At 33.7% G+C, this 134,624-nt stretch overlaps 2 protein-coding genes and 2 non-coding genes across 5 annotated transcripts; all 4 read right to left on the minus strand.

Annotated features, from left to right (window-relative positions):
• Positions 1 to 3,600: 3,600 nt before the first annotated feature.
• LOC106644315 (uncharacterized) lies at positions 3,601 to 58,259 on the minus strand. The gene is made up of 8 exons (XM_014359763.2): positions 58,022 to 58,259; positions 29,387 to 29,437; positions 24,872 to 25,126; positions 15,349 to 15,548; positions 10,503 to 10,710; positions 8,166 to 8,399; positions 7,180 to 7,490; positions 3,601 to 5,190 (listed from the first exon to the last, which is right to left on the minus strand). Exons 3-8 carry the CDS (start codon positions 25,112 to 25,114, stop codon positions 4,674 to 4,676), a joined length of 1,713 nt encoding a protein of 570 aa, XP_014215249.2. The 5' UTR covers positions 25,115 to 25,126; positions 29,387 to 29,437; positions 58,022 to 58,259; the 3' UTR covers positions 3,601 to 4,673.
• A 7,720-nt stretch (positions 58,260 to 65,979) lies between these two features.
• LOC106644316 (sodium-independent sulfate anion transporter) lies at positions 65,980 to 116,378 on the minus strand. 2 transcript variants are annotated; one of them, XM_014359764.2, is made up of 9 exons: positions 116,143 to 116,378; positions 92,352 to 92,548; positions 85,563 to 85,700; positions 84,361 to 84,639; positions 83,062 to 83,365; positions 81,504 to 81,806; positions 79,378 to 79,612; positions 76,631 to 76,863; positions 65,980 to 66,354 (listed from the first exon to the last, which is right to left on the minus strand). In XM_014359764.2, exons 1-9 carry the CDS (start codon positions 116,186 to 116,188, stop codon positions 66,305 to 66,307), a joined length of 1,785 nt encoding a protein of 594 aa, XP_014215250.2. In that variant the 5' UTR covers positions 116,189 to 116,378; the 3' UTR covers positions 65,980 to 66,304. The 2 variants fall into 2 exon arrangements, with proteins under 2 accessions (XP_014215250.2, XP_023247261.2); XM_023391493.2 differs by lacking the exon at positions 116,143 to 116,378 and adding an exon at positions 107,780 to 107,898.
• Positions 114,830 to 114,911, minus strand: TRNAS-AGA (transfer RNA serine (anticodon AGA)). The gene has a single exon. It is a non-coding gene; the product is annotated as a tRNA-Ser (tRNA).
• A 7,041-nt stretch (positions 116,379 to 123,419) lies between the features above and the next one.
• Positions 123,420 to 123,501, minus strand: TRNAS-GCU (transfer RNA serine (anticodon GCU)). The gene has a single exon. It is a non-coding gene; the product is annotated as a tRNA-Ser (tRNA).
• Between the last annotated feature and the right edge of the window lie 11,123 nt (positions 123,502 to 134,624).

Genomic DNA, 134,624 nt, shown 5'->3' on the forward strand with positions numbered 1-134,624 from the left:
AGGGTCGACGATGGTTCCAACAAGCTTTGCATTGTAAGCTCGTTAATCGTGATCAGCTTATGTTTTTAATTTTGCTTCAAAATATTCGTCCCACTTGATTGGGCAAACGAAAAGAATTTGGGTGTGCAAAAAGTTCACGGAGCACCACCATGTGTCAGCTCGGTTTCACGTTCCTCTCGTTCCGTTGGCGCAATCAAGTTGTGACGCGGATCGCGTCGATCACAAGCAAAGTCATCGCCGTACGGTCAAAAAAGGTAATATGACCGACCGCTACTTTTATACCTTACTTATTCAGTGTATGTACAAATTTTTTATTTTTAATGATATAAATATATAATTATGCGTGAAAATTCTGATGATACACATCATCCTGCGCCGAGATCATGTAATTGAGAGTGCGATTTCAATGCGACGTAACGAATGTACGAAAGAAATGTAACGCTGACCGATTACTTATATTATTAACTGAAATCGTTCAAAAAGGCTAAAAAATTTGGTTGCCACGTACGTTTTAAATTGTTTATTTGCTATGCGCCTGTGTCAGGTGGCGCCGTCGAGTGAGAGAAATTGTCCCTCGCTAAGATCGCCAGAATGCATGCATAGAGCTTTCCAGGAAACATTTTTAATAAATTGAAAAAAAGGTTATTAGGAGTGAATTGATCAAATAAATCAGTAATTTTAATGTGTATTACATCAGTGTACAGTAATAAATTTAGTTTGGTGTCATCGTATGTACTACAAGATTGGAAAAAACAAAAACATGGATTGTGACTCTGCTAACACAGTACATATATATATATATATATATATATATATATATATATATATATATATGTGTGTGTGTGTGTGTGTGTGTGTGTGTGTGTATACACATGTTTGCACTTGTATGGAGCTTGAGAAACAGAAGTACTGCTTACATTTATCTATTTCTCACAACACAGTGTTTAATAAATGTAAATACTAATGACAGGTTAGGTTAACTTTTACACATTTATATTACGTTTCCGTGGATTACTTGTGTTCTTTAAGCTGTACACAAGTGTAAGCATGTAAATGCACTCAAATATGCTGTGTTACCACAGTCGCAATCCATGTTTTTATTTTTTCTAATCTTGCGGTATACGTAATAACACTAAACAAAAGTTATTACTGTACATTAACATTATACACACTCAAATTACTGATTCATTCGGTCAATTCACTCCTCATAACCCTCTGTAAATTTATCAAAAATTGTTTCTGTAAAGCTCCATGGCACCACCTCATATAGGCGCATAGTAAATAGGTCTGTTCGCAAGTGATGTTTCAGTTTTAGGTTGGTATATACCCCCCACCTCTATTAATATTATTTACGCCGTTTGGGCAATCAGCTAATTCGAGCACGTGGTGATGACCATAATCTTCCAAAACTGTTAAAAAACACACCAAAACTTTCTTGAATCGGCTAAATTACAATATGGTGTGAATACACGCTATTGAGTAAAGGTGGGGGTTAACACCAACCTAAAAGCAAACTAAAACGTCATTCGCGAATAGGTCCAAGATCATACACGATGCTAGCACTGCAAACTAATGACACTGCGTTCTCTAGAGACTTTTTACTAGCTACTCAATTATTCTTTTGAACAGTAACAGTTAGTGTGTAAAGAGTGAAAAGTTTGCAGATAATGGAATTATACCAATTTACAGTGTTGACGCAAACGTTTTTATTAATATTTTTCTCTCATTGATACATACCTACTTGTACTTCCACAACTAGGAATCTTTTTAACAAAACCTCATCGTGTGAAACTTGGAAATAGGCAGTAGTGTTTATCAAATTGACTCCAAGTCAATAAAAGTTAACAATGTAACAGATAAGGTGTATAATAGCGCTTTAATAACATTTTCGTAAACGTGTATACGTACATTGTGAATGAATTCAGTTAATTCTCTTGGCCATCCCGTTCAGCAATTGCCAGATTAAATATTAGTCTGGAATTTCAAAAAAATTCATTAAACAAAAATTATTTTAACGATCTTTCCTTTGATGTGCAAAAACAACGAATAATAATCTTTTTTATCGCGTACTTACATACTACACATTACCTTTATCGAGACTCTTTGCAGTAAAAAAGAGACATGTTTTACGTGTCAGTTTATACATATATTTTCGACTTATGACATATACTTTTCCATTTTCTCATCTGGAACGTGAAAAATCATACATTTATTTATAAGAGGTACATACTCTTTCACGCCATTGTCAAGAGTTACTTTAAGTGTAAAATCTTAAAATAATTTTTACCAAGATTTTATACACGCAGATGTAGCACAATACTTATTCTATATGCAGATATGCGTAATAACGTCTGTTCCAACTTTACATCGTACGACTCGATACAAACTATATTTTTTACCAAAAAAAAAAAGTTATTATAAGTTTATTGAGGTTATAAAAACTTGAATTTTTTTTTGTCTCAGTGATTTAACACAAAGTCGTATTTTGTTTATGAAAAAAAAATAAAAAATACAAGTGGTCAGTTTCTCAGGTCTCATGCGGTATTTATAACTTATAAATACTTGCATCTGATTACGTGATCCAGTTCGTACATTTTTTATTCTAATTCTTGTATTATCTCATTTTAAGTTTCTTCAAGATAAATTTTTCATTTTTATTATGAACAAATTCAATTAAATTTATGAAAAAAATACGTATGTTGTTAAAATGTACTTATTTTAATTGAGAATTAGTCGACTAAGTAATACTTTACTATCAATGATAGTAGAATAATTTACCTCATGTAAAAAACCAACTTGTGTTTTATGTTTCTCATTAATCTTTTCACTTGTAATTACTGTAAATAAATAATTTACATGATTTTATGACACAAAATCGTGGCGCCTTTTATTTTACATTTCTCCGATAACGTTTGTCCTTAACCACATTTACGTACACTTTTTATATCACCAAATATGTGTCGCCTATGTACGAATACCTACAAATTATCAAGGACCTCGTAAACGTTATTCTTAAAAAAATGCGAAAAACCACCTGAGCTACAAGCTCTTTTTATTATTTTTTGTGCAAGCTTTCAGCCCTTCGTTGCCTCTACCTTGCTTTTTTTTTCATTTCGTTACAGTTTTTTTTTTCCTACAGAAAGTCGAGGTTTCCTAATGGTATAAAAATATTTGCTATTCACATTAACGGCCTCGAATCAATTTTTCAGACTCGAGTGAGTCTTTTATTGAACTTGTCCTCTCTGTTTATCACTTGTTCCTGTTTTCAATCAATCAAAAGTTTTTTTTATGAGCAAATGAAATATTTGTATTCAAAGTCTATGGATGGCGTCGAAGTAATTTGTTTGCCAAACTTTCAAAGTATTCCAATCTTAGATGTATTTATACTTAAAAAATATTACAGATGAGTTATACGTAGATTTGAAATAACTCTCGCAAAACACAATTTCTTTACGGATTAAATTTTTCTGTTTGCTTTAAAAACGACATTATTCAAATGAATGCTTACAAAAGTTTTATTAACTGCAGAAAAAAAAAGATTAACATTCTGACGTCTTATTCTTTATTTCTTATTTTTGAGTGATACAGAGGTCACGTAAAAATAAAAAATATGCATTTGAAAGGCGCTTGTAACATTTGCATATACAAGAAATATCGCAAGAAAATATGCGTGAGATGGCTCTAAATAAATAAAAATAAAATTCTTACGAAAATCATGACGGTCACTGGGTTCACTTGGCAGTACCAATATAATAACACTAGCTTCAAAAGTAAACTAAACGCTCAATTACAATTTTTGTCAGAATTATATTAAGAGTAATTTCGTGTGATATAATCGTACGCGAGCTCTCTTAAAAAGTGCCTCATGTTGCCTCGACCAAACTTTTTAAAAAAACAATCTCGTTTACTCCTCACTGACTCAAATGACTTTGACAGCTTTAAAATACTGGATTATGTGTTATGTACACTTACATCCTGTTTCCGTGCGTTCAATATAGATTTACCAGTTTTCATCGAGTATTTTTGCATATGGAAGAAATGCTGTTTACGACTTTTATTCAAAACTTGCAAGTATTCTTAATAACCCAACGTATACAAAGTAAACGAATTTACAAATGAATCGCACATATTGCATTTCGATTGCAAAGTCGCTCCACTATCTTATTTATATATTATACAAAAGTAATAATACCGTTCAAGATATTGTACAAACTTATTAACAATGGTACATGTATAGCTTAAATAAACTTTGGAGTAACCCACGCGAGCGTACAAGACATTTCATGGGTGTACAAAAAAAACCCTCGTTGGTAACATTCTGATATGATAAAGTACCCTCTAAATTAAATACAAATATACCATGCCATCCACAACGCTCTGAGTAGCGGAGAAACCAGTAACTAAAAAAAGTCAGTTGAAGTCCCTGTAGTGATCCTCATGGAAATCAACGACGATCTTCATCTTAACCCGCACTAGGTAAAAAAAAAAAAAAAAAAAAAAAAAAGTTACCTCGCGTAGTTATAAAAGTAGGTTCTCGCAAGTATGGGTCTACCAGTAAAGTTGGCCAGCTGCCCGAGTACAACAGCAGCGAGGTCGTCGACAGCCTCCTCCTCCTCGATCCTGACCCTCTCGGTCCAGCGGCCCGCTGCACCATCAAGTGGCAGATCATGCTGCTACCTCGTCGCCCTCTCGGGCGCCGTTTGCTTGGCCAACAGCTCGTTGTACCCCGGCACGGGCTCAAGCTCGGGGAGCCGGCCGTCGCAGGAAGCTCGCAGCGCCCTCCAGGTGGCCTCGACCTGCTCGGCCAGCCGATCCAGGTACTTGTAGGCGGTGTGGTCGACGACCGAGGCCGTCTTGACGCAATCGTCGCCGCCGAACTCGCAGACCCTGTAGTGGTGGAGTATGGCGGCGTCCGCGGGTACGTTGGCGGTGCCATGGCCGGGCACGAATTCCCAGACGAAGTGGTTGCCGGTTTCTATGACGTCACGTGGCCGGCAGACATATTTGCTGCGTTGCTTGTGCGGGTGGAGCTTCGAGCGTCGTCGGGTTTTGCGCAGCGTCACGAGGCCCGCCTCGGTGGCGCGGCTCGAGGTCGTCACCATGGGGTCGTCCGGCCACTGGAGGTAGAAGAACGCGTTTTGGAACGAGTAGGCGCCCGTTGTCTTCGTGTTGACGCGGCTTCCCATCCATCTGTGGAATCATAAATACATGTTTTCTTATTTATTTTTTTTTTTTTTTTCATTATACATAGTTTATTTTATTATAGTAAACATTTTTTTCATTATAGTTAAGAAAATGTTATTATACAAATCATCCCTGACGGACAAACCATGTGACTAGTCCTAACCAATCACATAACAAATAAAAAGGTTTGAGTCACGTGACAATAAATCTTTTAAAATGAGGAGTAGGTATTAAATACAATTTAAATTTTAATATTGTCTTTTTCATCAATGCTAATAGTCATTAAAAAACGTCACCTTTTTAATTACAAAATATGCAATGTAAGAAATAATTTTTTATGATTTAATTAATATATTAACTTTAGTTAGATGAGTATTTTTAACAGCTTGTTATGGTGATACTTCGAGCTTATTTAATTAATTCAGTTGCCGTCGTTGCCGTGAAAGAATAAGACATTTAAGCAAACAAAAGGGCATGGGAAGTTGAAGTGCCTCGAGCTATTTTTTTATTTAAACATTGTATATCTAAAGGGAGGGGTACAAAAAAATGTTTTTATGACAAATTTCAGGTCTCTAGAATACTTTTGGCAGGTGTGATCAGTCAAGACTTCTTTTTCAGTTTATTTTCAATTTTCTCAGCTTAGAGAGCAAAAAAATTCTGAAAAAATTTACGAAGATGCGCGTTTGAATAAAAAGTAAAAAAAAGTTCTTTTTAATTTTTGGCACTCAATTTAAAATTTTATAAAATTTAAAAATTGTTCAACAATTTAAATAATACTGTTTTTTCGAGTAGTTTAACAAAAAATTCCATAAAAAAAACATTTTTTCCATTACTATGAAGTTTTCAGCTTTTCAAAAATGCCAAAATCCGCAGTTTCCGTTTTTTTTAGATTTGTTTGACCGTTTTTAAAAATCTGAAAAATTATGATGGTATGAAAGAATGTGAGTTTTGTCAATTTATTTGTTACACCGTTCATAAAGGTTTTTTTCTAATATTTTTTTTTGAAATTCTGAACGTATCTGACCATTTGAATCCAGTGCCAAAAATTTGGAAAAAATTTCTGTAAATTTTTTATTTAAAAGCACATCTTTGTAAATTTTTTCAAATTTTTGTTACTATGAAGCAAAAATAATGAAAAAATGAAAAAATGAAAAAAAAAAAAAATTTTAAACCATGATTTGGCTAGTTACACTTACGAGGAGTAATCTAGAGACCTGAACTTTAGCATAAAAAATCTGATTGTAGTACTGACCCTTTGGTTCATAAAGTTTAAGCGCAAAAAAAAGCTTTGACGCCCCTTACCCGGCTAGTCCCTTTTATCGAGATAAACACACACGTTTCTAAAAAATAAATAAAATTGTAAGAAAATATTCCATGTGCATTCATTTTTTAAAACCATATTTTTACCTTACCTCAAAGTCTGATGACAAAATGTTATGAATAAAAATGCTCCAAGTCTCACGAAATAATGAACTCGGCAATCGTAGATATTGTTATCTAAAGTTTGCTCGACAAAACCCGGAAATTTATTATTTTTCCCAGTTTTCATAGCGTGAAAATACTACAACACACTATTTCAATTGTCAAGTGACGGAGTGGGTGACACCACTCTTGTTTGGACAAAAAAGAAGAGGCAAAAAAAAAAAAAAAAAAAAAAATAGAAAAAAATAGAAGAAAAAGCCTTTATTACGCTAAACCTTGTAAATTGTTGACATAGCTCTCGAGCTTGGAGCAAGTCAAGAGTAAAAACAAAAGGGACGCATGCAAGGGTGAAGGAGCGAGGGAGAGGGCAGGGGCGTCAAGAAAGCTCGCGAGAAAAGACAAGTAGGCTGAAAGGGAAAGGCGGAGAGGTGAGAGAAGAGGCAAGGAGAGCGGACCGAAAAGAAGAGGCTGAGACGACGCAGGGAGAATAATGTGCACCAGACAAGCACTGCACGGTGCATACAGTCACCTGTACTCGCAAATATAAGCCGGAAACGGTAGCAGCTTCCATACCTTATGAGATCGAGTATGGTGTCCTCGTGTCGGGGCACGATGAACTCGTCGAGGTCGAGCAGGGCGAGGTACTCGTAGTCATACATCGACCGGTAGAGGCAGTCGTTGAGCGCCGCGAAGAGGCCCTCGGTGCGTATTTCGCGCTGCGATATCATGTCCAGGTGGTGCCAGGGCAGCACGGTGACGATGCCTTGGGCCTCGTAGTACCTGAGCGCGCAGCTCGCCTCCTCGCCCAGCGTGTCGTTGTAAAGGGTTACGTGGCTTGCACCCAGTATCCTGTGCAGCTCAATAAACTCGACCAGTTGCAGCACCTGCGACATGGAGAGTTGGGCAACTGTTACGATCGGTTTTATTTTGTTTAAGTAGTACTTCTTTGCCCGAGGAGCGATCATCACACTCCATTCAAAGCGAAGCTAATAAACATAAGGGCCCGTTTATTGAGGGAATAATCGGCACCTGCGAGTTTTATTAAGCTTTTTTAGTCTGAAGTAAAAAATTGCCGAAATCAAGAATGAAAATTTAATTTCACACCACCAGTTGCAAGAAAATTTCAATTAAGACCACGGTTTCAAAGTCTTGGTAGCCAAATAAAAATTGTATCCCAAGATCTGAATAATTAATGGCAATTTTGAAGGAAAAATGCACAAAATTTCTTGCCTTAACAATAATTTTATCAATGTTTTCGATTATTATACATTCTCGAGCCAAACACCAAAAATAGGACCAAACATAAGGGGCTAAGTATTTGATCGCCATCGGGCTATAAATATTGGTTTCGAAAGCCAAGTCGTTTACCACTATTACCTCCAAATCATACCTCTCGAAACTAGTTCACCGACCCAACAAAGCCCCGCAACGACCCTTGCAACATAGCAAACATCAACTCTCAAAATAATAAGGTATGAAACTTCCTGGCGCAACTTAGCCTCCTTATTCATGTCCGTGAGGAAGGCTACGCCACTAATAAAAGGATGGCACGAGCTTACCCTATTGTAGTCGTAATGGAGCGGCTTGACGCAGATTGCGAGGGGCTTCCGTTCCTTGGGCCGATTGGCCGGCCTGTTACGGACGAGCATGCGGTTCGTCGGTGCGACTGTCAGCCGGGCCACGATGCTCACAGCCTCCGGTACTCGGTCGGCTGCCTTGGAAGGGGGCTCCTTGGGCAGAGGACATATCACGAAACAGGCGCTGTACTTCAGGTTCCAGTTCTCTCGTATGACCTAGTGGTGTGGGTTGCGTTTTACTTTTTCTAGTTTTTGTTGGACATTTTTTTTTTTTTTTTTTACATGTGCCCCGATTGGGAAATTATGTCAAGCTGGAGACGCAACGCACTTTAACTAGATCTTATATCGTTTTTCAACCATAAAACTGTCGACTTCTACTGTCTTCCTTCAAAAGAGTCTTTTCTATTTTCATACGTTTCATTTTATTTCCATAAAAACAAACATTTATCCACTGCAGCTAGTTTAAAAAAATAGTCTTTTTAATCTTATTTTAATTATTTTTAACTACATGAAAGACTAACGGCTCCCAAATTTGCTTTTCTTCTAATATATAGACGTAACGTGTCTGACTAAAATCGATTGTTTCTGCTTGACGTTTATACTTTGATGCAAACTACCTCTAACTAGCGTTGATTAATATTTTATTAAAATGTTTACTTGCTCAATCGCTTACTTCAGTCAAGGATTATTGTAAATTAGGATTATTGTCAGCCCACAAAGATTTTAAAGTATTCAATGAGAAATTAGTTACAAGTTTTATAAGCAGAAATATTTTTATCCAGTTCCGTATTCCGTACTCACTTAAGATTTGCTAAAAAAAATTTATTTACAGCAGCTAGTGTAAAAAAAGATACTTAAATCTTATTGTAATTATTTTAAACTATATAAAAGACAGACGGCTCACAAGTATGCCTTTTTTCTAATATCTAGGCGTAACGCGTCTGACTAAAATTGATTGTTTCTACTTGACATTAATACTTTGATGCAAATTACCTCTAACTAGCTTTGATTAATATTTCATTAAAATATTTACTTGCTCAATCGCTTACTGCAGTCAAGGATTATTATAAATTAGGATTATTGTCAGTCCATAAAGATTTTAAAGTATTCAATGAGAAATTAGTTACAAGTTTTATAAGCAGAAATATTTTTATTCAGTTCCGTATTCCGTACTCACTTAAGATTTGCTAAAAAATACAGCGGCTAGTGTAAAAAAATATACTTAAATCTTATTGTAATTATTTTAAACTATATAAAAGACAGACGGCTCACAAGTGTGCCTTTTTTCTAATACCTAGACGTAACGCGTCTGACTAAAATCGATTGTTTCTACTTGACATTTATACTTTGATGCAAATTACCTCTAACTAGCTTTGATTAATATTTCATTAAAATATTTACTTGCTCAATCGCTTACTGCAGTCATGGATTATTGTAAATTAGGATTATTGTCAGCCCATAAAGATTTTAAAGTATTCAATGAGAAATTAGTTACAAGTTTTATAAGCAGAAATATTTTTATTCAGTTCCGTATTCCGTACTCACTTAAGATTTGCTAAAAAATACAGCGGCTAGTGTAAAAAAATATACTTAAATCTTATTGTAATTATTTTAAACTATATAAAAGACAGACGGCTCACAAGTGTGCCTTTTTTCTAATACCTAGACGTAACGCGTCTGACTAAAATCGATTGTTTCTACTTGACATTTATACTTTGATGCAAATTACCTCTAACTAGCTTTGATTAATATTTCATTAAAATATTTACTTGCTCAATCGCTTACTGCAGTCATGGATTATTGTAAATTAGGATTATTGTCAGCCCATAAAGATTTTAAAGTATTCAATGAGAAATTAGTTACAAGTTTTATAAGCAGAAATATTTTTATTCAGTTCCGTATTCCGTACTCACTTAAGATTTGCTAAAAAATACAGCGGCTAGTGTAAAAAAATATACTTAAATCTTATTGTAATTATTTTAAACTATATAAAAGACAGACGGCTCACAAGTGTGCCTTTTTTCTAATACCTAGACGTAACGCGTCTGACTAAAATCGATTGTTTCTACTTGACATTTATACTTTGATGCAAATTACCTCTAACTAGCTTTGATTAATATTTCATTAAAATATTTACTTGCTCAATCGCTTACTGCAGTCATGGATTATTGTAAATTAGGATTATTGTCAGCCCATAAAGATTTTAAAGTATTCAATGAGAAATTAGTTACAAGTTTTATAAGCAGAAATATTTTTATTCAGTTCCGTATTCCATACTCACTTAAGATTTGCAAAAAAAAAAAATTTCCCAAAACTTACCTTAACTTTCGCTGCTACGGTAATCGAAGTGGTAATGTTGTCCGAATCCTTGATCAAATACCACAGCCTACACCAGACCCTCTCGGGTCCTCTCGTCTTCGTAGCACCAATAACTCTGACGACACCTGGGCCGCCTGGATTACGACTTGCACCGGTACCACTACCCACCCTCTCGTCATAGTACGCTGAATATACAAAAAATTTAAATCTGAAACATATTAGACATATTTTTTCTTTTTTTTTTTGCAAAAGTCATTGTAGTAGTAAATTTTGTTTTTGTAAAATACTCTGTTTTTCTTGCAAGATGCACTTAGTGCATTTATTCATGGTTCATAGTCTAAGTTTTTTTCCAGATTAATCAATTTTTCTTCATTGATAATTTTTCTTAAAATATAATGTGAAACGATTTTTTTAACCATCTAAATTTTCGTTTAGAGTAAAAAAGGCTGACAGGTCTAGGACAACTTTTTCTGTTTTTCGTACATTTGTACATTGTATTTAACAATATTGCATACAGATTTTAAAATAAAATCGTTTCAAGAATCAAAGTAAGCTCGAATCCCACTATAACTCAAATTGAGTAAGAGCATTATTTTCAAGTAACAATTGGGGAAACTTGATGGAACTAGTAGAAACACACCCTATATTTGATGCTTTAAACTTTTTTAATCAAATTTTACAAATTATATATACCTTGCAAACAAGTAAAGTTAACTGAAAAAAATTCACATGATTTAAGAAAAAAGTTTGTTGATTTACATTCGATTCCAATGTCCATGACATTTAAAGAGGCAAAAATAAGACTGTATGATAAAAACTTGGCGGTGGTGCAAGAATCATATTTTTTTCAAGTTCGTGCTTTGTAAATACGTTAGAAAAATATAGGCTTTCATAAGCTGTCACAAATAAATTATTTATCAGAGATAAAGAGTATACTAATTCGATGTATAATGTAGTACAACATTTGAGGAAAAATCAAGCTAGACGTGACATTTTATGTGAAGCGTATTTTTTAAGTTTGGCATTAAAAAGTTGAAATTCATAACGTGTCAGTTTCAACGTTTTTTTTTTAATACATAATTCGCAAGAATACCAATGAAAATTAAAATGAACGATCGAATAAAAAGAGTTTTTCCGTGATGAAATAAATCTGCCGTAATCCAGTGCATTTAAAAAATATCGTACGTTTCGCAAAATTCAGATATCAAAAAGATTATCGCAAGTTGAGTGACGCCTGTTTCATATTATCAAAAGTAAATATCGTCAGCGCTTCGCAGAATATACTATGTTAATTTGTGCGATTAACTTTGACGCAACTTTCACGAAAATTTCCATTTCAAAATGTATTTACGCATCCATACATTCAACAGAGATGATGGAAAAGGCGTACACACCATGATTATTATTACTAATTTTTTTTTTTAATTAAAAATGATACATCAGTTTTACAGAATTGCGTCAATTTACCATTCTACTCATGCAGAAACATTTTTTGGTTTTCATCGTGTCAGGACTCTGAATAAATGGGATTACTAAAATTGTTATGAACATCACAATGGGTACCAAACTCGAGCAAACTAGTGCTAGTCATAAACATTATCAGTACATTATATTATATCTACTCATTCTTAATAATATTTTCAGCTTTTTATCAAAAATAGTATAAGACCTACTATTCTCGAGGAATCTTTAGACCAGTTAACTTCTTTGCTGTCCTTTTACAGCCAGTCGTTAGGGTGTTCAGTTATACCTAGTTTGTTTTTCGATTAGTCGCGATCAAGTTTCCATATCCACTCGATCGCGTGATGTTACATGTCATGAAGTACAGTGATAAGGTGTATGAGGTAAAGTAAAATTTTCCAACTTAAGCATTGTCTTTGAATCCAAGATGATAAATTATTTTTTACAGTTTCTGTTTAAAAGGGGCTTTAATTAATAACAAAGGTTTGAATCAACAAAAAATAAGGTTAAGAGTGAGCAAAACACCGTAACTGATACTTACTTTCAGTACCTTGTAGCAAATACGCTATCTAATGGTCATTAATTCGTTTCATATGATTCAAAGCAAATTGTCACATGATGTGTCTCGTAGTGGAAAGATATAAAAAATGGATCAACGAACTAATTGTCTCGAAAATTAAATGTTCATAACCTCATGCAATTCATTTATTGCGTGAAATAGTCATAGCTTCCAAAGGACAGTATTCAAAGGAAAATTTAATGCACCTAAAATTATTTATCACTTGTTGTTTCGTCTAAAAACATTGAGGATTGAATTGAACCCAAAAATAATGGTGTCGATAGCATCACGTATCATATTGACTACCATCAACTGTTGTTGGATAAACATATAAGCAAGTACTCAATCATTAACAATTAATTAATCTAGTGCATGGTCATTAACTATGACTGGCACTGACCCAACTAGTAATTCTTTCTGTAAGTGCATCATCAATTAATCCTGCAATTTTATTTCAGTCCTAATTAAAATTTAACAACAATCACGTGCAAGAACTTCTAACACAACCCTACAATAATTGATCATTAGTCATTAAATCCTAGTTGCAATCAACACTAATAAATGGTCATCAGAGATTCCCGTATTACACCTCTCGATTCTAATACCTTTGCAATCAGAATCCCACAAAAGCGGATCAAAGGATATTTTAACTGCGACATCGAGAAATAACGCAATTTACTTTCATTCCGTGCCTCAGAAACGATTTTCAGCGTAATGAAAAAAAGTGGATGATTATACCCTGGTAATCCTGCGAATCATTACAGTAAGACCCACGTGTGCGGTCGAGCTCGTACAGCGCACTCGAAAGCCAATACAACTTTGGCACGGAATCATGTGTGTGAGTTGTATCAACGAACGGTGTGTCCGTGTGTACCACCCAATGGCCAAACCAAAAGGAAAAAATTCAACTCCGATACGAATTCTCTCTATTAACGAAGAAAAACTTATTTCCCCTTCTCCCATCCGATTCCCGAGAGCTAATGACCACGCGATCAAAAGCGCCAACCAGATCGCCGGTAAATCAATGGAACCACTCGCCGTTTTTTCTCCCACCGTCATACAGTGCGGATAGCTCTGCCCGCGAGCGTGTGAGGGTGCACCCAGCGAGATCAATTTCTACTCGCTTCCGACTTTTTCTTCTTCGCTCGGTGCAGAACTTGCAACGCGATTACGTACCACTCCCGACTTTTTCATTTTCATCCCTCGAGTTTCGTCCGCGCATTTCTTTTATTTTCACCACCCAGTGGCTGTTCACACGGAATTCTTGCACTGCACGGTCAGCCGAGGGTACGACTGACCGGGGGATGATGAGCCAAGTTTTTTCGTTTGTTTGATCGATCGCGGGTCTGCGCTTTAATCTACTTTTGAAATTTAGCGATGTGCCGAGCGTATGATTACTGTGGCAAACGAAAAAGAGCCCGTGTACGTGTGAGCCGCTCGAGGATTGATTTGAAATCCTCCTGCGAAAGACATTATCCGGGTGGAAAGGTACTTTTTACACTGGTGGGTGGAAAAAATATTTACCATTGTATAATTATGCTCCGATGGTCGGCAGTTCTCGTGATTCCTGCTGTTATATGAACAGTTAAGGGGTAGCGAGAAAAAATCTGAATCCACTGCTTTAACATGTGTTTAGATACTTAACAGAATACCAACGTACATTATGACCATGTGTAGCTACATCACTCGATTAGTGCATATTATTACATCACACCACTTAGTACAAATAAAAATGGTATTTGAATTTGATGACGTTCCATCTGTTACTTTATAAGTTATAGTATTATTAGTGACGTTAATTTTTTAACTTTCACAACAGTTGGAGCATCTAAATTTCATATGTTTACAGTTCAGTGTTGCTTTTTAATTGGATGATGTACCGTTCAAACAAGACAAAAGTTTGATAGAATTTGAACTCTGCTCCTTTGGGACGAATAATACAGAAGTGGTTTACTCATTTTAAATGCAAAAAAGGATATAAAAAAGGGTACTAAATCATTTTGAAAGACCGTAAAATAAAGTTGCTTGAGATATCTGACACCTTGAAGACAAGAGAAGATAGTGTTTTTACTATTTTGTGTAAACGTTTGCTCACGAGAAAACTCTGTTCCAACATTGTACCATCTGCTGTACTATTTACAGAAAACATCAACGTAATCATGATTCAAAGCAAAGTATACAGTAGTTAAGGCAAAATAAAAAAGATTTTTTCATGTGACACATATGTGACAATGGATGATAAATAAATCCGTTACCACGTTGTCTAAATGGACCGAAAATGGTAAAAGAACTCCAAAGTATTAAAAAATGAGATGCATATGGTATAATGTTCATCAACTCTCTTGAAAACGAGAGATGAATACCATACAGCATTTTACCAGTGCGTTTGAAGGACAAAGTTTTGAAAAAATAGTGCCCACTAAGGAAGAATAATGAGCTCTGTTTCACCAAACCTATACGCTGTATCTTGAGTCAACCATGACGCGTAAGCGACATCTTCCTGATTTAGCCTCCGGCAGTTATTACCTCTTTGTAAGTTTTTAAAAATGTCTCCCTCAAATGAGGAATTCATCACCGAAATTGAAGCATATTGATGAATTAATTGATGAACGAGGTCATAATGTTCCCTAAAAATTTGTTCTGATATACAGGTTGACACAAGTTTTGAAAAAAAAAAAAATTGACTTTTGATTAACCATCTGTGATCGATGCACCTGGAGAAGTTGTTAAATCAACTTTGATGCATCGTTAGAATATTTTTGGCCATTCCACACCATTGTCTCAAAAATACAACGACGTAGGTATAAAATTGATGAATGGGCTTACCTAGTTTTGGTGACGGGCAGCCACTCGGCGTGCGTGAGCCTCAGAGCCTGATCAAGCAGCGGCAGTTGCGGCAAACTCGGTGAGCCATGGTGATCGGAAGGTATCACTGCCATGGGACCCCCGGCGACTGGCTCCTCCCCTCGAATCAGCATGTTTAGGTGCTCTTCTAAGCCACCCTTTAAGCTTGGGTAGTCTTCCGGCTGTAAAAAAATTAAGGAAATGGAGTCGATTCGATTTTTTGGTTAGACTTTTTTTCCGTAGACGGCTGTCTGACTTGGTTTAGGACATTCGTGACTTACCAGTGGAAAGGTTAACTAGTGATGGTAGCGGTAGTAAGAATCTTACAAAAATAATTTAATGTTCCATTGAATTGCTGCTCAATTAGTGAGATGTTGGCTTTGGGACGTAAAAGGAAGAAAAAAAATTATTTTTCTAGTTCTAACGTTATACTTTACGTGGACATCCTTTCGTCAGATATATTATGATATAAGTATATCTTGAAATACATCTTTTAATTTTTTTTTTCATAAAGTTTAAGGTTGGAAACAAAATTATTGTCCCGTTGGAAGTGCTGGCCCTTTGGTAATTTATGTTGTGACTCTAGTTGGGCCTTTTTAATTTGTAACCAAGTACTTAAAAGGGTTATTTTGCCTTCAAGACACGATGCCTAATTGATACTGATCTGACGGTGAGCATGAAACCTCGGACTCGGGTACCGTTGGTTTTTTTCTATTTAGTTGGGATGGTCAGCTTTGTACTTAAAGTGTCAAGAACCGAACCTGTCACTTGTCTTGATTCCAACTTTGGAGGAAGTCGGAAACTTTTACCGTGACACATTAAATAATAGTACAGTATCACACCAGAGAGTCGACGATTCTTTTTCAATAGAAAAATTCACGTTTCACGGTAGGTTCAGTAAAAATATTATACACTTGACGGAACGAGAAATAGAACGATTCCAATCATATGTTGTAACCATGGCCTTTTGAATACGTCAAAATGCATTGATGTTATGTATGCTCCAAATAATCCTTTATTATTATATCGATTAATATGAATGGGAACAACATATTCTAAGAATAATATTTAATAATCAGTTTCTATTATTGATAAATTTAAATAACTGTGTGGATTTATATCATTGAATAAATAAAAAATTTTAAAAACACCAAACATTTTTAAATGTGAAAGTGGTACAAAAACGAGAAATCAATATTTATACATGGTAGAATTTGCTAAAAATCATATCGATATCCCGAAAATTCTTACCAGCTCCAAAAAAAGGGTAGTAGTTTCAATTGACGTATAATTTTAAAAATATAAATGTCAGCAAAAGCTCCCAAAAAATGGCAAAAATAGCCAAAACAAGTTTTTTACTCCTAGAAGAAAACTGCAGAATGGTACATAAAAAAGTGTTGGTAAAAAAAGTGCGCAATTTTAATACAAACAAAATGAACCACGTTGGTTTTAAATCAGTAGAGCTGTTTTTTCGCAAATTGCAAAAAACTGTCATTTTGAGACATTTTTTTGGAGCTCCATAACTCGCGTTCTATACAGTATTTAGAGCTGAAATTTGGTCGCAAGGTAGATATTATTGCTCTTAACATATACACAATCGTTTAGCTTGATCGGTCTTTAAACTTTTCGCGAACCACAGTAAAAACCGAAAAAAGGTCCTCTCCAAAAATGGTCATAAAAAATGGTGTTAGCTAACATAGGTACATTTTTCAAACGTATTTCTCTTCGTCTACATTTGCTCTAAAAGTACTTAAAACGCCGTTTGTTTTTACTGACTAGTAGTGGACGTAGCCTCCAGCGGTGGCTTGGCAACCCATCGATACCACTGGCTGCAGCGCAAAAAGCCGTTTTTTGCAATCGATCTTTAAAATAATTCTAATTGGTAAACACAAATGGCGTTTTAAGAACTTGTAGAGTAAAGATAGAAGAAGAGAAATACGTTTAAAAAATTTACTGACGTTGTCTAACAACTTTTTATGACCATTTTTGGAGAGGATTTTTTTTCGATTTTTGCTGTAGTTCACAAAAGTTTTTTAATCAATCGAGCTGAAATTTCGTGTGTATGTTAAGGACTATGTTTATATCTACCTTTATTATATCTACCTTGTGACCAAATTTGAGCTCTAAATATTGTATACAGCGCGAGTTATAGAGTTTCGAAAAAATGGCTCAAATTGGCAGTTTTTTGCGATTTGTGAGAAAATGGCTGAACCGACTTAAAGCTAACGCAGCTTATTTCGTTCGTATAAAAATATTGCATCTTGTTTACCTAATACTTTTTAATGTGCGATTTTTCAGTTTCTAGACACGAAAAACATGTTTTGGTCATTTTTGCCGTTTCTTGAAGGCTTTTGCTGACATTTATAGTTTTTAAATTCTGTGTCATTTCATTACCAAGTATTAACTCTATCACCTTATTTTATTTCGAGCTAGCCAGAATTTTCGCAGTTGGAAAACTAATTCTATCATAATAATTGGTATATTTGTTCATGTGTCTTCTCGGTGTATCTTACTTTATATAAGTTTTTTGTATGAAAACACAAAAATTTATCACTTTTATGTAATGACGTTACATACCTTCAATTTTTAGATCTTATGCACTGCATATTTGTACATAAAACAATAAGAAACAAGTGCTTAATACTTTTTAATCTTCTGCGTCACAGTCCAAGTAAAATAAAAATTATTTTTCAGTAACATATCCACCGTGTAAGAACTCATAGCAAGAAACACTATGATTTTAATCCCAATGGTCAGGCAAAGACAATAGTTTTAAATTATTCATTGAATCCTCCGAACATTCAATAGAAAAAAACACGGCATATGGCTCAGAATAAAGTGCTCTCCAGTGCCAGGTATATTTTTCCACTGATTTCTTTCATCTTAAATAACTTCTTTTCTAGGTACTATTCAGACTTTTCTCGAATTCTCCGTACTTTCTAAGAAACTGTACACGTACATATTATATACGCTGTCGACTTGAATGAGCCCCAGCCTTTTGAACTCGAGCAGCTCAAGGTAGCTAGCCTGGAAGAACTGGCGCGAGGAAGCCAGCGAGTCTTCTCCCGATTCAAAAGGGACAGAAATAAAACAGGACTTAATTTATAGCTCGAGAAAAATCACTTTATCTTTCTTGAAAAGTTCGAGCCTGAAATGTTTAAAACAAAATATCAAATGAATTTTTTTTTAATACCAAGTTAAGTTTATTTCTTATCAACATATGTATGGGACGTATAATTAAGTTCGTATTTTTTAAAATTCTGATGACTTTCTTGATAACAATAAACGTATTTAAATATTAATATATGAGAGGATATCCATAAAAACATCCTGTTTTTGTCGCTATTTTTGCAATTAAAAATTTTTTTTCAGGCTTTTTCCCTAATTCACATATTAGGTTTGAACCTATATAGATGATATGTATGGATATAATAATCACGTATAAATTGTAGAGAGAAACAGTATCATCTTCATTGAAACTAATTTTCATGATTTTTATAACATTGTGAGTAAAATATACCTGATTACAAAAAAACCTCAAAAAAATTTTTTATATTAAAAATCGGGGATGAAAACGGAACATTTGTTATAGGTTTTTTCATATATACATTCTACGATGCATTAATTTTTACACCTCCTTTTCAAGTACAAGTGTTGTGCTTTTGTTTTTTTAAACAAGTGAGTTTTCTCCAAGAATGATTTAATTTTTGCTTTTGTTTTTTCACTTAAAAAAAATAAAAACTATGATAACATTTATTTTTTCAGTAGAAATTTTGTAACGATGACAGTGAAAAAGAAAAGAAAAAATAAAAGAAAAAAAAAAAAAAAAAAAGAAAAAAAACAGCTTCCCGGTACTAAAAAACACTTCTTCTGTATACTTCCGAAAGCTAAATGAGTAGAACTTGGTAGTTTGAGTGTTTTGTTTAAATTTCTTTTTTATCTCCTGGTCTACATTAACTGATAATTCTATAAATCCTTAAGTTGACAAAGGCTTTTAGTACCTAACATAACAATTTTTTTTTTTTCATGAAAATCGAACGTAATATCCAGAAATGAGATTTCATCGAAACTTTTCTATTTATTTTTTACCAAGTAAGACTGAATTTAAAGTATAGTTTATGTCTACTAACCCAATCTTTAGTATAGAAAATGTATGATCGGATCAGTGCATGATTTGTGAACGTAAAACGAGCAACCAGAGTATAAATTTTGTATTCAAGTGATCGTATCTGTTGTGTACGATCTTAGTTTTAATTTCCATGACTTGCACTCAGACAATCATCAGGCATACAAAATTTCCATTCACTAAAAGTCAACTCCCCAAAAGGAACGAAAATCCAATTACCGCAATGAACTACGCGAAAAACCTTCATCCATGTAATACTAAATTTTTCCCCCCACTCGGCGGACATCACTGGAATTCCCAAACGTAATACTCTCGGCTCAGAAGAATCCCCATCGATACGCGCAAAAGCTAAAAGCAAGTACAAAGAGGCACCGTCCTCTGCTTCGACCCAAACCCGCGCACACATTCCAGCACCCATACTCGCCCCACCTCCTCCCCGAAAGGACTCTAACGAGGAATTAAAAAAAAGAGGAGGAATAATAAAAGCCGAACACGAGAGCAAAATTGGAACCAAGTCTGGCTTTCTCGGGGGGTGAGAGAGCGAAAGAGGGAGCCATCGAGTGGCCTGTAATTGCGTTAGCTTTCGGCAACGACTTTCGTCCCCCGACACACTCGCTCCCGAATTCCACTCCGAACTCCCGTGTAACACGCTTTCACTCCCCCCCCCTGATCCTCTACTGGCTTTTAACATCCCTCTCGGTGCAACTAGCCGAAGGGTGTCGCTACTTTTTGTCTCTCCTCGTGTAGGCGGCTGCATTCTTTTTTTTCGTTGACGTCGTTACCCCCATCCAACTCCTCTCAGCCTCGTTTCGTTTTCCCTACTAGCTGTTTTGTCAACGCACGGGTTCTTATATGTTCTTTCATTGTCTACCTGTCTTGTGTCGTCTTGCTACCTCTATCTGGACGGATAGTGGAGAAAACGCTGACGCGGTGCGACGGATCTGTGGGCTCAGGGGACGTCGATGAAAAGCTTTTTTTCACTCCAACATGGGAAATCCAGGGGGGGGGGCTTTCCGGGAAAGAATGCGCCAGTTTTCCATCGAGTGGAGATAGGAGAGGGTGGATCGCGCGGGAAGTTGTGCTGGCCTGAATAACAATACGACTGGGTAGGGTAGATCGCGGGAAATCAAGTTGGCGAGCGGTTCAAAGTTTTCTCGAGGGTAGGGATCCTCCGTACTTGCGGGATTCATTTTGCGCGAAAGGGTAATCCGAGGAGAGTTGGGAGTTTGCGATATCCTCGGAACCGTGAACGCGCACGCCCTGGGACTACGTAGAAGTTGGAGTCGCGCTGATTTCGTCTTGATATCGAGGATCTCTGTGAATGTTTCTGGGCCTTTTTCTTCTTTTTTTTTGTTCTCGAGAAATAGCATGATAGTTGATTATTTACTGCGTCGTTTTGGACAATCGAGGATGTCTGCGTCTATGTGGTTCCAGATGTTATTTTATTCTGGTACTCAACGTGGAATATTAATTGAAAGTGGTGCATTTCTGTACTAGCCTTGGAAAAAATAATGTTTTAATTAGGACACCAATGAGACCATGGAAGAAAAAAAAATGATTGTAACTACGAATTTGAAGCATTGTAGAATGCAAACTCGTTGTACACTTTTTTTAGAAACTGCTGTTCAAACTTTCATTAGTTCAACCATCGTTTCATTGTACGAGTGCGTTCAAATTAATAATTATTGAAATTGGATACGCTGATGCTCTCCTCGAACGTGATTTATTGAAGTTACAGGTATTTACTCATATTACAATGTATCGTTAAAAACTATCAACTAGTACGAAGCTTTCTTGTTTTGGTGCGTTTGTTTTATAATTAAAATTGGTGTCATTTAGTCGGAGTTAAAAGTTTTATCGTACAAGCTCCAGGGAACATTTCGCAGGGATCAATCTCATTCGTACATTCATAAAATCATTTGTGAAGGAATGTAATTAAGTAATTCTAATTAATTCTACGTATGTTAGAATTTGATTTACACGTTAACACGAAAACATATAGAATAAGGTATTACACGCATGAAATTAGATCAGTAGATCCAACAAAGCAGATATTGAGGGTTCAGCCGTACCCATATGGCAAATCGTAATATCGTGTAACATGACTTGAATATATAGCAACATTAGGATCTCACACAAGACTGTACATTATTTTGTTAAAGTATGATTATCGTCAGCCAATTTGTAAATTGAATTTCATTTTTAATTAGTTATAAGAATCAGTATTTGCTTCGTGCAGCAATTTGAAACAACTCCACTTGCAGGGGAAAAGATATCGATACTATTACTTATAAGAATACACAACATCAGATAGACAATGATAGATTACAAGTGTTTATTTCAACAATAAAAAATATTTAACAACCAAAAGAATTTTTTTCAGTCCCACCTGTCACAAGGAGCATATTAATAGCAAATAATACTTTTTTGTTTATTTCATGAAAAAAGTAAATTGTTTATTAATTATTTTTCTTCATGTTGATACTAACTAACAAGAATACACAGCCTCTTGTGGAAAATGATCTTCTTTTATAAATTAGACAAGTATTTCCTTTATTAGTCGTAGTAGTAAAAAATTAGACATTATGAGTGCACAATCGATAAAACAAAGCTTGCTCAAGAACTGCGAAACGATCACTACGTACATTTAAGAACTACCAAATTTATGCTAGGATACACTTTGCATACATGTATTCATTTTGTATTCCATTTAGCGCTTTTGAAAGATATTATTTAGTACTTTCGAAAGGTTTCATTTGGCGCTCGCGACATGTCAAAAAACAGGCTATTTAGTGCTTTTGATATGCAGCCTAATTTTTAGTATATTAAATGATTTATTCACATTTTTTAATTAATTCTCTTTTTGAATTTCCTTTCCTACATTGATAAGTGATTTACCACTTTCTTCCATGTCGCTAGGACTTTCTTCATCAACTGCTTTTTTGTCCTTTCGAGGAGCATACAAAGTTAAGACTTTATCTAAATCAAGCCATGCCTTGGCCTTTTCCAAATCGTATAGGTCGGAGACATTATGAAACGTCTTATTCAAGTTTAAAGGACCATTTTCACCACCGTGCTGTTCTTTTTGTTCTGCCTCAACTATAATGTCCCCACCAACAAGCTGTAAAAATAATAAAGTTAATTTAAGAATAGCAATGTTTTTTTCGGTGGAAAAGAACTTAATCATTTTTAATTTAGTAGTTTTTTAAAATGTACTTGACATAATTAAGTAGTGAGCTTGGATGACACTTATTCGCTCATTCTTTCATGCCTTAAGCTAACCAAATGGAAAAGTAAAATCAGAACTCACCTTAACAATAATTTCACTTGAGGTGAATTGTGTGCAATCCAGCTGCTCGACAAAGTCGTTCTTAAAAAAAAATGGAGTATCACAACGTTTTAACTAACTAAACGAAATACAAAAATTAGTTAAACTTATTAAAATCATACCTTCTTGTCCAGGTTGACTGTAGTACTGGAATCATTAACTTGAAGAAATACAGGTTGACCCAATGTATTGCTGGCAATCATGGATGGACTGCTTTTGTCTTCAGGTAACTTAAAGTGGGGATAGTCATATCCATCAGTTGTCATTCCAAACTTTTTTTGCACTTCAGTAAGCTCCATTTTTCAAATTTATTTGCGTAGATTTAGAAATTCTCATGAAATTTTTATTGGTGCCTCAACACTTCGAGAAAGTCTAAGAGCTAACTGACGTGGCTTGCACTGATCTAATTCGCTTCGTGCATCAATTTGAAACAACGCCACCTGCTGGGAAAAAGTTGTTGATGTCAAATTAATGCACGAAGCGAATTAGATCAGTGCAAGCGACGTCAGTTGGCTTTTAGACTTTCTCGAAGTGTTGAAGCACTGATAAAAATTCGAAAAAAGTTACCAAATCTACGCAAATAAATTTAAAAAAATGGAGCCTACTAAAAACCCATTAGATGAGGGATTGGTAACTGGTGATTATGAGTACCCTCACTATAAGCTACCTGAAGACAAAAGCAGTCCATCCATGATTGCCAGCAATACATTGGGTCAACCTGTATTTCTTCAAGTTAATGATTCCAGTACTACAGTCGACCTGGACAAGAAGGTATGATTTTAATAAATTTAACTAATTTTTGTATTTCGTTTAGTTAGTTAAAACGTTGTGATACTCCATTTTTTTTAAGAACGACTTTGTCGAGCAGCTGGATTGCACACAATTCACCTCAAGTGAAATTATTGTTAAGGTGAGTTCTGATTTTACTTTTCCATTTGGTTAGCTTAAGGCATGGAAGAATGAGTGAATAAGTGTCATCCAAGCTCACTACTTAATTATGTCAAGTACATTTTAAAAAACTACTGAATTAAAAATGATTAAGTTTTTTTCCATAGAAAAAAACATTGCTATTCTTAAATTAACTTTATTATTTTTACAGCTTGTTGGTGGGGACATTATAGTTAAGGCAGAACAGGAAGATCAGAACAAGGGTAAAAATGGTCCTTTAAACTTGAATAAGACGTTTTATAATGTCTCCGACCTATACGATTTGGAAAAGGCCAAGGCATGGCTTGATTTAGATAAAGTCTTAACTTTGTATGCTCCTCGAAAGGACAAAAAAGCAGTTGATGAAGAAAGTCCTAGCGACATGGAAGAAAGTGGTAAATCACTTACCAATGTAGGAAAGGAAATTCAAAAAGTGAATTAATTAAAAAATGTGAATAAATCATTTAATATACTAAAAATTAGGCTGCATATCAAAAGCACTAAATAGCCTGTTTTTTGACATGCCGTGAGCGCCAAATGAAACCTTTCGAAAGTACCAAATAAAATCTTTCAAAAGCGCTAAATGGAATACTAAATGAATACATGAAGTATGCAAAGTGTATCCTAGCATAAATTTGGTAGTTCTTAAATGTACGTCGTGATCGTTTCGCAGTTCTTGAGCAAGCTTTGTTTTATCGATTGTGCACTCATAATGTCTAATTTTTTACTACTACGACTAATAAAGAAAATACTTGTCTAATTTATAAAAGAAGATCATTTTTCACAAGAGGCTGTGTATTCTTGTTAGTTAGTATCAACATGAAGAAAAATAATTAATAAACAATTTACTTAATAGGATGAGTAAAATCACATGGAGGGATAGCCAATATCAACTAAGCCAAACCAGACAGCCGATATGTATTACAGTTTAATTTAGGAATAAATAACATTGGAAAAAACCTTATTTAAACGAAATACTGATGTTTCTTACCAATAATATATTAATTTTTATTCTACGCGTATAGTGTACCTTATAGATTATGGTACGGTTCCGTAAATATTTTCGGACTAAAATAAGATAAACAAAAACGTGCAAAAAAAGCGTGAAAAAAAAAAATACTCACCCCGATCTCCTCGTAATCAGGCCGGTCGGGCGCTGCAACCAATCGGTGCCCAGCACGCCTGCCAGCCAAAGCACCGGTCCCGGTACCGGCTCGTCTTTCGTCGATGAAGAAGATCTCCGTGAAGACGATGACACCGAATACGGCGAAAAACATGACCACGAGGATAAACGACATGTTGGCTCGATCCTTGAGGACACTGGCGTTGCCACGGCCCCCGCCCGGGCCACCCCGTCGCCCGCCCATTCTCCTCGTACTCTGCGTTTTCATCCACACGCACATAAACAAAAAAATTAAGGTGCGTTAAACGTGACATTGGATTACATTGAATCTCTAGCGTACAATGTGTAGAGTAAGCTTGGAGTTAAGTGGGATTGGTTGGGAGTGGGTGGCAGCCCATTGAATAGCGGTGACGCTTTTAGGACCTGTTAGCTCGCCGTGCGGTGGTTTGGGCAGAATTGATTTGCGACTTGGAGGGCTTCGAATGGCCATTGTCGAATGGACGATTGAGAGTGATTAAGTGCATTGTCGCGGAACAATGTGTTTGTGGTGTTTGGTCGTTTAACAGTGAAATTCGTCGTAAAGTAACTTTTATTGATATAGCTATTAATTTGCTGATCGAGTCACTGTATTACTTTGATGAGTCAAATGAATTTGAGATTACCTAACTTTCGTTTTGGACTTCAAATCTAGAGGTGTAACACGTGAGGCTTTGTATATCTTTTGCAAATAATTTTTGTTAAAGGCCTTATAAAGAATACCTTTGGACGACAAGATAACAATTCAGTTAATACTACAAGCTTGTCGGTATTTACGTTCCTGTATCATTAAGCCCTACATCCCAAATGTAATTTTAAGTTAAGAGTATCAAAGGTTGGATCTGCGAAACTAACTCGATTCTTTAAAAAATACTCCATTATTTTTGTAAAGTATCGATTATTTACTGGATAATTTTTAAGTTTCTATTCTGTGGTGTAATCGAAATATTTGGAGGAAAAAAAAATTTTTTTTGTAACACATATACATCGTTCGGACACGCTTAGTTTTTCTGATACTGAATTGAAAATTGATCAACTCATTGAAAAATAACAAGTTGATCATGCTTTTAAATATTAATTTTTTTTTGGTGGTTTAATTGGTTACATACATTTATGGACGGATTCGCCTGGACAGAAATATTTAAGTACGAGATTTAATAATACCTCTACCGCAGTGGATTAGTAAAGTATGAATCTAAATTTGTTTGTTTAACCATGTATATAAACATTCGTTTTTCAGAATTTGAAACACAAATAATTATGTGGGATTATCCCATAGAGATATAATAGTAATAATCCACGTCATCTCGGAATGTATGAGGTTTTTAGATTTTTTTTTATAGAATTTCTCAAATGTATACTACCATGATTAATTCTGATTTGATAAAGCTGGGGCTATTTGTGACTACTGAATTTTAATTCTGTAAAAGTTTACGCGAAAAAGTACTGAAAAATGAAAATAACACCTAACTTTTGCTGAGCAACATATAGCAACATGGGATAGTTAGTTAATCTTTAAAATTAAATTAAAATTAGGTAAATAAAAAAAAATACTGGCTTTACTTTTGAACTGATGGCACACTATGCTACAGAAAAATATAAAATTTTAACAGGGCTACTGTTATTATTATTTTTAATTGCAAGACAACATTGGCTAAATTCAAAAAAATTATCTCTAATTTTGTCTACACGGTGGTAAAATCGATTTCTCCAAATATTAAAACAAGATCAGGATGTGTACAGAAATACTTATTATAATTCGTTTGACTGACAGAAGATAGAATTGACTGACACGAGTACAGAATTTGATCAATTTCTTACTTTAAATAGGATTTCTGCAGGAAAGATTATGCTTTAAATTAATGGAAAAGTGCCACAGATATTTTTATGTTACTCTAAATACAGTTCCTTTTATTTAATGTCTTATCATTTTTATATACGTTTCTTTCATATTTTACCATTTTCATTTTTTTTTTATAGTTTCATCGATACAAAAATACTTTCTAATAGTTTATTTTTGATCAATGTACTAAAAAATTTGTTTATTGCGATGATTTATACTGTTAATTATATTTATACGTAATATGAAATATCAGAAATTTTTATGCGCGGTTTTTTTCCAGTTGAGCTGTTCCATAAATGTGGCAGAAACTTTGTAAAAAGATTATGCATAAGCATAATACGTTTTTATCACAAATATGTAAGGTGTACAGTAAATATTTATATATAACACTTTTAAAATTGATGCATACACAAGTAAAGTTTTGGAAAAAGTGTAAGCTTGAGCATGTATCAGTGCAAGGATTTCAGTTAAGGGGTCCCAAATGCCGTGGACGGTTTTTTCGATTTTTCGACCCCCCTCTCTCCTCTAATCTGTAAACTTTATATAAATCAGAATTAAACCCTTCTCCCTAAAGTTAAGTTGACTTACTTTTTCATTCTACAATTTCGAAAAAAGATTGTAAATATGATATTTATTGATTATTTACTATTGAATATCGAATTATTATAAATTTTTACCATATTTAAATGACTTTTTTCAAACGAAGCGAAGCAACGTTAGTCATGATAAGTATAAATATTATATATAAGCATATTCAACAATGTTGTCGAAAAATGCCTTAATCAACAAAAATCATAGTGGGACTCCAAGAGAGCAACATTAAATAAAAAAAAAATGTTTGTACGTCAACTATTAGGTAAAAATAATTTAAAAGCTAATATTTCAGAATAAAAAAAGAGTGTTTTGTCACTCACAAACTTCTTACCTACCCCCTTTCTCCAGCGTAAACATTCGTATGATTCAACCAAACCCCTTTCCCCCTAAAACTGTCCACGGTATTTGGGTACGACTCCTAAGGATATGTCCCTTGAAGGGAGTTAACGTCAAAAATATAGTTTTTCCTATTTTCCGTTGAAAAATCAATTTTTTCTTTGCGGGAACTAATGAGATCATGCGTAAATTACCCTATGAATGGTTTTTGTTATAAAATGAACATTATAATTCTTTTGATAGAACTACTTTTAGTTGATTTTTTTAGTTTTACATTGACCGTATTTAACCAGTTTTTTCCATGGGACGTCAGTGTAGTGATATTCCAAAATAGGATCTGAAACAAATCTCAGATCCACTTACTTTATATTATTCATATTTTTGTCATTAGAGACAGTTTTTTAGTCCAATCACGAACCTGACACTCGATGTATAGAAAAGTCAAATAAACGTAGTAATAACCGTTAATGCTTTGTTCGATACTATCAGTCATTTCAAAGTAACTTTCTCAATTTTGGGTACTTCTTATCCCTCCTTCATGCATCGTCTATGCATTTTCTTTCGTATGCGTGTTTGTAAGTGTTTGTTATGTCGACATACATTTCTCTTTCGCGCAATGTTGAAAATGGATATCGTTGCTATGCCGTAACTATTACTAATCACATTAAAATACTCAGAAAAATCATAACCGTTAAATAAAAATACGACAGTATGAAAGTATCACGTTAACAACCACTATCACAAAGCTATAACCATTTTTCATGTCCATTTGTTATAAAACAATCCAAGAGTACAAATTTTGTGGTTTCCGAACCCAGTCATGGCTAGTGTACACTAAAAATACGAAATATTCGTTCGAGCGGCGAGATATGCATGTATCAAATGTCAAAGCGTGCATTGTTTGCTATCAGATTGTATCGACTTTTTTTTTCACCCATTTTCCCGGCAGAATAATAATCTTCCATCGTGATCGGAAAATTGCATGTTCCAGCGAACACTTCAAGTAATCAAACAGTGATGAAGTCCATTGGAACAGAGTAATGACTGTTTTATTTATATACATGAATCAGCATGCAAGAAAGGATGAGAAAAAAGTCATTTCAATACAATTAAATATCGGTAAAAATCTACTGCAACCAGTAAAATCGACTTTTGACTGGAATTTCCGTTATTGCAGATCGAACAAAAAATGGAAAATATTGTCCCGACACCAAATCGAACTACACTTACTACGAGTGGTGAAAACTTAACGGGGAAGAAAAAATACTAAACGTTTATCGGACAACAAGTTAATTCACAGTTGTAAAGAACCATTTTCAAATCATGATTTACAAGTGAGATGCATCGAAATGTTAACACTATAAGTATAACAAGTAAATCGTGGACAAACAAATTTCTTTTGGAGGATTACGGAACGGGGTCACGTCATCTAAATATAATAAAGTCACCTTCTCCAATCAAAATAACCGGTGGTCATCATGTAACCTTCAATTATATCATCCCCCACTTAAAATATCATGCCACTTATTATCCATGCTCCTAACGTATACATACGTATTGAAGATACCCTTTTAAACCTAACGTGAGATTGGTGGGTACAGGATGGACTTTAGGATTTTATAAAACAAGGGATTGCACTGCAAAGGAGTAGAAAAAAAATTGGTAATAGTACAAGCAACGAAGTATACTTTATTTAGCTTTACTTACTCAGAGCGTCCGAGACGGGCGAACCACCGTGCATGGAGGTGGTAGACTGTTCTGTAATCAGAAAATTAAGAGTCCGATGGTAGCGACACCATGTATTCGTGTAACTTATACGTAGAGTTGTTTCTATTTAGTCATTTAGAAACGATAAAAAAAAAAAAAAACTATGTACATTTTTTTTGATAACACATAATTTCATATTTAATGACCATCATTATACGGTATTATCTTTTACCTACGTGAATCAGGCCAACGTAGTACAACTTATCTTTGGCCATTAGCAACTCTAACGAATCTTAAGACAAGTTCCAAATAGATGCCTTTTTTCCAAACATTTTTAACGAAATGGTGAGATACTTTAGTTTTGGTGACAACAACAGCAGCTTGTTTATTTAATGGGACGATTAAAAATGTTCCTATACTGTGTAACTATTTTTAATGAACATTTTTGGAAAATACTTTTTCAAGTTTTCCTTAGTGGTTCGCGAAAAGTTTACATCTGATCTTGCTGAGTGTGAACATTAAAGGCTATACGATACTTTTATTGTTGTTGAAATTTCAACTCGCATTATTAGTTAAAACGTTAGTTATAAATATACGGAAAAAATGACCAAAAATGACACTTTTCCGTGTTTTGCGAGAAAAATTTTTTATAAACTGCTTCTAAATCCCGTGGGAAGTTTCTACGTATTTATAACGTCACTATACATTACTTTTGAAATACTGGACAACAAAAAAAATTTTAAACATTTACGTACAGTTTTTAAAACGCCAAACAGCCAGTATCAACCAGCCCCGATTATGTACAAATATTCGCGATTAGCTGTAGTAGTAAAAAGTGCATTAATTGGTAGTAAGTAGGTATACTTAGTTCTTATATGTTTGTTACCAACCTTTTGTATTTTCAAACAAACACGTTATTTATTAACTGTTAACAATTAAGTATTAACTTATTTTTTTGGATCAATAAACACTACTTAAATAAAATTCATCTTCTTTACTACTGTATCCAATAAAATTAAGAATTCGCAAATACATGCCTGTATGTTTTTAAAAACTAAGTAGACCCACACTCATTTTGTATCGAAAAAGACTTTTTTTTTTCACCTCAAACAATTGTTTTATTTATCGAAATTTTCGCTACAACAGAAAAATAATTTTATGGACCGAGGGAAAAAAATTAAGAAACAGTCAAAGTATTGCTTCTTACCTACACTGCAGCATTATAATTTATTTTGTTTCAAGAAGGTACAGGATGAAAAAAGGATTCTCGAACGAACGCTGAAAAATAACCATTGGCCATTTAACACTGGATGTACGCAGGCACAAGACCGTATGCGAGCGCAGGAGGATGGATTCGGTTTCAGTAGCGTCGATCGACCGACTAAATAATGAACAGGTCGTGGATGTACACACATGTATATATACGTAGCATGTTATAGAAAGGAGTATGTATGGTAGAGGTATCGAAGTCAAGGGGAGCAAGAGGGTGAAGAAAAAGAAATATAGAGCCAAGAGCTTAGGATCGATTTCCGGGTGTGGTGCAACAGGCGGAGGAAATAAAGTGTGTGTGTGTGTGTGTGTGGGTGCATATACAGCTCTTGCCACCCACTTACGTTTTTTATATACATGTAAAGCCTCTTTTTTCCATATACACTAACACGGTACTTTTTTGCACAAATACGTAGGTGATGCCAGTAGGTATATTGGTTTGGTATGCTTTGAGCGCGAGCGAGTCACCTATACATGCTGGCCCTACGTATTTGTAGCTGTGCATTGCTAAAAGTCATTTGTCGTTCATTGAAGCGTTTTTTGCCATGTGCTCGTTTGTCCGTAACAACCATATTCTATTGCTCAGGACGTTGGGACGAGTTTCGAATTTTCCAAACCAAAGAGCAGGCAAAGTTATTTGTGGCATGTGTATATATAGATATGTATGTAAGTTTTTGTGGGGATTGGAATAAAAAAAAATTTTCCTGTATGCGAAATGAAACAATTTATTTTTAGCTAAAACTACATTCTTCTATAGCTTATTGTATGATTATAAACAGCTCACTTTTTGCTTTCTTATAAAGAAAGTTGCAAACTGATACTCTGAAAAATTAAGTTTTCTCACAAATATACGAGAAATTTTTCTGACAGTGCTTAAGATTGAAAAAACATAATAATTTTCACCTCTTATGCATGTACGATTTTGTACCATAATACGATTTTTCACTTTCCATTATCAAACTATGATGCTTTTTTCACGATTTCTCTACCTATTAAAACAGTATTTTAAAAGACACAGATTGTGGCAAAAAACGTTTCTACAAGCAGAGAGTAGGAGTTTTTACCTGAGAGAAATGTTGCGCTTTCGTCCCTAAAATCAGGGAAGAAACGTCTATTTATAAGAGTATGGCGAAAAATTAATTATATTTAATATTTACTCGTATGTATATGAATAATTAAAGGTGCATAAGCCTTAGAAAAATATGTACGTAGCTCGTGTGATTGACTCACATTCCTAGCCGGTGATAGTAAACCATACCGTGCGATCAACTAGCAATTTGTTCCCATCGACTTGGCCTATACTTGTGCGCGTCGATCACAACTCGAGCAGAAAATCGTCTTTTCCGCACTTGTTACGTACACTGAGAGAAGGATTTGTTTACTATCGACGTACAAGTATGCTAATAGAAAATTGGTTTACATGTTCTTTATGACTTTTTAAATTTCAACTGACACAGACGGCATGTTAATAGTTAACTTGCCATATTCACGTTGAACCTGCGTTACATCAGATGGCACCACGTGGAATACATATCATACGTAAGTTAATAGTTAACATATGAAGTTAATTACTAACAAGTCCTTCTCTCAGTATATAAATAACCATAATAATTACGTTGTATCGTGAATACATTTTCTTTCGCCCGATAATCCCTTTGAACAAATTCATACACTCAGGTACGCACATATTTCGCCTGACCAAACGACCCGACGACTACCGGGAAACGCGTATAAATGAAAATAAATTAAACCCCCTCCGTGCCCCTTTCCCCACCCGAGCAATCTACCACATTTTTTACGCCCGCAGCTGCAACGCCGAGGCATAAATTGTTGCACGATCATTCACAAGCCAACATTAAGATTTCAGACACGGCATTTTCCATGCATGCGGCCGCCACAGCGTACGGTGGGAACGAAACGGCGCTCGAACACGTGAGCCTTAAAATGTGTTTGCACACGCTCCCCATATATGTATACTCAGCCCACGCGTTATCTCTTCAATTTACCGCGCTATTTACCCCTACATTTTTCCGTCTTGCTAACTTTCGTCGGTCGGGTGTACATAGATGTTTCGATTCCAACCTTTTCGCGGCAGCCCAGCTAAGAGCGAATGGCACGATTTAACGGTACTGTATCGACGCTGAACACTTTTTTCCATCACAAAGTCCCGACGGAAAGAAATGGCCATCGCGCCTTTTCGACCTTACGCCTCATGCTTTATGCACAGCCGGAAGCGAGATGCAGACTCATACGTGAGACTCTCTTATACACTACCGATTCCAGACGTCTTTTATATAGGTACGTAGATACGCTCGATAGTTTCGAGGACTTTGCGAGATGCGTCTTGCACCATACATCACTAGAAGTAGAGGATCATTTAGTCCCGCTCTGAGTGACCTTATGTTGTCTTATGTACTTGCTCTATTCACTCGAAATAGTTCTAAAAACTGGTACAAGTGCGCATCCAAGGACATAATGGACACTTTGACTTTTGGTCGGTAAAAGTATTCCTCATTCCAAATTGTAAAGTTTTTTTCAACGAAAATATTAGTTGCCAAATGGCATCCGTTTTCACTCGTCGAAAAGTGAGATGCCCCTACTGTTTCCCCACATTTGAATATATGTACTTTGAGATGGTGGATTCTCGCTATTTCCAGTTTAGAGAGAGTGAATGATTTTATGTATCTATTTTACATAAATGTACGTTGGATATTACCATACCTTTGCAGAAATGTTACATGAAAAAACATAATAATCGCAACATTATACAAACATTTCACTGCAGAGTTAGTGGACCTTATTTTTTCAGTGGAGTTGAACTATTCCAACTAGTAGAGTTTAGATTTTCCCAAATCGTTTTGGTGACTATAATCACTGAATTTATACACTGACTTATAGTTTTATCAATTTTTGTCATTGCACATTCATGACGTTCACGTGGAATTACCCCAATTTGCTTCTAGAACGAATGTTCTTTGGCGGGAGACTATCACCCAATTCCTATTGAAAAAGGCCCAGTAGCCGCAGGAGTGAGCTGTATAAGCTTTCAGTCGAAGAAGCGTCCGGTAAAACCATAGCCCTGGCAAAAGGAGAAGCACCCAAGGCGGTGGCCAATCCAAATACCAGCTCGAGTATACACCCTTTCTGGATGCATCCTCTGAAACGCGGGAAGAGACTAAAAGTGCCAAAACGTGTGTGTGTGCGTGTATATATATTATAGGTAGAAGAGCGTTGAGGCAGTTAACGTATGTAAACGAGGGGTCAGGATAAATCGGTGACAAGATAGAGGGAGGGGGACGACGTTCAGCATCTGCCTTCCCGCGGGTGCTGTCGGGACTCGAGAAAAATCGAAGCAGAGTCCGCCTCTCTCGTGTATCCGGGCGCAGATCTCTTGAATAAATCCACGCGCAGCAGCTGTGCACGTATACACGTCTCGAGGCCCTGATGCAACCTCGAAAATCCATACTCCCACATGTATATATGTATATACATATTTGCGCGCGTGCATGCAAAGAGGCAGAGACGAAGACGAGGCTCCGTCGGAGGAAAATGAATTTCCCTTACGCATCGCCGGGGTGCTTTCCGCCTCGGCTTCCTTTTCAATCTGCCCCCGCGCGTGACCGGCTTCCCTTCCTTCTGGCTTATGCTTCCTGAGCGGGCTTGGCTCTCTGGGTGGGATATATATATTTCTCGTTTTCTCCGCTAGCTGTGACCTCTTTTTCTTTTCTTTTTTTTTTTTTCTTTGCGAAGGGCTGCATTGCGATTTATTTTACGCGATTTTCTGTTTCCGGAGCTGGGAATTCGCGATGCGTATGCAATGCAAAAACCAACGGGTGCGTGATCGCGAAGTGAACGTCAGTTTTTGGAATTTAGAGGATATTCGGGCTGCAACGTTACGTGGCCTGATTGGACTTTGGTGCTGAACAACTCGAGAATGTGTGCATAGAGCTGGCGAAATTTAATTTTTGTTCCTCACAACCAAGTAATCGAGTGATTTCGGAGGACACATTTTGGTTTCTTCGTTTTTGTTTTCGTCGCAATCGTATTTGGACCATCAGTGACTACTTACTCGACTAAGCAAGAAAACGATACAGGATCTATCGCTGACATCAGTTTTTTTGGCTAAAACTGCACCAAGAGGAAACAGTTATAAAAATTACTCTAGCAAAAATTACCATTCCGCGCAGCAGTAAATTAGATTCAAGTTGGCAAAAAAGGATAATATTATTATTTTCAGTAGTAAAGATTGTTGTTTAAGCAGTTAAAATTATGGTTCGGAAAGAATAACAAAAGTATACAATTAGAACAGTAACAATTATTATGCTGGAACAGTAAACCTCAAAAGGATCGGTTGATGAATTTTACTTTCCCACATATAAATTTTTACTTTTCTAACCATTATTTTTACTTTTTGAAACCATAATTGTAACTGTTCAAACAATAATTTTTACTGTTAAAAATAATAACTTTTCTTTTTTTTTTTTAACAGCTTGCATTCGATTTTCCTGTGTAGAATGGTAAAATTTATTCTGAAATTTCTCTCTAATTATTATCATTTGTTTCCCATCAGTGTGGTGACTCTATTATTATGAAGAATCCTGATGCGAATAATCGTGAACAAGACATATTCTTATACTGTTTTCTTTTTCTCCCCTACCATTTTATTTTTACTGTGAAAAGCATTGTATATCGACGGAACAGTTAGACGCCTATGGTTAGAATATATTTTGAAAATAAAATACTTATCGTAACTCTCTGTTTCAACTTTGGCATATGACAGATTCCCATTTATTAATACCATATTACTGTTCATGTTTATAGTTTTTCGAAAGTTAATGATGGAGCTTTCTGTTTATGCGCAAAATTTAAAATTCCACGAAACAAGTAAAAATATTTCTCTTTACTACTACAAGATCTGTTTGTTTCAAAATATTCGAGGAGTGCAAAGCTAATTATAATTTCAAATACTTAATGGTAAACTTTATAAAAATGGTAAATCTTCAAACTACCTGCCGTATTAAAATCATACAATAAAGCAAAGCTGAAATAAGAAAAAAATTTAGTTGTCCATCAGCATTTACCTTTCAGTTAAAACCTCCAACCAAAATATGATTGTGTAACTTGAATGCCATGGGTTTATTACAATTTCACTGCTAGATACTGATTATATAATTTGTTTCAATTATCATCACATTATCATTCTGTGTTTATTTGTAATACTATGAATCTGACGACAGCAGGATATGCTAATTCTGTGCTTATGTAGGTCAATAAATGACTAAATAAATTTACGTAAAGCTTCAAGACTTTTGGTTCCCTCTAAATAGAATATTAATCAAACAAATTTTTCATCTTTTAAATGGTTTGTTATAAAAAATCGTGAAAAATAACTCTTTTACTATATGGTATAGTTAAGACTGAGATTTCGATAAATTTTTAGTGGTAAGAACCAAAAAAAGTTGAACATAAACAATGTGGTATTAATGCCGAAATCACTGACAATTGAAAAAAAAACACTCAAAAAGTACCAATATTCCTAGTAACAATATTCTTCTACTTTTTGCTGTGAGGACAATAATCTTTGATGGCGAAAATTATACATTGTAATTGGGAGAGATTAACTTATCCATTAGGACATTGCAGCCGATCTCGGTGAAAGGTATTCCACGATAAGCAAACAGACCCACAGATTCCACGAGAGAACTACTGCTCGAAATCCATACAAAACCATAACTCATGTTCTCAAGTCTTTAAAATAATAGCGCCATCAGTTTCAACTATACGTTGTATGAAAATCCCACTTTTAAACTTGTGAATAAGGTATTCTTTGAATTGACTCAAACTGCGTTAACATGAGTTGACTGACGAAGAAAGTTTTTTGCTCTATTTGTAATGGTAGATATTATACTGTGATTGGTACTGTTGACCAAGAAAACGGTTCATGGATTAAAAAGTTGCTTTCTATGATATGTAAGGTACAAAGTAAAATGGATAAATAAATACCAAATGGGAATAGATAAAAAAAAAGTTTGTAGTATATGGGCATCAGCTGCAGTTACCCGTGCCTTCTATCTAATTACAAATGGTAATCACGAAAATTACTGTGGTAAATTTAAAATTAAAGATGTATTGAAGTCACTATGGTTAAAGATAATTAATAGAGACGCTTCACTTTTTTCTTACCTTTTCCATAAACAATGAGGATGGCAGATGAAAGGAAGAGATACATCGAGACAAAGGCAAGATTTAGCTCGCTCATAAGATTTTTTGTCTCCATTCAAATTTCATTTTTTTTCCAGTACTTGGGTAAAGACTCATAATTTCCTTTCCTCCAACAGGAAGAAAAAAATTCACCGTCCAACGTTCAATACAAATGTTCCTTCTCCTTTTAACGCAGTAATATCCTTAATCCAACAGAAAAAAGGATACGCTGAAAGTAGTACGATGAAGGGCATTGTTTGAATATTTCACATGCTCAACAAGGCGCGTGTACGAGCCCACGCGCCCCCTCGTGTTGGGCAAAAGGTCAAAGTGCAAATTTGATGGAAGCGGCTCGTCGATACGCGCGCTTGTGACGGTAACAGGATAAATTCGCCTGCTAGATACTCGCGTCAAAGCGGAAAGACGCATGCATTATTAATCGGGGGAAGGATACATGAGCCGTGTGCACTTGGGTATCGCTACACTGAGGTGCCCCTCCCCCTGACACGGTGGGGCTCCCGTGGGTCCCATTAATCTGGGCGCTCGGTCGTTAAAAGTTTCGCACGACAAAGTGATTTCGGCGCTTCTTCTCCTTTCGGCTTGTAGGAGCAAATTTTCCAACTCCACGTCCTTCTAGTACTCTGTTGATTGGAGATCGTCCACAAATATCAAATTACTTGATTGGAATTTGCGTTTTATCAAAGAATTTTTTACCACCCGAGTGTTACTATCCCCGCCAATCAATACTTTTTGGTTTTTTTTACGGTCCAGAGCAATTTACTTTGACTCTTTGATTAAATTGAAATATCGGATTGCATTCGGCCGGGAAAAAAGAGCTTTGCCCGAATCGTGTATGAATTTGAGGGTGAAAATTTATTTGAGTGCAACCGAAACTTTTTCGACACATCCTCGACAGGCGTTGGAAATATTTTTCTCGTGTTTTTTTGTTTCGTTTTTTTATTATTTCAAGGCTTTTTAAATTGATATTGTAGTAGATTTTCAGTTGATTAAAAAAAAAAAACATTCGAACGGCATGAAACAAAAAAAAAATCTGTTTTTCATGCTTTTTATAGTATACACTTTTACTCTGACATGTACAATGTCGATGCTCTGTAATGGAAAATATAGATACAGAATCAGTAGTAAGTTAATTTTTTGACCATAAAAGAAAATAATAAGCCTTCTACAACGAAGGGCTCAATACTATAATGTTGTAGAGATCATTAATACTTTTTTGTAAAAAATTGCTTCAAAAAGTTTATAGAAACAACAAAGAACAAACATTAGGAAGAGAAAAAGTATATTTTGAAAATGAGTAATCTTAGCACCCAATAATTTAAGTAATAAAGTGCTCATGACCAAAATAGTTAAGAAAAAAGGCGAGAAGAGATTAAACTGTCCAATGTAGTAAGGGTTTGCTAGTATAAATTCACAAAGTTGCGATGTGCAGTTATATAAGTATTGCATATGCCACCGCAGTATTTCAATACTATACAACAAACAACAGATAAAGCGATGCTTGATCATAAACTTGTAGAGTAAATAAAAACAAATCATCCCAGTACGAATTTTCTGACTGATTATTATGACTTGCAGAAAGAACTAATGCAGTTTAACAAGGAAAAAGCCGTAATTGCAGGTCATACTATATTTTCCCTGTATGATAAAATCTCTTTGAAAACAAAGCTATATCAGTGACATGATTCATCTTTCTCGTCGACACGTTCAATTACGGCACGTCACCCACTTTTCCTTCCACAAACAATAAAAAAGCCTGGTACGCGATTCGTAGTATTAAAAAAGTGCAGGCTGTAAACTTCCAAGTATGACATGGCGAAGCCGAGGATAACTAATGGTCTTTCGAGTTTCGTCGTCCCATCACGTAAGTGAAAAAAACTTGTCCCTATACAAGAAAACAAGATAGTCAACGGTACGTCTGACCACAGGCTGACTTGTACTACTGATTTGATAGTTTTCTTGTGTACCAAGTCTGATTAGATTAATTATTTTTTTACAAATAACGCATCAGTCTTAGCTTGACATGATAGATCGAGACATATTTGGTTAAAGAAAATGTCATCGAATGAGTGATCGATGTAGCTGTTCCATAGCTATATTGAATCGACTTTAGGACGAGAACGCCAATATAAAAATGTTGATCTTGAGATTTTTTCTTTCCAGATGTATAGTCTCTCATCCTTGTTCATTTCAATAGTTGGATAATTTATCCTCTGCAACAGTCATTATCTGATTTCATTGGTCAATGACAGGTACACTTTCCATTTTACAAGCAATTACGATGTCCTGGTTTTGTTCCGCACAGAGGCTAAGTCGGTCGCGAAATATTTATCGCACACCAATCGAATGAAATACGTGTTCATCAGAGTAGAAAAATTCCATTTCCATCACGCTCGAATAAACAACGTTCCTCTCATACCTTGAAACAACTCAAACGAACATCATTCCTTCCCTCGACCGAGTCGGTGAAACGAATCGTCGGGCCTTTCCATAGCAAAAGGTAAATACGGAAGCGGCATGAATGAAAAATAACGGGTTCTCGGCCGAGTTCGTGTGCACTTTTGACACCAAAGTTTCTCATTTTTCCTCTCGGCCCAGGGTCGCGAGAGCCAAGGTAATCAAGACACTTTTATCGATCATTGGGTGCGCGTTGCGTATTACCATTATCGCGAGCAATATAATTTATTACTCTTTGTGCTGAATGAAAAAAAAAGGACGAGCTTGATTCTTTGCAATTCCGAGGAAACAGGAGCGATAAGAATAAATGAAAAAAATTTAGTAACAGCTGAAGTCAGAAAGAGAGAGAGACGCAATTATCGGTGACGGGAAAATATTTATGAACGAACGTGAGAGCCCTTAGTTTTTCCAGGCTCGCTTTCTCTCTTTTCCTGACGCTCGGCTTGATATCGATTTACAGGGGAGAGCTTGCACTGACTGGAAACTAATAACGTCGCTGGTAGGGCTTCTTCTGGACTTTTTTCCAAGACTCATCGCTTATCGATTTTTAAGAACCGTATGATTTTTTTTGTTTTTTCAAAGGATCTGGTTATGCCGGTTTGTTGCAGGTCTTAGTTTACTCCTGCCATCATCTATGGCCTACCTGTTAGCTGCTCAGCAACCATTGTTTCCTTATTTTTTTTCCTCTGGAATCCTGCTAGTGCCAATGGCATGCGGTGTCAACGGAAGCTCAAGTTCGCATTTGATTGATGAAGAAGACAAGCCTCGCTGCTACGTACACGGATTCCTTTTTTTTCTCCCTCACGCAAGGATAAATGGATGACAAAGCCTCTGCTGTTATTGTCAACGTGACCTGACTGATTGTTTGTGGCTGCTGGGAATAAACGTTCAGGTTCCAGTGCTTACTCTGGACAGTAGTAAAACCAAGCTCAGTTACGTTGGAAACTGATGCTTTCGAACATCGTTAAATCTTGTAGTTTTGATACTTGGAAAAAGCACATGAACAAACAGATCATAATTAAAATGTTTGATGGTTTTAAAGTTATATTGTATGTAATCAATTATTCATTTAGGTACATTATTAAAGTTCTATCGATAGAGCTTTTTTCATTTGGTATTCGATTTATTAGGTTTCTTATTGTCTGTCATTCGTTCTGGTTTCGGCAAAACTTCTAACGGTGTAAAGCTGGATTCAAAGTTGTGAAAAACACATTGTTCAGTTAATTGCCCAAGAATCTTGGATATTCTATAGTGACGGAATTATGACTTTATAAAAAAAAAAAAAGAAAAAAAATGGCTCATGTTCGTGTTTAAAATTTATATTGTTAAATCACTTTGAAAAACATGGAAAAAATCGAAATTAATGTTTTTCCTACCCAACACAAGGTGAAATAATTATATTTTATAAAAGGGGCCAGGGGTCAAGGGGGATAAAAGATGCAAAGGAGCCTTATTGCGACCCCTCCAATCCAGATAGCGATAAAATGCAGAAGTCAATGTTGACATGTGTGTGCACATGTACAGTGAATTCTTTTAAATTCCAGATTAGGGAATTGAGATAAGGAATCTGACTTTCATAATTCAATGATGTTTAAAATACAAACAAAAAATAGAGAGAGGCTTAAAAAGTTTTACTTAAAAAAACGTAAACTTTTTCTCACGTATACTTAGATATGTTGCGTATTGGGTGTGTACCACCTTTGCAAGAGCGCCAGCATAAACTGCTCAGCCCATACAGGAAGTAATATCTAGCGAGATTTATCGTCCACCTTATAAATTGCTTCTGTATTATACTCTTTCGCACACGTTATCAGAACTATACTTATAACCTATAAATGTCTGAGCAAACCGTAAGTCATAGCAAAAAAACGAGGCAAAGTTAAATAACTAATCGATACGCAACACCCACAGGGGGCATCAGATACCTTACATCCTTCATGGGTGTTCCATTAAAAGTTAAATTCTCCAGTCCCTCGTCACAGTTGGACAAGGGTCTCGGGAATCACTCTACCGTACGTCGCACGAAACGAACATACCTATAGCCCGCACACGTCCATCAGTGCGGAACACACTGGCAGCTGCAATGCAGACGGTTGCCATCGAAGCTTCCTCGGCTCTCCACGCTCCGTCATTCGGAGGCGCTTGCACGACACGGCGCTCCGGGCGCGTCGATAAATCTCTTTCTTTCAGCAGTCCGAATAAGCACCTCTCGAAGATGGATAGTGAAAGGAGAGCGCTACACGCGAGCTGTCCACCCGAGACATTTATTTCCGCCCTTACCGCTCGTTTCAAGGGGAATTTTGTTTTATTTACTCTTTTTTTGTGCTGTACACAGAGATACAGGGAATGGACTGTAATGTAAGGGTTGCGTGTGCCGCGCATATTGGAACAGGAACGTCGGTTACTGCGCACCTTCGTAAGGAGGCTTGGTGTGTGTGTGTGTGTGTAGGTGTTATGGGAATGGCCTTTTTTTGCCACCACCTCTACCCATTTGGAATTCAAGCCGCGCAGTCTGAAACTCTCGGGTCGGCTTTTTGTTTGTCAGAAGGAACGGACGGTGAAAGGGAATGGGCGCTGTGTTTTGTGAATTGTATGCAGGGGTGGCTATGAGCGTTGAACGTTGGAAACGATTTAAGACCTCGTGGTACATTGCTTGCCCAACTTTATTGGAGAAACTGTGAAAAGAAACGGCAACTATTTGAAATGCCTATCCTGCCTGTTTTTTGGGCACACATCAGTTGTTGTAGTTGTTGGTGTTGTTCATCAGTTGGGCTAGAATTTCTGGGATAGCATTTCCTTTTCACCGAAAGTTTTATTGTGATACGATATTTTCCAGTTCTACGATTGGAATTAAACAGTAAAAGCATTATTCGATCGTACTATAACTTACGTATACGTTTTTGTTACACGCTATGAAGAATATTGTAAATGCAGCGGTGAAAACTGTAATTTTTGTAATACGGGATGTTAAAACAAGCTTGAATAAAAAAAAAAAAAAAAAACATGGAAAACTTAAACAAAGCAAAGTGAACGGTACGAATCAAAATAAATGGTTAGTTTCAGCACTTATTTACAATGTGGTGAAAATAATAGAGATTCGAATAATGATAGCTATAGCTCGGATCAGGATTTTTGTGAAATGCAAATACAATACATAATTGACAAAGATAATGATACTAACTCTTTAAAATGGAAATAGAGACAAATGGTTACGTTACAAGGTTCCAAATGTTTCTCTAGATAAATGTGATTATTCATTAGCTAATCATGATCCTCCCTCGCAACTATTAGGCATATCATCCAAGTTGATAGTTTAATCTAGAACAAAAGTGTTTAAGCAAGAGTGCTAAATTGAAAGACTACAGCCAACAGAACTATGTATTTTACGCCAGTAGCTATTATCATTATGTTGAGGTGTGCAAAAATGATCCAAATTTTTTTGTATTTTTCAACTTTATTTATACAAAGACAGTCTTACACGTTTAATCATCAAAGTATTTTCCGTTATTGTCCAATACCTTCTGCCATCGAATCGGCAATTTATGTATCCCTTTACGAAAGAATTCTTGGATTTTTGACGCGAAGAAACTATCGATTCACTTTTGCACTTCTCCTAATATTTGAAAGTGTACACCTTGAAGCGCCTTATTCATCTGAATAGACGATAATCAGTCGTTGCAAAGTCTGGAAAGTATGCTGGATGCCACAAAATTTCCCAGCCAAGAGACATTAAAGTTTGACGGACAGGTTTCGCAATGTGTGGTCTGATGTTATCATGCAACAATTTCACTGTACGTAGCCCTTCGCCAGTAAATGCACGGTTGTATCAGCTCAGAATACACGATTCCCTTCAAATTTTACCAAACGGAAAGCATTACTTTGTCTCTAGAAACTTTGCGTTGTGAAATTGACGTGGATGGTTATCAGAGATCAACATAAGATTTTTTCCGCTTCAGATTATCCAAATAAATACGTTTTTCCGCCCTCGGGTAGTTTGGGGAGGCTGGTACTTCCTCGGGCGAAAAAGCAGTTTTCCGAAACTCGTTCGAAAAGTCTCCTTTACGACCCTCGTTACGGACCTCGCCTTCGGCTCGGGCCGCAAACCACTCGGTTCGCAAATAAAGACTTTTCAAACTCGTAGGAAAACTACCATTTCATTTCATCATAATAATTTTTCACAAAAACAACTTCTTATGATGTTTAACAAGGAAATAATGGCAACTATCGATTCGTTCATTTTTGTCTTGTTCACTTTAATGGTGTGGAACCCATTTTTCTGCCTTTGTAATTTTTCCGATCGCTTTCAAATGTCTGGCAGTTGTTGTGTAGTCAACTTGCCAATTCTTGTTGAGTCTGGCATCGATTATCGCTTTCAAATGATTATCTAAACACTTTTCGGGACGACCTTCACGTTCATGGTCATCCAAACTCAAATCACTACTTTTGAACCGTTTGTATTATCTGGTAACTGTTGGATATATTACAAAATTATCACCAAAAACTTTTTTTTTTGGCATACTCCAAAGTGAGGTAATACCAGTATGCAAACACACTTAATTAATGAATTTTGGTATCAAGTTGCTTGTACGTATGTTTTATACATACACTAGCACACATTACAGTTGCTTTTGCGTATGAGCAACACATGGAGGGTAATAAAAAGGTTCTTGTTACTAAAGTTATCAAGGAAGAGTTTTTGGATTTTTATACCATGTGCACAATAAATATACTCCATACAACCATCTTAAACATATGACATACAACATTACAATGAGTTTTCTATTTATGTAATCATACTTTTGAGTACACACTATTCCAAACCACAGCGCTGTGAACTCCCGAAGTAAGTAAATAAAGTCATCTAAAACCATTAAAAGCCATGCATATCCACCATAGGAAGGGAACACAAATTTATTTCACAAAAAAAGGTTGTGCCAAATCGTTCAATAACTAATAAAATATGTAATAACAGATCCAAACATGTTGAATCATCACCTCGTGCCTTTACCTTCATCAGATGAAATGATACGGTATTGTTCGTATCAAAGTTGAGATTTATGGAATTATTATAATTTTAAGAAACAACCTAAGACGTCATTTAAATTGAATCAACATACGAAGACCGTCTTGTTGTTCATATTGTCAGTTTTTACAACGTCTCTTTAAGACAGCGTAAGTCAGATTTAAAAAACCACTGTAATTTTTTTTTCATTTAATTGAAAATCAAGAATCAATCCATCCAGTTAAAAATGATCAAATTACCGCTTAGTTTAATCGCCAAGTGACGAAGAACAAAAATTGTATCATTCTCGCAGTTTAATGTGCCGTGCGAAAAAACGAAATTCAATTATTTTTACCGCTTTGCGATTTTATTTTTTCCGAAGCTCAAAGTACAACCTACAATCCCAATCGACTTATAATTAACGTTATTCAGTTTCGCCTTTGAAGGCAACGTAATCAGCGAGCAAACAAATGAGTCCGGGAATAAATTTTTCCTCTCTCGTTAATGAGAATTACACGAACAAGCAAGTCAACCAAGCGATAACAGCGCACGCAATTATAAAAAAAACTTGTGCGCCGCAGCGCACGTATTTATCTGAGAATTAACGTTGATGGGCACTCCCTTATTTGTTTCAAGTGAAATTAAACAATTATTCATACCTCTTTGTAAAAGTGCACAAGCCCATATACCACCTACGGATGTATTGAATTTTGCATGAAAAATTAAAAAAATAAACAAAGGGCAATGAGGTGCAGTATATTGTTCTCGCTAAACGAGTTATCTTTAGTTGGCATCAAAGAGCAGGGAAACCCTGTACCGAATGGCAACGTGTTGGGGGAAATGATAAATGCTCTTGGAGTCTATTGTCTCAGATTTTTAAATGAATAAGCTACGTTTTACAATCCACAGAGGAAAAAACAACTTGCACTGAAATTCAATAGGAGCTTATTCAATCTTCAGCTTCGATCATACTTGTGAGATCGTTGAGTCTCTAATCCTACCACAAGTGTTATCGTATCAAGTCGTCTGTGATGATGCTTTCATGGACGTCAATGTTAAATCAACCGTGATATATGTCGTGCAGAAAATTCCAACTGACACTGCTTGTTTGGTTTGAGATAAGGATTGTCTTGTGGAGTATTGTCACTATATTATAACAATGCTCCTGTCATGGATATTAATATAGATTTCTATTTAACTTTTTTTTCTGCAATTTTCAATAAGAATAATGATTCATTGTAACAAAAATAAAAAATGTAATAATAAATTTTAAGGCATGAAAGTTAAAAAAGGACGAAAAGTATTTACGATAAACAAAAGCACTCCACAAAGCCATTGTTTTAATCATCGTCATGGAAGAAAAGCAATGAGCAAAATAGTGCGCCCTTTGAAGTTATGAAATTAATAGGCGAGAATTCTATCCCGTAAGCATTTTTGGCAATTCCAACAAAGGTAAAAAACATCGTTAAAAAACGAAAACAACCTCTATATGACAGCGCATGCAACGAATTCATTCGAGTGACATTCGTATACATTACACGTGAATCCAGATAACCATACCCCACGTTCTCCTTTATGAACGATAAAATTATCTTGTATCCCAACGCAAATCGAAAGAAAGAAAAAAAGCATCAGCTCAGGAAAATCATCCAGACAAAGAAAGAAGAATCAACAGTGAAAGAGAAAAGAGTAGGGATGGGGGAGGTGAATAGGGTAGGGGAGGACACCAGAGCCAAGGGGATAATTTTGTCAAGACACAGCACAGAGATGGCCCGCGTGTAAAACAGAAAAGATTAACCGTAGCCAGCACAAAAAAAAAAAAATACGTCATGCGCTCTCGTAAAAATGCGAACGGAGATTACGAGGGGGTTGTAGCATAAGCACGCGTTGGGTGGAAGAAAATGCGTGCCCGCAGATATTCATGTGTATACATAGAAGAGACCGGAGCTGGCGAGTAGGTCTTGGGCTTGTATTTTTACTCGTGGACCAGGGGACGGTGAAATATGCTCGCCGGAGGGATGTAATAGAGTACGCCGGTGCGTACGAAGGAGAGGAAAATAAGGAAAATGCCACGAGGAAAAGTGAAACGGGAGAGAGCACCGAGGCGAACGTGGCGTTAAAAATGGGGAAAAAAATTATGTAGAAAAGTGAGCGAGCGTGGTAGTATACCGTTACGCATGTGTGCCTATACCTGTGTATGTGTAGTGTATGGTCGCCTTGGAACTATCCAGGCTTTTGAATAAAGAAAAAGAACGAGTGTGTTCTAGTTACCATGCAGGTGAATGTATGTAAGTAGGGTACCTAAAGGTGTATAGGTTGGTTAACGAGCCACGAGAGAGTAGGTACAGCCAAGTTGTTTCTGGCGTCACTACTCAGGTCAAAAATTTATAAGGGGATCAATGTGTTGGAGAGAGAATCGAGACTGTGCGACGATAATTATGCAAAAGTCTTTCTCGACATGTTTGTAGCCACCGTATGATATTTTTTTCTTTTTTTTCCCCTAAATAAAGACAAAGTTAAATTCAAGAACTATTCATGAAGCAAAGTTGTTTATTTTAATGTGTAAGGGTTCTATCGTATGCAGATATTCTATATATTTGTTTCATTCTTTTCACAAAACATTTGAGCCAAACACTCATTGATAATTACTGATCAGGGATAACAGTTTGCAGCTGGTTTGAGTAGTTAGCCGATATTTATACCTTGATAATTTTGCTTTTTCAATTATGTATACATAATTACATATCTTCCTATATTATACAGTCGTTTTAGTGGGTCTGTCTACACTTCCCCTCGACTCCCTTCATAGCCCCTCCACAGCCCCCCGCAGTCCCCCAACAAAAGAAGGAAAATTCGTGTTATTTCTCTGTGACCTTGACCCGACGTATTCTAGGGAAACCCCCTCATGCCCCCAGTACCCCCCACAGTCTATTCACCTACATTTTATAACCTTTACGACCCCCAAATTGACCCCCACAGAATAAAGTAGAATTCATTCGATTTTCCGTTTATTTTGAGTGAATCAATTTTTTTAATCACCTCCCACAGTTTCCGCCACAGTCTCCCAGAATTACTTAGATTGGTTGTTAGGTAACTGTTTTATTTATTGGTTTTTTTATTATAATGTTGATACCAATAAACTCTAAGAAAGCAAGAAATTTTCGTTAAACTGCAGTGTATGTGTAACGAGAACTCTTTCAAGTTTTACCACAGAACAACCTTGGGGTTGCGACTCTGTAGTACATGTAAGAATCATTCAAATAGCACTTTTGTTGTTGAAGTTCGTAAGAAATAGTTCTTGAAATCAGTTACAATATTTTTTGGCTTTGGGATAGTTTCAGTGTCGATGCTATATACGAGGCTCCTTTGTTTGTATGGATTTGTATTTTTTACTTTATTATTCATAGAGTAAAAAATTGTTTAACATTGGATGATTTAAATGTGCGAATCGTTTCTTCTTCTTTTTTCCGTAGCTAAGGAATCACTGATAATTTAGGCAACAAAGTCCGTGTGGCCATTACCAAGTAAGTTTAATGACATGTTTGGTAACATTAAACTTCACTCATACAATGAACAATAACGAAAGTGTAATTTTATTGATAACGAAAATAAATCCAATTTGGAATCAATTTTTTAAAATAGTCTTCAAAGATTATTACAAAGACTCTAATCAATATACAGACTCTAATTTTTTCCTCAGCAACAATGAACTTTTGTATATTAGATTACATACAACATAAGCTATCATATTTTCTCTAGGCGTCCATTGAATCCACTACTTACTTAAGCGAAGCGTATACACATGTACCGAACGTTTGTTGGATGCTGTACAACTGGATTTTATGCTCAATAAAGCTTCGACCAAATATTATTATGCCTCAATTTCTATGGTTCTTGTAAATCCTCCAAAATCATACTCAACAGTTAATACAATCATAAGAACGAATAACTTAGGTTGTTTTTGTCAAGAACATTACACATTATGTGATATGAAAAATCTGACTCTGCTTGTTCGTTTAGCCACTCATCTGTTCCCCACTTTTTTTTTAATAATCATGAATATGCTTGCTGCGGGGATTTCACTTGACTTTTAATGAGCGAGTGTTCATGAGCTTGGTATTTTTTCAAAAAAAAACACACGGGTGTACGAGCAAGTGGGTGAGATGTGGAACTTTTTCTGGGAAAATTTAATTTTAACTCCGGGTCGCACGGAATAGGAGATGCACCGAGCCGAGAACATAGTGGTGCGAGAAGTGGTTATAATGGATGACTGTGCGCACCCACCGTAAGACGATCAATTTCGCTTGGACAATTTCGGGAGCGTGGAACATGGGAATCTACTCGCATGGCCATTACTTTCGACTTTTGAATTAAATACGGATGAATTTCGGAGTATTTTGGACTACTATTAGATTATTCCGTGGGTCTTAGCTCGATTTACAAATGATTTTAATTTAGGCCTTCGTATTTCAAGTTATTAGAAAGTTCCATTGAAAACCGAGACATTATATGTAGTACTAAGATGGTACATTTATGGGTTTACCAGTTTGGGTGCAGAGTAAGGAGACACCGTCGTAGTCATTAGTGTACGGAAAAAATTGAAATACCGATTTTGAAAAGAAACGTGTATTTCGACGAAAACGATAGCTCAGTGCAGCGACTATTCATTATTTCGACAGCCAATCACAAAGCAGTTTACTTTGACTTTCTACTTAAACTGCTTCGAATGCAATCATATTTGAAGTGAAGCTGTAGAATGGGATAAAAATGGCTTAATTAAATCCAAACAAACGAGGCATAGGCTGGGGATGAGAAGCAAAGAATTAAGTTTACGTATGACAAAACACTTTTTTTTCATTCCAAATTATTAGTTTACTCTACAGAGATATCCAAAGTTACCAATGTCAGATGCTCCTATGTACCCATCATCAGAGACCCATAAAGCTTTGTTAGTTGGAGTTTCGTTCATTGAGGATGTTTACAAGATATTTTTCAATTCAATTGAATGTTCATATTAATACTTACTATGACTAATAAATGTTATATGCTTTCTATTGAATTTGGTCATTTTAACACAATAAGAACATTTTAAAAATTTAATATTAACTATGTTTAATCAACAACTACAGTACTAAAAACTTGCTTTCGGAAAAAAATTAAGTCTACGTAATTTTCTAAATTGGGGGTGGGTGGGATAAATTTCTGATTTATACAAAATCTACGCGGGGGGAGGAGAAGATTTAAAAAAATTTTTTAAATCGTCCACGGTATTCAGGCATGACCCCTCATCTCTCGTAGCGCTCCTGTGATAGAGTTTTATTCACATTTTTTTGTACAATACAAAAATATACGTTACGAAAGATAAAAGAGTGCTTTTTCTCCCGCGTCTGTGTTCCCACCCTCATGCTGTACGTCGGATTGTTGCGCTCTATTTTACCCGCTCTTTTTTGCTTACCAAGTCCGTCCCTCTTTTAGTCCGAACGCATGAATGAACAGAAATCTCGTCCTCAACTTTTAACATGCATTTGTTCTCCCTCGCCCACTCCGTACTTCTACTTGTACCTCGTGATGGAGCTTGCAAGGAAACAGGATATTCGACAAACAGACCGTTGAACAAAAACGTTTTTTCAAACGAGGTTGGGAATTTTTTTATCAAGTAGTGAATTGAAGCATGTTGTGGATGAATTATTATTTCATTGAAAACTTTCATGTGGTTTTTTCTAAAAGGAATTATACTGGCCAATTGAGATGTATGTATGTTTTACATGTATAAACGAAAGTAATTGTCATCGAAACTACAAGTGCGATTGTTTTTAATTGAAAATATTTTAGTGGAATTCTAAATTCGTTAAAAATTGAATTTTTGTTATAAAAAGGTTCTTGACAAAATGTTGCGTATGTTTTTGTTTGAAAAACCTGCTTTTTATATGTAATTGCTGTTTTTTAACGGAAATTTCAAAATAACACATTTTAAATAACAATTCTCAAAGAGGACGTTTTTTTACATACAAATGAAAGTAAGATTTGGAGTAAACCATAAAATGCATTTGAGCTTTATACGATGATTCAAAACAAACAATCGAATGTAACGCATATTATATTTGCTTTATTGCACCTATTTACCGATGGAAAAAAAATCATTTGGAGTTCGAATGCGTGTCATCAAAGCATGTACATAAGTCACTCAATAAAAATACGTTGGGTATCTGATTTCAAATGCAATGGTGTTCAATGATTAATTTGATAAACTTTTTTACAATATTATTTTATTGAAAGCACCCACAAGTGATTATGTTTCATTCAAATATTAAATTTAAATTTAATAGTGATGCTCCAAAAATCCAGTGATGAAGACCCAAGAATCTCAGTTGGAGCCCACAAAGAAGGAACTCGGAAGGTAAAAGCTAAGAAAACCTAATTTTGAAAAATATCGAAAATCCTGATGTAAAACACACCGGTCGATCAAACTGTTGGCACGAATCTTTAGCGACAGTACATTATGCATGCGATTGTTTAAAGAAACCCGACATTCTCCTGCGAGAATCTGAAATTACAGCTGTGGTATGTGCGAGCTAGTAATCAAAGTACAAAAGTAATAAGCCAGTACGCCATAGTAGGCTTATTCAAATAACTCGACCGCGTATCCTCAAATTGCCAGAGCTAGTATGGCGAAAAAGGGGAAAGGGAGGGAGGGAATGTACATATACATACATATATATGTGTGCATGTATTTACAAATGCCAGCTCACCTTTGCACACATGAGCCACGAATGCGTTTCTTTCTACAAATTTACATTCGTACGGATTCACTTTTACATATACGTATAGTCCAGCGGTCGTGACTCGTGCTATTACCGTTATTATCACTGCCATTGTTGTTATAATCTGGCCTAGTTATAAACTGTCAGCTTTCTTTGTCGTTCTGGAAATCAAATGTTGTACTTACAACTGCATGTAGGTAAATGTAAGTTGGACTGTTCGTTGGCAAAAAAAATCTAAACGGGACTTGGTGGCTTAATTCAATAAATCGACCGATATATATAAGTTCTTGCAAAAATAGTTCGTGTTCAGTTTTTTTGAAGAAATCCCGAAAACAAATATGGGGACGAAACAAATTTAAGTACAAAAAAATTTTTTTTTTTTTATTGAAGGTATCAATTTGTTTGATCACGATTTTTTCACAATTTTGAACTCCATACCTTTTCATGTAGCGCATTAATAGCCAATAAAGATCTGAAAAAATAAAGGGAACGGCTTTGAAAAGGGTAACATCGACGTAAAAGCGTAAATTAAAATTTTTTTGAAAATGGAAAAAACTTCCGTCATTTTTCGCACTTATATCTCGTGTACTATGGAAAAAAGTTTATTTGCATTCGTGTCAGGATAATAAGTGTTTTAATCCACCCAAATGTTTTTGATTTCTTGATTTTCAGATAATATTTGCATGTCATTCTATATTCATGTATTCTGATGTACCTTTATATGAATTTCCCTTACTGAAAGTAAGAAAGTTCTGTCCTTTCGCAAGAATATAGGTATTGTAAACATACTACAAAAGTTTTTTAATTTACTATGGAAATAAAAATTTATTTTTATACAATTAACAATCACGATGCTGAGTTGCCTGCAAAATTAAGTTTGAGCAAACAAAAATTTTATGTAATAGCTCGCAATCTTTCACACCATGTATTTTAAATTCTGGTCAATCGAAGCAATACTATCATTTCGGTCAATTGAAACAAATATTATTTCTGCCAACAGGAAAAATAAAGTTGTCGATGAAGCTGGATTGTTTAATATTTTCAGAGGCAAGAATTATTTTCGTATGAAATTTAAATTTTCAATCTATTACAACTCAGTCACTTTTTGTTAATTGGAAACAATTTTTGTTCTTTGATGTTCCAATATTAGATTTTGGACCTGTTAAGTATGAATTCACTTTTAATTAAGTTTTTATTAATAATCATTGAGTAATATTATTATATTGAATGATAAAATTATCTTACTCTATAAACTATCGTAAGACGTGCATATAGATATACTTGTGGCTCGAAACCTAAATCTCGGACCTTTGCCACCGCAATCATTGAAAAAAATAACTTGAAAATCTACTTTTGATCTTGGCCTCTTACGGAAGGTCGCAAAACTTATATCGTAAGTTACATGATATCCCAGCACAAATGCTGCAGTTCAGCATGAAAAATTGGGGAGCCGATAAAAGAAATCATGAACTTTCTCATGATAGAAAGCTGTTTGGGTATAGTTGCCATGGAGTTTTATGATATTTAGCGGATGTATTGAATATCTGTTTTAGTTACGGCAAGTGAAGCATCCGAATAGGCAACCATATTTGATCAAAAGTCAGGACATCCAATGAGAAGCGGTATTGAAGTATCTAGACTCTTCTTGTACTAACTACGAGCACATGTCAGTCCGCCGACCGTTATATTTTAATTAACCACAGTTCTATTTTCATACAGCAGTTTATGGAACTGGTTCTTGTTACAAGATATTGATAGAGTTTATCGAAACAAAATCATTCAAGAGAAAACATATCAGCAGAATAACGAGAAAATAAGGGTCACGGGGCTCTTCAGGTAAACAGCACGTATCGGCTTATACCTATATGTATGGCACATCCGCATGAGCTCACTAACCTTGCCTTGCCGGGCTTTTAATTCATTTCGACTTTTTAACAAAGAGAGTGTAGTAATCACTCCAAAATAATTTGAATTCGATAAAGCATACAAATGTCGGGTAAGAAGTACCGATTCCATAAATAACTACATAAAAGCAGAATTCTGGATTAAATAAGATAGAACCGTTGCCATGAGATCCAATGCTTTGATACTGTGAAATTTGGTACTGAACTCCGGCATTGGCAGCGCCACCTGAGGTGTGCTCGTAGTCAATAGTGTTGATACTGTTGATAGTGTGACAAGCCACCTTAGTTTTTTCTCCAGTTCTCTATTTCTCGACGAAAAAAGTGTTATTGATGATTCTATACATGAATATTTGATTATCCGAAGCCCGACTTGGTCTAAGGCGAAGCGTGGCAGCCGTGACGCATCACGTATTCACGCAACCTAATCATATATTCGATTACTATACCGATCGATAGACATAGAACCTTAGATTAAATACTTAGATTGTTATTTGTTCGCTTCACGCTCTGTACACCAACGAGTCATCGTTGTGCAATACAGTTATCTGACATATGGTGCATCTCAATAAAATTAGAGAGAAAATAAACCAGCATTCACGTAAATGCAACGTACATATTTTTACGATGCCTTGACAGTAAAAATCTATCGATCGAGCCGACACTGACCATAAACGCGCTCGTGGCCAAGTCTATTTTCAGGAGGCCTGGAAACGCCGTTTTGAGTGCGATCCGAGATTCGGAGGACGGAGGAAATGACAGGGAGGTGGGATGGGGTGGGGTGGGCTATATGCAGCCCTGGTCACGCGCGAAACTCCGCCTGCTGTCTTTTACAGCCTGTGCCGACGCTTTTGCTTTTGTTATGCCAGACGAGTTGATGATGATAACAATACATTTTCTGGGCCAGTGCTTTTCTACTATTGGGTGATGGATCGATTCGCTAATGTTTGTGTATTACCGAGAAACGGGTTGGTTGGCAAAACCGAGATTTTTGGCATTGAAGTGACATGGTTGAATGCATTTACAGGTTTTTCGGATATCCTACTTTTCACATTGGGAATCAGTAGAGCTGACTATATTACGTTAGAATAGATTATTGTTGTACTTGTTTATACAAGTAATTTGATGTTTGAAAGTTAGTTGTGTAAATATTGAGCCATCGAAAAATAATTAACCATTTGTTAGAGATTAGTAGACAAGTTTTTCCGTGTCTACAGTTTGAAACACTATTTCGTATTTAAATAGACGTGAATGCCACATATTTCGGTTAATCAGAATAAAAATTTGATCAGAAACGTTTTAAAAAATATGAACAACAGTCTAAATTGAGAGACAATATGTTAAGCATGAATTTAAATTTCTTGAAGGAATTTTAAAAAGCCTACCATTAATAAATAGTTTAACATTACCTCAAGTTACTCAGTAGTTCATCGTCAGTGTTTTTTGACGTGGTTTAACCAGACACTTTTTTTGACAAGAACTTGTTTATTTATCGCAGATGTTTGTGTGAAAGTCAGAGATAGAATTGTTTCAATCTATATATACGTGGTGTGTTTAAAGGCAATGACAATAATTAGTAACATAAGAGGAAAGACTATTCAAGCAAGTCACAACGCTACGTTATCTGATTCAAGTATATTGAGCTCGCGTACCTGGGCATGGGGTCCGAATGTTTACTTAGTATATTGTATGTAGAAGTACGGATAGCAAGTGTGTGGATTTCACGTATCACACACGTCATATGAACAGTGGACAGTTTTGTAAATTATATGTTAAAATCTTCAAAAAAATACGAGAAGGATCTAAAATTAGTAACGAACGCCACACCTATACCAGAATCATAATTCCACATCTCGTAGATGCTTACAGTTGTATTTAACTTGCTCCAGTTTATGCGAAACGTTCTGCATCCACTCTTGTTTTTGAGAAGGGACATGTTCAGAATTTTTTTATGCTGTCCAACTTCATTGGGCATACTTTTCAGAATAAAAACAAAGGGTATTAGAAGCACGTTTCGTCTGAAATAGACCAAGTTGAAGACAATCGATGTCAAAAGGACATTAGATTTTGTGACTGTAATTAGTGAATCTTAAATATCCTTTTTAAATTTAGTTTTTTTTTTCGTCTCGTGATTTTTTGAAGATCTGGACGTGTGCCTTCACGTGAGCGAGTATCACTTCTATAATCCTGTATTTATGATTGTTTTAAAGTTCGATACATACATGTAAGTCCAGGAGCAAAGTCGGTGTCTTTGAAAACCAAAATTGTATTCCAAATATAAAATTTCATGATTGTGTATTTGATATTTAAGACATAAATATTTGGAAATTCATTTGAAATTTTGATACGTCAGAAAAAATGGATAGTACCATATTTATATTTCCAGGACTGTTGATGAAACTGATTAGTGACGCTCATGTTAACAAATATTGCCTTAGACTCTTCAAAACTGTGGCAAATTCTAACCTTGAAGGATACTTATTTATTAGTTCCTGTAACAGCTAACGACTAATGCGTGTTACTCAAACTGAGGAGTTTTTTGCATTATTTCTTAGCTTATTGAAGAATTCTCGGACTGAGAACTTGCTTACTAAGACGGATCGATAACATAATATTTGAGTCTCAAATGCAGTGTGACTCGGTTTCAGATGCATCCACCTGCTATTAGACCTATAGTAACACTATAATAATCATTATAATGCTCAAAAATACTACTGACATAATTTTTATTAAGTAACTACACTTACTAAGAATACCTACATAGGTCATTAAATTTTTTTTTTTTTTTTAATTATGGTCTTGGAAGCGAGGATCTTCCACAACCTTTGTGTGAAGGCAGTGGCCAATGCTATATTAGTTTTTACCTGTTCGGCTTTTGTAACTTTTCACTGGAATGCATTCCCAACAAAAATCTTTTCAGATCTACTCCTTGTCAGTTCAATTGACATTCTGATTCTAAATTGTCTTTTTAACTAGCATTCTAACCTATGAGCTAACGCTACTATTATTATTATTGTTGTTATTTTTATTGCTATTTCTATTATTAATATTATTATTGCTATTCTTATTACTATTATTATTATTATTATTATTATTACGAAAACTGAGCTTGATATGTTGGGCTCTTTAGAAGTAATGTGATCAATTAATAGTGTCTTTAACTTATACTATGTTAAAATATAATTCCAAAACCTTTTAATAATTTATCTTTAATAATTTAAGAAATAGTAGCAAATCTGCACACTCTAATACATAAGCATTAAAAGGTACAGTTCGCTATACAAGTTTGCCAGAATGAAAAAATGTAGCTCTGAGATTTAGGGAAGTTCTTTTTATAATACTGAGCTTATATTTTTAGTTATTGGATAATCCCTTTTTTTCATTGCAATATAAATCTAAAAATCTACATGGTCGTATGTAAATCACGTAGTTAATAACAATACGCGAAATAGCTTACACGTAGCAAGTTATAGTCATAACTTTTACGTTAACAGTGACAGTAAAAATTATCTGCACGTTTTAAATTAACTATTCATGGAGACAAACATTATGTTCTAGTCAAAACGTTTCCCGTATTGAATTCTTCTCATTATATATACATTTTCTCAACAAATTACCCATGAATATTCATACCTCTTATTCACTTGGCTGTTTTAATTTAAACGCATACGTTGGCTGAGATAATTTTGAATTGCGATAAAATTATTACTGTGCATGCAGCGATAATTAAATGATACACCATTAATTCAGAAAGCCTCAGTCGTTAAATCTCAGAATCACTTGAATATTTTGTTGATTTTAATACTTTGTCCAATGATAACATGACTAACTGAAAAAATGATATTAAACTGTAACTTAATTAAAAGGCATAAATTAAATCTTATTGCAGGAACTGTATAAAAAATTAATTTCTAAAATACTTATCGTCATTCTTATAAGATTCGTACAGTTTGCTTTTAATTACTGCATCACCTTATAAGTAGTATATTTTGTAATACAAACAGTACTTGTACTTAAAAAATTTATAGATTTTAGCACAAAAGTGTCTGGGAATTTCGTACTGTAAATTATACAAGAAAAAAAGTTATAAATGTCTCCGTATTACGGTGTTTGGTACACACTTTTACAGGCATACTTACATACTGTTAACACTGTTACTCATATTCCATAAAAACCCTAAAAAAAAAATTGGTATGTGTGGTAGGCATCAAATTTCTTTTCCTCGCTACTATCGTTTGTAACAATAGGATTAAAACCGACAAGCTTCTGACAAGTCATTGATAGTATCTGTCATTTTTCGCTTGCCAATCCCATCTTGAATTTAGTATGAAAATTAAAGTCGACCCTATACAAACAACTCCTCGATCCGCTTGTAGTTTGTTTGCTGTCCCACAGGAGCTTACAAACTAGGCTAATCACCATTAATCCCATATAAATATTCAAACTTCCATCTCACCTCGTAAACTAACATGAACGAGTTCCTTCCCCCAGCTATACTTTCCGTTCACCAGTGCCGCTGACTTGGAATATTCCCAGTTCGCAACTTGCTAGCGTTCATCGTGCACAACATAAATATACCGATCATCTGTACATTGATAAATACAATATGCACCAACTATGATCGATTTAAAAAAAAAAAAAAAAAAAAAAAGATTCTCCATGCGATTGTTCATTCACTAAATCTATCTGCTTCTAGCTCCCTGAAGTTTGATTGGCACGTTTGTTAAACTCGTGACCAACCAGACTAAAACCCCATTCAAAATACATGGAGCTTTATCGAGAAAAAAAGGGCACAAGACATTGTCTGCTACCGAAAGCTATAGTATAGGCGTCCATGTGCTCAACAGTCCGGTCACCTGTCCCCCGATTCCCCTTATGCTCCTAAACCAATGGCTCGATTCTTTTTCTTTCTTTTCATATAGATGGTAAACACGTGGTAAACAAGGACTATACAAAAGAAAAGAAAATCTCAAAAAAAAAAAAATCCCTAAAAGCTCTCGAAACAGATATAATTAAAAATACTCACATTGGCGAACGCCCCGCGAGTTTTGGCCGCAGGAGCGGTGGGGTCGACGGCGCCGTAGTTGGCCCTGCACTGGCCGGCAGCGCTCAAGGAGGCCACGATAGCATCAGCCGCTGCAGCAGCCGCGGCGGCCGCGCTAGCAGCAGTCACCTCGCGGGCCGGTGCCATCGGTACTTGCAGCGTGCACCACTGCGGGTAAGTTGCAGCCTCGGCTGGAAGATTTTTTTTTTTTTTTTTTTTTTTTTTTTTTTCTTTATCCACCCGTTTCCAGTTCTTCTGCCGAAAGACGCGCACTCGGAGGCACAAGGTGCTTCCTACACACGCATATCCGAGGGCTGCAAGACACAAGCAGATCGCCAAGGAGCACGCGCGCGCCGTTTCCCGATGGACGTCGGACACGCTCAAGGCATACCCGCACGCGTGTCCAAGCTGCCCCTCCTGTCAGCTACGCGAATAACCCCCGCTCAATCGTCCTTTTTTTTCCACTGACAAGCTCGCGCGTGTGTTTGCAAAGGACTCGAGGAGGCTGGCGCGGTGTACGTATTCGCGTATAGCGGGTCTCGAGGTTTAGGCTGGTCTGCGCGAGGGACGAGACGTTTCGGGGGAGGGGGTGTAAGGAAGGGGGCTCCACGAGAAGGACGAAGATACGGCCGTGGAAAATGGCGAGAAGAGACTGAGCGCCAGAGCTCGCCAACAAGTTCCGTGTGCCAACATCTGCGCACCCTCCCTCTCTCTCCCACTACTGCTACGCGCCCCTCGCCCCTACCCTGCACGGCTTACGGGGTGGCTATACGTGTGTACGCCGCGGGGGTGCAAAGCGTGGATTTGGGGTGTGTATAAGTGCGTCTATATGCGCGTTGGTGCTCGAGTGGAACGGTTGCGCGCGGCTCCGCGCTGGGAAAAGTCAAGGAAAAGCCAGGATGGAGGGGGCTGGGGGCGCATCGCCTCCCACTCTTTGCTTTGCCATCGCCAGTATATAGTGTGACTCTTCTTTACATGGGTGGTAGCGCGAAAAGTCCAACTTTACGAATAGGTGGGACATAGTTTTGGACAAACTGGAAATTTTTGGGACAAACTATGTTGACATTTTTTGAGCGCTTTTGTTGATACCAGTGTATTTTGTTATAAAAAAAAATCTGACTAGAGTTGCGGTCGAAAAAAAAAGGAAAAGAGTATACTTGCATGTACACCATACCCGTCGAATGATTAATTTTTTAATTGGCCCAAGATGGGCACTTTTGACGAATTCCATGTTTGTCGACGCATATTTCGTATTTCTGTAGAGCAAAAAAGTGTTTTGTACCTGTACGAGAAGAGGGAAAACTCGCAGAGTTTAGAAAAATGTTGGGACATGAAACATTCAACAAGTAATTGTTGAAAGCTGGCACATGCGAGACCCCAGGTTTTGCGAAATGACCCGTATGCATCAGAGACGCACAAACGTGGGGCTGGAGCGCTCAAAGGTGTACACACCGGCGCCCACCCCCCAACCCACCATCTTCCCCTCGTTCTCATTGTATATAGGGGCGATCGATCGTTGATACATATACCACCTGTATGTTTGTACACGTACACGAGGGACCACTTCGGCTCTTTCCACCGTCTCACCAACGACTGCCGGTGTAATGTACGAGTGTGTTTAACCACGTTTGTATACATCCTTTAAGGACACAAACACATGAACATCCCTATGTGTTGTGTGCACGTGTGCAAAACGAAAAGTTAAACGTTAAAGGAAAACAGGCGCACCGGCACGGGACATGATATGTAAGCAGATCGGGAGAATTGAATGTTTACCAAAAGTTGTCCAATGTGAAATCCAAAAAATATAACAAGCTGCATTTGACATTTATTGAAAGATATACTTGTAACTGTTAAAGAATCATATTTTAGGGTTCATCGATCGATCAGGGCTCGGAAAAAGCGGTTTATTAGGCTACGAAACAAATCTATAGTTTCTTATTGCGTATAAGTCTATGATATTTATGATTTTGTATTTTTAAACTCCACATTCATCTGCTTCAAAGTTAACCCGGAACTTAAAACTGTAAGTTAATTTCATTTGCTGACAACCTACGCGTGGCTGCAATTCTAATATTACAGCGTGGATAAAAAAAATTGATGTGATTTGTGATCCAAAAAGTCCTAATGTGTTAAAATTCTGTTTTACACGAAATTTGGTTTTTTATACAATTTAGACATGTGCTGTAACATCACTCTTTTGAAAATACTGACATTTATGAGTACATTAGCAAACCCAACTATAACCCTATGCGAAAACCTTCTGTAGTGGAATCACCAGTCAAAGAGAGAGAGATCAGCAAAAGTGTTGTTACAAGGAAGACTTTCACTAAAAGGGTACCCGTTACATGATGCAGAGACACGAGAGTGTACCACCTAAGCGGAAACGCAAAGAGCTTTCTCTCCCGTGCACGTATACTTATGCGCTTGTACGGGCGGACCCAGCTGCTACAGTCTACAGCTTGAGACCATTTTGAACTCTCGCGCGCGCTGGAGTTGCATCCCGGAATCGCATCGCCCTCGAGTGGTGGAGGGACCAGTGGGTTCTGACGTTGCCGAGTCTCTGGTGCGTATGATGTTTCGTGCGAAGATTTCCTGTCCTTTGTTCGAAGGGACTCGTTTGAGTGGGAAGTTACTGGGCTTGAAGACTTTTGCAATATCAAGGGAGGAAAGGTTTTTTTTTTTTTGTATAGCTCATAACTTTAAAAGTTTTTCAAGTTTTATTTTATTTATGAATTCTTACAAAGTAAGGCGGATGGTATCGAGTTACGCAGGTAGGAGAGTTACGAGAAAATGCGGTGGACAAAGAGACGTGAAATATCCAAGGGTCACAACTCTCCATCAGGAGCTCAAAGTTTTGTACTTGAAAGGTGCCAGTCATTTACTCCCGGCTATTTAACAACTGTGCTTCTAGCTTCGTGAATTTTTGAATGTCATTCCAAGTCCCGTAATAGTCATACTGCAAGTCTTAGTTGTTTAAAATATTTGTGGTTTAAAAAAAAAAAAACTACTGAAAATTAGTCTGCACGAAGCATTTCATAAGTGATTGCTTTATCAAGAGAAAACTTTGTAATGGACGAAAAACTACATATTGAGATAACATGTTTTAAATATGTTTTCTGTAGTTTGGAATCTAAGGATAATATTCTGACAAAAATTTATATCTGAGTGCATGAGTGTGTATGTATATGTATCATTAGTCAAAATTATCTAAGAACTCCATTGACCGATTTTTGTGAGCCTTGGTCTACTTATTTCGTTTTTTCAATATCTATCACCACTAAAAAATCTAATTTTTGTTTCATCAATTATTTTTTGTTTTTCATTTCAATTTTATCGATTTCAAAAAATCAGATACTCAACTAGACATATTTAAGAATTATATTGATACATGTCAATAAAAAGATAATTTTTTTTTTTCTTGGATACACATCACCACTTACAGACAAAATATTGATTCTTTTTTTTTCCTTTCAATTTTATTGATTTTGAAAAACAATTTTTGGTTTAGGATACATTATAACAGTAATGCAACGAACATGATGAATATTATTTATATTTAAAATAGAACGAGTCCACAAAACAAAATTATAAAAAACAGATGAGAAAGCTTTGTGTCAATAAATTGGCAGTCATTTATTTTTGATCTTTTGTTAAAATAATATTTAGAAAATTTTTGCTTCACTGATACTGTTAAAAAAAAGGTCGATACCATCTGCTGAAGTTTCGGCGACTAACCTACGCTTCTCTCCACGGTCCTTACGCAACAGATACTGTTAAGTAAACAAAAACGATAAATTTTCATAACAGATTTTTTATGCAGAAAACTGAAAATGTCATTTATAGATAAATTAAGTTGTTTCGCAATGTGGAAGGCAAGATACCATCATCCTTTTAATTAGAAAAAAAAGTAAATAAACATTGTACATTATTCTCGTAAGTAAGCCTAATTAATTTAGACGTTAAAACGTTGAAATAATTTCAACCTGAGTTTTAATAATTCCTTTTTTTTTCTTTTTTTTTTTTTAATAACGCAAGGTTGTTCTTTGAAAATGAAGATATACAGATTTATGAACTTTGATAAGGTATCAAATACCAACTTTTAACATTTTTGCTGTTACTAAGAAAGAAAATAATTTTAAGCTCCAAAGCATTGAATTTCAAAGTCCACATTCCGGAAATTTCAAGCTGTTTTTTAAGTACAAATTTTAAACTTATTCGTCCCTGTACAATATTTTTATATCTTTTTACACAGTAAAAAATCGACACATATATTATAAGTTGGATTAAAAATATAGTTGGATCAATTAACTATCATACTAAGAGCACACTAAGAAAAAATCAAACTATTTCAGCTGTGAAGCAATGCTGAAATTGCACCACGTGTTGCAGAAGATGAATGGGGTACATGTTAGAAGAAATGCCTCTATAATAATTGGCTCTGACTTCACACCTGTCGGAAGTGCATAATACTGTGCTCATGCCATTTCCTCCGTACAGGCACTGCAGCTTCATCTTCATAGCTAGAACAGTACGATTTGTTTTCTCAGTGTTAGGCCTAACATAGAGATACACATAACTCTGGTCTTATCGTTTTCTGTCTCATCCACTTTTTTTCATATACATAGCTTGACTGTCGTAACCGTATATGTGACTGTATTACCCTTACATTTTTTTTCTCTCTTCAAACTCGCGTAAGTGCCACAATGACTTTTTCCCCATTTTCTTCTCTTGCACACCACTTTGCCAAAGTTTTGAAACGGAAGAGGAACTGACTCCAACTCACTGAGAAACCTTCTACGCCACTACTACCATGGCGTTATTGGTTTCGTGTTAGGGGATTTATTTGTGGGATAAATAGGTCTCTCTTTCTGACAGTGACTTGATCCTTTTTTTTTTTTTTTGTGTCCTCTTCTCCTCTCTCATTTCGTCCGCTTATTTCCGATCTCAGAAAAATGAAGCTCTTACAAACTTTTTTGATCTTTGTATTTTGTACGCCTTTGATACTCTGTCAGAAAAGTGGTATTAATCGACAGTCAAGGGAAAACATTTTTTTATTATTTGCTAAGTGTGTGTATGTTACTTAACTATTATGAGCCAAAAGTATTTGATAAGATTAACTTGCAGATTTGATGCTACATTTTTTTTCTACTGTAGTTTTTTTTTAAAAGTTATCCTGAAGATATTATTTAAAGATCGTATATTAAAGTTGTGTCATTGAATATTTTATAAAACTATTTTTTAAGGCTTTCTTATTACAATTTTTCAGTTTTGTTATTAAACATGCAACCTTTTAATTTTATATCGGTGAATACTTGATATGGGTATGTGATCTGAACGAAGAGCTAAAAATAAAAAAACAAGTAAAAAACTGAATAAATAATATTAAAAAAATATGGTGATGGACTGTTTTTTTTTTTCTTTAATAAAGGATTTATACAATAATAAATTTGGGTTTTCATTTAGTTATCCCAATTTCCTTTAAGCTCCAAATACAAATATACATTTTTTAACAATGAGTACTAATTTTATCACATATGGACATTGAAACTCGATGAAAAAAATTTTTTACTCCAACGTAGTTAAAAGGGCATGATTTTATGTATGATGCAGTTTTATTAAAATTGTACAGAAATAACATCCGTTTTTTAGTTGATTTAATTTAAACGGTTAGAGTAATAGGTGTGAGAAAAGCTCGAGCCAACCAAACCACTGTAGACTCACCTAAAAAGTGAATCAAGGAGAAACAAAGGAGAAAGAAAGAACCGTCGACTTGGATTCCAATGTTAAAAGCAGAAGCCTTATTATTGTCATCGCCATGAGTACTCCTGTGTAGGATTAGGATCATCGTTGCGGTCAACCTTCTAAGATCTTGCGACTGCGTGCGTGCAAGCAGCGGCTAACCAACGAACATAATAGTAAGTTAAGTTCAGAAAAACCACAAATTATTAAAACATTGTAAATGCGAGTCTAAAACTTTATTACTTATACTATTTGTAAAATCAACTATTTCCAGCTTTTCTAAATTCATTAAATCATCAGATAAGACATAACTTGGTTGTTGATTAATTTTACTTTCTTAATTCAGAAATATCTCAATCACTACATAATATGAAATATTCCAAGACTCAAAAGTCTAATTGATAGAAACATAATTCTTACTTTAATTAATGAATTGAATGCCAAGGAAATTTTAAATGGATAACATATGACAAAGACTGCACACATACTATTCCGTGAAACCTAACACCACAACGCCCAGTCAACGATTTAAAAGAAAAATATACTGTAAGTAAAAGCAAATAAGGCCTTTGGACCAATGGCTGGTTCCTGACGAACAAGAATTAAATTTATTTGTTTGTAGAACGAATCTACGAGTTCCACCCTTCACTTAGAAGTTTGGACGTAACATTATCTACGAGGGTAAAATCGTTACATATTTTTAGATAACCGAAGGCTGATACAGATGTACAATAGTAGCAGAACCCCATTGAATAAAAGTTCGATTCTCCGGGTCCCCACGAGGGATCGTCGCTCTAATAAGCCTTGGAGGAAAATCTCTTCTCTATCCCTGAGATTCCAATAGCGAGGAGTTTTTGCTTGTTCAGAGACATTTGAACCAACTACCAATAAAAGTGCTGATGGAGGTTTTTCAAATAGCATCACAGTTTCGGAGAAAGGACGCAGAAAGGTGGAGGAAAGCACTTCCGTGAACATTGGCTTTTACCACGCTGTCACACGTTTTTCTATACGTACGTATAAACGTAATCGTACTCGAACATAATGAAACAGTACAGTTCACGTGTCTGATTGTTTTTTTTTTTTTTTTTTTTTTTTTTTTTTTTTTTTTTTTTTTTTTTTTTTTTTTTTTTCTTTGCGAGGCCTTTCGCGTGTGTATATTGCTTTTTCAATGTCCATCGATTGATCCAGCGTAAGTACTATTGTACTACTTCTATCTTTTCATGCTGGATGTCGAATTTTTATCAGTTTTTCCGTGTTTTGGCGCTTTTTTGGTGTCAACGGTGCGCTGCTGGACCATTAGCCCAAGTTTTCGCCCTTTTCTGTCACAAGTAAAAAATTTTTGAATAGTAGAGTTATTTTAATACCATCGTTTGCATATGACTGGAAACAATAAAGAAAACAACGATGATTGTCTTTGTGCCTTTACAACACGATTGTTTTATTGATTCATTATTAACTCGTATTTGTACATATAGTTGTCATTATCAGTTTTCGACAGAAAATAGTATAGTTTTCCTACTTGGAAGTTTTTTTCTACCTTTGGACAGTGAATCCAACCGGAGAAAACACAAGCAGCTCTAGTGCTTGCCCAGACAACATGCGTCACCACGTGCGATACCACAATTTCCCACGACATAATGTAAAAATTTTAATAGTACTATCGATCCGACAATTCTTGTACAAGCTTTATTGATATCATGCAACCAAAAACTTCTTGCAAAAATTTCCTTGTCATTTTACTACTTAATTAGTTGAAAATGACATCAGCTTGAAGAATAGTAAATAAGTTATGTAATACTGAATAGAACCGACGTAAGCTATACAGTATAAGACATACTTTTTATTCAAATTATTTTTATCTACGTAACAAAGCAGTATTGATGTTGCCTATGTATAAACGAAACATCAAAAATTTATTGTAACATTCTCATTCCTCTAGTATTAACTTGTTGTGAAATCTGCACAACAGTGATTATAAAAATACTTTTGTTGAGAAATCTTAAGTATAAGTGAAGACCAATCTAACTTTGTTGACAAAAAAAAGAAAAAGAAAAACTCGAGGAATGGTTATGAAATATTTATCCTTACGTTGATATACAATACTTCATCATTACTAAACTTAATCTCACTCTTTCGACCACGTATACAAAATACATTTTACATCCAAACATTCATTAATACACTAGAGTCAGAAAAAAAAAAAAAAACAGTTATATTTCAGTAACAAACAAAGTTGTAGCGCTCCATTGAAAAACGTCCATTAGTCTGAGTACAAAAAAAAAAAACCACGAGCAGAATAGCAAACTATAGTTATATATGCCCCCCGTTGCGGTAAAAAGGTACACAGCAAGAGCAGACGTTTGCCAAAAAAAAAAAAAAAAGCGCTAGCTGGTGGCAGAGCTTGCGGTCACAGCGTGTTATCTTGCCCAGCGCCTCGTCCACTCCGTATGCATGGAACTTGCTTTCCTCTCTCGTTTTTTTTTTCCACGCTCCTGCATTCATTCGAGCCCGGCTTGGACAGGCTCACGCAGGCGACTCGTTCTTAATTGTTTCGCCAGACGTCGCGACCTCATCTGAAAACAAACAAACGGAAAAAACGAAATTATTAATCACGCGATTTTGACTGTCGGGACTGGGTGACGTGTTATTTTTGCTTCCACTAAACGTTTCATGAGTACGGCGCGCCTGAATTATCGATATTTTTCTAAAACTACGGAAATACGCCGATAACGTCCTTTGACGGACAGCCACTTTTACCTCTGGCATTTATTTTAAATTAACTGTTGTCGGGAGTATTTTTGAAGGAGAAAAGTTCATTGTAAACAGTGTATCGTCGTGTACTTAAGAGTAAATAACTGACCTACGAGATACACTCTTCTTTTGTTAAAAAAAAAAAAAAAAAAAAAAAAAAAAAAAAAAAAAAAAAAAAAAACTTGAAACACTTAAAACAGATTTTGATCATACCTATACAAATTATTAATTACAAGAAAAATTTTTGTTAGTCATTCCATTTTTTATCACATAAATTTATAGGGTTTGTAGGGGATGACAACTAGCTTCGATTTTCTACTGTGTGAGCAGTGTGAGTGAGGCTTTTATAGCTACAGTAATATTACAATTAGAATCACATTTCTAAATAACATTGAGTTGAGGGGTACTGTGGGTTAAAACTTAAAACTAATCCTTAATCCTAAGTTGGTTTCATGGATTAAATTTCAGTGAAGACCATCGGAAAAAAAATCTGAGCCACTGGGAATCAAACCCACGACCCCTTAAGCTGCGTTGTTTCAATGACTAGTACGCTAGCCAATTGTAAATTTTTACTTCGTTCAACTTCCAATAATACTCTAACTTAAAACCATTGACTCAAAGAGTCTCGTTGATGAGCGTTTACAGTGACGTTTTCAAAGCGTTGTCCATTTCCATTTGAAAATTTTCAAAACAACAAAAACTCCCTCTTCCCGTCGATAACCGCATTGCGAGCTTTTCAGAGGGGCAAAGCTCCCCCTCCGGTGCTCCGCGCCGGCAATTAATTGAACGAGACTCCGAGGAGTCGAAGCTCAGTCGCGAGACTTAAAATCAGCCTCCCTCCCTTGCTCACTCGTCAAGGAATCCACGAATCCACTTTTATCCATCCCCCCGTGCCGGTAGCGTCAGCCAGAGCTCAGGGTCCTTTGCTGGAGCACGATAAATTTAATTTCAACTGAAACCCCTCCTTTTATCCCATTTTCTTTTTTTTTCCTCCCTGCTTTGCGTGATTTATGGTGTTAAAAAATGAAACGTGCCCTCCCACTCAGGGCCCCAGCTTTAAACACTGCACAACGAATGGCTGATAAATCGCTCACAGCTTTTTGTTGTTGGGAGATGAAGGAAACAAAACAGAATCAAGTACTTGTATATTTTTATGTGGTAGTTACCCCTGGGATATTATACTCATCCCCTGTTGTTTTCTGCTCTAAATGCTTGTATTTCGGTGCCGCGATACTACCCGTCTGCCTCCCCCGAGTCCATTCTTTTCATCCTCGCGAGTTTTAATTGCGGTTACCTCTAGTCTCCCAACGGTTAACCGATGCGCTCGATATGATTATACTTTCTCTATATATGCGTGTACTTTACTCGCCGCGCCTTAACGCTGCCTTGGAATTTCATTCCTTGCCATCTTTTGTTTTATTTCAATCGTTTGAATGGGCAGTCAAATCATTTAATTTTCATCGTCGTAATCATACCCGTTACGTGGGAAAAAGATAGGTAGGAGGTGCGTCGCGAGAATGACCAACAATTGATTGTATCAAGAGCTTTATTCAAATCACCGAAATTAAAGGCAATGTAGCGCGTGTGTTTCCCTCGTGAATTCTTAATTCCCAAATGCGGGAATGCCCGACTGCTCGACTCCTTGACTCTCGACTCTTGACTCCCTGACTGGTTGACTGCCCGAGTGCCGCCCGAGTACCGCGATTTGAGGGGGCCTTATATTAGCTTGTTCCCCACCTGCCGATGCCTTCTTGATAAAGAAGCCCCGCTGTTACTAGGGAGAGTCAGTATGATATGCCTTGCATATCGTACGTTACATACCGTAATTTCTATAGGACCATAATTTATTTTGATACTAACATTGCTTAGAATAAAACTAACGTCAAGCTGCCATAAAAAAATCTATAAATATACTTTTTTAAATGTTAATGTATTGTTTCGATTAATTATCATGTTTGTTTATCATTTCGTGAAATTTCTATTTTTGTACTTTAGATCCTTTTGTTTTAGTTAAAAAAATTTTACTTTATCGGTTTAGTTGTTCATTACCATCCTAGCACAGTAATTTTTATTTATTTTTTTTTCTCTCAGTGAACTAAGAGCCCGTAACGCTAAATAATGTCACGTAACTTTCCGAAGCATTGGGTTATCGACTCAGAAGGTGGTGGTTTAAAATTTAGCTGTTTTTTTAATGATATAAGTGCAGTGGTGAAGTTTAATTTTCATTTTGTGCGTTACAATCTCAATTTTTCGACGCAATTAGAAGATCCCGTGACGCTCCTTTTCGTGATAAGAGTCCGTAACACTATTCCGTTACGCTTCGTATCTTTGCTTATTGTTGGATTATCGACTCAGATAGTGGCTTGTACAGATATTAATGATAAGTGCAAAGTATAAATGTGGTATAATTAAAGTCGAATTTTCATGGACAGCGCAGTTGTTTCAATTATAATAAGATTTTTTTAATGAAGTAAGAAAGTCGTCGTAAAAATTTTCCTTGGGCAAATACAAAAACTTATAGCTCATTTTGGTCACACATTTTGGCAATACAAAAAAATGTGTTAACAATTAAAAACCCATTTTTAGTGTTTGTCCCATTTTAACCCTTAAAATATACCGGTTTTCTGAACGAATTTGGATTTCGGAATGAATTTTGTAAGAAATTCAATAAAAATTTTAGCAAAATAGTGGGTGGGTGAGTTGATTATAGAAAGAATTATCTATGAGTATTTTTGAAAGTCTAAAATGCCTTAGCTATTTTTGTGCATGTTTGTAAAAGTTGTCAAAAAAATCGTACACGATCAATGAAAACTTGGTAAACTTTACTACAAGTCAACGTGTGGGTCTTTTTTTTATGTATAGTATACTCTGCTGCTGTATGTACTGTTAATCAAGGTTTAATTGACCATCGGGGTCCCTTTGTGCTCTTCAGCTCATCCACAACGAATTTCATGGTAATGACATAATTTTCAATATTTTGCCCCGGATGAGAAACTTTGAATTATAAAGTCAAAGGCATATAATTAAATTGAATCCCCGAATCGCTTCGAACATCAGCGGAGGATTGAAGCTCTAATCGAATTTTGGAGGCAGAAGCTGCGAGCTCGATTTTAATCAGAAGTTCGGACGAGGGAGAAGTGCCCACAGCGGGCTCCGATGGATACACCCGACGACTAGGACCCGCTCAGGCTCACGACACTCTTCCACTAAAGGACTACCTGCTGCGATATTACCACGCTACGATACATTATCTTGTCCACGAAGCTACGCATGTGCATCTGTGTATGCGTAGCACGTGTACAACTTTCCAGCCAAGTGAGAATAGTTTGAAAGCGCTGTACGGAGGGTGTGGGTAGGGTTGTTAGGTACGAAGGGCTGCGACGGACAACCGGGCGGAAACTGCGCTACAGAGGAGTTAGTACTCGCTGCGAGAGAAAAGTGGGGGATAGAAAGAGAGAGAGAGGGAGATAACGAGAGATGGAAGTGGACAAAACTGTTGGCAAACGAGTTTTTCCTGCTGCCCTGGTAAGCGTGCGCGTGACAACCCTTTGATTTAAATAAGTTGGCCTGCAGCGGCTACTTGGTCTTATTTTGCTGGGGACTTCATCATCCTTTTTTCATTTTTTTTTTTGGTCCATGTCTATTTTGTTAGAAGTACTTTTGATGTACTTATTCTTTGGTCTACTATTTGCTTCATCAAGCAATCGCGTGATAATGACAAAGTTTTTTGATGGAATGGGCTTTTAATATTTTTCGAGTCAACTATTTCTGATTACGTAACACATCATTTATAAACAAATAAGTACCGATGGAAATAAATTTTTTTTTGTTAACTATTGGAAACTTATTCATTACAAGTTGTATTGCACTGCTTTGTGAACCATTTAAATAATTACTACAAACTAACATTCAGATCATAACATTTTTTAATCGATAATATTATAAAAGACACCGAATCCTGCAACAACTAAAAAAATTATGTCAACATCTATTACGTCTCATCCCGTCGTTTTCATGTTTTTTTAGGAAAATTGTTTAACATAACAGACAAAATACTGTAGCGGTTCTAGTTACATGAGTAAAAACTCATTTTTCATTGTTTTTTTGACTGACTTTTTTAACAATTTAATTCAATTTATTAAGTGTAAATTATTAGTGTGTTGATTTTGTTAATCGATGTTTCACACTTACTTGAGTCAAACTGATCCCCAACCTTTTTATAAGATATTCCCACAAAAAATCTGATAATTAGCAACATTTTAGTTTATTACTAAAATTTTATTCTGTGAAAATTTGAAAGAAGTACTTCGTAATATGTAACATTTTAATTTCTGACTATATAACACTGTACTCTGCATACTGTGTGTAATATATAAAAAGTGTTATCAAGTGGAAAAAAACACGATAGTTGGTGGAAATACGTAGAAGATCATCTAAAGTTACGATAATAATTTTATCAAACACAAATCTTACAGCAATAAAATTTACAATAATGAGATTTAATAACAAATCTTTGAAATAACTTAAATTAATACTTGTTAAGAAATCCATTTAAATTCAGTTCTACCATACATATGATATACATTATCAGCTATAAGTAGACCTAATGGACTTTCCAGTCGAAATGACAAAGCACCTTTCCATACTTAATCAAAACTAATTAGGTAAAAGTCTCCCGTCTCTCGCCATCTCTCAATCGCAAGGGAATTATCTTAAGCTCCTTAAGTGCACGCTAAATTACTATTGTCCTCGTCCTCATGGCAGTGGGCAAGAACAATTTCAATGAAAAAGATTTATATTAGATCTCACCATAGAAAGCTACCGTTATATATTTTACATTGATTTTAATTTACGTGTGATTTGCGATGAGCTACGAAAAATTTTAATGTAAAAACAATGAAAATATTGCATACCAAACTTCCAATCAATTGATCTGACAGTCGATTAAGTGTATGCAATATCGTATCCTCATTGTACTCTAAAATGTAATTAGTTATCTTGACAACATCCTAGGGCTATCCTCCAGACATAGTTTAACTTATCAAACTACAGTATAACAATATTTTAAGCTAAAAGAGCTCATTATCTGAAAAATTAAATACTTACAAACAGACAAGTAAGGTAAGACAAGCCCTCGACAGGTAGAGAAATGCACGTGATCTAAGCTTATCTGTATTTCAAATAATTAGTCATTTTTATTTTCTGCAACTCATGACATGAGGAGAAATTTGGTATACATTATACGATGACATAACAATTTTTATTAACAGCTAGTCTAGACTTTGGTTCGAAATCAATTACAAGATTCTGCCAGAAACAGTTAGTTTAATGAGGTCCCTACGGTCCGCAAAGTTAGTATATATATTGCGTACTGTAGCTAAGAGGAAAATCGCACTGCATTGACATATATGGACAAGTCGTGATATCCTGACGTCAGCGTGACGGAGGGTCACAAAAGTATGTCCACATTACGGTATATTGTCGATACTTATAGTAAAAGTGTATCAGTGACTCCATTTTTCTTTTACCTACACCAGTACACCATCCATGCGGAGTTTGCTGACCGGAGGGACCTCAAAAATTTTTTTTCCTCTAGTACTAAATATTATATGTTTTTTTTTAAGTACTAAAAAAACTATGGAAAAAGTAAAACTTTTGACTTAAATATCTTGAATATGGCACAGTTGAGCTTGTACAATATCAATTAAACAGTTATGGTACAAGTTAACATGGTTAAAATGAAAGTACAAGAAAATGTTACTTTGAAATCTTAGTACCTTACACGTATAGACATTGCTGTTAATGTTACTACGAAATTCATGAGGGTAAAACGTAATATGTCTTATTCCAAACGCAACGAAACTAAAATGTACCACCTGAACCACACTGATCGGCACAAAATAAAATCATTCGAAGCTCAAGTGATGCAAAAAAGACCACCAATACTAGAATTTGCAGCCACAAGTTTTTCCAGGGTTGTCTCGCTTACAGCTCCAATTCATAAGTTGCTGCACCTAATTAATTTCAAGCTTCCATGACAAAGACAACGAGGACGTGAAAGAGCAGGGGCATCTATAAATACAAAATACAATATCCCCCAGCAAACAAACGGACTAGAAGTTTGGCGTTGAGCACAGCGGAAGCAAAAGTTGAAGTTTTGGCGCGCTAGCCGAAAAGTTTTGGGAAATTATTAGCCGGCCGGCTAGCTGCCGGTACGTTAATTCAAAAGTGGGTAAAGCGTGTGTGTGTAGCTAAAAGCTTCGTGCTCAAAATTTATCGTAGGTATAGCATGGGGTTTTCATTATGTTTGGTCGATTTTATTGTTTTCCGTGAAAATTACATTAAATTGTATTGCTTGAAAAATCATTTTAAACCCACAAGTGTTGATCAGAAAATTGTACGAAACAAGTAAAAACTTACATGTTAACTATGTTAAATAAAACGGAACAAAAAAAGTTGATTTTTAATTGTAAAAAAGTATTAAAACAACATAAGATTTAAATTTCGTAGTATCAAAACAATACAAAACTAATTATAATTTCGTTTCGCTTTTATTTTTAAATCAAAACTTTTGTTTTGTTTATTTTGTTTACACAAATAATAGTGACAAGAATACTTTTACTTTTTTTCTCTAAAAACTAAAAAACACTCGTACTCGGAGTTAATTGTTTCAAGACTGCATAATTCCATTGCTTTTTTGAAATAATGAAAAAACGGAATTACTACTTAATCTTGTTTTCTTGAAAAAAAGCCAAATTATTTATGATTTGCTTTAGTTGTATAACGTTACAAAAAATATTTTGTCTGTTTATGAAAAGCAAATACACATCTATAAAGGAATTCAATTTTTACTGACTTTTTTTTGTAAACAAACAAAGCAACAGTTATACTTATCTTATTTAATTTTTTTTATAATTGAATAAAAAAAAATGAGAATTTGGTTATTGTAAAAAAAAAAAAAAAAAAAGGAAAAAGAAAAAGACGAACAAAATTCAAATTTCGTCCATGCAAGTCCTTGCCTTCGATCAGATCTTTTGAGACGTGAAAAATGTAAAAAAAATTTCATATTTTAAGTTTTTCCCAACCAAAGAAATAATGACTATAGTAAAAAAACCGTGGCTTCAAACGATAAAATGATGTACAAGCAGTGCATTAGAGGCATGTTAATAAATCCTCGCAGAACATAAATTACACACGAATGTTATACACGTACAGATCTACACAGACACACGCACACACATCCTCGAGCGATGCAATCAAACCGCATCTTTCAGCTTCTGCTGAAAATATCGCGTACATGCCGTCACTCTATCCATGAACCACGAATACTTATAATTATTAACGCGTACTATTTGTCCACAAACTCCAGTACATTCAGTTGATGCACACCGCAGCAGCTATAGTTCAGCTCCCTTGCATCCACGACTCTCATTGCGTTTGCTTTTTTTTACATTTTTGTTTTTTGTTTTCCAGCTCACTCGTTCCATTTTCGTCTACGACCTCCCCGTTGGGAAATTAATCTCTCTAATTACTCGCGTGGAGCACGTTTTACACGCGCATTGCAGTCATAAGCAACCAGAACTGCCTTTTTTAATTACGTCTGTGTGGTGTGGGACTTTTTAACCCTCCGATGGGGAAACGATATCTCATATACTTTGACGGACTCGATAGTAGTTATTTTTTTTTTTTTATGCACGGGACAAGGAGTTTTAGTCATGTTAAACAAGACTCACGTTTCACGTGACATTAAATTAAGAAACGAGAAATCAAAAAATGTTCACCCAAGTTAACAACGTGGCAAAAACAGTTGAATGGGCTCCTTCAAATGCTCAGATTTAATAACAAAAATTATTCTAAAGGAGCTCAAGGAAACCAGAAATGGATTACATGGTTGTGAAAACACACGCGTCTATCATCAATACGTGCATAAAGTGTACCGACTACGACACGACGAGAGAGCTTGTATGCCGTCCCAAAAGGGTTAATGCACGGGCGCATGTGTGTACGTGATGATGCACATTCTGGGTGACGATGAAATATCGAGCGACACAGGACGGGCCTCTATACACGTACACGGTATGTGGTCCTCTTGAGTAGGGCACACCCTGTCCTGAATTGCGGTATGACCCGACAACGCGCGTGTTTGCATCGTGCCCGAGATATTTTGATAAGTTGGATTAAGGAGGATCAACGAGCGAATAGTTAATTGGCAGAATACCGTAATTACGGGAAATGATGTGAGATCAGCAAGTATGCGAAGGCTAAGAAATTATAGGATCGGTGCAAAAAAAAATAGCTACTAACAACATTTGAGTCCGTAGGTTTTTATACGAGTAAGATACAACTTATATAATCTCATTATTGCTCAATACAGTAATAAATATGTGCTATTGCAGTACTTTCTCATAAAAATATACCTGAAAGTGACCATTGGGGCCATCCCCCTTGTTCTTTGCAAATAGTAGAAGATCTAATAAAAATTATAGTACTAGAGTGTAAGTGGAACATTCTTTATTGTTCTTTATTGGTTTCCCTTTTTTTCTATGTAAGGAGGCTCCCTCGTGCAGAGATGCCAACTTATGTCGTATGCCACAAATTTTTTCGCAAACTCAGGTATATTTGGCATCACTGGCGCAAGGGAACTCCCATACAGGCTAACCTGTGGAAATAAAATGACTCGATCCATTTTCAAAATAATTTCTCGAAATTTTTCAGGGTAACACTTTCTTTGACAGGTGTCAATTGAAAGAAGAGGTTTTTTTTCTACATAACGTGTGCACTCTTATTACGGGAACTGTTGATTTATTCGAGTTGTTAGGTTAATTTCTTCCACCATAAAAATACGTTTTAAAAAGTGCTACATAAAATTAATAATATCTTAAAATTTTGCAGAGTCAGCGATATAAACAATTGTAACATTCAATTCATTAAAATTTTAACTATTTAATTAATCTGGTCAAGGCTCGGAAACTACCATGAAGGAGCCTCCTTAAAAAGCAGAAAGAACTCCCAAAGTAATATGAATATCATCTTTCTAAGAAGTAAAGCATCCTCTATTTTTAATAGGAAGAACAATTTTAAACGTAAAATGTTTTACTTGCTGCTCTAATTGTTTGAGAATCCATGATTGTTCTTAGAAACAAGTTCAGTTTAATTATAGCGTTCATGGGAGTACTCACTTGTAATCTAAATGACTGAATAAAGTACATAAAAAATCTGAAGCTCTCATGTGTACGTATAATTTTCTTAACTTTATAAAAAAAAATTTTTTACATGATATGTAAGTATGCAGTTGGCTATACTTTTAGGTTTACTTAAAACTATGATATGTTAACTATAGTATTAATATAGATTAAAGTAGAAAATCCGTCGTCACTATAACAAATCAAACTTTTCTTGAATTTGAAGTATGTTGTACATTAAATTATTTCATGTTATCAAACATTTTTTTAAGTTAGGGTATTGGAACTATTTTTTGAGATATTTAAGTTCAAAGTGCCTTTTTTAACATAAGTTAAATGGGTTATACCAATAACAGCTTTGAAGACATACGTAACAAATCAAACTATTTTTATAAAAAAAACTGTACAAATCTTGAAAATTCGTACTTTATTTTGGTCCTTTTAAATTATGGTGTGACGGCACTAAAGAAAAATCAGAGTATTGATTAATATTTTTCCCGTTACAAAAGCATACGGCCATAACCTGTAAGACTGTCGCAATACGGTAAATGACGCACTTCACTCGCTTGATTAACTCGGTCCAGGGATTGTCTACCTTAAATAAGACCGAGAGCAATTATAAAAGTAAAATGGAGGTTTTTCGGCTTTCCCAATGTGCTGGTTGTGTAATGAAGCTGATTTTCTTATAACAACCATACTTAACTTATGTGAATCATACTGATAATGTATTTTAATGTTATCATTATAATTAATTTAAAATCTTTTACCTCCTACCTTGAAGCCTATGTGAAGGATTATAATTTATGAATAGGGGATCGGCGTGCAAAGCGCACAGGAGGGCGGAGCCGCACTAGTATATATAAATATAATATGCATGTGTGTGTAAATATGTTGGTGTACATCTATATAAACTTACCAGCTAGTAGTTGCGAGATGTTGTCGAAAGTCCGGAAGTGTGGTTTGATCGAAGTATCGAAAGCAATGAGGGTTCGACTGGCTTCGTCGCACCAGTTCCAAAAGATTAGTCGTTGCTGGCGTGCCTCAAGATCTGACAGTAGCAATGACAAGTTCTTTGCAACGGTTGTATCAATTTCGTTTACGTTTTGACCATCGATTATCACCATAGTCGTATTCTTCATCACATCGCACCTGGAATACGTTCTTTTTATTTTTGTTTGCCTATGACGTCTTCGATTTCTCAAAGATAGAGCATATTATCAAGGCCGAAAATTTGGGAATATAGTATTAATTGCTTTCTTGTACAGCCAAAATTGGCTTGAATAAAAAATTAAATACCGTGATATGATAATCATTAGTGCGCATCTCTTACAGGGTGATCACTGGGCGAAAAGTTTTCCTTTCTATCCCAAGGTTATTTAAACGCCCACAGTGTAAAAAAATGCCCGAGGTGTGAGACATATTTTTTTCTACTTTAGACGTTTCTCTTTAACTTTGATAGTTTACTTTGCCCTTGGAAGAAATATCCTATTTCTCCACTGTAGACCATTTTTTTACTTAGTTTCATTTGGATGTACATTAGTATGTATTTTGAAATTCATAGAAAACGCAATTTAGAGCGAATAATAATGGATGAGTGGCTTGGCTCATAACCACCAAAGGTGATATGCTCAAAGGTAAAAAAACAATGAAATTCATAAAAAGGCAGATAAAATCCAAGTTCAATCATGTTATTTTATGTTGTTTTATGAAAAACACAATTATAAAGTCAAACATGATGCTGAAAAAGTATGTCCGTATGAAGAAAAAAATTGTAAAAAAGGTAATATTGTTTTATGCATTACCTTATGTATATCATATGTATGCTTTTAAATTTTAAGCAGTTGGAAGCATTTATTTTTTATTTTTTCACAGAAACCTGCTGAATAAGTAGTATGAAATTCCTTTTGGAGAGTCACATGCACTAACTTTTGTAAGGTCCAATATTTCCTTTCTTGTAATTACTAATAAGGTTTTGAATTGAAAATGCCATGAAAAATTTTGAATAGATAGCAAAGTGAAATTTTAAGAAGTGATTGAAGAGTAACTTAAAAAAAAAAAGTAAATGAAATTTGGCGTTTTTAAAAAATATTTTTTTTATTCTATAAAATACTCAAGTCTTCCATATGCGCATGGCAACGTCTTTATTGACTAGTAATCATTAGTAAATAACGTAAAATTGTTTTTTACCTATTTTATAAATTAAATAAACTGTTTTACATGTATACTTAAAACTTCAATTAGAATTCACCACAGATTATTAGAAAAAAAGATTGTTGTTATTGTATCAATGGTATCTAACGAGTGTGTTTAAAAAGTGTGTTCAAAAAGCTAGAAGAAAACGTAGACAAGTAAGTGAATTTGGCTTTGAAGTAACAATTATTATCAAGAAATAAAACAGTCCCAATTCGACTAACAATAAAATTAAGTAAGTGATATAATGATGGATAACTTGTTATGGTTTATTTTTATTTCTATCATAATTAATTAAAACATAGCTTATTACAAGTGATTAAAATTGCTATGCATTATTGTTCATGAAAGTAACGTATTGTTATTTAATTATGAATTACAATAATTTTTTACTGAAAAAATTGACAATAATAACTGGTAATAAAAAAGGTAAAAGATAGTGTTTTAGTTGTACTAACTCTTTAATGGACCAAATCAATAATATGAACAAACATTATAATAGTCAAACGTACCTACACTATAGTTATGTACTAATTTACTCTTAACCCTAACGTTTTAATAAGCTTACTACTAAAGAAATAAAATTAACACATCAACATAAGTTTGCACTGCATGACTTGCACTTTTGTACTTGCCATTTGTTCATAGTAATGATTTAAACCTTACAAAAAGAAGGAAAATCCCTGATGAAGACGTACGCATTAATCATTATTCGATAAGTATTCAATGCAACGTTAAAATAATATGAAAGAAATTGCTAAGATTTAACAAAAGAAAGAAGAAATAATGAAGATTACAGGAAACTTTATGCAGATGAAACTAAAATGAAATACTGAAAATAACGAATCCGTTTAAATACATAGCAAAAAAAAGACAAACAAAAATTGAGAAAAGGAAAAAAAGGAGGGCAGATAGTATTACCATATTTTCTTGGACTATGGCAGTGGTAGTGAGAAAAATGATGAGTACTTTTGATACGTAAAATAAGTTGATATAAGTAAAATAGTCAGAACTATTTAAAGAAGAAAAATGAACTGAAAAGAAAAATATGTAAAGTTAATTTAATAAAAGTGTAATACAAATAAAAAGTTAGTAAGCAGAAAAGAAAGTAATTACGGGTATAAAAAAAATCATAAAATTCTAAATAAAAGAATATGACTCGTTACATAAAAAAAGTACAAGTGTGGTATGGAAGGAACTGGACTCAATAAAACTGTGATAATATATACTGAGTCATCTGAAAAATTCATGATGGTGATACTACTTAACGAGCAAGTAAGCAAACAAAAGTAATGATAAGTTTGTAATTGAATTGAAACACAAGAAAAGCAAGAAGAATGTATGTACATTGAAAAAATAGTTGTGGTAACCGTAAGCGATTCTGATTGACATGTAGTAGTTACACCCAAAAAATCCGTAGTCTGTATTGTTGCTGGATTAAGTTAAAGTTCAAGACAACAGTATGCAACTCACCAGGACATGACTCGTTCACGTAGGTACTCGGCTGCTGGAAAGCTGAGTGACTGTTGGGGCGAGACTAGTAAGACGGGCAAGTCATTAACCAAGCGCTCTTCGATCAGTAGGGTGGGCCGAGCAGTACCGTAAAGCAGCAGAGCCAGATTTGTCGCTATCCCTGCGACGATGCCATAATCAAGTCCAGCGGTGAGACAAAATATGAGGGTCACCAATAGGGGAATCAGATCTATTTCTGTGTGTATTTTGAACAAAGTTATGTTAATTCAAGCTATAGATGTTGACAATGTTTTTTTTTTTACTGGTAAGCTTTTTACCAAAAAAATCAAGAAATTCTATTGTATCAAAGTAAATGTCTTATTTAATTCATGCACTGAGAGAAAACAAAATTACTGTGTCATTCCACCGTCTAGGGACTTCTTACTTTGGCCAACATAATTTTTACCAATCTGGACAACTAATTCTATTGTACAAACAGTAAAAATCAAGGTACCTACAACAAAAACTACTGCTCTTAACATTAAAAATAATTTATTATTCATATAATAAAAAAAAAAGGAAAAAACTATAAAGGAAATTAAAACAACAAACCAGGGGGTATAAATGGGTCATGGGACCCACAGTAAGGACGAAGTTCTCAGGTAACAAGAGGGTCGCCAGACCCACAGAAAGAACGAAGCTCTGTAAACGTTAGTACTGCATTCATGTTGTTTACTAAAACAAAAACTTGAAAAACGAATAAAAAAAAAAAAAATAGTTTAGTACTCACGATGGTTGAACTTCGTGAGAACGTCGCGCATAAATACAGTACTCACAAAGTTCAACCATCGTGAGTACTAAACTATTTTTTTTTTTTTTTTTTATTCGTTTTTCAAGTTTTTGTTTTAGTAAACAACATGAATGCAGTACTAACGTTTACAGAGCTTCGTTCTTCCTGTGGGTCTGGCGACCCCCTTGTTACCTGAGAAATTGTGTCTATACTCATCTTATGTTTAAAGAACTTCGTTCTTACCGTGGGTCCCATGACCCATTAATACCCCCTGGTTTGTTGTTTTAATTTCCTTTATAATTTTTTTCTTTTTTTGTTTTTTTTTTAATTTCTTGTTTTATTTTTTTCTTTGTTTCTTGTTTTATTTTATTTTTTTCATTTCTTGTTTTATTTTTATTCATATTTCATTTTATTACATTTTTTTTCATTTTTTTGTATTTCCTTTATTTAATTTCTTTTTTTATTTTCATATTTAATCTTTTTTTTTTCATTCCCTTTTTTATTTCATTTTTTTTCATTCCATTGTATTTATTCATGCATTTTGTAATTTTATTTCATTTTATTTTCATATTTTATTTCATTAATTTTTTTTGAAATTTTTTTTTTCACTTATTTTTTTGCGATTTTATAGCTCATTAATGCAATTTTTGTTTTAGTTTTATATAATTACTCAATGACATTGTGCCATTATTTGTTTATCAAATTCAACTCAAGTGCCCTTAAAAATCATTAAAATGCTATGAAACTCGAAATATATTTATATAATGATCTTACATAATTCATGTATAATTGATTTAATGAATTACTTTATTTATATAATAATGTGATAATGTAACATAATTTGTTTGTCGAATTTGAAATAAGAAGCGACTTTAAGAACCTTTGATACGTTCTTCAGTTGATACGTTCTTTAACTCTATTCTACATGTTTATTTTTTTTTTTTTTTTTTTTTTTTTTTTTTTTTTTTTTTTTTAGAATTGTAAAAGAAAAAAATTCAAAGTGAAATAAAAATAAAATTAAAATTTGTTTAAAAATTAATTGCTTGGGAGTGTGAGAGGGAATGGCGGGTAAAGGTGTGCAGAAGAGTAACACGGCACGGTTGGCAGATATACATATATAGTGGGGAGAGGGAAAGTGTATAGAGTACAGTCGGTGGGGGGGACGGGGTAAGGGGGGAAACTTGAGAGGAAGAGACACCGGGTAAACTACTTTCGTTTAAAAAAAAAAAATCTGTCGGTTTTAAAATTCCAGCCCCCCGAGTAACGCGACATAAAGAACTTCGTTCTAAAAAGCCTCTAGACGACCAAACTGTACCATATTACTGTTATCAACAAAGACAATAGTTTCAAAGCTTACTCTTAGTCCTCCATAGCAGATGAAACAGGTGAATTTCCAGCATGTAGTACATGGCGACTATGATGACGGCAGCGAGGGTGGCCTTGGGAATGAATCTGAGGGTCGAAGTTAGGAGGCCACAGGCGAGAAGAACGAGGCATCCAGTGATGAGGCCGCCAAAGGGTGTCTTCACGCCAGACGCGTTGTTGACAGCAGTGCGGGTGAAACTACCTGTCGTTGGCATCGAGCGCACGAAGCTACCGAAGACGTTGCACAGGCCCACGGCTATCATTTCTTGGCTCGAGTCTAGCGTTTTACCCTTCGCTGTGGGAATAGGGTCTTTACTTTATTTTTGTTTCCTTGAATAACTACTGCTTTTGTATGTTGAGAAATTGAAGCGTCATGAACCTCACAACTATTGTACTGCCGTCCAACGGAAAAAAAAGGTACAAGGGACATTTTTGTCGAAAATGAGTTATTTATACCAATCGATTCGTCAGAAAATTCTACGTCTAATAGCATATCTATAAATTAAATATCTTATACCGTGATTTAGTGATAATTGATTGAAAATTGGAAAAATTGCTAATAATTTTGGTCAGCGATCAAAAAATAGTATATTACTCACCTAGGGAGGAAAAATAAAGAATGTCTCAGATCGCAGGCAATTGAAGCCGAGGGCGATAAGCATGCGATCTGAGGGATTCTTTGTCTCCTCCCGTGGGTTTTATATTATTTTTCATCAATCCTGCACCGAGAGAAGGAATTTTCGTTTCGCGATGCGGGACGAAAGTTCCTACTTTCGGCGCAGTGTGATGAAAAAGGATAAGTGACACAAAATGTAGAAATCGCGCCAGGCAGATATCATAAGTGCACTTTACGTTATAAAGTCGATGAGCACTGCCTTGAATCCCAAAGTAAAAAAAGGGTAAGCCCCATGGAATAAGCTGTATTGCTGATCTTACCCTTTTTTTACGAGGAAATTGCGCCGAGTTAGAAGGGTAAGTACAGAGTTTCATAGTTTCCATCGAAAAATCATTTTTCTTTTGTGGAAAATAGAATAATTATATCATATTTATATAAAAAACAGTTTTTCTGCGGTCCAAAACTCAAATTATCATTGATTTTTTAAAGACACTTAGTTTTCCTTAATTTTCTCAGTTTGTCTCTCATGTCACTCATACCTTTTTTTCCGTTAGACGGCAGTGTTCAGCCAAAATCTTTTTTTTAAGTACTAGAATCCTGTTTTTAACATGAAACGACATTTACAGAAAAAATACTACAACGGCTTCAAGATACCACGCCTATTCTTGAGGGTAAAATGAACCACGATGACAAATACTAGACTCATAATGAGAACATCTCCGTTATTATCGAGTACTTGATATACTGTACGAGTAGTGCCAACTAAAATGATAAAATAAAGACAGCTATACGTGAATGAAATCCAAATGACACTCAAATAAATATAAAAAAATTCCATGACTATATTTACTTAGGTGAGTCAAATACCTTCACAATTTCTTGAACCCAAAAACAATATCGTGTATAAAAATTGGCGAACTTGTTGGCATATTACCAAAAGACTTGGCAATGGCGATACTCTCGAGAAGGGCGATCAGAGGCACTGAGATGACACTGCCACCGTAGATTTGCAGCATATCCACAAAGTTATAGGTGACATTATTGTGGGTGGTGGTGAACGGTGGCGGGCCAAAGGGTGGCAGACCCTCGGTTATGTTGACTGTGATTTTGAAGGGCTCGATATCCCTTAGCGAGTAGGCGATACTCATGCCTGTCACTACGACCACAGCATTCCTCGCCAAGCATATTAGCCACATGCATTTTTGCGCTAAGTTGCCCCGTCTCTTTCCTGGTAGATTCTGGAAAGTTGTCAACTTCATTCTGGATGGAATATAGGATATCAGTCGAAGTAATCAGTTAGTATTATCAGGAAAACATGTGGACGCCCCACTTTTCAAGATGTTCCACGTTGACGTACTACAGCCTCGGAAATATAATCGCTTATAACTTTTCTTATGAGATTTGTTATCGAGCTTTAAATTCAGATCAATAAATTGACTAGTAAAACTCACGTTGCACAAACTATTCTTTTTCGTATTTCAGTTTACGTTTACTTTTTATCATTCAGTGTTATAGATTTCCAGTCAATGTCACAATTGTTCCTTATAGGAACGGCCGGGTGTAGGAAACTGCTCATTCAAATTTAGGTTTAAAAAGCAGATAACTCCGATTTTGAGAGAAAAAGCAAAAGGCTTAGTGAATATTTTTTCTATTGGCAATACTGTTTTATTTATAAGCACGAATTTTCAAAGACAAAGTCTTTCTGCTATCAAGATCATACACTTATTTTGTAATACTGAAACAATAATTTTTCCGAGTAATCTGCTTTGCAGCCTAAATCTCAATCAGCTGTTGTCCTTTACCTACTTATTCTTATGCATTAGATTTTTGAACTTAAGTTTGAAATGAATACTTCTTCTCGATGCATATCTATTATTTAAACATTAGATAAATCGTAAAACCCACTTACGTGTAACAAATAAAAGTTTAAAAAATTGTATTTTACACTTGCCACTCTCATTTTCATGCCAAACTTAATTTATACAAAATACTAACAAGAAAAAAATTTTTAATGATACTACTTATGAATTCCTTGACATTTTGTTACTATCTCAGTTTTTATACATATATTTATAAATATTTCGTATTAATTACCAGAATTACTTTTTTTATTACTGATGTTATCTTTTGACTAATGTTGAGTGTTCTCATTCTTCAAGAAATCAAGATGTCGAAAATAGCAATATATTTTCTTTAAAAAAGGGTAAACCAAATAATTAAGTCATTACGTCACCTTTAACACAACTAGAGCAACAATCGAACAGATTCCAAGCACGGAATCGCTAGCCTTGGCTTGAGAATATTGACTGAAAAGTTTTTTGATGGCATCCAAGAAGGAATCAGTTCGTCCTTTGATTCCTAATAGCGTTAACATTTGGGACGAAGCTATGATTATGGCTGAGGCATTGGTGAAGCCACTGATCACAGGCAAGCTTATAAAGTCCACGAGAAATCCAAGATGAAGCAGACCCATTGTTGTTATTATGCAGCCTGACAGAAAAGTCAGTAAAACCTGTTAGCATAAAACGAATTTCCTCAAGTGATTTAAAATACTAAGATTCTTAAAAAGTATTTTAACTTGGAGATTAACGATCCATTTTTTTTAAACATCAGGTGCTGATTTTTGTATTGTAAACGTAAATGTTAGAAACTGACATCAATGTTCATGAAAATCAAGAATATGGCTACGCTAAGCTTTCAGTTAACACATTTTTATGGGTAAGTACTTTATCACTATGATGCATGTAAAAACATTTTATCCATCAATAGACTCGTGGCTATTATTTTTTCGAATTTATAATACATTGATGGATAACAATTATTATCGATCCAAAAAATTCAGAATTATATCTCATAAGTGTGATAATAATACCTTTTACAATTAATTTTACTTGCAACCTTAAATCTATGAATTACACTAATATAAGGAATATAATTTTATACGATAACCTGATGGAAAAAAGTAGCATTTCAATATTCATGGGCCGTGAATAGGAGTTAAGTTCTAAAGTAAACGAAACATATATCAAAAAACTCAAAAATGTTTGATAAAAAAAGGTTTTCAAAACATTTATCTTCAGCTTATGAATATTCTTAAATTCATGCAAAAAATAAACCAGAATATTCCAGCAATCTGTTGTAAAAAAGTGCCTTTTTCTGAGGAACTCTAAACCCAAGGTTTTTTTTGTTGGTATTATTGATTCTAAAAAGTTTGATAAAATACTGTGAACACGAAGAATTCACGCAATATATAGAAAAATTAGAAAAACTTTTTTTTTTGTCAATTAAATTTTACGTCAATCACGATCAGTTCATACATACAAGATCTTTTTATAAAGATCTAGGCGTAGCCATCTTCGATTATTGGCGAAAATTATTGTCAGTTTATTCTCAACAGAGAAATTAAATAAGCTTTAAATAAGTATATGTACGAACCGCCAAGTCCTCGCCATACGATGCCACGAAGGAATGCGTAAGCAAACCCATGATTGCTGTTGGTCCCACTGTTACGTTCGTGGTGCTCCCGAAGAACATGTATACGAAACATCCCATGAAACTACTATACAATCCATACTGAAAGATAACACAAAATAAGTTTGACACCGTTTGAAATCGACCTATACCTTATTCTACTGGAGTGACTAAAATTACTTTTTGACTTGAAATAATTTGTGTTTTCTTAGCGAGTTAAAGAGTTGATTTGAGGTACGGCTGTTCTCGTGTCACGTGAATTTTATAGCTGGTTATATTTTCAAAAAATGAAATTGGCAGGATATTGTTCTCAAATTTCGCGGCTGGCTCCACAGCTAAGGGTGATTTGGTCTTAGGCAGTTTAGAAAGTTGGGATAAGGACTAGGGTAAGGGTAGAAAGATTTATTAAGAAATTTTAATAAGAAAATTTGAACAAGGATTATGGGTTTAGTTGGATCATGAAAGATAGGGTGAGGGACTTTACTAGTTGGGTTTCAGGATCAACTCCCTCCACGCAGGGATGGTTAACGGGTGACCGTAAAAATTACTTAAACAGGTAAGAAAAATACAATAAGTAAAAACGTTCATTTTATTAAACAATAGAAAACAATTAAAAATTACTTAAACAGGTAAAAAAAACACAATTAATAGAATCATACATTTTATTAAACAATGAAATGTCTAGTAAGTATTGTACATCAGGATACAAATTTAATAATGAAAGTAATGTGTTTCATCTACATAGCCTCAAATAAGCTGAGGTGCTCACTCATGTGATTGTGTAAGCTTGTGACATGCTACATGTAGCACATGTTGCTCTTTAATGTTTGCTATCACATACAATATATTAATTTTTATATAATTAGTATCATGTCTCTCGTATCTTTTACTTTATTTAAACACAATATTTTTTTTGCTGTTTCGACACATACATTATATTTCTAATTACATTCATAATACGAGTTAAAAAAAAATTACTTAAGCGTTAACATGAATCATCACTGAAACGTCACATATTTGTGTGACATTTATTAGATACTAACATCTTTAATATCATCATGCAAACATTTTAGAAACGAATGCATGGTTACATTCAATTCGGAAAATAACAGCACGTGTGAAACACATAAATTTCTCTCTTGAGAGTAGATATGCAAGTACTGTGATCAAGTAATTAAGCTCATGTTCCCTGGCATATCCAAAATAGAATGTGATCAACAATAATCGTAGACGTGGCGTTCACGCTTCTTAAATTCCTCGTATCCATAAACAGGTTGGTACGCGTATGCGTGTTCGTCGTGCAAGTGCTTTGAGAGATTGTATTTTTTCCTGAAGGTTTGTGAACATAGTCTGCAACTGTACGTGCATTGATAGAATTCGACAATGTTATTCTGAACTTGGCGATTGCGCCTCATGAATTCCTTCACATTCCTTGTATCCATAAGCAGGTTGGCCCGCATATGCATGTTCATCGTGCACGTGCACTGAGAGATGCTTTTTTTGTTCGAAAGTTCGCGATCATAGTCTGCAGCTGTGGACGCGTTCATGGGAGGATTCTTTATTATTTTCAAGATCAATAGCATTTCCGTGGACGGAAGTTGGTGGAGGCTTGTGGGTGCTGCAGTGTGGAGACTCCCTTTGATGGGTTTGCATATGGTTCGTCAAACTACTTTTTTCCTTGTAAGCTTTCGAACATCTAGAGCAGGTAAATGGCTTCCCGCCGGTGGTGTGAATCCTCTCGTGTTTCAGAAGGGCACTCCTTTGTTTGAAAGCTTTCAAACATCCTGTACAGGCAAAGGGCCTCTCATTGGTATGGAGCCGCATGTGCACGATGAAATTACTTTTAAGGTTGAAGGCTTTCGTACACACTGTGCAGGTGTAAGGCTTCTCATTAGTGTGACTTAATTCGTGTATTGCAAGATTCGCTTTTATGGGAAAAGTTCTCGAACACTTTGTCCCTTTATTGGTAGAGATTCTCTCATGTTCTGTGAGATGGCTTTTTGGATGAAATATTGTGGAACATCTGTAGCAGCTGAATCACTTTTTGTTGGTGTGGATACATTTCTGTTCCGTGAAGGTAGAATCTGAAGTACATGGTTTACCACACGAATCGCAGTTATAGGTACTTTTTGTAAAAGTCCCAAAACTATAGCTGGAACTCTGCTCTCAACTGTTGTCCATGTTGGTAAATAAAAAAGTCACAGAATTATGGAGTCGGTGGTAATTTCACTGTCGTTGATTTTTCGGAAAACAATTACAATTCCTCGGTGAATGGAAGACAAAGGCAGGATGTTTCAGAAGTTGTTTATTTTTCTGTAAAGAAGAAAAGTAAAAATGTTATTCGTCTCAGAAGGGATTCGAGAATATGAATATACGTTCATTGAAATGTATCATAATTTTTTTCCCGTTATAACTATTTTAATGCACAACGTGAAAATTATCAAAAACATGATTGTAAAGCTTTAATAATTAAAAACAAAGATACCAAAATTTGTTTAAAGTCAATAGTTTATTTCATTTTTAATTTGTAACAAATATCAACTGACAACAATGGTGTATCAGTGAAACTTCATTGGTTAAGATATTGCCACTGCACAAAGCTTATTATTTTTGGCCTTGTAAAAAAGTTTAATTGCAAGCTTTCATTGTGCTAATAGAAAATAACTTTCTGGTTAATAAGAGGTATTAAACTTTTCTAATGGAATGTTTTATTGTATTAAAAGGACACAAAGAAAATTCAGTCAGACTTAAACACAATTTTTTTTTATTGAAAAGAATCTTACCTTTTGTATTGTATTTGGACATCCAATTGAAGGATTAATAACTATTGCTGTGTTTTCACAAATAGTCACTGCATCGAATTTTGAAGTTAATCAAACGACAAACATTCGAGACGATTTTAAAAGTGTGACATATTTTTAAATTCTCTACATACGTTACTCAAGTTCAAAATGTAAAAAAATATATGAATACGCACACTTTGCAGTAAAAGTACTAAAAATTCATCAGATATTACTCTAGGATTACCCGGAACTTTTCTATTCTACTTCCACGTCAAGTGAGAAATGTCGATCCATATACTTCAATGTATAAAAAATCAATTCTTGCACATTTCATATCAATCCGAGTTGCTCACAACAAGTGATAATCGGGTTCATGGTACAATAATGAGCTCTTCCTACAAGTGCAGTCAAGTATAGCTTTCAAGTGTGACGTCAACCTTAAAATAGTCATAACTTACATTGGTATACATTTAATGTTTGAGTTAACAATCGGAAGCGCCTCAGATACAGCTCTAGACTAAAATCGTAGATATTATAAAGTAACCCTGCGCTACATCATCCTTACAAAAATTTCAAAAAATTCTCAAAAACTCCCTTATAGCTCATCGGTATGAAAAAACTCATGATAAAGAGCCATGTGTTGATCACCCAAGTTATATTACATTTGGCTCGTGTAGACTAATATGCCTTAGGGCAAGGAAAGTTTCACGCGATGTGGTAGGTACCTATCCCATGACACTGACTGATGTTTAAGCTCTGAGACGCTGACTACGCCACGAAACGACAGATTGAAAGGATAGCACTGTACAGAAAAATAGATTCATCATTTTGCAATATAGTTATAAGTGTAAATTTATGTCACAATGGTCTTATCAAAACTGAGATTGAATCGATATTTTTGATATTAAAATCCATTAAATGGGGACGCTTGACTGTCACACATGTGTAATATTTTAAAATCTATTACGACGTACTCTGGCATTGGTAAAAACTGCAAATTCTAATTTGGAGAGTCAAACGATTATAAAGATACCGTGTTATCGTCCTTCAACTGAAATGCTTAAAATAAAACAATGTGGCCAAGTGGAAGGAAAACGCTAACTCTTATGTAATCCAGCTTGTGACATTTTCAGTCAAAAAGGCTTCAAGTGAGTGACCCCTGTTATTTAATGTACTCCTGTACAAGTGAGTACATAAACTAATATCTCGTTAATCACGGTTGAATCACTCGTTTAACTACTTTTTTGTACTAGCAAACAGTTGTCGAAGTAGTTTGTTTGCATGTACTTACATGCAGTGTTGGTAACAGGGATGATATTTGAGTATTGTTGCTTATTATCAACATGGTCACCATCTTATTTACATTTGAATTAATTCATTTCTTTATTAATTTACGAGTTAGCATAAAACAATATTTATTCACCATGCTAACGTAAAATTCCTAACTATTAACAATTTTAAGAATAAAAGCCCAAAATCTTCTATGTTAGAGGTATACAGGTTCGTATAAATTTATCTGTATGATATATTCTGCTGAATAATGAGGACCATAAATAGTGGCTGTCTGACACATAAACCCTATATATGCACTGGACATGTAAAAAGTTTAAACTAAATTAATTGCTACTGTGAGTAAGTAGTAAGGAACTAGAGTTGCTAGTGAAGAGTAGAAAGCCAAGAGGCTGTTGGCGACAGGCATTGGTGGAGATAAAATGCTGATAGTTTTCTTTCCAAGCCTTTTGACGAAAGACCTTCAGTATTTGCCAAGGGGGAATATTCTTTTCAGTGACGTTAATTTCAGCTGCGAAAACGACTATTCATTATTTCGACAGTAAACTACAATGCTGCAAAAATTAAAAGTCAAAGCCAACTACTTATAATTGGCTGTTAAAATAATGAGCTTTTTTTGTCACAGCTGTACTGCTGAGCTGTTGCTAAAATCAATAACGATAAAAAAGACATTCATAGTTTTGCCACAAAGTTGAAGAACATTGTTGTATTTTTAGACCCCCCTCCCCCACATAAAAACTTACACTTAACAAATGTCATCAACTAACATGAAGATGTACGAATTTTACCAGTTTAATCGGTGCGAATTTTATACTGACATTAAAGTGTTTCGTTATATCATTCGTATTCGCAACTTCTCTTATTTAATATTTATTGGATTGCTATAAGAAAACTGATAACATTACAAAATGTACTACTAGTAGTGCAAGTCAGATAAGTCAAGAGTCGCCTAACCTCTTTCATGTGAAAGGACACGTACACCTTTCTTTACTGCTTAGTATTTGAAAAGCATTAATTTTTCATCAATATCAATCACTATTAGTCTTTGTAGGCACTTTAAATGTTCCTTTGTTTATTTAGCTCTTTTTCTTTCAAGTTATTTGAAAATTGTTGCAAGTATTAAATATGCGGTATACTGCTGAGCCAAACGATAAAAATAAAATATGATAAAGAATTTTGTAAAAGCTATAATATTTTGCATAACACAGCGTCTTTATGTCCTAACAACACACTTTTAAAATACTCCGTCTTTGGATATAAGTTGATTATATATAAGTTGGGTAGCTTTACCTACAGCTAAATAATTAACATTTTTATCCACCATTTTCAAAATAAGTAAGTTCTAAAATAATAGGCCTTTAAACTCTGATGGGTTTAGATTTAGTTAAAAATTTACAACCGCAATTTACAAATTAGTCTAAATTAACAGTACTTCTTGCTGTAACTAATTTCAAATGGTTAGACCAACATGTTTGTTACTGTTACTAAATAAACTTGTGTAACTATGTTACAACCAAACTGTTTTGGTTAACTAAAGTAATTTTTTTTTTGTTTAATGAAACGCAATTGCAAACGATTTATATTTTCTGTCTTGATTCTCAGATTACTAAAGTACAGAATTAACTTGATTAAATATTCAAATAAAAACATACATTTCCGTACATGACCTTGAAATCCATGAGATGTCTATCTATTTTCAAATCGTGAGGGTAAATAAAAAAAATCGTCTGGATATAAGCTGCATAAGTTATGTCATCAAAATTTTAAGAAATATACTTCATGAATATTAAGATGATAGTTCATTAATGTAGATACTTGTTTTGATTATTCTTACTAATACTGCTCTTAGAACTCATACTTCATTAATGTACTAGTGATTTTAAATTAACGAAATATGACTTGAAATATTATTATTAATGACATTCAAACTAACTATCGGTACAAAATTTTGAAGTGCATTAATCTACAATTAAAATTATTGATTTTATTGACTATGGTGAGATTGGTGATAGCACATAAATTATATAGATTGTTGATCTAACATAATCATGAAAAATAAGCAGTGTAAGAAGTCCAATCATGTGATATGATTCAACTTATCAGTATTAACTAATGTTTTGAACCAGACAGTAGATCTGATTATTGGAAGAAATAGTTTGTGAACAGCTTGTTGACTCTGAGTTTTTTACGTTTTTAACTCTAATTCAAATTTCAGCTAAGATATAGTTCTGTTTTAAAGAATATTCTTTCAAAGACCAAATTTTTTTATATTGATTATAGTAGATTCAATAGGTAGTTATGAAATTCCTAAACATCTAATACATAAAAGATTCATCCCCAGAAACATTTGTTATCAGAAAATATTTAAAAAGAGTGTGACGTACGTAATATACCTTGTAATGGTGAGTAAAAAAAATATCGACTTCTTATTACCGTTGAAATTTTTCACGCACGACGTTTGGTACGTAAAATTTTAATTTTTTCTATGTCATAAATTTTTTACCGTTTCCTTCAAAATACAAAAATATAAAACACAATAATAACTCTTTGGTTGTAAAATAAATGGTTTTAAAACTATATTCCAGCAATCGGATGTGTAACAAATCCAACAGCTTGTATTGAAAGGACTATTGCAATAAATCTGTACAACCAAAAAAAAAAAAATAAAAAAATATCAGACCTGAGGTGGTAATCCAGCAACATCGGCATAAGCGATTCCTTGAGGTATGACCGTGAGGCCGACGGTTATGCCAGCCAGAGCGTCCTGCATGAACTTTCCCAAGCTGTAGTTGGGCAGCCAGGCTGTGATGGGAAGGCGGCGGTGAAGCTGCTTCTGGAAGGTGCAGCCATTGGGTTGTTCCCCTCTCATTTCGCTGCCTGCGCGAGCAAAAACCGGCAACAAATAATAAAACACGTCGTTACCATGCTGTGACATTTTGATGTTAGTATCGACTATCCCTAACGCCACTAATGTCAGGTTCATCTACGAGATCAGTTGTGCGAGCAACACACGTCTTCAACAAACTGCGATGTACAAAGTCACTTATCTGCTTATGAGTAGTGATTGTGCTTTATCTATATTTTCTCAATACACGTGTTATAGTTTAGTAGATACAAACTTGTACTACTTCAAGGTTTGAACTATTTACTATGAGATTAATTGTTTGTATGTATACATGTATGCGTGGGCTTTTTCGTTTTATTTTTATAGATTGTATAGGATTATATTTAAAATATATAGATTTCATATTAGTTATTGTTGTCATTTACATTCTTTAACCAATTGATGGAATACGGCAACAACACTTTTTTTTTAAATTCAGTTAATTACGTGATATTTCTAAATTAAACAACGTAATAGTTGAATAGTAGTATATTTGTAGCAACAAGCATAATATAACGTTATAATTTATTTATTATAAATCACAGCGTACAATAAAAAGGCATGCAATAATTTTTGTTCAATGAACGATGAGATGGCATTGACAGTTAATTGTGAAGGCTAAAAAGAGTCAAGATTAGAAGGTATGAACACTTGTATGCTTACATGCTTGACCTGTAAAATAAACGAACACGATGAAATATGTATCAAATGTCACCTGTCCTAAGATAAATTGAAACACTGATACGCCGACAACTTATGTAACCACACTAAAACATTGAAACCACGTAAAAGTATGTTTGTACAAAATGGTTCATTATACACTATCGACAATCATTGAGAGCTCTACTTGAGTTTTTGATTCGTTTTTTGTGTTATAAAAAAAAAGTACGTTTTAACTCATCCATTTAGTTATTTATATATTTCAGAATAAAAAATTACCAATTTAATACGGGCTGTTATAAGAACAATGTTATGACCTAAAAATAACGTATCTTAGTAATAGTTGAGAAATCGAAAAAAAATATACTTCGATACTTCAAATACTGTGGATTCATATGATCCTCTGATTTTTACCTGCATGTATCTATACTAATCACAGAGAAAATCTTGATTTTTTTTAATATAAACAAAAACTTTGGTTAGGTTTGGTCAACTTTGGTAAAAATCGTTATTTACTACCTCTTAGAGTTGTTTCTCTACAATCAACATTTTTGTAGCAAAAGTTTATTTATTCAAAATAGATTCAATAACTATCTTTACAAATTTTCTGGACAGCAGTACGAATTGAATCCAAAAAATCTCATTGAAATCCATCTTACTACGCCAATTTGAGCTTGCTCAGTACTTTATTTCTTGGACTAAAAGGGCTAGTAGAGTATTATCATACCTTATGTGGCTAACTTCACAGTCCTTTCATTCGAAAGTTGAGAGGAAAAATAACTTTCAATGAATTTAAGCATATTATAACTATCTACATTTATTACTCGTGGAAACTTTATTATCCATGGTGCTAACTTCGTTTATTCCTCGTAAAAATCATAGTTTAGGGTATACGAGAAGTCATATGACAGTGAAACCTAATGCAGGTGACTTCAAGGGGCTTTCACTCAAAAGTTGAAAGGAAAAATAATTTTCATATTGATTTGAGTATTCTAGCTCTAAGGGAGACCGGGGCGGGATGGAATTAGGAGTTGTATGGGTTTTTGCTGTACCTCACTATATCTAATCAGCGAATTATTTTAGAAAAATTACTTTTTGTTCGTTAAGTACAAGTCGATAAGGAAATTGCAAGAATGTGATTTTAAATTTTTCTAACATAAAGGAAGAAAAAAAATTTTTTCTGTCAGGATATTGGCCGTGGCACTTTTTCAACGTATAAAAACAATACAGATAGCGAATTCATGGACTCAAAGTAAAAACATCAATCGTAATATTCATTATATTTATTACGATTTTACATCCCTTTCATAAGAGTCAGAGCTTTTTATACCTGATGAAGGCTGGGACGTTGTCCAAACGGCCGAAACGTCGTTTTGTGTTTTAATAAATACAAAATATGACAGTACTACCATTGGACGTTGTTTTTAAATATTTGCCAACTGACATTGGATGTCTTATTTGAGTAAACTAAATTAGATCGTGCATCTTGAGTGGATTCATGTATTATATGCAGGACTCCAAAGTCAATGGTGCTACAAAAAATGTGTTTGTGTTCAAAATCCTAAAATTTATAAAAATTTCATGGATATTGGTTTATTGAATGTATTTAAGTGCCCATATGAAACTATCAAAGGTAACATTCCGTAAAACTTACAGTTTTATACAAAGTAGTTTTGTAAAATTGTGTTTGATCTCTAAATTTTTGCAGACGATGGTCTCATAAACCTTTAACATATAATATATGTGTCTATTTGCTGTGAGGAATTGTTATACTATATGATACATGTGGACTCAGCGATACAAATATACATTGCGATTGATGAGGAGCTTGTGGTAATCGGTACTTTCAGTATATGTGAATTTGAGCAATAAGATATCCATAAAAATTTAATAATTGGCTTTTTTATATCTACAGTACAACTTTATTACAAGTTTGAATTAATCATACGGCACCATAGTGAAAAACTTCCCAAACAAAAAAGTTTTAATTTAATGAGCTCTACAACTTTTTATCGACCACTCAGTTGTAAAGTCTCAATTTTTCTCTTTTGAGTGCAATAAAGGATTTTTTTCTGTTTTCGTATCAGTTTTGTATTATGAAGCATTTGTATTGGATGCTATAGTAAAATGTTTGATATAAAAAAGTTGTATTGTTACAACTGCACATGCAACAGTAAAAAAAACTGATTTTTTCGTCTTGGAGCCCTGCAATGAAAGTTCCGGCAAAATGTTCTCTTTGACAAAAACAGAGAAAATGTCGATGTTGAATTCGAAGCTACCTGTAAAATTTGAGCTTATTTAAATAATAATTACTTGGGTTGGACAAAAAACTTGATTACCTGCACACATACATACTTGCATACTTCGTGTGATTAACAAAACAACGCGATCTGTGAGTAAAGGAATTTTGACAAAATCAGAAACGCTGATTCATAGAAGCGAACTCGACATCTTCAGTCGTGATCCAATACTACCTAAAACTCTAATTAAAACTCAACGTTATATTAGAAGGAATAAGTATTTTTACATAAAAATTAATCACTTGCTTTTTTATCATTTTAAAACAATACCTTTTAAGGCCACGGTTGTTTCAGACAGATATCTGTTTTGTATATACTAAATTTTTTTATAACTAATTACCTAGTAGTCTAGAAAAATCCAAAAAAAATTTGTACTGGCTACCTTATTCATTTTTGAAGATAAAAATGGTTAGCTTAAAACCAGAGGCAGGTTTAAGGCAGTTGTTTCCCAATATATAGGTCAATCGTGTACATAGATATACAATACTAAGGTTATGTTCATATATTATCATCCCGTATTTAAATTATCAGAGAGAAATGTGAATGCCTTTGCGTACGTCTATACGCACATAAACATATAACATTTATCTACTTGTACTCATATGATAATGTGACGTTGCCCCATACGCGATACTTACTTGGTTATCTTCCAAAATCAAACGAAAAGCACTGTTTTGATTACTATTACTTTAAAACTATATGGTAAAAAATTCTCATAAAAATATATGTGTTTCTTTACTGTCTTTTTACAGTAGTTTTTTAATTATTTATAGATATGGGGTAAGTAACACTTTTTAAAATAATGGGGCTATGTAGTGTTTGCACCATTGCTCCAATGTTAAAAGAGTGATTTTTTGACGAGGATATTTCAATAACGACGTGGTAAATTGGTCTCAAATTTTTTACACATATTCCTCAACGCTTATATTAGTTTTGCTGAAAATTTCGTTCCTTTTTAGATACTTTTCATTTAGGAAACAACCACCTGAACTCTCCTACCCATAAGAATATTCTCCGAAGTAAATGAAGGATATAAAATCAGTTCCCCTTGAGTTTTCTTGTACAGTACAGTTTTTAATGATTCAAGTACGTATAACCATGATGTTAGTATTAAAATAATAATATTTAATTTTGTAACATTTAAAACTTACAAAAAAAATAAAAACGACGAATCTTCCATTCCAAAAACAGCAGTACAGACAGACAAATAACATTGGAGTGAATCTTCATGTAGATATAACTTAGTTAGAAGTACTTCGTTTTTAAAATTCATTTTTTTTGTAAATTTTTCCTACTTTTCAGTTTTTAACGTAATTCTAAGAAAATTTCATTCTTTTTCATCGATGAAGTCATGTTAAGTGCGACTTGTTTATTTTCTCATTGTGTCAAAACATCAGCATTTAAAAGTTAATATCTCGGAATCAAATACCACTAGGTACTCAAAATAATTCCCACTTACAAAGGATACAGAAACAGACCTGTAGTTTTTATTGAAACAAGTTTCTAAGAAAATTAGTTTTCCGGGGAACGTCCTTACGAAGTGAGCTTTTTAGTGTATACTGTGTGATATCAAGATGCGCCTCTACTACTCTGATGTGACCTTGAGCCTTATTTTGTACGTGTGAGTGTACAACTTGTTCAATGCCAATAAGAAGTCAATCACAGCTAAACTAAATTATCGCATGTGTCAATTGCATTATATATTTTGCAGGCTGTACATTACTTCACAAAGAGTGGAACCATCGAGACCCATGCAGGGGCTTTGACGAAAAATAATATGTTCCTTGGGCTTCCACTAACTCGCTCATACGTTATTTTTATCTGTTTCGTGCAAGTAAATACTGGTATTTTTAACGTTATCCAACAACAATTAACGATAAAAATTATCAACGCTTCAAAACTTTTTGGTTTTTCAAAATTTTAACTCCACGTGAAGTTTTTATCTAATAATTGACTTGGTAATCGGTCAAAATAAATATTTGAATCGCATAAGACCCATCAAGACTTTGTTTAAACAATGTACAGACCAAATTTCTGAAAAATTTTAGCACTACCGAAAAAGAAACTATCATCATTTACAAACCAAGTAGGTTCTTAAAGATCTCCCAGCACCTTTTTTTCTCGCTGCAAACCTTTTTTTCCGTCCATCGCAGCACAACAGAGATGAGTTTAAAGAAAGTTTTTGCTCGCACCACTGATTTGCACCGCAACGAGGCCGCTCTCCAAAACCACACTTTACACACTTTGCAACCATACAATCAGTCGAATAAGCGATGCATAGATTCGCTCCAAATGAGAGAAACACACTTGTACGGCAATCATCGTACTCAACAAAATTCGTCCATCACTACTTAAATGCAGCAAACCCAAGCGGAGTCGTCGATGCCTCTGAGCGACTGGCACATTTTTCGCTCACCGAGTGCGTAAGGCGAAATCGTGTCAGCGCCTCGTGCCGTTTGCTCACTTGTTTGCGATTACACGTGCTTACTTATGGCCGGTGAGCCGAGAAATCGCACGACCAGTTGATTGTCGCTGCCGGACGGAGTTTACGAGCAAGATGGGGCTTCGGGGGATCATGTGGCACCTGTTTTTTTCCCGATCGCGGTTCGATCGAGTTTCAGTCAAGGGGCGATCGAACACCTCTCGGGTGCCACGGAATCGGATGGTAAAAGAAAAGGATTACTCGCGTCACGGGACTCGAGCGCGACAGTCCGATATAGACGCACCTTTGCAAGGCTGAGAATTGTGTGGAGTGGGAGCCGTGGTTTTTTAAGTTAGTGGTGAGTCTGAGTGTGTGCTTCGTCGTCTGGAATCAGATTATTCATCGTCGCAATGGAGTCATGTAAAAATCGATTGAAAATGGATCGAAATTCTTTGGGTGGAAATGATGAATCATCAACTGTTTTAATGCAACGTTGGGGACTTTATCAAATGCCTTGAGCAAGTGTTTTATAAAATTATAATACGTTATTTGGGGCGGTAAAAAATTTTTTTTTCACGTCAAGTTACATAGCATAACTCCAAAAAAAAACTTTTTTTGTGAAATTGCCGCAATACAATTCTGAAAGGGAAATAAATTCAGAAAAAATAGCGAAAAACTACTTTAAAAAAAATTTGAGTATTTTTTTAAATACTTCATAGTAAACTTTATTTAACAAAACTGAGTTATCCTATTATTTTTCGGACAAATTTATAAAAAAAAAAGAATACGATTCGCAAGCCCCATAAAAAAAATTGGACTGAAGCTTACTCGTTTAAGAATACAACTTAATTCCCACATAAAAAAAAAAACGATTAAAAATTCTTTTACGAATACAATTTTTTTTTTTTAGTGTTTTTGCGAGGAAGGTTTTTTTCAGCTAGAATCGTATTATTTTTCCTACCGGGTAATTATACAAAATTACCCGCTGTATTACATAATTGAATTTTTAGAAAAAAGTTTTATCAGGATGAGCTTGCAGATCTGTAAAGTATCGTAATTGCACTCACGTTAAACCATAAGAAAACACAAATGTTTTTGTACCTGCCAGTACTTTGTAAGTTCATCGATTGAAAACAGATTTTTACTTACATGAGCCAACGATTGTGTACTCATTCATTCTGAGAGATCAAATGATTTGTAAAAAAAAAAAAAAAATAATAAAATAATAAAACACACGATTAAACACTCGGGTTTTTTCTGGAAAGTTGACAAAATAAACAAATTAGTCAACAACTTTGGAATGGCAGTCACGTACGTTATCGCTTTGCAACATGTCAGAACTTGGTATCGACTGGACACGGTCTAGGGAGTGATATGCTACACAGGTTGGATAGACAGACAGGATGCGCATAACCATATGGCATTTAATTTGTGCCTAAACACTGTAATAACTTGCCGAGGAGGCCATCCTTGTTTAAATGCGACTACGACATCTGTGGAACAACTTTTTTGCTGCACTTTTTTTTATCGATGCTTTTGTAATAGTTTTACGTAAATTCAATGAAATACGAGCAGCAGGATTTTTTTTTTACGTAATTAAAATTATTCACGCATGCTTTGTCTGTGTTTTTTGAATTTATGACTAGTATATAGTATTCTATACGTAATAGGCATTATCGTTTTAATCGCTTTTATGGATCCGTACATTACGTAAGAGTCATGTAAACAAAAATAAATCCTTCATGTTCAGGGCCTGTTTAATTATGATAAAAATAAACATTTTCTTGTGAAACTTACATAATACAGTTACTGTCGTCTGTAACAATATTTTCAAGAAGTTTGTCACAGTTTTTCCACAAGTTTTTACAGTATCTGAAAATAGTATTATATTCAACTTTCTTGACAGCAACATAACAACATTAACATTTTTTCAGTCTCTATGAATCAATAAAAGATATGAAGCATTAAACTCTAGCTAAAATCCACATAAAGATGGCAAACAAAAAGCAGAAAGTATGAAAACAACATTGATTTGTTTATCAAATTATCTATTACCTACATTATCAGCTTCTTGAGCTAGTAATTTTACCGGAATTTCTACGTACGTCAATTTGCATGTGTGAAACAGATAAGTGGCCTTCAGCTAGCAAATAACTATGGTCGGACATGCAAGTAGATACAATGTATTTTGGGTTACAGTTCAACCTCGCAATCTACGCTATAAAAAATAAGTAAAAACTATTTATGTGTGATAAATTGTTCAAAACAAGGACGATTCTAGAATTGTTTCGTATCTATTATAATTTACAAACGTATACATCTTTCGATGATTAAGTTTTTCTTTAACAATAATTAACTATTCAACGGATCTCGGAGGTAATAAAAGTGTAAGTACTGATGTATATCAATTAAGAAAGACTTTGATCTAGTTTCCCCAATCCTTTACTGATTGTTTCAGGAAATGATTGAAAGGAAGTCGACATGAAACTGAGACTTTCTTAGTGTTTGCAGTGCTAGTGCTTATACGTGAGCCCATCCCAGAGAGGCTTTTAGATGATCCATTCCCAAAAAAACTTACTCTGATACATCTGCACCTTATAATCGGCTTATAAGGTGTCAACTTTCCTTGTAGATGTTCTTTGTGTCGATGATGCATCGCTGCCGCTTGGTTGGTGTTGATTTTTCGATGTGTTTCTTGTGCTTAGTTTGTGCTATGAAGTGGTAAGGAAAAAAAATTGAATGTCAAGACATAGTTTCCGGTGTACGAGACCGAAAGTCATCTGTACGACATTCTCATTAACAGATACCCTCTAATCCAACGAATGATAAAGAAACTTACTGTTTACTCAATGTATAGCAGTACATACCATATAATTATTCTACAATCACTTGTTTTTCAGATTTTTTTTGCAAGTAAGAATAAGTCATGATTTCATTTTTCAATTTATCAACTATCTGCCGAGACTATGGTGCTCTGCTAACACTCAAGTCACCCGTTTGCTTTCTTTTCTCGAGCCGCTTATTTTCGCTTTTTTCCCTACCTCATTAAGTAGATCTATTAGAAGTTACATTGTGATTGTGTATATTTATAGGAGAATTCTCTTAGTTATTTTAAGCATCAACGTACCGACCTTGAATTTGGTGTTTTATTTGATGATTTATAATTTCTTGTTTTATAGTGTATAGGTCTTGCTGATCGTGCCACTTGTATATGAAACGATATTTGAAAAAAAAATGATTTGTCTGTCTTACCACATCAACATTTCAATTATCGTAAGAAGTATGAAAACAAACTTTCTCAATTAAAAATAGTTAAAATTTTCACTACTTGGTAAAAAAAAACGAAATTTTCCCTACAAAATAATGTTTAAAAAGTCGTATTTGCTTTCGTTTAGCCTCTACATTGTAAAATTACAATATGTATAAATCAATCCGATCCAACAGAATTGTATTGCCCTATAATATTGTTTTGGAGGTCACTAACAGTTAGTTAGTTAACTGATTAAATTGTTCAAAAAGAAGAAATGATAAATGTGAGCAATGACTGTCTCATAATGAAAATCCATTATCTCTGCAAGTCATAAGTATACGACTAAAAAATAATAAACTGGTGAATAGTCACAATTTGAACAGTGTATATGCAATATTTCAATTCTGTTGGGCACTTACAACTATTTATAATTTAGAGAAAAACAACTGTAAGCTGAGGCATACTTTTTGATCAAATTTCTTTAGTTAATAAATAATACTAAAATCATCTAATAACAATAATAGTGTAAAATCAAAGTATCTCTACAAATAAAAACCAAACTACTACACTAGTAGTACTCGATCTTGAAGATAACATATCTTACGGTCAAAGTAACTAATTTTTTATTGAATATTATTTTAAGGACTGACTTAAACGTTGTGAAAAAAAAAATTTTGAGAGAAATATGTATTTGCTCTGAAATTAATAGTTAAATTCCTAAAAGACAACAGTATACATTCATTAAAAATATTTTCAGGATTCTCATAATATTTATATCGCATTTATTTTCTTGCAATGACCACAATCAATTTTTTTTAAAGATATTAAAACTTTTGTTCACTAACGTATAACTTGTCCATGAAATAGATAATAGACTGCTTCAACTATACTGCAGCTAGAATATTATGTAAATTATTATTGCTGACATATAACATTCTAACTTTTCACACTTGAGTTGCCATACTTGATTAAATAATGGTATAAAAAATTCTAGTTAGGAGTACCTCATTGTGATAAAAATTATTTTAATAATTAGTTTTTATGAAATATAACAGTAAAAAAAATTTTTTAATAAAGAATTCTTCTAGATATTAAAATACCAAATATTGTAAAATAAACTTCAATGTTAGATTTAAGAATAACTTAACACTTAAATATGATCCTAAATCTTGAAAAATTTCTGTGAAATGCAACATAAGCTAAAAATTGTAGTTTACGATACATAATACTTTAGAAGTAAATTTTTACACAGCTGTAATAAAAAGTTAAACATTAGAATATAAGCTTTTACTACTGTATTTCCGCAAAAAGAACTTGCTTCGATAAATTACATTGAATCGTTTATACTTTAGTTTACCGAATTTTTTTTGTAATTATACTTTTAATTCAGTCGAGAAATACTTAAAGAGGATTGCTAACATATAGTAATTCCAAGCTTAAAGTGGTTCCTTCCTTAACTGTAAAATTAAAATAAATAATAATTTAGGATACCAGGTAACTGTTTAAATTTTTTAAATTTTATACAACAAAGCATCAAAACTGAATATTTTACTCGTAGAAACTTATGTGAAAAGAAGTAGTTTTTTTACCAGAATTTATGAATATTTATAAAATTACATTTAAAAAATAGGCATAAAAAATGATTGAAGTTTCTATGAATTCAAAGACGTTAAATAGAAATATTAGAAAATAACAAGTAAAAATTACGTAGTATCTTGTATTGTACTTAACCTTTGAGGGTACAATTCACCATTGCATGAGCGACACGGTGCCACATTAATAAATAGCACATAAAATGTTATCAATGGAATATCGAGGTCTCAAAGTTCATCTAGGTACATATAAGTCATAGAAAAAAATAATGATACAGGGAAAAAAGCAGTTTTGTATAATTCATAACACTCCTCCGTTTATTAAAATATAACTGGTACTCTTTTGCGTTCAATTTTCTTTTGTTAGCAGAGATAACTTAGCTAAGATAACAAGTAAAACTCATGAACGATATATATATGATTTTTAAGTGATGGGTATACGAGGATAAGGCTCGGCTTTCAACCGATTTGAGTTTCTTTATACATGCACATTTTCTTACTTTAAGATTCATTGGATAATCTTCAGTGACATTAATTTTCGTACAACTGCCCAGTTTATTTTAATTTTCTATATGTATGGGCTCCTACATGGCTATTTTATCTTTAAGGATTTATTGTTATTTTTACGTCGATTTTCAACTAAAAGCTCCAACTTCAATGATTTTTTTAAATTCCCTATCAAAATTAAGCAATTTTATTTAATTGTACTAGTCCAAAAGCCAAATGTTTCGGCCAGTTGAACTAGTCATTTTTTTTTTTTTTTTTTTTTTTTTTTTTTTTTTTTTTTTAAAGTGAGGAAAATTACAACAAGAAAAATTACTTTCCAGCAACTCAAAGTACTGTGGCTGCATGTTATTGCTTATATTCTAGGTTTTCCAGGTAACCCTGGATGATGAAAGACTTCATGAAAAAGAATTATTTTTTCACCCCAGGAAGCTTTCTTCAAATTTAAAAAACATTTAACAGTGGCTTGGGTCCTGAAATAGCTCTGCTGGAAATGATTCTGTTATAGAAACTATTATTTTGATACTTTAAAGTCAGAAAAATTTATTCGCGCTCTGAAAAGATATAAGAAACATAGTTTTCCGAAATTACACTAATACATTACTTTCAATAGGTGCCGAAAAAATAGTTGTAGGTGGAAATTTATGACAATAGTTTTAAGCTGCAAACATTTAAATATGTTTTCTTTTGTCTGTTACGCACTGAAACTTTTTGAGATGTATTAATTTCAATTTTATACACATACGTAGATATAATACACACACTTTAGCACTTATCTTTCGTTATCAATATGCTTATATTGAGGTTAATCACACATGTTTTTTTTGTTTATGACATATCCAAGCTCATGCTACGTATAGAGAGTTATTTGAGATTTTTTAGCAATTCGCATTACTGTTTTTCAAAATAGTTATTATCTAGGTAAAAAAATCGAGTAAAAAAGTTATTTGTATAAGTATATTTTAAATTGGTGTTCCAATGATTACGTTCCAATTGCTTCTACAGTATTACAATTACAACTTTAGGTAAAAGAAAGTCTTTATAATTACAATGACTACTTCATTACTAAAATATCCTCAAGATCTGAAAGTGCGTGTAAGTTTCACCTTTAAAATATTACTTGATAAAAACCTAAGATTATTGATACAACAATACTAGGTATAATCAAAAGGATTTAATTCGAGCTTTAAGGTTAAGAGTAACGAGACTAAAATTACAAATGATTAAATAAAATGTTCCTGTAACAAATAACTCCATTTACAACTGATAACATACAAGTTTGTAAAAATACACCATTAGACTTTATAATACTCGTGAGTAGTAAAATTCATAAGCTTACATTGAAGTTGTCTTCAAAAAAAATGAAATAAAATAAAATAAAATTAAATTAAATTAACAAAAAAAAATATATAACACTAGATCTTAACATGTTACTTTGTTAGTAAATTTTCTGAACTACAATTTTATTGTTTTCAGAATATTCTGTCAACTGATTTATGTATTAGTTAGCCTACAATTAAGTAAGTAGTTCACTATGAACTTTTTATCCGCAACCAATATTTGAGAATACACTACATTGTCTAAACGGAAAGTATAATCTTTTATAGAAATAGTAGTTGAATATGGAAATTAACAGCAAAAAATAAGTTTGGCCCCAGTTGGTGTCTTGGTGATATGGACGTATGTGCACCGAAAAAATATGAGTTGGCACATGTGAACAAAAATTAATTATTGGAACCCATTTTGAGTAAAATTGAACTCTAATATAAATATTGTCACAAAATAAATATTATATAACCATCTAGTAATTAAAATATTATTAACTATTTTGTGTAGTCAAGCCAACTAATTTTTTATCTTTTTATGCGTGAGTAAAAAAATCAATTTCCTACACAAAGTCATAAGTAATTATCATAACGTTTAAATTAATTTGAAAATATAATTTCAGGTTTATCATTGAGTTGAAAGTTTTGCATTTGGAAAGCTTACATATCAGAGAAAACTGTAGTGACAACCTCATTTCAGTGATTCAAAAAAAAAAAAAAGTTTATTCAATGTGACATTCAAACTATTCAAGACTTATCTATTCAAGTTGTAAAAATTATTTTTTCAATAGCTGATTATTGAAGAAAAATGATATTACGACAAAGTAAATCAGATTTCAAGATCACTGTACCAAATAATATAGATCTTAAAATTCAATAGAAAATTCTTTTTTAATTATAAAATAATATTTTTGTTTATCTTAGACGTAATATAAGATGTTAAAAGGCAATGTGTAAAATATAACATTTTTAAACCATTAAATAGAGCAAAACTGCTTTTTTAAGACGTCACTGCCATTGCATTATTTAAAACACAAAAACTATTTTATTTTTTAAATTTACTATAGAAAAAAAAATTTTATTTTCTACATAAACTTTTTATTTGATACTTCTGCACAAAGAATTTATCATAAATTAATAATAATAAATTATGAATAATGATAATAAATTAATATAAATTGTACATTTTTATTAAAATGATGTTTCTTTGTATCATACACTATTCTCTAATAGTAATTTTATAACCAGTGAAGATTTTATTAAATCCAAAAATCTAATGTTTAACAGTTTTATATTTTTTTTATTTTTCTGATCCTAATATTCTTGTATAAATGATCAATTAAAATGCGAAACTTATCTAGGATCATGGAGATTTAAATTGGCACATGCATACATGAATACATACGTAAATATAATATACTTTAAAACAGACCTGTATATTGTTGATCTGTATTTCTTTAATTTTGTGAGAAATTATTTCAAGCAGTTTAGAAAATATTACGTACATGCATCAATGATTAAAAATGATCAAATTGGATTGATAGATATATAATTTACGACACTATACTTACGAAGCAATAATGTTTATCGTACCTCGTACTCTCTACAGTATTTTTGCACGAACGTGATTGCTTGCTTCGACATTTTAATAATTATCTAAATGTAAGTAAATGAAGAAATATGATAAAAAACTCTGAGAAATTTTTTTTCATTTTGATAATATAATAAAGTTAATAGTAGTTTAAATGTGTAATTTATAAAATTTTCAAGTTTAGTATACGTAGTAATATGGTTTATAACTAAAATTTACACAAACAAATTATTTTTTATAACAGCTTATTCAGTCTCCACTTTTTAAGATTTAACTAAAACATTCAATAAAAAAATTTTGAGTGAATTGTGTTTTCTCGTAAATCTATTATTACGTGCTAAAAAAATAATAGTCAACACTTGTTTAAAGTATTTTATTGCCTAATTACTGTAATTGTTCTTCTGCTAGCAGTACAAAGGAAAACGATTGTTAGTAAATGATTTCTTCGAAAACTGTTCAATTCGCACTATCCTGCTTCTAATTTATCTGCAATGTCTTGTGCATTTAATTTTTTTTTTTCATACTTTTTTTCAATGACATTCTAGTATTTGTTGATTAAAACACAGTTTTAAGACTCAATTTGCGGCAGTCTGAACCTTTGAAATACTTAAATAGTCATACCTGTCCAAGTTGTTTTAAGAGAAATATTTTGAGACATTGATATTTATCTTCTACACTACTTGAAAAATAGAGAAAATTTGATGATTATGGATTAACTAGTGTATATTGTATGACTTTTTAGACTTTTAAATTCAGATAAAATAATATATCGTTTAGTGTAGAAATATACTATAACATATTTCAGTATGAGCTAATGGCTAAGAAAACAACTTTAGTCTAGCAATATTTCGTGTTAATAACGACACCTTTATCTGTAAAAACAGTCTGGAAAAAATTTTTTTTATTCATTTTCAGGAATTATATTTGAAATTCATTATTTTATCTCTTTTTCCGTATCTTAACAAATTTATAATTTCCTTGCAATAATTTTCCTGGGTATTAATGAAGCAATATCTGATTGATAATCAAAATAATTTGTAAGATGAGATCAACCAGTCATTACGACTACTATCTATCAATCGCTGCAAAAAATCAAGTAGGAAATGTAAAATATCGAAAAAAAACCCAGCTTTATAGAGTTACAAGAAATTCCAAATCACATTAAGTAATGGTCAGTAAATAATAATTGCAGTTAAAAATTTTGCATAAGAACATATTCCTTTACTATGTAAAATTCAATTGTAAAATTTATGGTATATAACTCTTATAGATTGTTTTTAATAACGTATTTCAATATAATTAATTACTTATTTACACGCAAAGTGATAACGATTTAAACTTCAGTTATATATTATACCTCGTTTTTTAATACATTACTATTTTGCAGAATCTCTAATGACTATATTTACACCATATCTTAGCAGCAGTTCTTAGAAGCCAAATTCTAATATAAGTCAAAAACGATGTAAAAATTTAAATGACTATTTATTAAACGGATCCAATAAACAAATTGTAAGACAATTGTGTAGCAAAAGAGAAGAAAATTCAATGTAAAAAAAAAAGCTTTCGAATCACAATACCTGACGAGCGGGAAACTATCGATCCACTTGATTCGAAAACTTGCATTTTGTAATGATCTCTGTTTTCTCTGAGAAGCCTTGCCAAATCTTCACTTTTCGCCACAGCAAGCGCAACAAGAAGTGAGAATTAAAGGGGAAAAAAAAAAAAAAAAAAAAAACCTAAAAAGAGATGCGTCCGCGTTTAAGTACACAACGCAGCAGCTGTCATCGTCTCGTTAACCATACACATCGGCAAAGAGTGTTGGTATCACTTGTCGTGTGTTGCTGCTGTCACTGAAGCGCGAAAGCTCAACTGGTCGTTCGTAGTACTTATGTAGGAGGAGTGAAATTGTAATCGCCGGTGCCACTTCTCCTACTCCTTCTCATTCTTTTCCTCTACCTCTATCTCTCTCGCCTTCATTGAAAGCTTTACTCGTAAGCGATTGTTCATGTGTTGATATGCTCGTTTGCTTTACTACACGTGCATATCATGACGTTCAAGCTTGCATACACAACGTACATGTATATTGTCATTTCTATTTAGTCGTTGTGGAAGTTGGCGTATGCGTTAGTCTCGTGACTAAGTTGCAGGGATACCTACTACTTGTCATTCATCCAGTGATATGATAGGCAGACGTTATTACGCTTCTAGTGTATTGTGGAAGGAAGTGCAGATGATTTTTTGATTGTTTTACTTGGTAAATCTGAGCTCATCAAGATTATTTGGACGTTTAGGTCGAGATTTACCGTGGATGATTGATTGATCGATGAATAAGATTGGGTGGTGATTATTGATGCAAAATTCCTTTGTCATACGATTATCAATTACTTATTGCTGCTCTGGAACTCCAATGTGATTTTCCTTTTTTTGTCTTTTTAAAATTTTTTTAATTATTATATAAGAGACTGAGAACGTTTAAGCTTGACTAGTTTAGAACTATGATCAAAAGTTTAACGGATCAGTTTTACGCTATTGATGCTCACTATCAAGTTTGTGGATGAATTTTATTTTATGTATGATCAATAAATATTTGTTCGTAGCAATAAATTTTTGTCACAAAAATTACTTAAGACTCTTGACAAAGTGTGTGAAGCTAAAACTAACAAAGTATTTTTTATAATTTAAAAGTTTGCATCCATCATGTTTTCCACAAACATGTGTGTTTACACTTCAAGTCGTACGCTTTCTTAACTGTTCAATCACACGACAGATACTTTAATTGCTTACAAATCCAAAATACATCATGCTGTCTTAATTTATTCGTTGTGACTCAAGAAACTTAAGGGCTTATGTAATAGAGTATTTATCGATGTAAAGTTCATGAGATTGTGTAAAAAATTTTACCTATTGTTTGGTATATTTGTATCTCTTACAAATATTAATTTTTTTACAGTTACCTTTTACAGTTTTCTTTTTTTAAATTTGTTTTTTGTAACTTATACATCTGAAAATGTATTTTTCTTTCTTTTACTTCTATTACTCTGTACTTACAAGTTTAATCACTTAATTTTTTTTGTTGATACTTTTATGTTTCTCTCATTGGCTTAGCATCTACTAAGTAATTAAAGTTTTACGTGTCTATCTTACAATAAGATTTTTTTTTTAAATCAGATGTTGTTGAATTTTAAGTCCTTAAGCCTATAATTTTGATTTTTCTGTTATTTTTTTATCTGTGGATCTCTGTGTAACATCTTTATATAATAGTAACGATGAAATTGTAAGTACAGGTCTTAGCGTAAGGATTACACACTCTCAGGATAAATTCAACGACACTGCAAGTTATCACGACAAAAATTTTATAATAATCCATATTATTTCTTATGAGTGCGTATCGTAAACACGAAAAGCACACGATTATCATATACGATATGTATAGGAAAGTATTTACGTGCTCAATAAATACAGATTACATTTTGTCTGCTCAGCTGATCTAATGAAAACATATTATAATCTAATGTTCGTATGAATTTTTTTCTCAAAAAATTAATTTTTGTAGAGATAGCGGTTTTAAAGAATTATTTGATATTATGGTCAATATAGTTTAAATATAAAGCTTGACTAAGTACATATGTAATGGTATTTGTATTTCAAAACAAAAATAATAAAAATTATTGAGAAATTACAGCAAAAATTACCATTCTGCACAGTAAATTGGATGCAAGCTGGCAAAAAAGCAAAAAGTTATTATTTTTAACAGTTAAAATTATGGTTTGAAAAGTAAAAATTATAATTACAATAGTCAAAATTTCTATACGGGAAAGTAACATTTATTCACCGATCCTTTTAAGGTTTACTGTTCCAGTATAATTATTTTTATTGTTCTAACCATAATTTTAACTTTTTGAAATAATACATCGAATGGCAGTACTGTCAAAATTTTTTATTATTTAACTAAAAGTCGACGCTTTGGTCGTTTGGATATAATATCCTTACCCTCATCAGGTACATACGTCCACTGCATATAATATGTAAAGTCACAGATAAAACAGACTTTTAAAAATAATATCTTTTTCCTTTTTTGCAAACTTGCATCCGATTTACTGTGCGGAATGATAATTTTGGTTGGAATTTCTCTATAATTTTTATTATTTTTTTCTCTCAGTGCATAGAAAGCAAAATAATTTTGAAAAAAATGCACTTCTAGACAAAGAACACACAGAAATTTTTTTTAAAATTGAAAGTTTAAAATTTAGAGTAGTGGAACAATCCCAAGAAATTAAAAACTGAGATTTTTGGTGTTGTTCCATATTGTTCCTATGACAAAGAAATACATCAAAGGTTTAATAAAAGCTCTACTTCAAACAGGTTTTTATCTCGGTTTTAATCTATTATGGAGACTTTACGCAGCCATTTTCGCATCTGTTCGTCGTAGTAATACAGCAGAAGAATACAAAAATTGCAGTTTTTTTATTTGTTTGGACTTGTTTAACCACTTTTAAAAACTTCAAAAATCCCCATGATAATGTAAAAAATGTTTATTTTTTGAAAAAATATTTTTATTACTACTTCCAAAAAAGGGTTTTTTTCTGGAATTTTAAAAAAATTTTAAACGTCTCTGAAAATTGAAATTAGGTGCTCAAAGTTTTAAAAATATTTCTGTTTGTATATTTTTTATTGAAAATTAAATTTTTGTAAATTGTTTTAAATTTTTAAAGTTTACCAAGCCATGAAAATAAACAAACAAAAAACTTTAAAAATAAGGTTTGACCGATGACACCTACCAAGAGTGGTCTGGACTAGAATTTGACATAAGAACGTTTTTTCATGTGACCTTCCGATTGACGAGTCATTTAATGTACGAGCATTTAGTATATCGGTCAGAGTTTCTATCTTACCAACTACCTCACTTTGGTATATTTCTATTATTAATGATTTAAAAAGTTTTTTTTTAATAAAATGACAAAAAGGCCCGCTAAGCTGATACGTACTGTTAGGAATATGTAGAGCCCAAATTTTTTTTAATTCATAGCAAATTGAAAGAGAAAAGTTATATTCTGCCATCATGAAAGATTACTTTTGCCCACAGCAAGTATACCGATCGAGCGAGTTGCTTCCCATATCATAAGTCATGACTCTTCTGTACTGTGGGCACAGTAAAGTTGTTTGAAATTCGTTTTTGCCTTTGTGCTATGAACTCTGATCGACGCTGGATGTTGCTTACATTCGTCCCCGAGACACTTTAATAGTATAGAGTATACACTATTTACAATTTATAGTACTGTCCTTTTCTAATCAAGACCAATCATTCTTGAAGTGCCCATTGGGGGCGCGATTTCGGAATTGCGCTCAAATCAAAGCGATGCGACTCTATAATTTGGTATGTCGTCTGTCTTTCTCGTTCTCTCGTGACAACATAACCTTTTGTAGTTTTTACTTCCCTTATTAATAAATTTCTTCTCTCACCGGTACTCTCGAGATGTTTCATAAAATTAAATACGACCATTTGATATTTTTTTATAAAATTTTCATCTACATTTCATTGTTAATGAGCGAGGTAAATGCGTTAGAAGTGCTTAAAAAGATGACAGCCCATAAGCCTGCATGTAAAAATTAGCTAAATATGAATATTAATTACTAGGCTCGTAGGAACCCTCGTGCCTTCAAATTTTGACAGTGTGATTGTTATAACTTTATTCATGTGTAAACAAATTTTCATCCAATTCTCATTGTTAATTCCCTTACCGATAGAACTCCCTTAAACTATAGTCGTATAAATGTTTTGTAGTAGCTGTTCAAATTTAACATATTTTGGACTTTGCCGTGTATGTAGCAAGGAGTTTTACTCAATATGGACTTGTTTATACATGTCATGATTGTAGGTAAATAGAATTAAATAAAACAGAAGTTTACATCAGACTACATAAATAAACTTTTCCGCCCTCGGGTGGTTTTGGGAGGCTGGTACTTCCTCGGGCAATAAAACAGTTTTCCGATACTCGTTCGAAAAGTCTCCTTTACGAACCTCGTTACGGACCTCGCCTTCGGCTCGGGCCGCAAACCTCTCGGTTCGCAAACAAAGACTTTTCAAACTCGTAGGAAAACTACCATTCTCGACTTTAACTATGATCTTAAAATTCTCTTTTCCTACCTCGGGCGTTTTTGAGAAGCTGGTGTTCCCTCGGTAGGAAAAATAGCATTGGTCACATAAGCGCTATCGCTCCATGGCTACCTTACGTCCCTCGGGTCCTGCTTCGCAGGTCCCTTGGGCCGCAAAATATCCCCGGAGACGATGGCACTTATCCAACGAAAACTACTATTTCCGCCCTCGGGTGGTTTTGGGAGGCTGGTACTTCCTTGGGCGAAAAAGCAGTTTTCCGGAACTCGTTCGAAAAGTCTCCTTTACGAGCCTCCCAAAACCACCCGAGGGCGGAAATGTACCATTTCCTACTTTGGGCATTTTTTTAACATTTGGACGTTTTGTGCACCCTTAATAGAGAAATAATAGGGTTCGCACCTGGTGCGCATCCAACCAGGTACGAAAACTACTATAACTTTGATAGTTTTTGAAGCATAAAAATTGCATTACCTTTCTGTAGCACAATGGGGACCATTCAAACATTTTTGTCTTCAGCCAACATAAAATTTCAATAGCTTACAGAGCTTACAAATAATTTCCTGTATTAAAATAGTTTTGCAAGAAACTTAAACTGAGCTCACTATTCTTTTCACGAAGCGTGTTTTTCTCTGGAATGGTTACTGTTGTTTTATAATTTTTTTTTAAGGAAATCTACCGTGTTGTTATAATTATGTCTCCAATATTTCTTATCTTACAGTTCCCAAAATAACTGTGGAATTACATAAGCCTAATCACAGTATCTTTGTTACAGCAAATAAGAATAAAGTTCGTAAACTATTAATTCGAAATCAATGAAACAGTCAATATAAAATTCATGTTAATCAGCTGATACCTTGATTAACCCAATCGTTATTTAATCTCATAAAATCACTGATACAACTGATGGTGGATTGTACGCTCCAGCGCATAACTGGTTGCCTATACGCTGAGCCACGAAAGCCGTACCAATAATAACTCGCAGCGGAATAAGTAACAGCTTGTGCGCGCTTTCTTCGATTTCATTTTGTGAGTCATGTGAACTTCTTTGCCAGCCGTCGCATCGGGTCCACGCAATTATTAGTTGTTGATACATTAATTCACGGATACGTCTCCATCTCGACTCTCCGCCACATAATACGATCTTTCATCTTTAACAACTTAGCACTTTTTTATGTTAGATTTACTGACAATATATTATCTAGTTTTGCAACTCACTATATTACTAGTTATGTTAAACGCGCTCGTGATGAAAATAATTTAGTGATGATCAAAAAGTATTTTTTCCAATAAAAATTTATGTAACATAGTATAATTAATGTAAGGGACATTCGAAAATTAGGTGTGATTTTATTTCGTCCGAACTGTAATCAAATAAAGCTCAATATTTATTTTTAAGTAATTTAAAAAATGCAGTAAAGTTACTATTGATTACATCTTTATGATAAATTTATTGCATTGTAATTTTTTTTACAATTTAATGCAATTTATCTTGAAAAAATCCCGCCAAACAATACACTCGGCCTGTTTCAACCAATCACACAATTATTAAAAAGACTTCAGTCACGTGACAATCAATCTTTTGAGGTAGGAGAATCGGAAATGAAAATAGGATGTAGTGGTGACTAGATCACTATATTTTTTTTTTTTTATATTATAGTGCTCTACGTCCGGCTCCTTTAATAAGGGCACTACTATGAGCACTTAGCACTTTGGAGAAGGAAGGGAAGAGGGATGGGATGCCTCCCATTACTGGGAGGGGGGTAGAGGGAAATTAGGTAATTATGCTACGAGAAGGTCGCCTAAGCCGTCCTCGAGGAGCATTGTGTGGTGAAAAAGCACATGTGAAAGACACAAAGGTACTTGCCCGAAAAAGTCGCACTGGCCGGGAATCACTATATTATTTTATACTCGTAAGTCCTGTAGCTCGTCAGTAACAGAGATTACATGTATGAATATCCATAGATAAATTGAGACCTGTTGTTCGTTACATCAAATAATACTTTGATATTATTTTCGTTTAGAATTTTTCCTTTTCATCTTCGATCACAAATAACCTTAACTATTCAGTAAGTTGTTATAAAAATAACTTTATAGTACACAAAAATTAGTTTTAGTTTGGGACTGATTAATTCAAGGTTAAAAAACTAAAATATTTTTAATGCGAATGATTGTCAATTTATAAGTGATGAAAACACGATGCATTTTTATATATAGCATTGTGAAATTCATTATTTGATATAAGTATGATAAAGTTAATGTAGTTTTCCCAAACTTAAATTTATACTATATACTGAAGATTTAGAATTTGGTCGACATCCGTTTTATTTGTCAGTTAAATAATTGTGTTTTGAAATTCACCGTAAATAGTGCATACATCTAACATTTTTTTAAATCCAAGGTTCTTGTGTTAAGCAGGCAAAAGTTAATATTAAGTAATAATTTTTAGAAAAAAAAAATGAAAAACCAAAAAAATATAATTTTTTCGTAACTTGATTGTAACAATGATAAAAAAATTCGCAGTCGGTAGGATTCGAACCTACGCTCCCAGAGGGAATCTGATTTCTAGTCAGACGCCTTAACCGCTCGGCCACGACTGCTCGCTGGGTTGGAGGGTCGTAAAACCGATCCATAAGGTTGCACTCTCCTCGATACGCTCTACTCTGTACGTGAGAATATAGTGATAATTGATTTTTATTTTTTAACTACTTACGCATGGCTGATACTACATTTGATTGATTTTGAGTATTTGGAATTGCAACAATTACTATTTAATAATAACAAAATGCCATTTTTTGTTTTTGTTTTTGCAATTTGCAACGTAACTAAGCAGGCTACGATTTTTACATTGAACATATCTCAACACGACATACAGTTTTCCCAATACTTAGTAAAAACTGAAAAAAATAGGATTTTCACGATTAATTTGTCAATAACAAACAATTTGGTGGGACTTTATTGTTATTTTTTGTGTATGTTATGTAAAATACTATTTCAAAGCGATTAAAAAACTCGAAGTCAGATGATTGGGCGTAAGATTTTGATAGTTGTAATAATTATATAGTCTACATGCATAAAATAAAAATGCTCATTGTACGCAGTAGTAACAAAAACTCGGACAGACTTGAAGTGCTAAATTTAAAGGTTTATTTATCATAGTTATAAATAAAATATTTAAGTTATGAAATAATTAAGTTAAAAAAGCAATTTAAATTCAACAGTATTTTTCATGATGTCATAGATCAAGCCAACCCCGTCAATGTCCAAATAATCTCGTAGATAATGTTCAACCTTGATAAAAATATTTTGTTATTATAATTACGTAAGTAGAAACTGAACGAATACAACTTTGCTGAGTTAAATTTTTATCTGATTTTTACGATATCCCACTTTATTGACAAATAAATTCAACTTTCTTTTGTTTATTTTTTTATTTTATTTTTTATTTATTTTTAACCAGAGTTTACAAAACATACTGAACAATAGAAACATATGAATTACATGTATGCAGTTAAAAACCTTTTACCTACAAAAGAAAAAAAAGGAAGAATTCTATCAGAAACAAAAGAAGAAGAATATTTTCTTTTTTAATGAAACTTCCCAATATCTTTTTACAATGCCTCAGTAATATTATTATCATCTTATTCGAATATCGGAACTTACAATAATGGGAAGAAAAAAGATATTTCTCTTACCATTCACTCTCTCTCTCTCTTTCTCTCTCTCAAGCTCGAACGCAAGATCTGGAAATTTATTATCGGCACAAGTTGTACCTATAGATATACATAACGCACTTTTACTGCATGCAAATATGTTATCAAATGAACTCACGTTGCAGCAAAGGCGTAGCTTCCGTCGGTGTCGATACTGCAGGCATTATGACGCGATTGCACTGGCGAACATATCTATATCACATACAATCACACAAACTGAGAGCGAGAGTGATCGCACGCCAGATTCGTCTTTGTACGTACACGTATATGTACATAATATATACTTTCTGTTCAGCAGAAAAATCGCATTAAACGGGTTTTCTGCAACCGCTCATCGTTGAGCAGAGATGTTCGACCACTAGAAAATGCTTGTAAACTATTTATTTTTTGGGTGCCTCTTTTCGTGAAACTTTGTTGACTTGTTCGAAAAAGCCGAGATGCTCGACAACGACTCGCACTAGACTAAATACTAGACGCTGCATCGAGACCCTGCCACACGTATGTTTATTACACGTACATTATCCTTGCACGCAAGCGTGCAAAGTACAACTGTGGTGCCGTAGAGCTGAGTTTCACATGATACATGATATACTTACTTGTTTGCATGGGCAAGGAGTTGCTACATTTTCCCTACATACTGCGAGAATATCGAATTACAGCAAAGAAGTAATCCATGCATGTCTGATATAATTTGCGGCCACTATTCGTTACTATATTCTTCTCGGACGATAAAACAGTCTACCGTTCGAGATGTGAGCCCACGCGAGTCGGTGATCGGTTGTGAGAGCGCAGAGTGCATGTAACTGTAATAGGCCAATTAATCTACGAACGCTCAATGTTAAATTTGACATTAGTGTTAACAGAAAACAAAAAATACGTTGATATAGAAGAAAATGATTCAAGAAACATAGCGTTTTGTTTTTTCGGTTATTCAGTGGCTGAGTTAACCTAAAAAATTCGTGAAAGTCCGAAAATCACTTTTTTCGCGTTTGAAAAAAAAGTTGACCTCCAATGCCGAAAAGTTAAATGACAAAGTTGTAGATCTTAAAAAAACCTATCGATTGACGCGCGTTCAATATAATTTGAATGCGTGGTTGCTGAGTTGCTGAGAAAACTTAAAAAAAATCATCGAAAATCGTCTTTTTTTAATTTGTTAATAACTTTTTTTTTTTTGAGATTTTTAAGTTGGTATTCGGTCAAATTCTGAGTTTTTGGTTCACAAACCTTCAGTTGTTTTTTTAGCCAAAAATATTAAAAATTTTTCGAAATATCGCATTTTTTCGAAAAAAAAACACCTTTCGTAAAAACTTCAATAGACGTCAGAAAATAATGCTGGAGCGATTTTTCAGGGCTTAATCTCTTCGTCTAGACTTATTCTATCATGCAATGTTTGTAGTTAGTAAAATTTTTTAATTTTTGATGCCGAAATCGGACTCCGAAGAAAGTACTTTTTTTTTTTATCGGTTTTTTGCATTTTTTTTTACGTATTTTGATAATTGCACGTATATAACTAACTGCAATGCATTGTACTTATTTTTTTACGAATTAAAAAAAAAAAAATTTTCATGATACGATCATGTGGAGCCAAGTTAGGTTTTTTTTTTTTTTTAAATCCCTATGCGACGGTGAAAAGCGTAGAACTCTGAAACTTTCACACTTTACTAACAAATACCCATTTTGTATTAAAAAAATTATTCGCAATCGTTAACTTTAGCGGAACGATGGGTATCATAACGTTACAGTTGAGTCTTTTTTCGCGTCGCGCATCGACTGCCTGCTGGTATGAGGTGTGTCTGGCTGGTTGCTCTTACTCGGGCGCTCCGATACGGCTCCGAAATGGAGTCAGAGTGGTGAGAGAAAGATGTTCTCCCCTCATGCAGCTGCTCAACTGTAACGTTATCATACCCATCGTTCCACTAAAGTTAACGATTGCGAATAATTTTTTTAATGCAAAATGGGTATTTGTTAGTAAAGTGTGTAAGTTTCAGAGTTCTACGCTTTTCACCGTCGCATAGGGATTTTTTTTTTAAAAAAAACCTAACTTGGCTCCACATGGTCGTATCATGGAAAATTTTTTTTTTAAATTCGTAAAAAAATAAGTACAATGCATTTCAGTTAGTTATATACGTGCAATTATCAAAATACGTAAAAAAAATGTAAAAAACCAATAGAAAAAAAAATACTTTTTTCGGAGTCCGATTTCGGCATCAAAAATTAAAAAATTTTACTTACTACAAACATTGCATGATAGAATAAGTCTAGACGAAGAGATTAAGCCCTGAAAAATCGCTCCAGCATTATTTTCTGACGTCTATTGAAGTTTTTACGAAAGGTGTTTTTTTTCGAAAAAATGCGATATTTCGAAAAATTTTTAATATTTTTGACTAAAAAAACAACTGAAGGTTTGTGAACCAAAAACTCAGAATTCGACCGAATACCAACTTTAAAATCTCAAAAGAAAAAAAGTTATTAACAAATTAAAAAAAGACGATTTTCGATGGTTTTTTAAGTTTTCTCAGCAACTTAGCAACTACGCATTCAAATTATATTTAACGCGCGTCAATCGATAGGTTTTTTTAAGATCTACAACTTTGTCTTTTAACTTTTCGGCATTGGAGGTCAACTTTTTTTTCAAACGCGAAAAAAGTGATTTTCGGACTTTCACGAATTTTTTAGGTTAACTCAGCCACTGAATAACCGAAAAAACAAAACGCTATGTTTCTTGAATTATTTTCTTCTATATCAACGTATTTTTTGTTTTCTGTTAACACTAATTTCATCTTTTTCGTAGATTAATTGGCCTATAATGTAAGAAGCGGAAGACGATCTCTCGATGGTGGGATATCAAGAAGAGCTAAGCTACTATTTTTACTAAACAACATTTTATTTGTAATACTTAGCCTACTAATTATCAAAATGATAAAAAGTTCAGAAATGTTTACTGCTACAAATGATAAAAAATAATTTTTCGATGAGATATACATACGTGTTTGTCTTAGTTCCCAGTTCGGGGTTTTTTAAAATAAACGTCAAATTTTTTTTCACAGAAATGGGGTACTTACATGCAACTTTTCAATTTTTAAATTATGTTTTCAAATGGAAAACTATAAATACGATTTTATCCGTTGTAATCTATTATTTGCGTTAAATTATTGTGATTTCAAGTATAAGTGATATACTCTATAGATAATATTTCTGGCTTCCCGGACAAATCGATTAACTCCATTTTTTTCAGAATTCAGTTAAAACCGGAAAGCGTATCCTTTTTTAGTGTACTTTCGTCCAAACAAATTTTTAAAAAGACTCGAGTGACCAATTTCACGTAATCGATACAAGACCTAAGCGATTAACCGCCATTTTCCTGGCCCAACTGAGTAAGTGACTCTTGTCCCGGCCCAACCGAATAAGTGATGTAATAAAATTGTTGCTGCAGAAAAAACTGTTAATTTCAGGTGCAGAAATCATGGGAAAGTATTGTATTCACGTAAACGCTCGTGGCGAGTGTCCAGGGAATTCAAGGTGTGGGCCTCGTGAGTATGTCGTGTTGTATCGCGTTGTTGTAAGTTGGTGAAATATTTGGATGGTAAATGAAATACCTGTTATGTTTTTTAAATTAATTAGCTATAATAACTGTTTTTTTTAAATTATTATTGTTATAATTTATGTAATACTTAAAAAGTTTTTATTGTTTCGTGCTTCGAAGAATTACGATTTTTTATACCTCCGTTTAATAAATAAATTGACTAATCGATTTTTGCATCAATTATAGTTCGTTTTACAGTGGGCAATGATTGAGTAATTATCACTTGTAATGGATAGATGATGTTACGCACCATTCAAAAGTAATTACACCTAATAATAAACAACCTGCAATACCTGTCCACGTGGATGAGCTGAAAATAATACATTTCGGCACCAATTTTTGGCATCCAATTTTTGGGGATGCTTTAAAAGGGTGAATTCACCTTAAATTATTCCTATTTCAAGGTAATGCAAAGGTTAGGGGTAATTAATGTTTTCAAACGTCTAGAGAATGCGGGAAATATAAGATTTTTTTAACCCAGTGATATTCAACCAGTTTCCGGTATTTTACAGTTTATTCCGGCTTTTTCACTTTAAAAAATTAATAAGCCTTAAAATGCTTGCAAACAATTTTTCTCTTATTTCTGAGGGTGTATAGAATGAGAAACAATCAATTGGTTCAAGTGTGTGCTTTGAAAAGTTCCTGCTTCTGTAAACAAAAATTTCGGTAAAAAGTATATAAATTACTACAACGAAGGATCTCAGATAATACCTATTTCTCTGCAAGACCAAACAGAGGCTGTTTTTTTCGATACCATATATAATGTGAATTTCGACTTTCTGCAAATTGAAAGTATCAAATCTCGTTGATTTCAAAAGACAAAATTCACAGTCGTATGACAATAAATCACCAGTTTTTGCGTACTTGTTACGCTATTGAATAATAATGGTTTAAAAGAGACTATCCATTGTAATGAGTAATCGAGACAACCAATACCATGATTGTACTTTTTGTGCTGATGATTGTCTCTTTGTACGAGTGCTAGTATCAGATCTTATTAGATACGTGGATTTAACTAATTGTTCTGTTAAAAATAAATAAACATTCAAACAATTTTTGTGCCTTAAATTAAAAGTACTTATATACTGTAATGGCCCAAAACTTTCTAAAAACAACTTTTGTGTACATAAGCAAACACTCATACAAATTTTTGATGGGACTTGCCATTTAGTTTTTAAGATATTTTCGATCCAAGATTTCATTTTTCAAAACATTAGCCTTACCGGGAAACTTCCATAAAATACGATTCTGGTATTTATTAAATACAGAATGTCTCATAAAAATATGGCACAATATGCTGGCAAAAAATATCGTTTAATTTTATTAAAGAAACGTTCCAGAAAAAAAAGTGTATACGTTTGATCAAGTGTCAATTTTTTTTACTTACCTGGTAAGAATATGGTAATGAATGAAAATCATCTCGTAACTTCAAAATACTGCACACATTCTACCATACGTTTTTTTATTAACATCAAAGGATATTTGGGAGAAAAAATGTTTTCGTAAATATTTTATGACGTGACGATTTACGCCTGGCATTAGAATTCGCAGAAATATTGAATCGAAAAAAATGATCTCCCAGAGTCTCACTTAAGTATGAAAAGTGAATTCCGCAAGCTACACGTCAACCTCTTACGTAATTCTGCAACACGTTGGTCAACTGGACTCTGCACTCCCTCGTCTGATTCGTCGGAATTACGCTCGTTGCGAAATATCGATTTTCCGTTTCGATAAGGGGCCATCCATAAACTACGTAACGCTGTTTTTGGCCTTTTTTGACCCCCCCCCCTCCCTCATGTAACTTACCGTAACGTTTTGCCTGACCCCCCCTCCTCCAGTAAATGTTACGTAACTTTTTCTATTAAAAAAATTTTTTTTTTTTAAATAAAAATAAAAATTGAGTTATTAATTAAATTTATTATTAAATAAAACTTTTATTTGAACTCTACATCACATGCACTTTCAAAAGGTGCTACTAGCCACTCGTATATATCACTGATTACAGGAAAGGAAGCTATATCATCTGTAAAATCATTATTTGTGAGATCAGAATATTTAATTTCTACGTCTTCTTCTTCGAGCCACTCTATTATTGGCTCAAGAGTATCAAGTTCACAAAGTAATTCTGTTTCTCTTTTCGCTAAAATTTTTTTGCACGTAGCTTTTGATTATTGACTTTTCCATGAATTTCTTTGGTGTGCAAGTTTTTTTGTTTTTGGAAGTACAATATACCTCGCAATATACTCCACATGAATCGCATGTCCTACCTAAAATAAAGAAAAAATCGTATGATTTTTTCGTCACGACTTGTCAACAAGAAAAACACAACCCTGCTGCGTGATCAACGTATAATACGAGTAGGTAGGTAGTAGTGTCACTATTATATACATATATACGTACAATACAGCGCCTAGCGTGGCACGACTGAGAAACTTGCAATTACGCGCTCTATTTGAAAAAATATAATAATGCATTTAATTTTTTTTAATTTTCGTGGCATAAAGCGAAGTTACGTTACTTTTAATTAACCCCCCCTCCCCCCACATAACCTCATACCCGTACCCCCCCTAAATGGCATTACGTAGTTTATAGGTGGCCCCTATAAGGTTCCGAACGCTCTGCCACGCTCTTGAAATTCGAAGAACAATGACGAAGAATAAATACATAATTGGGTATTACTTCGCCGTACTCACTCAGTGTCTAGAAGATTATGATGATGCATGAACAAATTGATACAAACAATTATTACGAAAATGTATTTAATGTCTTGTTTGATTTGTGGATATTCATAGTACAAGTACAGTCTGTAAACAGTTTTAAAGAGTGTTGTAAAATTCTTAGAGTAATATATGTTATGAAATCAGCAACATCAACAAAAAATGTTGGGTTCGAAGTATTTGGAACAAAAAACATAACATTTCCAAATATTTTGATGAAAATTATAACATTAAAAACTACTAACAAAAAGACTATTAATTTTTTAAATTAATAAATATTAATGAGGAACTTTTTATCATATTGGAGTGAATATATAAATCAGCAGTTGCCATAGAGCAGTCTAAACGTATGTATATATGTATATAAAATCAGAAGAGCCAACAACGCGTTGTTATTCTCTATCTCATCGTAATTTGAAATGTGAAAAAATGAATCAACAATTTTTTTTAACAGTTTACGCAGAACCTAGCAGTGGGTGGTTTATTTCAACGTATCAGTAAATGTGAATAATCAAAGAATATAAGACATCCACTACAATCGAGGGTTTATTTTATTTTCAAACCAGATCGATCATCTAGTTGTACAAAAGATAAGAAAAAGTATTTTAAGTATCTACTGTCTTTTATACTGTATCAACAAGATTGTAATAAAAATGTAAGATTATAGTTACATTTTTATTCAATGCTTTTTTGTTTGATATTAAATAAAAAAAGTCATGTTGACAGGAATCAAAAAAATTAACTCATTAACATTTCTAAAATGACCGACGAGGACAAAATTATTTTTTTTTACAGTGTGTCTATAACAAAGTACAATGAAACATTGAGACAGAGGATCAATGTAATGCCGGGGGTAATAGAAGTATACAAAAAAATAATGACAACAAGTATATTCACTTCAGGTGCAGTGTGAATTAAGAAACGCGCTCAGCAATCCTCATCGCATGTCATAAGCACGTTTTCCTCACTTTTCCTCATCCAGTAAAAGTCTGTCAAGTAAAACGTGTTACGTGTACCAAGTCACAACTGTAATAACTGTCCTCTAACTAAAAAAATAATCTTCCACCGCAGAGTAAAAAGATAGCTACAAAGGCCCGACGAGGATGGGATTCGAACCCACGCGTGCAGAGCACATTGGATTAGCAGTCCAACGCCTTAACCACTCGGCCACCTCGTCCTCACGGCTCGCACTGCTTCCATTGACATTGTTACGATGAGCGCGCAAAGTAGGTACTGTGGCTCGGTTACTTTTCTATACCTCCCTATATGGAATATATTCGGGGCTTTATCGAGCGGTGCTCTTGTACACATAGTGTACACATATATGTACACGAGATTCTGGTATAAGTGCATACTAATGCTGCTGCTTTCAATGACATGGCAGGCTAAGAAGTACCAAGTGGTGCATCGTAAAAATCAGGTCATGCATAATATTCAAATTCAAAATTTTCAATTACATACGAGCCGTTGGGCTTGATCGATTTACTTTTTAACATTAATTATTTTACACGCTGCTATGTGCAAAGTTTAGTTAGAAATCTACCTTGAGTAAAAAATAATTAAAAAAAAAAAAGAAACACCCGATTACAAAATTAGTTGGTAAAGTTATCAGTTGATATTTTTAGCAACTATTTTTTATGACTTGTCAACGTTGTTTCAATAAAAATAAATAACAATAACAACAACGATATTAATAATATCAATAATAATGACGAGAATTTATTAGCTCATAAGCTTATAAAATCACTTACCAATTATTTTTGTCATTTTTAGGTATGACTGCTTTACAGAAATGAATTATATTTTTACCAAAGCAAAAAGTGTAACCAATGTATGTATAAAGTATACAAAATTTTATCAGCCTCAAGATTGTATTGCGCTAAAAAAATTAAAATCAGTTTTTTTGCAAGTTGTAAATCTAAAATTAAAATTTTTTCTTAAAATTTTTATTAATTTTTTTAGAACCAACTTCATGTTGAAAGAATTACATAAAACCTTGAAAAATATTTTTTTTTAATTTTTTCGCTACACATTTTATAGTTTTATTGAAGGTATTGAAGGTGTGGATGTGGTCAAAATAAAATATAAATCTCAATAAAATACAACTTTTTTGCATTATACATTTTGATTTTAGTGACAATCCTAATAGTCCAGAAGATAATAAACATTTAAAAATAAGTTTAAAAAAAGATTTGTGCAAATCACAGTATAAAGTTGACACCACACCACAAAATTGTGAATTCAAAAGCTCTAGATATTAAAAGAATTTTACTTATTGTAATACACTTGTTTGAAGACTATTCGACGTTCTGAAATATGGATGAAAGTTATAAATGTTGCTGTTCTACGTTCTTTTAATTATCTACACATTTATATCTAAAATGTAATCAATATTATCTACATGGCGATAATTTACAAAAAAAGCTAAAAACTTAGGTAATAGTACTAGAACTGATGAATTAAAAAAGTTTTTAAAAATTTGTGCGAATTCAGTCAGACTTTTTCTTGTAGCAGTCATAACTTGGATGCAAAAAATTCACCTTTAGCATGAATTGATCCGCTAGTTTAATGCACATTTATTATTAGCTTATACATTATTTTGTCATCGTTTTATCATAACCAAAAAGTAAATAATTTTTTTTTCATTGGAGGATAGGATAACATACTATATTACCTGAGCAACAAAGCCCTGGAACTTAAGGTGGTTCTTTCATGAAATGATTATAAACAGAATGGCATTAAATCTTAAGGAATCATTTATTAAGTTACAATACACTACCCCTCAAAATTTTTAAGTAGGCTGACGAGTATAGAAGCAATAAACTGGTAAATGAAAATTTAATTTTAAACATGTGCTCTTATGGCAAGTAAGCATTTTTTACTGAAAGTTGTAGCCTAGTTATTTATTTACAGAACATAACTAAGTATAAAACTGACTTAATAAAGCTTACGCAATACTAAATATACTGTTATTTGAAAATATACATGTTCACGGACTTGATCAAAAGATATTAAAAGAAACACAGGCATACATTTTCGTTTCCTGTGTTGAAAGCATAGGTTAACATCCACTGCTGGTATTTTGAGGTTAACCGTGAATTTGAGATAATCATTCCTACGAACTTTTATATCGTATGTCGTGATCTAAAATTTTGAATCAGTACTTAATTTGACTCAGTAAACAGTATTTACTAAAAGTCGTTTGACATTTAAGCAGTATTCGTAAATATCAACTTAATAGCCACACCTTTGACTTGGGAGTCATGAAAGAACCACCTTAATCTTGACATTTTTTTTACCATAAAAATACAAACATATACATTCTACTTATTTAAAAATCTGGAAGGTTTGAGAGACTTCTGCGAGGGTTATAATGAAAAGCTGATCTCTCACGTAATAAATTGTTTATTTGTCGATTTTGATGCTGCTGCAGCAATCTCGATAAATATTTTGCGTCAGTTTCTTGACACTTAAAATTGTATACATTAGATGCATTTAAAGTTTTCCTTCCACTTCACCCTCTTAAGACTTTTGGCATGGTTAAGACTTTTTGGAGCCATACAGGCTGTTTTTTGTCAACTTTGTTAAGTTCTAATATATTTAATGGCAAGGTAGTTCGACGTCCGATGACCTTAAAAAAGACCATTGACCTTCTTCAGTAACCTTTTTTTGACTGAAATTTCCAGGAAAACTTAGTGCCTAGATGATTTAAGTTGATCTTCTCTGCTAATACAGTAAGTACCAAACTGATTGGGAGAAAAACTACGTCTGAAGCGCTGGAGCTAGTTTTAGAGCTCTTTCATCTCGATTATTTGTAAAAAAATTTTGTTGAACCAAAATAATCAATTTTTAGAATTTTTTCAAGTATCAAGCGATTATTAAAATGACTATACATTTCATTGGGTTTTGAGAGAAACAAAGACAGAGCCTGATGTGTTGTATCAAAAGCAACGATGTTAGATTGAAAAACTCAACCTTTCAAATAAATCCGATGAAATATTTTGTTGTTATTGTAGCGATTTTTTTCCTTCAGATGTGTATGCCAGACTTACGTTCCAGAAAAAAAATCGTAATCCAAGTGCATAAGCTTACAACATGCTTTCGATTCAGACAATTTCTACTAATTAGAAAAAAAACGTGTATTGCGTGATACGATTTTATCTATACAGCTACACCTTCGTTGTAAGATCACTTATCATAATAATTTGTTTTTTAATCGATTGCTGTTATACATCAAATAATTAATTCATAGTACTACGATCAAAACATTGATCAAAGAGCGTCTAATTTTAATTTTATAGCATAATGTAAAATTAAATTTTATATTGTGTATGTACTACATTTCCATAATACCGGAATTCCTCACAGTTCATTAATATAAAGCATTGTCTCGCTTTTCGAGGCGGAGACAAAAGCAAAGTAATTTAAATGGCAGAATTGAAGTTATCTTTTTCATTAGACATTTTGGAATTTTATTTGTACAGCTATTATAATGCTATTATAATTATCTACTTGTCGATACCTGAAGAAGTCATGTTTTTGAAAAACACCTAGTGTCAGACCGTCAATATACCAACGCTATTTGTTTAGTCAATCAGAGGGAAGCGAGGAGGGAAGTTGATCTAGTAGGAAAATTCGGTCGGTAAGTACTACTACAACATAATATTAATGAAAACGTTTCTTTGGAAGTATTAAAGTATTAGTCGTTTAATTTTTTTCAATTACACAACGCTATGCAAGTTGGTATGCAAGTTGGTACGGATACTGTTTTCTTGTTATTTACGATTAACAATTTTACAATTGTGATATTTACTCAAAATACCTAAACTGCTTTCTTACAAAACCTTTGGTTCACAAAGTCACATGATCTGAAGTGCTGTAAAAATTTCTGAAAAACTGATTTAAACAATGTGCACCTCATTATAACCTTGTATTATTATTACTACGATCTATAGAATGCTTGTTATTACTAAGTTTTTTTTTAAATTAAAGGTAAAAAATTTTGTGATTCCCTCGGTTATTTACGGTTTTTGAATGTATTTATGCATGATGTTTCATCACAAACGACTTGTGTTACATTACATGTATGTTTTTAAATAACTTACGTAAAATCATAGTAACTGTAGTACAATGTTTAAGTCTTATAAGATAACAATTATGCCATAAACATTTCTTTAATATTTTGAAAAATTAATAATACGCACCTGCCCATTGTTCGATACTTAAACATGTAAAGTTCTTAAAAGATCAATTTATTATATTCTACAAACTTTCGTTTTTTTCCAATGCTACTGATTTACTTTGTGTGGATTTCTTTAAACAATATTTTCATAAAACCATTACATTATTCTAAGAATGTAGTCGACTTAAGAATTTAAATGCTTGTCCAATTATCAGCTACTTTAATGATTGTTAAGAATAATAGCGTATTTTGGAAAGTGCTATAGCAAAACATGCCTAAAATATGTTGAAAACGAAGAAAAAGTGTTATAAAAGCATAAAACTTTAAATTAGAAAAAAAAGTTTTTTTTGCAAAATAAATTGTCAAACTAAATTTACCATAACGATTGCAGTTGTATCCATAACACCTCAAAAAATAATCTGGACGGACAGCGCAGGTACTACTTGGTTCATAATTTAACCACTTGATTGAATTTTCTTCTGCATAAACATGAGCTCCAACAACCAGCAGACTTATGAAAATGAAACTATTCCACCAAGATTTGAGCCACAAAAGCTTGAAGATACTATATTTGTAACTGAAAAAACGAAATATTATAGACGAGTCTATACATCTCCTTTGCAATCCTATATCTCCTCTGGAAATGAAAACATTGATGGAAATAATTTCCAAGAACGAGATAGTAGCTCAATAAAAGTGGAAGTTTCTCAGTATCGACCTAGTAGTTATACTGAATTTTCTGGGTGTACAAATGCAAATAAAAAAGACTAAACAATCATTAAGTTCATTACTCTAATACATAGTATGTATCCACCTTATGTGCAGTGAAATTTTTATTTGAAATAATGGGTATAGGTTAATCTTGTTTAATTTAGTCAAATACTATTCCTATAAATAGCTATTCAGTGAATTTATTTTTACGTAATTACACATTCGAAGATGCTTTGCTCTGTAATACCTTTGTATACTCTGGTTGCAAATAAATAGATAAATAAATTAAGTGAATTAATACATTTATTTTGATTATTTCAAAATTAAATCATGAAGACTGGTAAACATTTAATTGTATTTTTCATAGCTGGAGAAATCTTATGTTATTAGTAAAAATTAATTTATCAGTGGCACTCCTAAGCCGGACAAGCCAAATGCCAGTTGTAACAAAATGCCTGTTCATAAATACACTACTTTCATGTAAGTGTCTAACAACATTTATGAAATATTCAACTCTAATTTTAATGTCTTTCAATACCTCACTATTAAAACTGTCGTGGTGAAAACTGTTATGTAAATTGCTTTTAAAGACGATTTTAAAAATAATGTAATGTTCATAAGTAAATCTTTATTATGAAAACGCCAATATAAAATGAGCAAACAGCTAAATTTATGCAAAAATTGTTTTGAAAATAAACTACATTAGTTATCACTGCAAAAAGCCATACTTATATTAATTTTTAAAATTATTTTAAGTGATCAAAGTTAGCATTATCATATCAGTTTTTATCTATCTTTGTTTATTATCGTTAGTAAGACCATAATAGATACATTTTAGATATAAACATCTATTCCATTACACTCAGCATGTAGAAAAAGAACTAATTTTTACGTTGAAATTTTTTTTTTACTTGCAGAGCGTTAAACAAGTTTTGATAAAATACGTAAAACATCTACAAGTTCTTATTAATTTACAACTTCTGTATTCATGACTTTGTGGTATCATGTAAGCTTTGTACTGTAATTGGTACAAACCTCTTCTAATTATTATTTTTAAACAAAATAGGATTGCGATTCGATTGGAAGTGTACAATACAGTAAAGTATTTCAGAGCAGTCTAAAACTTTTTTCAACTGCTCAGACACTTTTAGTAAAAATTATAAAAGATGTAGCAAAAATATTGATTCTTTTTATATTCTTCGATGGTTTTTTCAATTAATAGTTACGTATAAATAAATAAAAATATTCAAAATATTTTGTTTTTTAACTCTGAAACTTTCACTTCGACACCAAACGTGAAAGTCGATGACTTTTAAAGGTGTACTAAATAACTAAGGTTTTAACTTGTAAAACAATACTTTTTTGACTGCCCCCTGAAATACCTTTTGTTGAGGTGTATGTAAATTGATTAAGTTTAACTTTTTGAGATCTACCTTTTTTGTCTCAACTGCGTATGGATCAGAAATATTGATTCATAAAGTTACATGCCAAAACCTGATTTTATTTGTTTAGAGTTATACACTCTTGAGACTATTTGAAATGCTTCTTTTTTATTTAAAAAGTTATTAAGACTAAAATCCTTTAAATGGCGTTTGAATTTGACAGGAAAATGAAATTATTTTCGTTTCTTCAAATTCCCATTAAGTATAAGGACAATTTATGTCTTAATATAAATTTTTTTAGCTTTATAATAGATTTAAAATTATTATATTAGCTTCAAGCTCCTTTTTGTGAATCGGTAATCTATTGATGGGCGATGAATTAATAGGTGACCAATTTATGCACAAACTAATGATGTGCAACCCATTGATGAGCCACCCATTAGTAGACAAGTTAACGTGTAACCTGATAATGGGCTACCCATTGATAGTTGATAGTTGACTACAATATGGGTGAAATATTGATGGGTGACTCTTCAATAGTCAACTCACTGATGACAAACTTATTGGTATAAGCCAGTTGATAGATGACTAATTGATAGGTAATCTTTTGATGAGCAATTCATTAATGTGCAACTCATTTATGGGTGGCCCATTAATGGGTAAATTGTTCATGGGCTACTTATTAATTAGCAACCGAACGAGTGAACGTATAGTAGGCAACTTGATAATGGATGTCCTGACGGTTGTAACTAATTAATAGGTGACCCACTGATGGGCAATCCATTGATGTATCACCCATTGATGGGTGGCCTATCGATGCGTGACTTGTTCATGGGCTACTTATCGATTAGCGACTGATTAATAAATGAACGTTTAGAAGATAACTTGCTGATGGGCGACCCATTAGTGGTAACCTATTGATGGGTGACTAGTTCATAGGTGACTTATTGATGGGTAACCCATTGAATGTAAATGATTGATAAGTGGCCCTGTAGTAGGCAACTTGCTAGTGGGTGACCTGATAAATGTGGCTAGTTAATAGGAGACCCATTGATGGGCAATCCATTCATGGGTGGCTTATTCATGGGCTATTTATTAATTAAAAACCGATTAATGAGTGAGTGAACCTTAAGGTATAAGCTTGCCGGTGAGTTACCACGGTTGTCAAGCTTGAAAACGTTATAAATCTTTTTTTTATCACAAATTATACATCTTAAGGTAAAATCTGAGCCCAGGTGAGTTGAAAATAATGCAGTGATGGCTGAGTAACACGTGATCAAAAATCACAAAAAATGTATTTTCTCAAACTCGAGAAATTTTTTACTTAGAATCTGTAAGGTTTAGGACGTTCTTTTACAAACCGAACACCTTTCTGACCGACACATTTCAGATTTAACTTAAACTTTCTTTAAGGGTTCTATATCGAAAAAAAAGGTGTAAGAGGATTTTTTCTAATTTTCGATATTTCGAAAAATAAATAAGATCGAAAATTCGTGAATTTGATAATTTATCGATAATAGCCTATTTTTCAAAAATTCATAACTCCAGTTCTATTTAAGCTAAAAAATTCATTTTTTTTTTTTTGAAAGTAAAAAGACAAGCTTTAAGAAAAAAGTACGTACAAAACAAATTGTCAAAAAATTCAAATTGTTATAAACAATTTAAATGTTTAAATCAGTTTTTAACAGTGGTGCCACCCATGAATCAGCTTGTTACTATTTTTATCATATTCTGCGTCAAATTTTCCATCGACAACGCGCTTAAAAACGATGGAGAAGTTATTTTTACTGTGAGAAAAAAAATTAATTAATTTAGCGCGGTACGTCACATCGACACGTGGGTCACATTTAACGGTTCATATTCTTGTTTTACACAGTTTATCTCTTAAATACAAATAATTGTCTCATTGTTTTAATTAAAAAAACATGTTTTATTAGCCAAGAAGATGGAAAAAAATAGAAAAAATACATAAATAAAAATAAATAAAAAACATTGTTGAAAATGAAATTTTTTTATGAAGATTTCAATAATGCATTAGTTAATAAGAACAATATTTGGAATATAATAATAAGTACAATATTTAAAAGTAGACTTTTAATGTGAAGTCGGAAAAAAGTGTCACTCTGCTGATAATTTAAAATCTTTTTCGTGGTATGAAAGGTTAATCAAATTTTTCTTATTTTTGTATGGCCCACTGGCACCGTTTGAAAAATATATTATTTTGTTAACCCCCTTTAAATTTAATTTTATAAATTGTACTAATTGTTTTTGAAAAATATGGACTGCAATTGTGTCACGTCATAAACAATCAGACATACTTACTTACCTTTTTAGCTGCAACTCGTTTTTATTATCTTTGTAATAAATGAAAAATGGATTTATCGTCACTTGATCGTTATTCCAGTGAATACCTTGTACAGAATTTTGAATTATAAAAGAATAATTCTCAGAAAAATCACAAATGACAATACATTCATTTTTCAGTAATTTAATTTTTTTTCATTTAAAAAATCTCTCTGTTTATTTACTGAAAATGAATGTGTCAATAATTTAGACAAACCGTTACTTAAGTTTTGTAAAAACTCATTAATAGATAGATGATATTAGTGTTTCTAAATTTGTTCTTTCGGTTGTAATCCACTGCCTGTATGTAATATTTTCAATTATTTTGTCTTGAAAAGTTTGTTTAAGTTGATTAAAAATATTAGTTATGCCAGGACATTTATCACATGCGCCTAAAAAGCAATTAGTAGATTTACTAGAACAAATCATGCGATCTAAATAATCATGGTAATTTTTCATAGGTTGCGACGAATCAGCAGTGATTTATTTTAAATTTGCTCCGTCAGTTAATAATTTAACATTTTCATGTATTGCACACTCAGACAGAATGAGTACCAGAAGCTCCAGCTAACACGCAATGTTTGGGACTCAAACTAGCAAACTTTGAAAAACTACATTTAATTGTTGGATGTTTAAATTTGAAATGATTATATAATTCTTTTAAGTTATTTAAGATTAGTCTTTTTTGCATAGGAATTCGCGTTTCACCTACTTCAACAGAAATGTAATCTTTTTGGCCTAGCATCAGTTGAGTATAATCATCAGACTGATAAAACGTGACTTTATTACTAACAACATCTGCTTCTAAAAATAGATGATATTTAGGGTTTGGATCACTTAAAATACTTTTTTCTTTAGTAATTGTGTTTGCAACAGATATCATGTGACGAGTTGCTGTTGAAAAATTAATCAATATTTTGTTGTAGGACCAATGTCTGAAAATGGTTAAAATTTTTATTTTGTGAACTCGGTCTTGCGAAGTATTAAAACTTTCTTGTAAAGTTCTTAAAATTGTAATGTCATAATCCCCGTCATCAAGATCATCTGGATCATCGTCTGTCAGGTTAAAAACTTTTTTCTTAATTACTTCTGTAATTTTTTTAATTTTTTCTTCCGGGTACCTTTTTTGCTTTTTTTTTTTGTCAGATTCTTCACTGTTTAATGCTTCCTTGTTTTTCTGCTATAAGAAATATAAAAACTTATTATTTATACTATTTAAAATAGCGGAAGTATAAAAATTTCCATTAAATTGAAGTACAATAAAATGAATTTTAGTAATTTGATTTCAATATTTAATTTAAAACATAATAATTTTCCAAGAAATTGATTTGATTGACTAGAAGAAGTTAACGGCCTAAAAAAATTAAGGGCATACTACACTGTTTGAAGCTGTACATATAAGTTAGATTCCAGTAACAATTTTTAATATTATAATACAGTTACATTCAACATTAATACACTGATACATACCATTTCGACTTAATGATTTCCAATATCGTCATTTTTTTCTTCTTTGATGTGTTTGATACGCAGACGACACGAGTCGCAAAATCTTTGTTGCAGTGTCTCAGCAGTAATTGACAAATTTAAGGTTCGAAGCTGGCTTTCGTTTACTTTTCGCAAATTTGACACACTTTTTTTGGATGACTAATATTTTTAAATTGATTAAAACATACATCAGTACGAACGTTTATAAATGATAATTTTTTTAACATTGTTTTAGGCATTGTTGCATGTTTTCATCTACAATTTGCCTTTAATTTCTTGCTGTACTCAAACAACGAAAGGCCACTTTCACTAATGGAGAGAGAACAAGACAGTGCAAACTGTTGAAAGTAGTAAAATTCGAAATGTTAGAAAGAAGCTATTAAGAAGCACGTGCAGCACTAAATGCGTAAGCGACAAACGGTCACTGCACAGCGGGTTCACATAATAATAGTCTACTGCTTTTCCCTTCTACTGTCCCTACTCCTTAAAATTGAATCCCTGTCAGTACTGCCAAAGCAACCAACAGTATTTACCGAACGCGTGGGAATCTTTAAGGAATATAAGATAATATTTTCATTGATCAAATTAATATTTAACATTAAAATTTTAAACTATTTGATTCATAATATTTTGTCGATATTCATTTATTTATTTTTATTTAAGTATTTTTTCTATTTTTTCCCATCTTCTTGGCTAATAAAATATGTTTTTTAATTAAAATAATGAGACAGTTGTTAATAACAAATTGAATTTTTTTAAGATTTGTTTTGTAAGTACTTTTTCCTGAAAGCTTGTCTTTTTGCCTTCAAAATAAAAAAAATGAATTTTTTAGCTCAAATAGAACCGGAGTTATGAATTTTTGAAAATAGGCTATTATCGATATATCATCAAATTCACGAATTTTCGATCTTGTTTATTTTTCAAAATATCGAAAATTTAAAAAAAAATCCTCTTACACTTTTTTTTCGATATAGAACCCGTAAAAAAAGTTTCAGTTAAATCTCAAATGTGTCGGTCAGAAAGGTGTTCGGTTTGTAAAAGAACGTCCCATATACATATTCATTAATTTTTGTTCTAAATGTGCCAGAGAATCAGAATAAATTTTTTGTTAACAAAAATTGTAAGATTTCTCTTTTTTTTTGTATAATTCGTTAATAACCATTAGTTGCAGCAAAATAAAGACAAACGCCATGG

Source organism: Copidosoma floridanum, unplaced genomic scaffold (assembly GCF_036245765.1).
Source record: "Copidosoma floridanum isolate Cflo_tuat_1 unplaced genomic scaffold, Cflo_Japanese_pri ptg000011l, whole genome shotgun sequence".
NCBI lineage: Eukaryota > Metazoa > Arthropoda > Insecta > Hymenoptera > Encyrtidae > Copidosoma > Copidosoma floridanum.

Bases quoted from the DNA above. Each gene is read 5' to 3' on its own strand.
- LOC106644316 (XM_014359764.2), bottom strand. From the start codon at position 116,188: ATGCCTGCAGTATCGACACCGACGGAAGCTACGCCTTTGCTGCAAC. The intron at 84,640-85,562 runs GTTCGTACATAT...TTATGCTAACAG, and splicing joins CGTATGGCGAGGACTTGGCG to GTTTTACTGACTTTTCTGTC. The intron at 83,366-84,360 runs GTGACGTAATGA...ACAACTTTCCAG, and splicing joins TTGCTCTAGTTGTGTTAAAG to AATCTACCAGGAAAGAGACG.
- LOC106644315 (XM_014359763.2), bottom strand. From the start codon at position 25,114: ATGGGCGGGCGACGGGGTGGCCCGGGCGGGGGCCGTGGCAACGCCAGT. The intron at 7,491-8,165 runs GTAAGCTCGTGC...TCCATGTCGCAG, and splicing joins TCCATTACGACTACAATAGG to GTGCTGCAACTGGTCGAGTT. The intron at 5,191-7,179 runs GTATGGAAGCTG...ATGATTCCACAG, and splicing joins ACCATACTCGATCTCATAAG to ATGGATGGGAAGCCGCGTCA.